The sequence below is a fragment of the Branchiostoma belcheri genome, unplaced genomic scaffold (assembly GCF_001625305.1).
Source record: "Branchiostoma belcheri isolate BF01 breed outbred unplaced genomic scaffold, Haploidv18h27 scaffold223, whole genome shotgun sequence".
Classification (NCBI taxonomy): Eukaryota; Metazoa; Chordata; class Leptocardii; order Amphioxiformes; family Branchiostomatidae; genus Branchiostoma; species Branchiostoma belcheri.
In genome coordinates this window covers 77,765-199,761 of record NW_017803747.1, presented here as the reverse complement: position 1 = coordinate 199,761, position 121,997 = coordinate 77,765, and the positions used below count along the sequence as shown (strand labels likewise).

The following is a 121,997-nucleotide window of genomic DNA, read 5'->3' as shown; positions in this document are numbered from 1 at the left end:
AATGGATCCATCCTACGATGGCTGCCAATAGTCTACACCCCCATGCAGAAATGGAACCTTCCAATGCCGGAAATAGCCAAAAAGCCCTATTTTACATAACTTTAAAGTGGTGTATGTCAAAATCGTGAATGACATTCTTTGGACATGTGTCCAAGGTATTCCCATACCAAATTTCAGGTCATTCGGATTTAATATTAGGGCACAGGAGCCAAAAATGTACATTTTGGGTCCGAAAATAGCCAAAAAGCCTTATTTTCCCAATTTTAAAGTGGTGTATGTCAATAGCTTGAATGATTTTTTGTAGACATATGTCCAAGGTATCCCCATACCAAATTTCAGGTCATTTGGCTTTAGTACCTGGGAACCAGATCTCAAAATGTATATTTTTTGCCTGAAAATGGCCAAAAAACCCAAATAAAACAATTTTTCAAAAAAATGAAAAAAACGCGTCGGGGTATTTGCCCACTCTACCTTCATGCCAAATTTCGTGTTATTTGGCCAGAAAATGGCAGAGATGAATCCATTTAAAGAAATGGCAGGAGAAGAAGAAGAAACATGAGGGAACACAATAAAAATGGGGTTTCACACAGGCGCAGTATGTTCTACTGACGTGCTCTGTGTACCTAAACTCATGCTTAGGTTCAGGTCCAGAGGTTTAGGTCCACCTCCGGACTGGACCTAAACCCACGGCATATTCATGTACAAGATTGCATGTTGGCAAAAATTTTGGAGTTTGCACTGTATTTCCAGGGTTTAGAAGCATTATATCAACTTGTTTGCAAAACATGTCTAGATGAAACTACAGCCACATAATTACAGAGGCTGACACATGACAATGCCCAGTGGCAATGTTTTTTTTCACACTGCAGTACAAATTTGTTGATCTATGGAAAGTTTTAGGTGGTTAAACAGAAAAAAGGAATGCTCATGATTTTTTTTGTAAATTCCATACATTTAGTTTTCTTTTGAATTCAACCTAAACATTTTTACAAGTCTGGGATCAGTCAAGCAAACCGGTAAACAGCACTAGACTGAAATACTGAATGCTTGGAGACCTTTTCAGCACATCACATTGCAGTTTTGCATTTTATTTTGACTGTTTTAAGAAGAGAAAAGATTCTATAGATAAAACATTGCATAGTGTTCCAATTATACTCTAGGTATCTAACTTACTGCATTCAGTCCTGGTTTGGAACGAATATGCAAAAAGCTTCCTTGTCCTACAAAATTTTTGGGAGAATACATGTATGTAGTAAAGACATGTATACCCAAGACTACAAGCATGTTATATAAAACATGTACAATGCTGATAGGCTGATAGAAAACTTATAAGAACACTGTCTTGAAGTTAAACTGGTTTACCTCTGCCTCTGGCACCCCCTCTGCCTCTACCCCGGTCCCCTCCAGAGTCCCTCCTGGGACCCCTGGAAGATGGACTCTCCCGAGGTTCTCTAGCATAGCCAGGGATTCTACCATCCGGAGATGTGGGGGAGGTAGGGGAGGTTGGCCCTCTTCTCACCCAGGCGTTTTCCTTGGGAGGCGGAGCGTCTACGTACTTTGGCGGGGTGTCTCCAACTTTAGGCTGGCTGGTTGGCGCTTCATCCCTATTTCAAGATGAATATCGTTGAAGATGTTCATCAGTCACGTAGAATTATCATTTAGTAGTATATTCCTCAATCAGTGACTATTTTGATAGGTAGAAACACGTACCTCCAAATTTTCGATGTCCACTGTACATATTGATCACGGAGTGACCTAGTCTCGCGAGAACACGAGACTAGGTAGAGGCTACCTACCCCTTCTCCGCAAGGAGGCGGGGGAGGTCAGGAAATCCACACAAGTCTCGACTGTAGTCTCGTGTTCTCGCGAGACTAGGTCACTCCGTGATCAAGATGTACAGTGGACATCGAAAATTTGGAGGTACGTGTTTCTACCTATCAAAATAGTCACTGATTGAGGAATATACTACTAACAGAAGATTCAAGATGTCTTTATTGAACTTTCACAGTGGACAACTTTCGCAGTCACTGAATTGCAGTCAATTTACAGTTTTTGACACTGACACATAATATTGCACATAATCTGGATTCTTTCATTTGGCAGAAATTGAAATGATTACAAAAAAATGTAGTATTGCTCATTAAATTACAATAATCATTGTTCAATTACAACATTTAAAAACTGTCAATAAAATATGCAGATTTAGCTGATCATATTTTAAAATGAATAAATTCTGTACATGTATAAGCAAGTTAAGGTTATTTCATTTCATCATGTCAACACGAAAGAAATAACAAGAATCCAGACATTGAATAGAGATGACCAAGGAGGAATATTTCCCATGTTCATTCAACAAGGTACACAGGCCTCGAAATTAACTTTTCATCCTATTGTCCCAGCACTGTCCCAAAAATAATCTTCAATTGTCCCGCTGTAACGATGAACGGTCCCAACCTGTTTTTTGCGAAGTATTGTATGACTTCAACTTGCAGTCAACTTTATTTTGCTTTTGCTCTTGGGGGGACTTTTCTGGAAAAAAGCCGAGACATGTGCCTGATAAACAAAAGAATGGCTGACATGCTGATGTTGCTTATTTTTCTATTGCCCAAAAAATGTCTCAAAGTGTCTTTTTAGTTGTCCCGGCCTAAATTTTAGTGGTCATTAGCCATCGGGACACCTTTAATTTCGAGCCCTGGGTACACATATATTGGATAAGAGAGTGACTGTACCTATTCTGAGGGGGTTCGCTGCGTTTCGACCAGGGGTTATCCTTCGGAGGGGGTGCGGGGATGGCTTTTGCGGGGGCGTCTTCTCTCTTTGGTGAGCGCGGGGACTCGTCGGATTGGAAGACTTCGTTTCCGTCAGCAGATCGCTCGCTGTCGTGTCTTTGATGACTGGACACTACAGAGAAGAAAAAGGTGACATTTGTAAATTACAGTTTCTACTTGAGGGCAAGTTCCATTGCTCATTACCACAAGTACAATGGAACAACCACTAAATATCTGATACCAGCCCAGAAAATTGGGACATCATCACTACGAAGCTTCAAACAACTCCTGCATTTAAATGTGCAAAGATTGGGTTACACTTTGTTCGGTGTAAAATAGCTAGCTGCCACCATGCCACGTGCCTGCGAAGCTGGTTATACCGGTTATACAGATACAGAAGCTGGCGTGTTACGCCAAAGGCAGTTATACCAGCTGTACAGATACAAATTCATGTTCCACATAGAAGACTAAACTCAAGGCCACGACCTAATGACTAGGGATACTGTATCATGTATATTAACTAGAGTACAAAAGAGTCTAAAGATTTTGAAGTAAACTAATTGATTAACGGCCATGTCTCCCTACCTGGTACAGGTCGCGGCCCTTTAGTTTGGCTAGATGAGCTGTTGTGTCGTGACCTGCCTGACGTCGCTGAGTTCTCACTGTCTCGCCGACTTCTGCCGCTTTCAGTCCGCTCACGAGGGGGGGCTCTGATGGGAGGGGGGGATTACAGAATAGTCAAAAAACTCTACACGATGTCCAGATAGTGCTGTGCACCTGAACTCATGATTAGGTTCAGATCCAGATTCAAGTCCAGAGGATTAGGTTCAGATCTGGTGTGGACTTGAATCCCTAACTCATAAGTCCAGACCTGAACCTAAACTTCTGGACTTGAATCCAGATTCATCTAAACTTGAATTCTGGACTTACAGCTGTATTCATGTAAGTCTGGACCTAAACCCATGGCATATACAAAATTGAATTTTGGCTAACATTTTGTAGTAATCACTGCACTACCAGGGTTTAGAAGCAAGATATCAACTTGTTTGCACAACACATCTGGGTGAAACTATGGCCACATAATTACAGAGGCTGACACATGACAATGCCTAGTGGCAATGTTTTCTTCACTTTGCAACACAAATTTTTAAATCTATGGAAGTGCTTCAGGTGGTTTAGAATGAACAAGAGAATGTGACATAATTCAGTTTTTGTGAGTTTTTTTTTTTACTTTTTTACAAGTCCAGAACTGGTCCAGTGAACCAGTACACAGCACTACAAATGTACAATGTACATGTATGTCCAGGGGCTCTTTTAGTCTTATGCATGGCTACTTCTATTTTTCTGGCCCCTTCATACAATGTATTATGAAAGCAGAAATTGTTATCATTCCAAATTATGAAAAAAATACAGGTTAAAATTGTTTATTTGTTCTCAGTTCTGACTAAAACTATTTACTATTGAAAAAGGTCCTGACTAAAGGCAGTAGGACTTTTCGGAAGAACATCATAAGTGTAACTTGCTGGAATTTTCAGGATGTTCATGAAACTTGGGAAGAAATCTCATTCCAGTATCTTGAAATTCATCCCAGTATCTTGAAATTTATCTCAGAAATTAAACCATTTTCCCTTTACTTATGCAATAAGCAGTATAATTTATAAATCAATTCTAGACTTAACTATGAAAATCTGAGCAATTCTGACTTCCACTTTCCATTTTCCGACTCAGTTACTACTTCATAGAGTACTACATGTACATGCCACACACTGGTGAGATTTTATGCTGTGCAAAACTGCAAGCACACATCTACAGCTTGGTCTACGGAGCAGAAATGTACAGTGTAGAAGATTAGTTTGCTGAAAAAAAACATGAAAATCATTGACAGAAATGAAGTACTACAAAAGACATAACTTGTTTCATCCAAGGTGGAAGGATATTATTTTCAAATCAAACAGGCGATTCAATCTTGTAACGTTTACCTTCTTAGAAGGAATTGTTTTTGCTCTGTTTCTTCTTCTTTAAACACATAAGGTCAATGACCTGGACCAGAGGTCTGTCACCATAATAACTGGTGCTGTAGCAGACACCCTGTGGTGTTGGATTACATTATGTAGCAAGTTGTAAGACAGAGTTGGAGGGGCTGGTCGGAGCAGTAATTTTGTTAGGCTACACCATTTGAAAGTGAATATTCTGCATTGGTTTTGCAAACGTTACCTTTCTAAGTTAAAACATAAATTGGTATTTAGAGGGAAATTGATGATTTCAAGTGCAAAACCATGCGAGTCAACAGCAACCTTGGAGGAAACAAGAGAACAGAAGAACATGGCGAAAGCAAAGCGTGGTGGTTTGAGTCACGAGACTCGTACCGAGACGCTCGCTCCTGGTGGTACCTCTCTTCCTCTTCCACCTTCTGTCGCGCTAGTTTCTCCTCGATCTCGCGTTCCTTCGCCGCCGTGTCCACGGGTTTGGCGGCGCCGAATATACTACTCTGGGACTTGGCTTGTGCCGGGGGAGGGGTGTTTTCCACAGGCTTGGTACGTTTTGCTAACTGAAGCTTGGGCCTCTCGGCAGGACCTAGAAACAAACAGTACTCAGTGTTAGAAATACCCATCATTCTGCAGTCTGCAGTTTGCAGACACATTTTCAATGTTGCAGAAGACAAATTAAGCAACCTACAACTTTTCAGACTGAGCACTGGTTCAATGGTGTTATCATAATTATTATATATTATATTTGAGAGATTTTGTGTTTACTATTGCCTCCATAAAGTATAATGTACTTCTACTAATTTTGCATATATTTTTCAAATTACATGACAAACGTTTGCCAACATGCAGTTTTGCATATGCCATGGGGTAACTAGGACCATCTGGACTTATAAGTTCTAAGCCTATTTGCAGAAAGTATTTCCGAATTGCAGAACAAAATTTTGACATTCTGCTACATGCATATTACAGAATGCTGAAAACAAATATGTCTACCACTGGTACTGAAGTATGACTAGCATTATACCACAGTATCATGGCCATGTTGCAATGTCATTCAGGTAAGGGGGGGGGGGGGGGAGGCTGATACAGAAAAACAATGGCAGTTTCTGGGCTTTGAAAACTCAGCTCTTTGGTCCAGAATCAGCTCCATAAACTACAGTAACTAGACGGTGCACACTGCTATCACAATCTATATTATTATACACTGTAAATCTACTGGATTGCACTGAGTGTGACCTATTCACAACACACATTATGACACTGTCAATTGCATTCCCAATGTATTACTACTGTACTACAAAATTATTTCAACCTCAAATTTCATAAAATCTCCTTTCCCCTCCTACAAAAGTAAAGGAATTTCCAGTACGAGATTGTTCATACATGTACCTCTCTCAGGTTCTCTGTCATCGCGGCCGCCCCTGAAGCCATCACGGTCTGGGAAGCGGTCATCTCTCCGTGATCCATACCTGTCCCCGAAGTCGCGCCCGAACCCGCCGCGGTCATCCCTGCGCCCGTACCCGCCCCTCCCGTAGTCGTCATACCCGCCGCCTCTTCTGTCATCGTCACGGTAACCCGAACCAAAGCCGCGCCGACCGCCTCCTGGGAGAATTCAAAAGAGATTGCTTAATGTTGTCTATATGATTTTCTTGTCATACGCATGAGAGCTCGAGAACAGTGCTCGAAATACTGGGTGCATGTGCACCTTACTGCACCCAAAATTGGAGCTGTGCACAAAAATATTATTGTAGGTATTTTTGTACACATCAAATTATAATAGTATGCAGGATATTACTAGCATCTAAGTGTCAGAAAAATAATAAAATTTTTGATTTTGAACTTAGCTCCCATTTCAGATTCAAGCTCAGAAGAGGAGCAGTAAGATCTATGATTAGGTTTTGTTTTATATGGTGCACCCGAAAAAATTTTGTGCACCCGATTTTTTAGGTTGGGTGCACCAGTGCACCTATTCCAAAAAATGAATTTCGAGCCCTGGAAAAAGAATAGGTCTAAAACACAAACAGCAACCCATTTTGTATAATTATAGAATACATAATATTCCCATCCACCTCTAGGACACATGCAAATGACAGGACACCACTACTGTAACCCAATGTAATCTTGTAAGACTAGATATAAGGTCAGCAAAAGCAGTGTTAGAAATACACATCTGAAGTCTGCATTTTGCAGAGACATTTTCAATAATGCAGAAGAAAAATTATTAAGTACCCTGCAATTTTGTACACTGAAAAATATCAGGCTAGGGGTTCAATGGTGTTGAAGAGCTTTAGTATTTACTACTGACTCCATAATATACAACAAATTTTACATGTAATTTCTAAGTTGCATGTAAAATGTTTGCAACATCCGGTTATTTATATGCCATGGGTTTAGCTTCGGACTTTTGAGTGTGCATTTGCAGAAAGTATTTTCAAATTGTAGAACATAATTTTGACATTCTGCAATATTGCAGAACAATGAAAATAAGTATTTCTACCACTGAAAAGATTCCAATTATGGTAGCTAGCTTCAGCTTATAGCAAGTACATGCAAGTCTACAGGAGACAATGCACCTTCCCAATACCGTTACCTTGGAAGTAAAGGAACTTTTATGCTTTACAACTTACAAGCATGCAGCCGAAAGGAAAGCTTCTACGTTTATGGAACATAGTGTTCCTACCTCCCCTATCATAACCCCTGTCTCCTCTATCATAGCCTCTGTCGCCATAGCGATCCCTGTCTCCATAGCGATCCCGGTCGCCGTAGCGATTTCTGTCCCCATACTGCGACCTCTCACCATCATCGTATCTGCCGCGGTCGCTGAAGCCTCGGTCGTTGTAGCCCCGGTCTCTCGACCCGTACCCCCGGTCTCTGTCGTCGTACCCGCGGTCTCGCCCGTAACCCCCGCGGTCATCGGATCTGCCGTAGCCGCGATCGTAACCGCCTCTGTCGTCGCTAGGACCTGCAAGAACAAAACAAAACTAGAAGGTCAAAAATTTGCAAAGCAAATGCATAGCGTTTATCTTCATAATATGGTCTAGCCTAACAAACTACTGCCCTGTTTATTCTTACTCTAACATATTCATACAATGTATGTATGGTGACCAGCCCCACCAAGGCTATCCTGCAACTTGCTACATGTACATAATGTAATCTATGACAGCTGTCTGGTCCAGGTCATTGACCTTATTGGTTCGAGAAGAAACAAACCAAAATGTTTTCCGTCTGCGAAGGTAAACGTAAGAAAAACAGCAACAGGATATAAGTAACAGTGTAAACAATTGTGTAGTGCTCTTCTGTTGTAACTAATTTTCTTACATTAACTTTTCCACAACTAGTTTCTTAGCTCTCTTTGTCACCTAACTGTTTACTTAACTGTTACCAATGACAATTGCATCTGATATTCTTAGTACAGTTCTGTATTCTCCTATTTTGCATTGTCATGTTTTGTATCAACAGGATTTTATTTTGTAGCTAGAAAGGTCACATTTTGCAAAGCAAATGCATAATGTTTACCTTCGCATATGGTCTGATCTTAGACTGTTAATTCTAACTCATTCATAATATATTGTCAGACAGGAGTTTAAATCCCTCTTGCTATAAAATTGCAACATGATGTAACCCAACACCAGTTACCATGGTGACAGACAGTCTGGTTCAGGTCATTGACTTCTAAAAACAGAGCAAAAACAATGTGTTTTCCTTCGGTAAACATAAATATAGGAATAGTACCTCTATCTCCATACTGATCCTGACTGTAGCGAATGTCCCGTTGGCCCGTGTCTCTGTCGCCAAAGCGACTGAATGCCGGTCCGTTCTCAGCGGAGGCTTTCCTCCAGTCGCCCGGCGTTCTGTCTTCATCCTCCGCACCGCCGCGGCCTCCCCGGTCCATGTCCCGATCACGGTCCCTCCGATCTAACATCGTACAATAATATCATATTTAAGATGAACTTAATATAACATTTGCAAAGCAAAATTGTATAATGTTTACCTTCGCATATGATATGGTCTGCTCTGTTAATTCTTTAATTCAAACGTATTCATGTATATGGTGACAAGAGTCTAAATCCCTCCTGCTATAACATTGCAACATGATGTAACCCAACACTCGTTACGATGGTGACAGACGTCTGGTTCAGGTCATTGACCTTATTTGCTTAGAGAAGCAAAGGAAGAAGGAACAGAGCAAAAACAACAATGTTTTCCTTCTGCAAATGTTAACACATTAATATCTTGGTACCTGAAAACCCCCCTCGAGCTGGGGGCAGGATCCCTGCTTCAGACGAGGCTTTTCTCCAGTCCCCTGCTGTTAACTCATCATACATGGCTCTGTCCCGGCCGTCTGAACGATCCTTACCATCCCGGTCTCCCCACCGAGAATCCCTGTCTGTGGAAACAAACAGTGCCTTTCATATTACAGCTGGGTATGGAAGTATTGTTTTGGGTGGCTGGGTTTATGGGTTTGTCTGTCTGTGTGTCCTTACTATCCCGGTCTCCCCACTGAGACTCTCTGTCTGTGGAAACAAACAGTGCCTTTCATATTACAGCAGGGTATGGAAGTATTGTTTTGGGTGGCCGAGTTATTGGTTTGTCGGTCTGTGTGTCCTTTTGGTTTCATGGTGACCCATGCCTTCATTGCTGCTGGTATGGAAGTATTGTTTTGGGTGGCTGGGTTTATTAGCTTGTCTTTCTGTGTCCTTTTAGTTTTATAGTGAGTGAGTGAGTGAGAGTAAGAGAGTGTGAGTGAGTGAGTGTGTGTGTGTGAGTGAGTGTGTGAGTGAGTGTGAGTGTGTGTTTGTGTGAGTGCGTGAGTGAGTGAGTGTGTGAAAGTGAGTGAGTGAGTGAGTGAGTGAGTGAGTGAGTGAGTGAGTGAGTGAGTGAGTGAGTGAGTGAGTGAGTGAGTGAGTGAGTGAATGCTTTTAAGTAGCATGGATATCTCGGGTATGAATTTGTACACAATATAGAAAGAAGAAACTTGTGCTGACCTTGTCCTCCTTGTTGTGTCTGGTCAGCCACATCTATCCTGATCTGACGATTCAGCAGTTTCTGTGGGGAAGAAAGTTCTAAATTGTAAAGAAATAATACAAAAAGTGTTTTACCATTTTTTGACACTTCAATGTCAGGAACATGCTGTATCCTAGTGTACAATAGTATCTTTACATACACAAACATATTGGGGTACCAGTGCAACCATATTCCTACTTGTATATTGCAGTCATACTGTCCAAAATTTTAAGAAGTGCATATGCACCCAGGATTTTGAGCCCTGTATATGGTAAAACATTGTCTAGCCTAGCTACATAGTTTTTTCCTTAGTCAGTTCTAAACACACTTCATATTGTTGTGGTATTGCTTGTCATCCAGACCAGTTGACATCAGGTTAATAAATGTCAATTCAGACCAAGCGCGGTTGGTACTGAGATGTAATCATTCAAGCAAAAAATGACCAGAAGTAAAGTGAAGTAAAAAAAAATTTGTAAGCTGACCTCATTGTTCATGTTAATGGCTTTGAGAAGTGAATCCTTGTCCTCGAATTCCGCGTACCCGAAACCCTTCAGCCGACCGCTGTCACCACCGTCACGTGGTAACCTTACCGTCACCAGCTGTAGTATGGAGAAAAAAAACACACACAGTTTAGAGTAGTGCTGTGTACCTAAACCCACATTTAGGTTCAGGTCTCCTGGATTCAAGTCCAGAGGTTTAGGTTCAGTTCCGGACTCGTAAGTCCAGACCTAAACCCATGGCATATACAAAATTGCATGTTGGCAACCTTGCAACGTTGTTTGGGCAAAACTTGGGCACATAACTATGGAGACCGACACTTGACGATGCCCGATAACAATGTTTTCTTCATTTTCGTATTTTGCAATAATCTATGGGAGGTTTTAGGTGCTTTGGAAAGAAAAGGGGTATGCGACATGTTTGTTTTTGGTAATAAGTCCGGAATCGCTTCTTGAGACTTTTAGTTTTTTTTTTTTACTTGAACCTAAACATTTTTACAAGTCTGGAACCGGTCCAGTGAACCGGTACATCGCACTAGTTTAGAGACAGTAAAATCTCTGACTTCAAATGACTCGATGAGATCAGCAATACCGTTGTTCACAATTTTTTTGTGGTACTTTTAAGCTCGCAGTTTTCGCAGTCACTTCTGTACCCTAAACTTATCATTACTGTGAACAAATAAATTCACCGACTTTCTTTTTTCTGCACCTGCTGTGAACATATAGTTCAATTGTCCATTTTTCTCAGATCGTTAAGTTTTGCCACCATGAACATAAAGTGAATCACATAAAATGTAGACCTGGGTGCCATTACGTCAAAAAGACAACGGTCAACAGTCAAAATCAGATATATCTGGATCTTGTGCAGTTATCTAGAAAATTTACCTGTATAAACTAGTTACAGTGTATCATGAAGTTATCAACTGACCTAATATTGATTCCAATTCTAAACCACAATCTAAAGTACACACATAAACAAGCTGATCACAGACTCAAGGACTGAAAAATAAAGACCATGTTATGGTAAAGCAGGACTTTTTTCAGGATGTACTTGTTTTCTGTCCTTGAAACACTGCCTTGAAAACATTTCGCAAATAACTGAAGTAATATAAGAGTGACGGCTTGAAATTCATTTTTGGGAATAGGTGCACCGGTGCACCCATTGGGTGCACAAAATTGTTGGGGTGCACCATATATAAGATATTAAGTTGTATGTCAGCAAAAACTAATTATGTTAAATTCCTAAAAAAAAAGTACTACAACCATGATTTTATAATTTTTCTGACACATAGATGTTGAGAATGTGTTGTATACTAATGAACATCTTTACATACATAAACCTACGAAGATACTTGTGTGCAAAAAAAAAAGTTGGGTGCACAGCTCAAAATTTGGGTGAACTAAGGTGCACATGCACCCAGTATTTCCAGCCCTGATACTACATACTCTACATTATATTGGTATATTTACATATACTTGAAGGTAATAATACACTTGTATGGGACAGTTTTGCCTTTTCCAAGTTCACAGTTTCTGGTACAATGAAGAATACAATAATTTGCCGATTTTGTAAAGTGCTCTATGTCTTAAATGTGATTTGTATACTGTTTCTGTTGCTTGTCATCCAGACCAGTTGACATCATGTTAATAAATGTCAAGTCAGACCAAGCACGGTTGGTACTGAGATGTAATCATGCAAGCAAAAGAATGCTCAGTAGAGTGCATTGACAATTTTGAATACAGATCACAGATCTCAATTAACTTCCCGATTGTTTTACATGCAGTTTCATTTATTCGGCAAAATTTAGTACTTTTCTTACTGTTATTGCTATAGAAACAGTTCTACTAAGCTGAAAAGATCGTGTATTTGCAGAAAGTCTTTCCAAATTGCAAAACAAAATTTTGACTGCAGAACAAAAAAAAGTATTTCTACCACTGTGTGATATGATACGTGTGGCGTAACCGCAGAGTGCTCGACTCGGAACCAAAACGTCCCGGGTTCGAGTCCTGACATGATATCGATCTTTTGCCCTTGGGAAAGGCACTTTACACGACTTTCCTCACTTAAGTCAAAATAAGACAGTTATTGTCTGTATTAAAATATAAATATTGTTTGCCCTGTATTTGTTCTATGTGCCCGGTGTGGGACACTACACCAGCAACAACTGCCTTTGTTCCACGTGTATTGTATTGTTACAATCTCAACAAATGAAAAATCAAATCAAACCTTCATATCGCGGAAAAATCTCTCGATGGCTTCTTCATCCACGTCGTACGAGAGGTTCCCGAGGAAGGCGGTGTAGGGCGGCTTGTCGGGGATGCGCGAGGCGTCGAAGTCTGCCATCCTGGCGGAGCGCGGGGCCGTGGGGAGCTGAGCACGGTCAATCGCAGAGGAGTAGCCTGAGTCGGACCAGGTGGGAGTGGCTGGGGGGGAGAATTGTTGAATGTGTTTTAAAAACATCAGAGACTACTGCTCACTTCAAACTTCTGCCAACTGTTCATATAATGTTCTGTGACTGACTAGTATGTAGAATATGTTTCTTTCATTTGTACATAATGTTAACTTCTTTTTGTGCTTAATGTGTGTTTTTTTTTACCATGTTATCTGTTGCATATGCGTTTTAATTTCTGAATGATCCCTGGAGGATAAGCCTTTTGGGCTTAAGGGCAATGGCAGTGTTTTGTTCATTTTGCAGCACAATTTTTTGGCTATTAAAGCTTTCAGGTGGTTTAAAACAAAAAGGGGAATGTAACATGTTTTTTTTTTTTTCTGGAACTGGTTCCAGATGTTTATTTTTTGGGGACGTGAAGTTGAACCTAAACATTTTTACGAAGTCCGGAACTTAAGTTCCAGCAAACCAGTACAGAACACTTCTGGAAATACAACATTAGTTTTCGTTTGTCTAATACTACATCCAAAATCCTGAAGACAACATACTGTCATAGTCCAGTCCCTCCGTCTCATCTGCCCAGTCGTTAGACTTGGGTGCCATGACATAGCTGGTCGGAGCCGCATCGCCAAGAAAGTCATTCAGACTCACGGTCTGTCCCTTTGCCTTCTTCTTCTTCTTGCCTACTTAAAAATAAGGCAGAAAAACAGTCAACACATTGAAGCATTACAGACAACTATGTTGAGTTAAAACATCACACACAATAATGCCATACTTCTTAAAGGCAGTGTATTTTGAGGTCTTGGATACCTGATTTTTCAAAGTCAATATTCTAGTCATTTATCTACATACTGAGTTAAAACCACACTATCCCAATGTATATTGACCCTCATGGAGCAAAAATACCCAAAATTCTGACAGAAAAAAGGCACTGGAAGGACCTGGGATGATTTTTAGGGTACAACACTTAGAATAAAGGACTCATCTTGGGGCTTATTTTCTGCAGTTTTAAATACCCAGAGTATGAAATACTTATTGAAATGTGCTATATAATGTGAAGCAGTATGTGTCAAAATCACCAAGATTGCCTTATTCAGAATATTCTAGTTTTGCTGCCCTGAAATCGCATTGGATGCATTTAATGAAATAAAAACAGGTGATTGTTTTTAAACGATGACAATTACAATTTACCTCTGTAGACAGTAGAATCTTACGTCGCATTCTAACTAGGTTTCCTGTTTTTGTATTGAGCCTAAGCTATTATATACTCTGTATACAGCCTTGCATGTAAATTACAGATTGAAAAGCTATATGGAAGCCATTGGGCTTCCTTGGCCATGGCCAGGTATCCATTTAAATTAGAATGTCACATTTGTATAGATTATACTATTTATACTATATTATATAGGTTTAAACTGCAGGAGAAGGATAATCAGTCCATGTTATCCAAGACCTACATAAATATGTACAATGTTACTGTATATGTTACATACATCACTGAAAAACATTTTCCATGACATAAAAATCCTTGGGTGCTCTTCATGGTTTAACACCCATAGGGGCTAAAGCATTGCAGTGCATACTTCGAATAAATCAAGCTCTGGCTTGAAAATGTTCCTGGAACATAGCCAATTCTTTTTATTGAAAGGCAGGATAACAAAGATTCAGCACAAGTGCATCTCATGTCTTTTGTGGACCAAAAGATGTGCATATAAATTATAACATCAGGGCTCAAAATTCATTTTTCGGAATTGGTGCACTGGTGCGCCCAACTTACAAAATTAGGTGCACAGAAATTTTTTTGAGTGCACCATATAAAACAAAACTTAATTACAGATCTTACTGCTCCTCTTCTGAGCTTGAATCTAAAATGGTAGCTAACTTCAAAATCTTACACAAGTACATTTTGTACTACAACAAAGGTTTTATGATTTTTGTGACACTTAGATGCCAAGAATATCCTGTATTCTATTATACATAATTTTGATACGTACAAAAATACCTACATACATTGTAAATATTTGGGTGCACCGGTGCACCCACAGAAAAAAAAATGGGTGCACAGCTCCATATTTGGGTGCACTAAGGTGCACATGCACCCAGTATTTCGAGCCCTGATATAACATGTATGTTGCAATCATCAGCAGTCACTAGAAAATTAAAGAATTTTTATAATGTGCATCATGCATATGATAATGTGGCTGCAATCCTGTGTAAGCAAGTCAGTGGTCAGAACACCAGATAGGAATCAGCTGCCCTTGCAGTAAAAGTCAATTCTGACATTGTTATCTCCAACAACTAACCCAATATAATAGTGATCAAATGGCAAACCAACCTCATTTCACAAGGTCAAGTCTATGCATTCTGCTGGCTCATTTGGTACAAACAAACTACGGAATAAAATAATAGAAAAAGAATATCTAAATCTGGTTTCACTAACTAACTTCCAGTAAGATAAAAATTCCAAAATGCACATAAAAATTGTACAGAATATATCTCAATCTGTATGGAGACAGTGGGTATCACCGCTGGCATTTCAAAGTCAGGAAAAAACATTTGCCTTTATCTTCTAAGACCAGACACAACCTCTCAATGACAGATTATAACTGGCCAAGACAACAGCATAAAGCACTACTTTATCAGAATGTGTGCACTTGAATAAATGGGAACAAAGTACCACAGATTTTCTAAAATATATCCTTTACAGTACATCTATTACCGTATCATAATGTCTTTTTTTTATGCAAGTTTTCCAATGAAATGAATTACAGGGCCTGCATAAAAAAGGTATTTCTGCAGAGAATAATAAATCATACAGTGTATGTGAGGAATACAAATTCATTTATACAGTAAATTTACTGTGCATCAAATTTAGGTGATGCTAAAGAAAAAATCAGTTTTTACAATGTAGTAGATTATGCACAGTCAAAACTGTACCCTGAATTTTAGTAAAGATAACACTTAACTAAGTTAAGTCATTTATGAAAATTTAAAATCATTTCCATAGGTGAAATAGTGTCAAAATACAAACATGTACATTGTAAATACTGTTTAATATTTTAAACATATGACTATAATGTCCATGAATTTTGCTGATCAAGATTTTCATTGGTATTTTCTTGACATTGCCCCATTCCAACCTGTTTGAATTTAAAACAACAATAACCTGGAATCTGTGAATCAACTGTCTCATAATAAAGGTTCAATCCCACAGCAAGAGATTCAATATTTAAAGTCAGGCAAAACGGTAGACAACTAGCTATAGGTACAAATAAATCAAGACACTTTGGGACTGAAAAATGTGTCAAATGCTGACAATATGACTCATTATACCATTATTTTCCCGTGCCTCAGTCACCAAACAATTGCTGAGTTGTCTAACTTGTAAGACAACACTAACTCTTGTCCCAAGAAAGTTTTATCTTTGAGATGGGACAATAAAGTTTAACCTTGCCATCCATCAATACTTGTTAATAAAAACTTATTTTAATCAACATTAGGTTTATTACATAAATATTGCTTAATAACTCGCAACATTTGTTGAGGTCAAACATTCCCTAACCCATACTTAAGAGCCACGCCCAATACTTGCCTTGTGATGTGCTTCACATTGTACTAGTTATAAAAACTATTTATATGGCACTAGTGACATTTAGGCCACACCAATTTAATTTCTTGGTTAACGGATTTTTCTAGAAAAATAATGGAGCGGGCGGGCGAAAAAATAAAAAATAAAAACAGGCCTAGGCATCGTATTATGGCCCAAAATGGTACGATAGGAGCCATGAAGTCAACACACCAGGCTGGTTCAAAATTTAAACAATGAATTTTGAACTTTTAATGATACCACTGTATTGAAAGATGGAATAACTGTAACAACTAGGATGAAAAAGACTGTTTTCAACTGTTCAGGGCAAAATATGAGTATTTTGCAGTTGATTCTGGATTTTTATTTTTATTTGCAAATCAGAAAAAAATGAAGCGGCGAATCTGTTAACCAAGAAATTAAATTGGTGTGGCCTTAGTGACATATATTTATGTGACTAAGCTACTAGTACAGAATCAAATCATGAATTTAATTTTCTTGGATTCTCCTAAACAACATGTAACTTGAAACAGACACAGTTTCTCTTTTCTTTAGTTTGAGAAAACAAAAAAAATAAGGGTGTACAGTGTAACTTGTAATTATACATGATCACTAGACTCACTGTTTATATTATTTTAAAACCACATTATAAGTATTCCATAGAAATATATTTTGGCTTCAGGTTACATTTTCAATGTCCTTTCCTGATTTGCATATTATTATCAGTAACTTTATTACTATTTTATTACTAGCAGATTCCCTTGGATGAAAACTGATTTGCTGATATTTCATGTTCATCATTTTATGTTTATTATCTCATGTAAAGAACAACATACTAACCTTGGTTCCCCACATAAAAAAATGAACATTGGACTACCATGCAATTTTTTTAATGTGAAAAACATACATATGGTGGGAGGAAATTAAAAACTGAGCAACAAACTTTGCAAAGGCGTTTGAGCTAATCGACACCATAAGATAACATTGATGTCATAGATGAAATCTCATGGTTTTCATATGATTTATAATAATTTCCAAATTACCCTTTTTTGTTTCAACATGGACATTATCATGCCCTTGGTTTCAACTTCAGAAATGATATGATTATGAATTGTAATGGTATGATTATCAAATATATGATCAATTTGCTTCTTATGATCACAGATTAATTTTCCTCTACTAATAGAAATTAACATCGACCTTTTCCATAAGGCCATGTTGATTTGATTATATGGATGACATCCGCGGGCGCATTAATTTTCGTCCGTTTCCAAGAAAAAGTTTTCAACCATACTGTAAATCGTACAAAACAGTTGCAAAATGAGCAAATATATACCGTAAGTTGAAAAAAAAACATTGGAAAACGATACCAATGTTGTAGAATGCCAAAATCGAACGAAAAAGACGAAAATGTAAAAAAAATGAATTTGAAGACTTGATTATTCGCCAAACCATACTCTACATGTCATTTGTTCAACCTTCAAAATCACGTAGGTTTAATGAAAATTTTTTTTCTTTTTTTTTTTATTCGCACGCTCGAATCAGTTTTGGGGTTCCCAGAGGATGTCATCCATATAATCAAATCAACATGGCCTAAGCTATATATCATTATGGGAAACGTAAGTTGATAACAGAATTTGCGCATGGACATATGATGTCTTCCCATGCGGCATGCTAACGTGTCAGTGTACACAAATCTTTCAACGCCATCGCTAAAAAACGTTCTTCCACTAAAACAAATCGACAGCTAGCAATATAACCTAGCTCTAGCCATACAAACTACAGAAACATGCCCAGACCGATTGAAAATTCTGAGCATTGCGCAATAAAAAAAGTCCTCGCTTCATGCGATCGGCCGACAGCGACAAAATCTGCATGCGGCAATATGGTAGCGCCATTTCAATCTGCCCAATTTCTCTCAAGTCATCGCGTTAGATCCCGGGATAACACCAAAAAAACTGGTCAGATTTTCCCCATGTAATCTCTTTTATCCATCTGACTAACTCGTGTATTCGGACTGAGAGATTTTGAGGAAAACTTGAGGAAAATTCTGGGGAATGAACGAAAATTTCTCACCTGCTGCCGCCATGTTGATCTAGGTTATGGGAAGTGCCCGGATGTTGGCGATGACTACATTTTTGGTATTTTGTGGGGGTGGAACTTCGAGATTTCAGACCAAATTTAACATACGAAAACAACATTCAAAATCCAAAATAATTTCTCTTTATAATTAATTTCATATAATACAGCGTTTGCAATGTTCTCTTAGTTTCCAACTTTTCACAATTTCGGTTCATCTCTCGTACTTGTGACATGCTTTTTTTCGCGCCAAATTTTGGAATCACCCAAAGGGGCTTGGCCTCTCCCACACGTGGGCAAAGGAAAAGAACGAATACTGACTACTTTGTTGTAAAATTACATTTTCTCAGTAGTTTTGACCATGTTGATTTATAATAATCCTAATTTTCTCAAATCTAATCAAGCAATGATGAAGAAAAGTTATCAAAATCTCATGACGTTACCTTTGACCCTTCATCCGGGGATCGTGAGTGGCGCGCATGCGTGGTACATCCCGTCGAATTTTCTCACATTTCGATATTCCGTTCTGCACTTTTGCATCGTCTGGGTGTCTTAGCGAGACTTCCGGCAATATGGTGAGCATTTTCTGACAAACATTGCATTTTTAGTAGATTATGAAGAACTTGTTTAACCTAGCCAGCCGCGTTTTTGACTGGTAGCTCCCCATTTCGCTTCCCAACTTCCCGAACTTCTAAAGATCTCACCTTACCTGGTATATATACATATACGTTACACGTTATCTGTGATACCCCCCCCCCCTCCTTCTAAAAAAAAACACCTACAGTACATACTTGCAATGGTTTATTTTCCCTAACGATAGCCATAGACATAAAGGCTAGTCACAAGCTCATGAGTATTTTTACCAACCACCTGTTGATGTTACCATGGTAACATGTGTTGCCATAGTAACCACTACACCATCAGAGACATGGTAGTTTGTGGTAGTTTTGTCACAAAATTTGACATGTGTCAATTTCTGTTCTTTGCATTTGGATGTTGGAAGAGGTTGATTTTCTCACCTTTTTGGAAATTCCATCTACCATATATAGCCACTCCCACCAACATCCTTTCAAACTCCTTTCTTCAAACTGTAGCTTTGCTTGAAATATATGTCATACACAGAAAAGTAATTCTTACAGTGTTTTGTAAATTTAAGGATAATAAATCGTACATACTATCTAGCAATAGAATTTATGAATTTGCAGTATTTTGAACATGGCAGTGATTAAATTTTAAATTGAGAATGTTGAATTTCGCCAGTCATAATTGAACTAAAATCATGTTGATATTTCAAACTTATGTAAACGTAAGTGAATGAAAATGTATGTGTAAAAGTATACATGTGCAGCGAGTGGTAGGCAAAAAACAGGTGACGGTTGGCTGATTTGCCTGCCAATAATTTGCATGTCTTCAAGTAATTTGCATGTACATGTATGTGATGTAAACAAAAACAGTGATCACTGGTATTGTGGACAGTTCTCTCAGACTCAGTCAGAGAATGCCTCTTCATGTTTCTTTCTGATTACACAAAACACAACATAACAAAGACACTGGTTTTGAAAATACTGTTCTCTTGTTCACATTGATATGTGACAAAACAAGGGCTGTGTTTGGGTAGATGTGTTTTTTGTGTGTCCCTCATCGATATCTATTGTGTACGAAAAATTAAAATGTTAACTTCGTGCATGTTTTTTTTCCCACTGAGCCCATTCAGTCTGAAGCCCTAAGATAACATAAGTGCCTCATTCAGTCACACTTGAAGTCTTAAGAAAAAGTTATCTGCACTCTTAGTGTTGTTCATTACTTTAAGGCCACACCAATTTAATTTGTTGGTTCTCGGATTCGCCTCTTCATTTTTTTCTGATTTGCAAAAAAAAAAAAAAAAGATTCTGGTTCTGAATCAACTCAAATATGCTCCTCTTTTGCCCCCAACAGTTGAGGAAAGTCCTTTTCTTACTAGTTGTTGAGTTTTTCCATCTATCAATGCAGTGGTTTGATTAAAAGTTCAAAATTCATTGTTTAAATATTACCGGTAACCCAGCCTTTTGTGTTGACTTAATGGTGCCTGCATTTGGGGCTATAATAGGATGCCTGGACCTGTTTTTATTTTTATTCTTTTTCGCCCTGTCACTTCATATTTTTTCTGAAAAAATCCGAGAACCAACAAATTAAATTGGTGTGGCCTTATCTTGCACTTGATCTCTACTTTACCACTTCCCTCTTCACATGTACTGAATGTCTGACTTCTCCTACAGGACAGAAGACAGTTTTCAGGGAGTCTTGTGAGTCTACAACAGATTCTTCCCTCACTTAGCTAAGAAAGAGGAGCCAAGGGGCATGCTTGGTGTCTCAATAAGTTGTTAAATAAAAAAAAGCCCTAGGAAAAAAATGTTGTGTTTCCTGTTTCCCGACCGACCCTACAAAAACTGCCAACCCTAGAAAAAAACTGCTGACCCTCATTTTTTGTGTGTAGACTGCTAAAACGTAAAAGGGATATAAATTTTTAAAGCTCTTCAACTTTTTCTAGCTCCATGATCTGACACCTGAGTGATGAAACAATTTGTACAGTCAGTTTTCCAATGACATTGAAAATAGAAATGTTCTCATGCAAGTTTTACTCAGTTAAACTGTATTGTATATGTTGGATCACTATTTAAATATCACCAAAGTCTAAAAAAAAACAGAAGAAAGAAATATAATCCCTACCTACAGACCATAATTTTTTCAGGACTGAAACAGGAAACACAACATTTATTTTCCTAGGTGTAACAGGGCTATTCCAGAAGAAAATAAAATAGACTCCTTGCTTCTCATTTCCTAAAACATCCTCATATTTTTGTTTAAAATATTTCAAGAAAAATGGACTACTATATCTGCTATGAAGGCCCACTTCTAAACTGTTTCAAAAAAAGTTGAACAGTTTGCAGAGTGATATTTTTCCCTCTCTTTCCATATATACACACAATTTATAAAAGGCAAGGAGTGTGTTCTTATGGCATTGCATGTTTACTGTTTATCATAGCCATACTAAACAATGATGTTTTTTGAATACAAAGGATAATCTTATAACTTTCGTGAGCGTAGCATCGATAATATAAAACCCTAACAACGTTATACAGCAAGATTTACTGAACCTGCATAGCTCTGCATAGCTGTTAATTTGATACATGTGGTATATATTTTTTTTAACTTCTTTTTCATCTGGACCAGCCCTGTGCATGAACATAGCATTTTGCAGACATTTCTTGACTAACATTGTTACATTGCAGGACTAACAGCATGTCATTGGTACATGTTCATCTTGGAAAGATATCATCCATTCCTGCAACTAAAACTTAGAATAAGGTCATGAATGTAAAAATTCATTCATATCAGTTGAACTTGTTCTGTTGTTCAAGATACTCATATCACAGCTTTTTAAAAAAATCATGTTTTTCTAAAGTCGTAAAATGTTTTGTTTTTTTATTCTTTAGGCGGAGCTGGGACTGAATGACCACCACCAGGGCAATGTGGTTAACTACATGCGATTTGCACGCTACAAGCGAGGGCAATGTCTGAAGTCTGTGGACTTGTGCTTCGAGGACCTGAAAGACAGCCGGTAAGGTCACAAGAATCTGATAGAACACTGGGCTTGAAATTGGTGCAAACAACCTAAAAAAAATTGGGTGCACAAAACTATTTTAGGCGCACCATTTAAGATAAAATAAGTTGAATGTTGGCAAAAACTAATTAAAGAAAGTAAAGAAAAGTACTATAACAATGATTGTTATTTTTCACTTGGATGTAATAAGAATATGCTGTATACAAATGTACTACATTTAACAAGGTACACATGCAACCAGTATTTTGAGCCCTGGAGAATAACATTATTATATATTGAAGCATATACTCAGGGCTCAAAATTCATTTTTAGCAATAGGTGCACTGGTGCACCCAACCTAAAAAAATTAGGTGCACAAAAATTTTTGGGGGTGCACAGTATGAAACAAAACCTAATACTGCTCCTCTTCTGAGCTTGAGTCTAAAATGAGAGCTAACTTCAAAATCTACAAGTACTACAAATACAACAAAGATTTTATTATTTTTAGAGACACTTAGAGATCAAGAATATCCTGTATACTATTATACATTTCTAATGTTAAAAATTCCTACAAAAATATTTGGGTGCACCTGTGCACTGACCCACAGAAAAAAAATTGGGTGCACAGCTCCAATTTTGGGTGCACTAAGGTGCACATGCACCCAGTATTTTCAGCCCTGTACTAGATATTTAGTGCTGCATTCTGGTACTGGGTACCAGTACAGTACCACAAACCTTGTACATGTAAACACAGGTTGAAAATGCTCTTAACCTTTGTACTGATACTTATACCTCTATAATACTACAATGTACATTTACAATGTAGGTATTTTATTACTTCAGGCTTGGAGAGAATAGTCAGTCATACATAATAAATAGCCTGTTATACATTCAACACATGGTCCTACTGACTTGGTCAATAATATTGCACATGACTGTTTCCTTATCATTAAATATTCAAAGATACAGGCTCAGAGACAACAATACCTGGCAAGGTTCCCACCCTGTTCTGCAATAGCTGTTTGTCAAAGCCAATGTTCTTCAGTTTTAATTTTATGACTTTGCATTCTATTCTACATGTATGGCCTTGCTATTGCATTTGCAGTGAATACATATACATTCCATTTGCAACCTGCACAGTAAATGTAGGAGTCTAATTACTGTATTGTTCTAGTCGATATAAATGGAAGGTCAAGACCCTGGAAAAAATTGTTGTGTTTATTTTTTCTCTACTGACCCCTAGACTATTTTTGTGTGTGTGAGGACCCCTGCAAGTGACATTAATTTTTCGAACTGATCAACCTTTTCTAGCTCCTGGATGATCTGACACCTGAAGGATAAAACGTTGTATACAATTGGTTGGATCATTAGAAATTGCTAAAAAAGAGAGAGAAAAAAAAAAGATAATCCCTACCTACCAACCACCCTATTTTTTTCAGAACTGAAACAGGAAACACATCATTTTTTTACTCAGCCTAAAGTTGATAACCCATTTTCTTGTAATATAGTAGAATGTACAGCCTAAAATTCCTGGTAATACATGTTCGTTACTTCCAGGTATGGATGTATAGTTTTGGGTGGCAAGCCATTATGGGTTTGGTTACATCTGTCTGTTGCTCTCAGTTTCGTGTTGGGTGGGAGGTGATTTTGACAGCTGATTGGTAGAAAGGTCACCCGAAGGGGACCCAGCGCACTCCTAAAATCATACAGTCTCCTCCTTAACACTTCTTGTAGGTCTGTGAGCCCGAAGATCCAAAATACTCACCAAAAGTTTGATGTACAATCTTTGTTGTTTTTCCTAATTAAAGTTTCCTCTACTGCTCCAAACCAATAAGGTCAATGACCTGAACCAGATGTCTGTCACCATGGTAACTAGTGTTGGGTTACATAATGTTGCAATTTTATAGCAGGAGGGATTTAGACTCCTGTATGACCAACGTGTTTGAGTAATAATTTACAGAGTAGACCATGTGCGAAGGTAAACACTATGCATCTGATTTGCAAATGTTAGTCTTTCAAGTTGTTGATTTAAGTCTCATTTCTTTCCTCTCTCCAGATTGACAGACGACACCTTTACGCTGGATGAAGTTATCCAGATGATGGACGGGTTAGAGACCGTGGTTCGCAGTGAGGTGGAGTCAGAACTGATCAACACGGCGCACACCAACGTCCTGTTGCTACGGCAACTCTTCAGCCAGGCAGAGAAATGGCACCTCAAGCTGCAGGCTGACATATCTGACCTGGAGAACAGGTGAGTTAGGGTTTTTTGGCAACACCTCAGGGGGGAGCCATCTTTTGTTTTGCTTGTATCTCTTTAGCCGGGAGAAGAAATGGCACCTCAAGCTGCAGGCTGACATATCTGACCTGGAGAACAGGTGAGTTAGGGGTTTTTTTGGCGACACCTCAGGTGCGGAGCCATCTTTTGTTTGCTTGTATTATTCAATAACCAGTATCCTGCTTCTAGCTAATATCATCTAGGACCTCAGTACTTATATGCTGAAATTCTAAGCTGTGTATGTGAGAAGCTTCACGTTTATATAGAATACAACACGGTGTATTCCGTATTGCCCGAGGTACCAGCCCGACCCTCGCCGGATCCGATCCGCGGGAGGGCTGGGACCGAGGGTGATGCGGAATACACCATGTTGTATTTTATTTATGTCATACCCACCCAAGAAAACACGCCTTTTAATGCGAAATGGGCGAACATTTGGTGTCCCTAAACCCAAAACAAAGCACCAACATCAATTCCAACGTCCGAATTTTGTGTTCGAATTTTCGGAAGTGTTGCACGCGGTTAGGGCGAAACACGTTCGAATCGTTCTATGGAACATTTGAAAGCCCCGGGCCGTACGCATTAAGAACCCCCGGGCTGTACCGCTAGTTATCACATGGGCCAGAACACCCGTATCGAACGCAATCGCGGCCCAGGTAGGACATAAATCAGGGTATACCGTTACTGTCTTTTATTCCTATCAATTTGAATAGTGGATTCTGATATATGGACTGATCATGAGATATGTCAGCTTGATGTCAGTTCTACAATCCGTACCAGTAGCCTGTAAATCAAGGTGGACAACCAATAGCTGCATCAGGATTCAAACTAATTAATTTGGTCTAGAGGGAGGATTACTGATCTCTATATATTATACATCGATGTATAATTCACTGCCACAACAGATTAATTATAACAATTTTATTATAAGAAAAATAGTAAAAGGAAGGATTAAACTGGTATGCACGACAAAGTTCTGTAAAGCGTAGAATCTTTCAGACGGCATCCACCATCTTTCTTCAGCTACCGACAAGGGCAGTCACGTGACCCAGAGGTTACAAGGTCAGCACAGGTCATGTGACTGGACAAATGTACATGTGTGTTGTATATGGGGGGGTAGTCGGTGGCGGCCTTCGTCACGGTTTCAAGAAACATGTTTTAGATGATATGCTGACTTAATGCTGCTCTGTGTATTTCTTTCAGAGAATTATTAGAGCAGATCATGGAGCTGGAAGAAAAGGAATTTGCTGGCAAGGCAGCGGTACGTCTCTTGGATGTTTTTTTTATAGACTAGTGAAAACATTTTTGCTGTGGAAAAAATTAAAAAAACAAAAAATGTTTTATCCTTAGTCTGCAGTCATCTAGAAATTAAAGGAGGAAAAAGAAACAGGAATTTAAAGAAAACAGCTTTTGAATTGCTGATTATAGGTTAACTTTATTGTGGCTTTGTAAATTTGAAAAGTGATTAGTACATATTAAAATATTAATAATGTATGTTTATGTTTATAGAACACAAAGCCATCGTTTGACTCCAAAGCCTCCAAACTGGAACCCCTGAATGAAGGAGGAGGGGCAGCACTGCTACATATGGTAGGGTCAAAGTTCAGAGGTCCTTCCTGATGGTAAATGTTTTACTTCCTGATGGTAAAGGTCATAGGTTAATCTGTTACCCATTGACTGGAATATTTCCAAGTACATTATGTTTTGTTCAAACTTTTAACCCTAGTCCTGTGGTGCCAAACAATTGTTGGGTTGCATTTACTGGTACAGTACCATCCATAGAGCACCTTGTAAAATGTACGATTTGGGGGTATTTCGCATGGAACGCATCATACTGCAATGAAATGCAACAAATGTGGAAATAGCTATGCCACTGCAGGCCCTAGGGCAAAAAAAAAGTCAGGGGTCTATGACCTGATTAAGACATCAAATTCCTGAAAAATATTGTGTAAAAACACCAGCAGGACAAGGGTTAAGAAAAACATGTTGGTTTTGATGTTACTGTTGCAAAAATTCTGTGTTAGGCCACAGCAAGTAATTTTTATGGATGACATCAGGGCGCGCATTAATTTTTGAAAAAAAAAGAAGAAATTTGTTGCCTTCTGACAGTGGTCAACATGCCGAAAATGGGCTAAGGTGTCTGTTGCCATGCCGGAAGGTGGATGACAGATAACTATGAAGAGAGGAGACAGACAAGGCTCTGATATAATGTTTTGTTTCTTATAATTACTGTGATGCAGTGATATGTGATGTTGGCTGTGTATATGTGATGTTCCCACTGAATCAAAACCATTTGTACAATGATTGAGTCAAAATGTCAAATTGTAGGAACCTTGTTTTTTTCGGCCCGTCTTGTTCTTTTTTCGCCCTCTCGCATTAGATTTGGAGTCTGCGGAGGATGTCATCCATAAAATTTGCTTGCTGTGGCTTTATGTTGATTTTATTGTGCATTAAATATCCCTTGATAGGACATTTTCTTTTCTTTTCTTTTTCCAGGAAATCGAGCGTTTGAAAGAAGAGAATGAAAAGCTGAGGGAACGGATGAAGTCAGTGGAACAAAGAGCCACAGGTGTGCTGAAGGATAAGACAAGACTAGAAGATGAGCTGAGTCAGACACAGGTGAACATTATCAATGACATCTACGGGGAATATTCATGGCTTTTGAAAAGTTATTAGTATTAGGCAACACCAATTTAATTTGTTGGTTCTTTGATTTTTCCAGAAAAAATATGAAGCAACAGGGCAAAAAGAAAAACAGGTCTAATGCTACGAAAGGAGCCATAAAGTCAACATAAAGGCTTGATCTATATCTAAATAATGAATTTTGAACTCTTATTAGTCTTAATCAAACAACTGCATTGATAGATGGAAAAACTGTAACAAGTAGGAAGAAAAGGACTTTCCAGAACTGTTGGCGGCAAAATATGAGCATTTTTGAGTTGATTCCGAACCAGAATCTTTGTTTTTTTGCAAATCAGAAGAGGCGAATCCGAGACCAACAAATTAAATTGGTGTGGCCTTAATACATGTTTGTATTGAATCTGCATCCAAAAGAGAAAGCTGTGGACGTACTGACCACTAAGTATCTGATACCAGCCCAGAAAAGAACAAGAAACAGTCATGCTTTTAAATATCAGAGATATCAACCAAGAATTGAGGTGTTCAAAAACTTTTCCAGAACTATCGTAGAGTTAAACTCCTTGCCACCAATTTGCAAGCACGGTTAGGGCATCATCACTAGGAAGCTTTAAACTTTAACTCTTACAATTAAATGTGCAAAGATTGGGTGTAACAGGTCATTTGGCATAATTTAGTGCCTGCCAAGCTGGTGTGTTATTAATTAATATTTTTACGCTGAAGGGCAATTATACCGGCTATAATATAATATTATACAGATCTGATACAAAATGATACAGAAGCAACTGGATAGATTTTGAAAGCTGTCAGACATTTTAAGTATCATCCAATACTTTTTATCAGTTACTGATACAGGCTATTTTAAATGTCCAGGCCTCGAAATTAACTTTTTTTACTACTGTCCCAGAATTGTCCCGAATGTTTATTTTAATTGTCCCGAACTGAAGATAGACTGTCCCAGCCTGCTCTTCAGGAAATAAGTTTATGACTAGAAATAAGAAAACATCAACAACTGACTTTGTACAACTTGAAGTCCACTTAATTATTAGTAAATGTAGGGAAATACATGATAATATCATGGCAGGCCCCCCTCCCCGATATTTGGAATCCCTCATTGGTCAAATTTAAATGTTTGTCAGAGTATTATGGGCTGCCGGCAGTCTGCAGCATGATTTGTAGATCGCGTTCCTAAATGACGTGGACGGTCTCAGAATTTTCCAATTGCCCCGAAATTGTCCCGAAACGTAATTTGAATTGTCCCGAGCTGAAAATTTAGTGTCATTTGACACTGGGACAATGTTAATTTCGAGCCCTGATGTCTAACAGTTTTCAAAATCTATCCAGTTGCTTCAGTAACAATTTCCTTGTGTATCTCATTACATGTACCTTGATATCTAACCTCCATTGACCAATGTTTAGGTTGTGAAGTTTAAATGAAAGACAGTGTCCATTGTTATATCTTTTTTTGTCTTTTAGGATGCTCTTGGCCAGGCAAGGACACAAAAATCTGATAACTCTGGAGACTTCTCTGACCTGGAAGCACAGATGGCAAAGGTGAAGATGGAGATGTCACAGGTGAGGAAGTTACTGGAAGTTTGAACTCCTGCAAAGTTGAATGAAACAAGGGCGGTGTTAAAAAGCGCACTGGCGACGTTAGGTCTTTGTAATTTTTAATATTTTCAACTCAGCAGTACTATTCTAATGGCTCTGCCACTGAGGGCATTGACAATATTATAGCACAATGAACAATCTGTTTGTCTGCAGTTTTCCCAGCATCTTTATTTTTACAATAAGGCCATGTTGATTTGATTATATGGACGACATCCGCGTGCGCATTAATTTTCGGCCGTTTCCAAAAAAAAAAAAGTTTTCAACCATACTGTAAATCGTACAAAACAGTTGCAAAATGAGCAAAAATATACCATAAGTTTAAACAAAAAAATTAATAAAAACTACCAATGTCGTAGAATGCCAAAATCAAACGAAAAAAGACGAAATTGTAAAGAAATAAACTTGAAGACTAGATTATTCGGCAAACCATATTCTGTGCCATTTGCTCAACCCTCATGACCACGTAGATTTCATAATGAAATGAACTTTTTTTTTTGCAAAACTTTTTTTTTATTCGCACGCGCGCATCAGTTTTGGGGCTCACGGAGGATGTCATCCATATAATCAAATCAACATGGCCTAAGCTTAACATGAAACTGAAAAACAACATCTCTAGAAAGCTTTGATTTGAGTTGTTTAAAAATGTGCAAATAGTAGCAAGTCATTTGGTATAATGTACATGTATCAAGGTGCCGCCGTGCCGCATGCCTGCAAAGCTGGTGTGTTACGGCTATGCAGATACAGATACAGAACATTGCTTTTGATGTGTGTAAATGTGTATGTGCCTGCTCTCATGACAACATTTTGTGTTCCCTGTCTGCAGGGCCTGGATGCTAAAACGTTGGAGGCTAAGAGTTTAGAGGGAGATTTAATCAGCACAAAGCACAAACTGTTAGAGGTACAGGAGCATCTGGAAATGGCAGAGAAGGTGAGATCTTTGTACATTAACCCTATTGGTTAATGTTCAGTCTATGATGCTTAAAGCTGTAACTAATAGTATGTAATTTTAGATTTTACATTCATCATTGGTTGCTAAGAGTTTTAGACATAGCATTATGCATTCAAATGCTTCCAGGACAAGTTCTATTAAGTTATAGATGTATATTATGTTATATAGATATATAGATATGGATAGATAGAGATAGATAGAGATAGATACAATAGATATATAGATACTAGATTAGATAGATACAATAGATACATGTAAATGGCTGAACATTTTGTTTTCCTTCTCTTGTGTATTTAAGGAGTTGGACAAGAAGTTCCAGGAGACAGGTGCTTATAAGAACATGAAGAAGATGCTGACTCAAAAGAACGACCAGATTAAGGACTTAAGAAGACGTCTCAGGCAGTAAGCAAACCAAACTTTTTCTTTTCTGTTTCAAGTGATCCCCGCAAATAATTATTTCTCTTAATGGACCTTTTGTCAGACCAGAGTAAATAATTCTCCATCCATCTCTTTCTACCTATTTTTCCATTCCCCCCCTCTTCTGCCCCCTCCATCAGAGATTCAAACACTTGGGATGTTCCAAAAATGACTACAAAAAACATAGCCTCCTGTGCAGGCTCCGGGGCAGGTGGGAATTTTGATACAGCATTTTTAAGGGTTTTTAACGCATTCTTTTATTAGCCAGCCATCCATAGAAGGTTCCATTCCGCCCACTAGTGGAATGGAACCTTCTCTCGGCAGCTGGTTGTAGGATAGCCGGCTATTAAAATAACGTGTTAAAAACACTTCAAAATGCTGTATCAAAATCACCCACCCCGGAGCCTGCACAGGAGGCTATTAGTATTACAAAACGGCCCTCTCTTGTTTGCAGGTATGAATCTGATGATTGAAGAGGCTGTGCCTTTAGATGACGTGATGGTAACAAATCATCGGGACATCGGAAAAACCTGCTTCACTCGACTGCACGGTGGAACTTATTTTTGACAATTGAATTAGGCTAAGGGTAGTAAGGCCACATGGACTTAATTTTATGGATGACATCTGCGCGCGCATTGATTTTCGCCTGTTTAAAAAAAAAAGAAAAGAAAGAAAGATCACGTCCACCGAGGCTCTGGCTTGGCTCTAGGCCTGGGTTGTCCATGGTACATGTAGTTAGCAACAATAAGGAGCCGGGCACCCAGGCTACCGAAGCTCCACGACTCAAGAACTCCGTACATACGTACAGTGCCGATTCATAAATTCCGCAAAAAGCCAGCATGTGCTGGCTTATCAGATATGTCGCTAAGTACTGCCGCAAATTCACAATACCAGCAATTCCTGTGGTTTAGTAGCATTTTTATTTTTGGCCGGAATTTTTTTGTATTCGCCCGCGCGCACTAGTTTAGGGGTCTTCAGAGGATGTCATCCATAAAATTAAGTCGGTCTGGCCTAATAGTAGATTTTATCTTGAATCTGTTGTACATTTGACAAGGAAAGTGAACTTAGTAGATATTTACAAGTGCACAGAACTTAGTGGCATTGTGGTCCAGTAAGAAATGTTATGTACATGTACATGTGCCCTGTCTAAAGGAAGCCTTAATAAGAAATGAATATTAAGAAAATATAAAAAATGATTATCATATTGTCTGGCTTAGATGTATAGACTGAGATAATCAGTAATTAGAATGCATGTGGAACAGTTTTTTTTTCAAGAAATTTTGTAAAAGATTATGTAGCTTTGTTAATAATGTATAATTAAGTAATTGTAGATGCCAGATATGCACATTGTGATACACTTATTGTGAGACTGTGAGTGTTGTTAGATGATTTCCGTTAGTATTTTCTTCAAAATGTAGTTTCTTCAAAAAGTCATGCAGTAAATGACCTACCCTGCCAATACCTTGTCCATTTGAAAGAGGCAATATTATAACAGCGTTCAGATGATGAAGCCTGAACTTCCGGGTATAGAAGTATTGTTTTGGGTGGCAGAGCTGTGGGTTTGTGTATCTGTTTGTCTGAGACAGAGTAGGTTGAAAGCACGTGGGTGAGAGAAATATTGACAGGCAAATTGAAAGTTCTCAGAATCTGGCCGTGAGCCAGCAGGAATTAGGGGTGGACATGGGGGGAATTCAGGAAGCAAAAGTCCCTGTCACACATTCACGAACTTCCCTCGGATTCATTCCCAAACATCAGATGAACAGGTTGGCTGGTGTATCTTTCTAAACAAATCGAAACGAATCTGAGTTAAATTGGAGTTAAATTTGATCCATGAACACGCCCCAAACCATGCTGACTTACTCCCAAATGGTTGTCTGGTGTTTTGCTGAATTACAGTCAGAAATCAGCCAACTATGATCATACTAGTACCTCCTGAACACCTTACAAATGTTTGAAACATTTTGAAATATTCGGCGCCGACCCTCTATACCGTGGTCAGTGGGTGTTTGGGTAGCGTTTGGGAGGCTGAATTCGTGAATGTGTACATGTGTCAGGGGCTTACAATGTAAGTCCACACCAATTTAATTTGTTGGTTCTCAGATTCGCCTCTTCATTTTTTTCTGATTTGCACAAAAAAAATAATAATAATCTGGTTCTGAATCAACTCAAAAATGCTCATATGTTGCCCCCAACAGTTGAGGAAAGTCCTTTTCTTCCTTAGTTATTACAGTTTTTCCATCTATCAATGCAATGGTTCGATTAAAGTTCAAAATTCATTGTCTAAATGTTAACCCAGACTTTTGTGTTGACTTCATGGCTCCTATCATTATCATAGCACTTAGGGCTATAATAGGATGCCCAGACCTGTTTTTATCTTTTTTGCAATTGCCCTGTCGCTTCATATTTTTTCCAAATAATCCGAGAACCAACAAATTAAATTTGTTTGGTCTAAGTTTTGCATACATCCTGGAAGTCTTGAAATCTCCACTTTCTTGTTTGGTGTTCATGCTCCCTTGCAAGAAGTGCTGTCATGTAACTGCTTAAAAAAATATGATTTATGATTCAAATCATATCAAGAGGTAAAATATTAATATGATTTTTTGCATAATCCTTGTAACTAAACAGTCGGTGTTTAAACTCGGAACATTCCATTGCTAATGCTGATTGTCATTTTGAAAGATGTGAATGGTCAAAATGGTCACCTGTCCCAGTGTATTGTAGATTTATTCTCATATGTGAAGTATATTATTAACTACTACTTCTGAATCAGTATTTAATGTCTACTAGATAAACTGTTTACAATGAGACTGTTTTCTTGTACATTTCACTATGAGATTTGTTTTGAGGGGGGTAAAGATTATGTGTACTTCTCCAAAATGTTCAAAATCTTCTCAAATTTTATTGTTTAAAAGATGAAATACTAATATGCAAATTTGGGTCTATCTACCAACTACATGTAGTTAGTACTGTTAGTAACAGTAACAGTACTGTTGTGACATAAGACTTTCAGGTAAGACTGTGTATCTGTAACACTGTGTGTCTACTCCAAGCTTACATGCATTCATTAGACTAAGTGTAATTAAGTGTAAACCTCACCCTTCAGTTTAATATGCTGCAACTACCATGAAGAAAACAAAAAGTTGTATACTGTTAAAACTCCACACAAAAAAAACACATCTAGGCCACACCAATTTAATTTCTTGGTTAACGGATTCGACGCTTCATTTTTTTCTGATTTGCAAATAAAAATAAAAATCCAATACCAACTGCAAAATGCTCATTTTTTTGCCCTGAACAGTTGAAAACAGACCTTTTCACCCTAGTTGTTACAGTTATTACATCTTTCAATGCAATGGTATCATTAAAAGTTCAAAACGCTGTTTAAATTTTGAACCAGCCTGGTGTGTTGACTTCATGGCTCCTATCGTACCATTTTGGGCCATAATTCGATGACTAGGCCTGTTTTTATTTTTATTTTTTTTCGCCCGCCCGCTCCATTATTTTTCTAGAAAAATCCTTTAACCAAGAAATTAAATTGGTGTGGCCTTAGTATCTGTTAATGTTAGAGGCCATCAGTTGAAAAGATGTGTAAAAAAAAAACTAAAAAGTTGATTTTTGCTGCTTTTTTAAGTCACAGACATAGACACAAAGCCTGAAACTTAGAGTTGATTTTTCTGTACATTCCTAACGACTAATATAATAGGACGCTTCACTTGCTGCTCAAGTCGACCATGACACGTAACTTCAAGGGATAGTCATAGAACTGTTGGAAGCACGTTACCAAATAAAGTTGACCAGTTCATCTGTGTTTTTGTCGCTTTTCTTCAGCATTTTAACAGTGGGGTTCAAGCACCACTAACTGATCCTTTCCAATGGGTCCGGACCTTTGGAATAGTCGTTAGCGCACTAGCTGGTGTCGTAAGCTAGCAGCCCGGGGTTCGGTGCAGGTTCGATTCCCAGCATCCCGGTTTCTTCTCGATCCTATTTGTTTCAGCATGGCTAAATGAACTGACAGAATTATCACGTCTGACAGAATTATCACATCAAAGAACTAGGAGAACCAGCTGAACATAACAAGGACTCCTATAAAGGAGTGTCATATACATAAGGCCACACCAATTTGATTTGTTGGTTCACGGATTCGCCCTCCTTAATTTTTTTTATTTGCAAGAAAAAAAGATTCAGGTTCTGAATCAACTTCAAAATGATCATATTTTGGCTGAAAGCTTTGAAGAAAGCTCCATCTTCTTAGTAGTATGTAGTTTTTCCATCTTTCAAAGGAATGGTTTGACAAAAAGTTGTGTCCACTGTTTGAATTGTAAACCAACCGGGTATGTTAACTTCATTGCTCCTATTGTAGCATTTATAGGACTTTTATCTTTTACTTTGATGCAGTGATATACATGTATTTCATTCCTTATATCTGAATCAAAACGATTCAAATCTTTAATTTTTCAGGTTGTTTGGTGAGAATTGGATGTTGTGATAGTTGGCAGGAAACTATGTCAAGAATGTCCCAGTTTTCACAATTTAACAAATTACGTAACAAAATGATAACAAGCGACTCTTTAAGTTGCATGGCAAAGATTTTATTATGCAGTTGAAACACACGCCAGTTAAACTTTTTGTTTCTAACCAAATTCAGTACAGAACTAAAATAACATCAAGATTACTCTTTATGATGGTCTTCAACACATGTCATGGTTACTAGATTTTTAAAATGTGCTCTGGGGATAAACAATTGTGTTAACTGAAAGCTGAATCGAAGTGGAGTTAATACAGCAGCTTAAATTGAAAATTGGTAGTAAGTCCGATAGAATCTGATGTAGTTACAGGTAAATCTGCACTATCGACTTATTAAAGCTACGTTATGTAACATTAGGACGATACAAAAAGGAATTTTCCTTGTCATTTCTTTACAAAATAAGTTGAATCAACTAGTAGATATTCTATTGCAAGTAACTGCCATTCAGTGTAAGTGCCAATTTGAAAATATGACGCCTTAGGAGTGCGTTTACATTTTGGTATTTTGTGGTGGTGCCACAAAATGAGTGCACTTTAAGCTTCTGTGCGGTGTTTTATTGCCAACCATAAATGTCAGACATGTGAGATAATTACACAAACATGTTGAAAAGTAGAAGTAAATTACAGTCAAGTGAAGATTTTGGACGAAAAGCCTGATTTCAATTTTTGGTGCAAAAAATGTTACATAAGGCCACACTGACTTAATTTTATGGATGACATTCGCGCGCGCATTGATTTTCGCCTGTTCTCAAAAAAAAAAAAAGAAGTCCTCAGTGGCTCTGTCCTGGCTCTAGGCCTCAGGTAGTTAGCGACAATGCAGAGTCGGTGGTAACTCTGGAGGACGATACCCAGGCTGCCGAAGCTCCACGACTCAAGAACGCAGTAAATACGTACAGTGCCGATCAATAAAATCCGCAAAGTTGAAACGGCCAGCATATACATGTGTCGGCATACATACGTAGCTGTTTACTGCCGCAAATTCACAATACCAGCTTTGTATTCCTGTGGTTTAATAGCATTTTTATTTTTGGCCGGAATTTTTTTTATTCGCCCGCGCGCACTCTTTTGGGGGTCTTCATAGGATGTCATCCATAAAATAAAGGCAGTGTCGCCTAATAACCTGCAATAGAGAGCGTTACTTATCATCAGCATTACAGACCGCAGATGATTGTGGATAACTGGGTGTGGTCAGATTTTAGTAGAGCCAATGCACTTTTAATGGCCTGATTTTCATGGCCACAGACTTCAGCGAGTAACGCCACTTGCGCTGAAAGTGGAACCACAGCAGACCTTTTGTGCCTTGGCAGGAGTTGTCACAGTTGCCCAGGTAGCGGCCGTTGAGGGAGGAGAAGCCGCAACCCTTGAACCACCAGCCTCCGCCTGAGCGCAGTTGAGAACAGTGGCGGCCAGGGCGGTGGTCAGGGTCGTTGTCCCTGTCCAGAGTGGAGAACTTCTCCCCGTTGTTGGAAGCCCTGCCACTAGTCATGGAGTCTCCCGCGTTGCCTGAGTACCCAGAAATTTGCAGCCGGTACCCGTCTGACTCACCGGACACCCTGGATGGGAACACCAAACCACACAATATTAGTTACGAACAACAATCTGCCGTACTCATACATCCCCCCTTTTGTAAACAAAGGAGTTAATAGACCACATACCTCCAAGAAGTATTTTGTTCTGTTTTTTGCCGTGTTACCTCCATGAAAAAGTGGAGGTATCGTTTTGGGTCTGTCTGTGTGTACGTGACTGTGTTTCCACACATTTGTGGCCTTTGTGGATTGCAATACTATGGATGATACATTCCATTCCAAAAAGGCGACGAATAGAAATTTCAAATGTAAAATACATGTAATTTAAGTTAAGAAATGAATAAAAGTAGATCATGCTAATGATCAATACTAACCTAAATGTGTCGTATTCCGCGTAGCACCATCGTCCATCCCATCCCTGCATGTCAATCCTGAGCTTGTAGTTCGTCTGAGTAGTCAGGAGGTGGATGTTCTCGTTCCCAAGCCAGTATTCCCCGTTCTTGTTCCCAAACCCGTGCTTGTACTCCTCCCAGGTCCGGTTGAAGGGAACCGACCCGTCGAACCTCCGTTGGATCACGGTCCAGCCTCCTCCTGTGGGAAAATAATTATAAGCATCGATCATTACTTGAAGAGTTTAGCGCAATGGCACCACATGCAGACGGTACATGTATTTGCACAAGAGGCGGACCCGATGTGGTTGTCCCATCAAAATAGCGGTTTGCCCATACTAAGTGTTCAGACTTTTGCCTTCCTACGTTTCAGTGTAATGTGTTTGCAAGTTTGGGCCGAATTAGGCAGCAAACCGGTCTATTGGTTGGTCTTTGAGGAAGACAAATGTGCACAACATGCCTTGTGTGATGCCATGCTGAGGTCACATTTCCTAAACGGGGTCCGGCCGTGAACGAAAAGTATGAATAAAAAATATAAAAGACAACAAAGCACAAAAAGTTGAAAATAATCAATAATAGGAGCTATTTATGTATATTATTGATACAAGTTGTTGATTTTTCGTTAATCGAAACAGCCCGGCCGGGCCCCGGTTTGGAAAGGTGATCTCAAACCTTAATCGTACTGCTGCCTAACCCCGTAACCAACAGAGAATAACAACGTCAGTGCCCTGTGTATATGACGGACTGAATTTCTACCTGCTGTATCCATGTCACAGTAGACCGTTACACCGGACAGGGGTGAGCCAAGTGTGTAGACTCCACTAGTCGTGCGTCCGGCGGCTTTATATGCAGCACAGTCTGTGGATGCATATGGAGGGTCTGGACAGCTACACTGTAACAAGGCGGCACGTATAAATGTGCACGTGGTGTCAGGAAAAAGTCGTAATGGGACCTACCCTGGAATCCAAACTCGCTGTCCGGGCCGCAAAAGCCCTTCGCCCGCTGGTGTAAATTACCGCTACGGGGGAGTCTAGCCCGGGGGGAGTTTGGCTGATCGGGCTAAACTCCTCCGTAGCGGTAATTTAGGCAGGCGGGCGAAGGGTTCTCGGCTGCCGAAGGAAAAAGGCTAACGGCCCGATACTAGTTTGGCATCCAGGGTAAAGGGGACCGGGCAGGAAAGAACCAGGGCAGGAGCAAATACAAAATAAAATAAGTAAAAGCTGTTCACAGCATCCAATGTCTTAACAATAACGTGACCTGAACACAAGGCCTTTCGTGCATCAGTTGGAATATGTGGAATAAGGGATGACTGCAGTGTTTGGCCAAATTGGCTGGAGTATTAGTCCTCACTACTCTATATATATACTTAGCAGATATGCAATGACTCTGTTGGTATAAAGTGGTGCATTACACGGAGCATTTGTTTGTTACTTTGAAAATTTTAATTGTATATTTACCTGTCCAGGAGGTCCGGGTGGACCGACCGGACCCTTTGGACCGGGCGGGCCTTGTTGTCCGTCCGCCCCGTCTGTCCCTGGGTCTCCGGGCGGGCCTTGTAGTCCGTCCGCTCCGTCTGCCCCTGGGTCTCCAGGCGGGCCTTTCGGACCGGGCAGGCCTTGTTGTCCGTCTGTCCCGTTCCTCCCTGGGTCTCCGGGTGGGCCGACCGGGCCCTGCAGACCAGCCGGGCCTCGTGGTCCGGGTGACCCGTTCCTCCCGGGGTTCCCGTTGTGTCCTTTTGGACCGGGCGGTCCGGGCGGTCCGGGAAATAAGAACCGCTTTTCGTGTTCTAGTTCTAATTTACAAATAACAAACGGCCGCCAGTTAGTATGTAGCCATATTGTCTGGGAGCATTTGAATAAATCCTGATGGGTATCAATGGGTAGTACTGCATGCACACAGAAACTAATACATAGTCATCGCTCGCGCGCGCGCGCACACACACACACACACACACACACACACACACACATACATACATACATACATACACACATAATATTATACAAACACACACTCGCATACAAATATCCAGGCAGACACACACAGGCAGGCATAACATTGCAAACTTTATTTACAGAACACACTGTACCTTCAAGCTCATTGTCCAACGTGTCCCTCTTGGATCTGCGGTGCACCTCCGTACTTTTCCCCAATGTGGCGCTGTGATCTTCAGTTGAGCGCACGTCGTCAGGTGGGGCCTCGGGGCTGATCGGCGCGGTCTGTTAACAAGGCAACTGTCTTTCCGTTACCGAGAACAACTAATAATGCTCCACAACCTCGATCGGACGTCATGCTCACTGTGACGTCATTGCCAGAAAATCTAATTGAATTAAGGCGACAGAAAAAATTGAATTAACTGGCCCCAACATCAGAACAGTGTACGTAGTTTCTGGTTCAAACGTCTTTGCTTTTTTTTTGTCGTTGTAATTTTGAAGAATACATGTACCTATCACGTTTGACTATTTTCGTGAACTGTTGTAGTTTAGTGTTCTCGGTGCCATGTGGTCTTTAAGGCTTGATGTAAAATAAAATCATCCTCACCTTGTCCTCAGCCTCCTTGTCTTGCTTGAACAGCGTCAGGAGCACCTGGTCCCTCACGTAGGTTTGCAGTTCTTCGCGCAGATCTGTCTGGAACGCCATTTGTTGATCCCGGATGGAGGCTATCTCCCGCATCATGAACACCAGGGTGACGAAACTCACCACAACCGCGACCCCGGACAGCGCCATGGAGATCCCGTAGATCCGCCGGTTTCCTCCGTGGCGGCCTACAGAAACGTCCGGAGCTGCCTCTCCGTTTGGGAACAGCTTCTGGGACGACATCTTCGAGAAACCTGAGCAGAAAATGAAGCAAATGGAGTTATTATTTTTGGTCTCCCCCGGCCTATGTATGTTTGAGTTTTGAGCACGAAACAATACCGTAAAATAACGAGCTTCCTGGAACGACCAGACCTATATATACCCGCTTTTCTCTCTGATACACCTGTGGACGAAGTTCACCCAAGGTTTTGTCTACATCTACAACAAGTTTCGCAAAATCAAAGTAGAGAGGCCGCCGGACCTGAACATATCTCCTCATTAACTAGTTTGCGCGAATTGTCGGAACTACATGAGAGTGACGCAAAAAAGGGGGGCAACCCAAACCGTTCAACCTACTGCGACAACTACGAAGTTTGACCTCTTTTGCATTACTACTGGCGTGCTACAGACCAGCATATGAAGTAGTCGCCCCGGCGCACAGGGCAAGGATTCGGACTACCCCGAGAAAGAGCGTGTCGGATAATACTTGGCCCTGATAAGAACACAGACGCAAACTGGGCCTGTTCACACTAGACGTCCGACGTCGATCTGTGTTACAACTTTGTAAAACGACTTTTTGAGACAAAGACATCTTCAACTTTCCGCGTCGACTTCAAGAAACACTTGAAAACAGTGATAATCAATGCAGAAGGGGCCAACCATGCTGTATTAAGTCAGATCCAGTCCCGCAAATTAAAGTGATTGTATGTATGAGATATGCTGTTAGACGCACAGTTGCATTCAGTAAGCCATTTGTACACTTCTCTTTGGTAGAAGACAGAAGGCCTGCCGTCTAAAATATATTTGGGCAGAAGAAGGGCAGTAATTAAGTAAAATTGATAGGATGTATCAAATACAGTAAAAGTAACCGAAAGAATAATGAAAAATAATCAAAGTTTCCACTTACCGCTGTAGTAGTGCCCAGACGCGGCGTCAGGTCACTCGTGCTTGTCGGTGGCTGGAAGACAAATCGCCGCGAGGCTGACGGTCGAAATGAGTAGACCAGGCGAGAGCCGTCTTATATAGCAGAGACACAGGATGTTAGTCAAAGGTGGTAGACGCGTAGAGCCCACGCTTTCCCAGAAAAATATCATGCAGCGTGATGTCCTGACGATCATGTTCACATTAAGTTGTCAACAATTGGACATGGTCTCTGCACAAGCGATCACGCAAAGATAATTTCTTCATAACTTCAGGTAGTGCCAACATTTTTATCTGGTCTGTAACGGTCATGACCTTCCTGTCACTGTTTGAACTTGTCAACACTGTTGTTAGTTGGATATGCTCTCTGCACAAGCGATCACGCAGACACAACCTGTTTATACCCCCAGGAACTACCGTCATTGTTACCTGCTCTGTCACTGTTTGAACTTGTCAACGATTTTACATGCTCCCTGCACAAGCGATCACGCAGACATAACCTGTTTATACCCTCAGGAAGTACCGTCATTGTTACCTGCTCTGTCACTGTTTGAACTTGTCAACGATTTTACATGCTCCCTGCACAAGCGATCACGCAGCCATAATTTGTTCATAACCTGAGGTAGTGCCGACATTTTTACCTGCTCTGTTTGAACTTGTCAACACTTTTATTAGTTTCTAAGTGATTTCTGCATAAGTGATCACGAAGATGTAATTTGTTAATAACTTCAGGTAGTGCCGACATTTTTACCTGATCTGCCATTGTTTGAACTTGTCAATACTGGCCATGGCCATGGTGTTGACAAGTTCAAACAGATAATATAGTTTGTTCATACCTTTTGTTTGTTCATTTCCACAGTAAATTCTCAGTGGAACTTCACTCGCTAGTGCCTCCACTTCGAACTTTCTCAGCAAGGACACGTTTTGCCACTTCCACTGAAGCAAATCAACCTCTCTTCCTCCACACAGCTTCTTTCCCAGAACAACATCACTATGGAACAAGCTACCACGTGATTGCTTCCCAAATGGGTATAACTCAAACTTTTCGAGTCAAAGGCCAACAAACATCTGTCCTCACTGTCCAGTACAGTAACCCAAAACATTTGAGTGGCTCTCATGAACCTTGTTTTGAACTTGAACTTTATTCATCAAAATAACATTGCAGGCCGAAACAGCCTGAATTGTGTTGTAAATTTCATGTACATTCATATTAACAATAACAATTGTAACATTTTAGCGTTAAAAGATTAAGTGTTAAAAGAAGTATATCCGATAATGACGTATTGTAAAAAATATCGATAACACATTAAAATACAGACAATAATTTAGTGGAACAAGTACAAGGAGGCAATAAATTTTTTTTATAAAAGTCTATAGTGTCCTTCAGATTTTTTAAAAAGTCTATAGTGTCCCTCACTGCTGCAAGATGTTGAGTGATCTGGGGATAAATGATTGTCTATGTCTCTCTGTACGGCTAAGTGGGATCTTGTAGCTGGAAGTCTGACGGCGTAGTTGGTAGGTTGTCCGTCTACCCGGCTTAAGGAACTGCTGGCAAGGGTGAGTGTCATCCGCCATCACCCTCCTGAGTTCACGTACGGATACCTCACGTCTCCGCTCCTCCAGGGTCGGCAGTTTGTGGTGAACATGAAGTAAATTTAAAAAAAAGCATTTTACGTGCTCTGCCACTGTTTGAACTTCTCAACGCTGTTGTTATTTGGAAATGGTCCCTGCACAAGCGATTACGCAAAAATGATTTGTTCATAAATTCAGGTAGTGCCAACAATTTTACGTGTTCTATCATTGTTTGAACTTTTCAACACTGTTCACTGTTGTTAGTTGTAATTGTTCTCTGTACAAGTAATCACGCAGTTCTCATGGGAAATTCAAACCCTACTACTGGACATTTTTATATGTATTCCAACATGTACTCACAAGACGTGGTGACGGCACACTCAAGTTTTTACCTTCGCCAAGACGGTTATGTTTTCAGTAGCGTTTGTCTGTGTGTGTCTGTGTGTGTTTGTGTGTGTTTGTGTGTGTGTGTGTGTGTGTGTGTGTGGTTTAGCAAGATAACTCGAGAAGCAGTGGATGGATTGAAATGAAACTTGGTAGGTGGGTAGGTCTTAATGAGACCTAGAAATGATTAGATTTTGGGCCCCCCGGCGGCTTTCCTAGGTCGTGATTTTGGTATGTAGGTAGTTGAAGTGATGCTTGACATAATCAGATGGCAATTATGCAAATCAGGAGCTAATTTGCATAATTAATGAGGAAATTCTATAAATCTGCTTTGTTCGATAATAGAACTATGAAACACTTGTGACATCTACTTGAGAACGAGAAAAACATGAGGATATAGATTATGTAAATGAGGACCTAATTTGCATAATTAATGGAAAATTCTTATAATTCCATAGTTGTAACTGCTGCACCCCGAATTTCATACTTGCCACATTTGGAAGTTAAGTGAAGGTGAACATCAATAAACATAATATATTCAAATCATGACCTCATTTGCATAATTTATGAGGAAGCGCTATAATAGCCTTTTTGTTATGATAAGGCTGTCATTGGATGGAGAATATGATCAACTGATATAATCCATGTAAATGAGGCTCTTATTTACAAAATCAATGATTAAACTTGTATAATTCGTCACCCGCAAGGGTTAACATCATTTGGCGAAGGTATGAGATCGTGGAACTCTTGTCGGTATATGTAAAGGAGATAAGGTAGTTGTGGTACGGGCGCGGTGTTAAGGAGGCCATCTACGGACGGATCTACACCCCTAGCCTGAACCGGAAGGGAGGATATGCATGTAGAACTCTCGAGTACATGAGCCCCCGCCCTGCCACAACCTAAGGGACAGTAGCAGTTCCTTTGTTGTTGTCTTACCATAGGAACTACCTTTAGTCTCCTTTACGTATAATATCAATGACTATATGGGTTTTTGTCATGGTCAACTGTTTTTTCAGTTGCTCCATTATATTGTCAACGCGCTCTGTTAGTTCATTAGTGAAGCTGAAGATCTAGAGTAATGGATGTCACCCGAAACGTCCGGAATTTATTCGCCGTAATTTATCCAGTAGTAGAGTTTGAATTTCCTATGAGTATTGTTTACCTGCATGTCTAACCTTGATCAGCAGATCACGCAGTTTGTTCATAAATTCAGGTAGTGCCAACATTTTTACGTGCTCTGCCATTGTTTGAACTTGTCAACACTGTTGTTAGTTGGACATGGTCTCTGCACAAGCGATCACGCAGTTATACTAGTCGGTTTGTTCATACCTTTTGTTTGTTCATTTCCACAGTAAATTCTCCGCGGAACTTCACTCGCTAGTGCCTCCACTCCGAACTTTCTCAGCAAGGACACGTTTTGCCACTTCCACTGTAGCAAATCACCCTCTCTTCCTCCACACAGCTTCTTTCCTAGAACAACATCACCATGGAACAAGCTACTACGTTATTGTTTCCCCAAATGGGTATAACCTCAAACTTTTCGAGTCAAAGGCCAACAAACATCTGTCCTCACTGTCCAGTACAGTAACCCAAAACATTTGAGTGGCTCTCATGAGCCCTGTTTTGTGGTGAACATGAAGTAAATAAAATAAAAAAATCTTCAGATATAGTGCCGACATTTTACCTGCTCTGCCATGCCACTGTTTGAACTTCTCAACGCTGTTGTTAGTTGCAAATAGTCCCTGCATGCACAAGCGATCACACAAAGATAATTTGCTCATAAATTCAGGTAATGCCAACATTTTTACGTGCTCTGCCATTGTTTGAACTTGTCAACACTGTTATTAGTTGTAATTGTTCTCTGTACAAGTAATCACGCAGTTTTCATGGGAAATTCAAACCCTACTACTGGATATTTTTATATGTATTCCAACATGTACTCATAAGACGTGGTGACGGCACACTCAAGTTTTTTCAACTTATATTAATGCCACCACCAACACGGGACTATACAATACTCATTTTCACCTGAGCGAAGTGAGGAAAGTCGTTTTAAGTGCCTTTCCCAGGGGCACAAGATCGGTGGCATGTCAGGACTCGAACCCGGGACCCCTGGTTCCGAGTCGAGCGCTCTGCCGCTACGCCATACGATCCCACTGATACTGGATAAATTACGGAAAATATAAAATTCAGGACGCGAGTGACATCCACCAGTTTTCTTCAGCGTTACTAATGAACTAACAGTAACAGAGCGCGTTGACAATATATAGGAGCAACTTGAAAAACCAGTTGAACATGACAAAGACTCATATAGTCATTGGTATATGTAAAGGAGATAAGGTAGTTCCGGGCGCGGTGTTAAGGAGGCCATCTACGAACGGATCTACAACCCCTAGCCTGAACCGGAAGGGAGGATATGCATGTAGAACTCTCGAGTACATGAGCCCCCGCCCTGCCACAACCTAAGGGACAGTAGCAGTTCCTTTGTTGTTGTCTTACCATAGGAACTACCTTTAGTCTCCTTTACGTATAATATCAATGACTATATGGGTTTTTGTCATGGTCAACTGTTTTTCAGTTGCTCCATTATATTGTCAACGCGCTCTGTTAGTTCATTAGTGAAGCTGAAGATCTAGAGTAATGGATGTCACCCGAAACGTCCGGAATTTATTCTCCGTAATTTATCCAGTAGTAGAGTTTGAATTTCCTATGAGTATTGTTTACCTGCATGTCTAACCTTGATCAGCAGATCACGCAGTTTGTTCATAAATTCAGGTAGTGCCAACATTTTTACGTGCTCTGCCATTGTTTGAACTTGTCAACACTGTTGTTAGTTGGACATGGTCTCTGCACAAGCGATCACGCAGTTATACTAGTCGGTTTGTTCATACCTTTTGTTTGTTCATTTCCACAGTATCTATAGATTCTCCGTGGAACTTCACTCGCTAGTGCCTCCACTCCGAACTTTCTCAGCAAGGACACGTTTTACCACTTCCACTGAAGCAAATCACCCTCTCTTCCTCCACACAGCTTCTTTCCTAGAACAACATCACTATGGAACAAGCTACCACGTGATTGTTTCCCCAAATGGGTATAACCTCAAACTTTTCAAGTCAAAGGCCAACAAACATCTGTCCTCACTGTCCAGTACAGTAACCCAAAACATTTGAGTGGCTCTCATGAGCCCTGTTTTGTGGTGGAAAAGAAGTGAATGAATAAAAAACCCTTCAGGTATAGTGCCGACGCTTTTACCTGCCACTGTTTGAACTCAGTCTCAACGCTGTTGTTAGTTGCAAATGGTCCATGCACAAGCGATCACACAAAGATAATTTGCTCATAAATTCAGGTAGTACCAACATTTTTACGTGCTCTGCCATTGTTTGAACTTGTCAACATTGTTATTAGTTGGACATGGTCTCTGCACAAGCGAACACGCAGACATAATTTGTTTATAAATTCGAGTATTGCCAACACTTTTATCTGCTCTGTAACGGCCGGGACCTTTCTGTCACTGTTTGAACTTCTCAACGCTGTTGTTATTTGGAAATGGTCCCTGCACAAGCGATCACACAAAGATAATTTGTTCATAACTTCAAGTTCAGGTAGTGCCAACAATTTTACGTGCTCTGCCATTATTTGAACATGTCAACACTGTTGCTAGTTGGATATGGTCTTTACACAAAGTGATCACGCAGACATAATTTGTTCATACAGTCAGGTAGTGCCAATATTTTTATCTTTGACCTTTCTGCCACTGTTTGAACTTGTCAAACACTTGTTGCTAATCGGAAATGGTCGCTGCACAAACGATCGCGCACTTTGTTCAAAACCTCATCTAGTGCCGACAATTTTACCTGCTCTGCCACTGTTTGAACTTGTCAACACTGTTGTAAGTTGAAAATGTCATAAATGATCTCTGCACAAGCAAACACGCAGACATAATTTGTTCATACCAAGGTCGTTAAATAATTACCTCCTTGTTCCTACCTTCCGACATTTTTACTTGCTGTGCCGCTATTTGAACTTGTCACTGTTTGAACTTGTTGTTAGTCGGAGTCTCTGCACAAATGATCACGCAGACATTCTCATGATCACCTGCTCTGCCACTGCATGTAGCTGTTTGTATTCATGACATTCCAAGTTCGAATGGAAGCTCATCTGTGTTGGTAGAATCCATATCTGTAAACAGGTTGTGTATATAAACCTGCTTTCCCCTCTGGTCTCTCAGTCACTGACGAAAGCTAGTGGATACTAGCTGAAACGTCTGACGTTTTCAAAATCATATCCAGGTGCTTGAGTAACTGTTTTTTGGCACATATCTGTAAAGTTCAAGCTTTGTTCCAACACAAGAAAGGAACTCCCGATAAATTCCGTCCTCCCGACACATTTGATCACTCCTGACGTCATCACGCTTCCGATTTCCGGAGATTCAGCAGTGCATCACACATCTGACGAATTCACCAATTTCACACTTCCCATAATGCGTAGTAAAGATCACGGATATGACGTAAGAAGGGGATATACGTAATGCGACCGTGCGAGTAGGAGAGTCTTCGGTATAGAGGCAGAACGATAGAAGGTACGTCATTTTCTCTAAAGAAGGTACGCCATTTTCTCTAATTCCAACAAAAATGCAATTATGGCATGCGCTTTGTACTTGATAATAATTCAAAACAATATATTGACCAGTTTGCCGATAGAACTGTTGGAAATATTACCTCCGGAGGAAGGGGGAGGGGTGGTCTTACGTCATTTCCGTGATCTTTACTAGGCATTATGGGAAGTGTGAAATTGATGAATGGTGACGAAATCAACCGAAAATGTATGGTGAGTTCCTTTCTTGTGTTGGAAGAAAGCTTGAACCTTACAACTATAGACATTCCAAATTCTTGTGTGATTCCTCTGGCAATATTTTATCCATAACACATAAAACAAATAAGCAGGCAACTTATTTCCATGCAACTACTTCAAGAGAAAAACAGAACAACAGTACTAAAAGAAAGACAAAAACACAAATAAATTTTCCTCCATTCATATTTTACTTGGCACTCCAAACCAAGAAGAGATATGAATATTAAAACCTCACGTTTCTGTAATAACTACATGTAAACAGCATTTGTTAACCCATTATTGCCGTCCACTGGGGTTCTCTTTACTTTGTATTCTTGGCAAACGGCATGTTTTCACTATCATATTCGCACAAAACATCATTGTACATAATATATATCAGATTCTGTACACAAGTGAGATCTTTTGTCATGTTCATTTACTCCTCTACAACAATTCATTATCTGTAACCACTGTAATAGCAAAGCTACAAGTTTTGTTAAATTCCTTTTTTTTCAGCACCACCAAAAAAAAAAAACAAGTTACACATATTGGTGGTGTTATTATACCAGAAGACTAGTGTATATTGTACAGTTACTCATTCGTCATATCAGTATGTCAACAATAACAGATTGTATAACTTCAGGTAATGTTAGCTAGTGATATTGCATTATCAACTGGACAATATACTTGATATACTAGTATATTAGCAATTAAATCTTCGATGTTCATCAGTTTCCTCTTTACAGGGCATAAACAATATAGCTTGATATTGCATTTATTGCAAAAATTGCATTTATTTGAGCTACACATACATGTGTATATGGCAAGGCATTTTGGTCCCTATACAGTAGCTGTTGACGATTCTACAAGTTAGCATGGAAACTAGCACCAAACTACTTAAAAGTAAAATCTATGAGTTTATCTATTTCATATTGAATATTGTATTAAAGATCTGATTCAATACATTTAAGAGCAAGAAGACCAATTTGGGGCCACGGTATAAGTCAGTTATTTCATGACAATTTAAGGGGGCAAGATAGCATTTTGCAAAAGATTGACTGTATTACATTTTTGTATAATGCCATAATTTTATAAAGTGTAATATCATTTTTAAAATCAGCCCTTGCTGGTGTTGCTTTTTTCTTTTTTTGACACTATCTTTGGGGAAACAACTACACCTAAATTACAAAATACTTTATTGCATATTCCCTCACAACATTGAATTTTTGCCTTACATTACCAAATTCCCAAAGTCAAATCCTGAAAATACATTCTTTTTCTCTTAGATTACAATTCGAACATTCTTCTGATCACCATAGCCTACTTTCTGTGCAACATGTCTGACAATGTTTAAAAAAACACTAACTAGTCTTCCACTTCACTCTTACAATTTAACACACATCACAAGCCTGACATTCAGTATAGTACTTAGTCTTTAGAACAAGATGCATTACGCTGTGCATATTTTAATGTTGGCAGACATTTCATACAAATTAGAGTAAAATCATTCATTTATTGGTATTCCTTTGCCTAAAATATCAGATTCTGGACAAAGTTAATCTCTTATCTGATGCATACAATAGAGTAAGAGCAGTGTCTTACCAGCCCTGCTGCCTTAAGTATATAGAGAAGTACAATGTATAATAAAGAATGGGTACTGCTAGCAAACGACTACTTCAGTGTGTACTTCTACAATGCAAGAGTGACTGAAATTCATTATACCTGTGCAAATTCTTATATCCTTCACAGAATGATTTAAATTCAAGCAACCAATGAATGTCATACGAGCAATCCTAGTTTTTGTTCACGTCATATACATGCAAATTATTTGAAGACATATGCAAATTATTGGTAGGCAAATCAACTGTCACTCGATTTTGGCCTACCTCTTGCTGGCCGTGATTTTTGTCACGGCAATTGCTCGTATCTATGCATAGCTTTAGCTTTAACTGTGTCCCAAATGATGATTTAAAAAAAAAAATTAAGGTTTGCCAGAACAATGGACAATAGAAGATGCATGACTTGTAACAGGCTACTGTCAGTTGCTAGGCAACAGCCTGATAAGACCGCGCCATTGGTCTCCTCCTGTAGGTTGCTGATTGGCCGTTGCTAAGCAACAGCCTGCTGGCATGTCTGATTGGTAGCTTGTGAGGGTCACTGATTGGCTGTTGCTATGCAACACTTATTAGCTACTGGCCTCTGTCACTGGTCTCTTCACTTGCAGCTTGTATGTCAGTTTCTTGGATGTGAACCTGGAAACATTGGGCAGGGAAACAATCAGTGTCATTGCTATAATTGAAAAAAACTTGTAATCTGTTGATAAAAATGATATAACTGTGGTTTATGACACTACTGCATTATTGAGAGTTCCCTTGTGTTGGTAAATAACATGCAGGAATAAAAAAAAACTTGATATTACAACCACCATGATCATATCTTTTACTGACATGTATTCAAGAAGTGCAGAAAGTGACATTAGTGTGGGGAACAACATTTTTCCTGAATCCAGGCGAAAATCAATGCACGAAACGTACTTGCTGCAGCATGTAGGCAGAGTGTACTGCCCTTGGCTGAAACCCTGATTTTTGAGGTTGAATCTTTGGTCAACGTTGCATCAGAATTTTTCCTGTTGCAGACAATACCTTTTCTGACACAATATTTGGAAACTACTGTCGAGATGTCAACCTTATATACTCAAATACATTTATATGAGACGTTCTGCTGAAGTGGTATGTACAATACATTACGGGCTTTGTATTGGTGCAACTTACATTCTGCCGAAGTGCTATACACAATACATTATGGGTTTTGTATTAGGTGCAGTACGTTTTGCCGAAGTGCTATGCACAATACATTACAAGTTTTGTATAGGTGCAACTTACGTTCTGCTGAAGTGCCATGTACAATACATTACGGGCCCGGCTTTGTATAGGTGCAACTTACGTTCTGCCGAAGTGCTATGCACAATACATTACGGGTTTTGCATAGGTGCAACTTTATGTTCTGCTGAAGTGCTATGCACAATACATTACGGGTTTTGCATAGGTGCAGTACGTTCTGCCGACATGCTACTTGCTGCATCCTTATCCAACACACCTGGAGTAGGAGTTGTCAAACAGAAGTGTGTAGACGCCGGCTCTCTTGGCGATGAGCTCCCCCTGTACAGCCTGTCTGTGAGAGTTACACTTACACATGGGGATCAGGACCTGGCACTCCTCGTGGACATCACTCTCCTTGTACTGCACACTGAACCCAATGTTCTGGGGACAACGGTGAAAAGTGACATGAAGGATTTATTAAAACTGAATTATATGATTTAAAAATGTCAAAGCAAAGATCAGAAGTTTTCAGATAACATCCACCATCTTTCTTCAGCTACTGACGAGAGCAGTCACATGACCAAGAGGTTAAAAGGTCAACACAGGTCACATGACTGAGTGAGGGTGTTGTATATGGGGGGGTAGTCGATGGCGGCCTTGGTAAAATACAATGGAAAGTGTTTTATGCAGTTTAATATAATTAGTAAACTTGGAGAATTATTGGTGAATGCCCTTGCTTTCTCCATAGATGACAAGGATCGTAACATCCTCTCAATCTCATTTGTAACTTGTTTTGTTGGGCTTGGAAATCAGTGATTCCAAACTGAAGGTATTACCCAACTGTTTCAAGATTAATGAATAAATAACTAACTAGACAACAGTCAAACACCAGTCTTAAGCTTCCCCAAACACCAGCTTAAAAAAGGATGGCTGAAGTTCAGCAGCAGCCTGACCAGATATACATGTAGGCCATGACTATCTTTCAATATGAATGAAATCGAATTTGAATCAAATTTGAAAGCCAGCACATACTCCCGCACACCAGCCAACCATTAGCTAACAATGGCTGGTATTAGATACTTAGGCCACACCAATTTAACTTGTTGGTTCTCGGATTTTTTCATAAAAAATATGAAGAGACAGGGCGAAAAAAAATAAAAATAAAAACAGGCCTAGGCATCCAATTATAGCCCCAAATGCTACAATATGAGCCATGAAGCCAACACAAAAGGCTGGGTTAATATTTCAACAATGAATTTTGAACTTTTAATCAAACCACTGCATTGATAGATGGAAAAACTGTATGAGCTAGGAAGAAAAGGAGTTTCCTCAACTGTTGGGGGAAAAATCTGAGCACTTTTGAGTTGATTCAGAACAAGAATCTTTTTTTTTTTTGCAAATCAGAAAAAAATGAAGAGGCGAATCCGAGAACCAACAAATTAAATTGGTTTGGCCTTAGTAGTTTTATCACAGTACATACCTTTGGCTCTGTCTGGAACTCCCAGCACAGAACGATGCCTGGTGCCTCCACCAGGATAGGCAGGGCAAAACTCCTCCCAGCTTTGACGGTCATTTCACAGCTTCCATCTGTCCTTCCCTGGATCTCCTCTACTGACATGGTCAGACTGGTGGTCAGGCTGGATAAAATACAGCAGATATATAACGATTGTTAAAATATTTCTTCAAGTGAAATCCACAAAGTGATTCTGCCCTAGATCTCATCGAATGTTTGTCTCAAATCCTTCTATGATTCTGTGTCAGAGTCTATAATATATTATGTATCTGTGTAAGCTTACATGTAGTTTTAAGTATCTGTCATACAAACATGAGCACGTCGGCAGAACGTACTGCACCTGCGCGAAACCCGTAATGTACTATTGTACATAGCACTTTGGCAGAATGTCTCATATAACCGTTGTATTTGCTCATATAAGGTTAGCATTTCGACAGTAGTTTCCAAATGTTGTGTCTGAAAGAATATTCTCTGCAACAGGCAAAATTCTGATGCAACGTTGACCAAAAATCCAACGAAAAATACGGGGTTCTGCGCAGGCGCAGTACGTTCTGCTGACGTGCTACAAACATGTAACATTCATCATCATCATCTATCGGCTAACAGCCGGGACTAAGCTAGTACAGATTTCTTTCCATACAGCCCTATCAAGCATTACATTTTCTAAGTCATCAAAGTCGATTCCAGTGTCTCTAACTAAGGTATCGGTGAATGTCAAACTTCTGGAGTGCACTCGTCCACGTGGTTTCTACATGAGTACAGATGAAACAATTTCTTGCTTGGCTCGGAAACAATGTCCAGCGAACATAACTCGACGGTGGGTGAGTTTTTGAGACAGTCTTGGGAGTCCTCCATAAATTTTTTCGAGAGTGGCATGTTGCCTCCAAGATATATTCTGTGCCCTCCGCAAGAGTTTTGTATAAGTCCCGTCCAATCGTTTTTGAAGCTGACAGGTAAGTGTCCAACTTTCTGCACCATAAAGCAGTATCGGTTCTACAAGGGTAAGAAAAACTTGGACTTTCAATTTGTTAGGGATATTAGACTTCCAGATCTTATCTAATTTGTTGCATGCTTCCCATGCTAGGGCTTTTCTAGTTTCAAAATCTTTCCTTGGGCACATAATGAAGGAACCAAGGTATTTAAAGTTTTCTACTTTTGTAATGAGTGCCCCAGACAATGATCTCAGTTCTAATGGTCCAGAAATGTTACTGATGTATTCAGTTTTTGATTCATTACAAAAAAGCCCCACAAGGGATGCAGCTTCTTCTAGGGATTGAAGCAATGTTTCTGCATTTTTAATCAGTTCAGCAACCAGCGCAAGGTCGTCTGCAAAGTCCAAATCAGTGAGATATTGGGCAGGGTGCCTTCGACTCCTGCGCGGTTGGATTTCTATGCCCTTGTCTTCATTTACGTCTAGCGATGTAACGTTACATGGGCTCCCGACCTTCTCCAGACCATGGTTAGGAGCTAGTTAATGTCAAACAAGGACATTTGTGTTGGGGAGTTGGTCAGGTCATGACTTTTGTTAATTACAGTTGGGTAAGTCATACTCTGCTGGGATGCCATCAGAGGAGTGAATTGGGCTACTCCCAATCCAGTGTTGACTTTGTTTGGAGAGTGGCTGGATTAAGGGGAATATAGTATTACATGTATGACAGGGAAGTTACAGTGCACACCTGTGTTCTTCTGTGACCGGGGTAATGCATGGTAAAGCCGATTTGCAACCCCTCACACCGTGCACGATTACACAAATTTTGGTACTAGAATTTTCTTCAGACAATGTTTGTGTCTTTCTGCCAGCATCATTCATTTCTGCCGGGAAAAAAATCTTTTGTATGGGGTTATCCTACACGAAAATTCCAAATTTTTTTCATTAATTTTGGAGTGAAAATGATCATGTTTTCTCTGTTAATTCTATGTTGGTCTTGCAGCTGAATAGATAATTATATTTTCATCCCATATACAGTTATTTTCCTTCCGAATTATTTCCTGGTAGAGATGGTCACTAGACTTGAGGGTGTGCAGCTTTGAATGGAAACGCCAAATAAACTGGGATGTGCCCCCTGAATGAATGAAGACTCCTGTTACAGTTACAGTATTACATGTACCTGGACTCACTGCTGCCCAGGTAGGACTGACCCCCATCAGACCCTGCAGAGGCTGCTATCTCCTCTTCACTCACAAAGTCAAAGTTAGCATCTCGTTCGTCAACTGCATCCTCATCTGTTGGGGAAGTGAACAGATATGAACAGTTACTTTAACAGTGTTTTGAAATTTAAACCTACATTTGGCAATAATACTGCATCAAAAACCCTTAGTTTTGCATCATTGTAGCATTGTCCTTGTAATTAAGATTATGCAAGACTTTAGTTGACTGTGAGAAATCCTGGCTAGTCTTCCAATGCAGCATTTCAGAACATAACAAAGTAAAAAAGAAAAATACAAGTTAGGACGAAAAGACTGTTTTTTTTCCATTGGACTCAAAGAAGTAACAAATTGACGCAAGGGAGGTGAAATTTACATTGTACTGACAGAATTTGAGATTCAAAAGCTGTTACAGTATTTGTGTAAACAGTGCTGCTTAATACAGATCAGATTGATTTCTAGGCATTGATTGAGCTACATGTAGGTGAAACAACAGACGTATGACTATGCAAATGATGGCAGTGTGTTTTGAAACCTTTAGAATTGTATTTGGAAGGAAAGCATGTTTTGGGAGGGAGTTCCATAGTTTTGCAGACCGGGGAAAGAAACCTTGAAATGAGAATTTGGTGTGTTTGAACAATTTTTTTTGCTGTCCCTTTAAACACAGCTCACGTACCATCACTCAGGATCCTGTTGTTGTCCTCCCCGATGTTGCTGTCCCCTGCTGTGTCCCCGCCAGCCATGTCAGCTGTCCTGCTGTCCAACTGTTGGTGCAGCTGGAAACACTCTTCACAGCAGCGAGACTTCTTACTGCAGGGCACAACATAAAAACACTTCAGACTTATGTTTGGAAAACTTTATCAGCTAAAGTTTTGTTATAGTATAATTATATTACACACTGTTAAATTTTGCATGCTTATCCTACAACTGTCACAAACATTTACTACAAAGTTGCAGATTTTCCAAAGATAGCCTTCCAAACTCTTAAGCCACCAGCATCAAAGGCAAAACAGGAGAAAGGACTAGAGTGGGGACCTTTTTTTTTTAAATGAGGCCGCACCATTTTGATTTGTTGGTTCTTGGATTTTAAAAGAAAAAATATGAAGCAACAGGGCAAAAAAATAAATAAAAAGAGATTTAGGCATTGTATGATAGCCCCAAATGCTATGATAGGAGCAATGCTGAGGTCAAAATATACCAGGCTGGATAACTTTGTAATTCAAATAATAAATTTCAAAATTTTAAGCAAACGACTGCATTGATAGATGGAAAAACTGTAACACCTCTGAAGAGAAGGGACTTCCTTCAACTGTTGGGCCAAAATATGAGCATTTTGGAGTTGATTCAGAGGCTGAATATTATTTTTTTTTTTGCAAATCAGAAAAATATAAAGGGGGCAAAACCGTGAACCGGCAAATTAAATTGGTGTGGCCTCCCACATGCCTTTTTCTGTGTTGGGGTTGACTGATTTAAATACAAAGTTAAGTGCAAATAAAAAAAGAAGACCCTCAAATCTCTGATGGAAAAACATGCAAGCAATGTTCAATAACCACTGTCACCACGGTGACCATTAAGTTAAACAGGGACAAAAACTTACGTAGATGGCAAAAATACAGAGCTGGAAAGAAAGGAAAGAGGTACATGTATAAAGCAGTTTATAATCAGGAAAGTTTTGAAACTTTCAACACTGCCATACACACACACATACATGTACACACACATATACACATGCACACAAACACACACACATATCAATTCAATAACGCAAGCATATATTAAGGAATTATTACTTTGACATACTCCATATTTACAAGAGAAGAGATCAGGCCTAGCAAAAAAAGGTTGTTTTTCCAGTTTCCTGACCGACCCTAACAAAACCCACAGGCCCTATATATAGGCTGTGTTGATGGCAAGGCCATAAAAATGTTTTCCTGGGTGTTACAGAGTAGAATAGCCTATTTTGGTGCAAGTCTGGAAAAGTAAACTTGACACTCTCCTAACTTCCCATGGCAGTAAACAAAGTAACATGGTCTATATACATGTGACATAGTAATCATAGGCAAAACCATTTACTTGTACATGCTTGTCATATTCAGATCTGGAGAACAAATAAGAAAAAAAAAAAGACCTTAGTCAAAAAATAGTTTCAAAAAATGAGCCTAGAAAAAAATACTGTGTTTTATTTCCTTTGTGCTAGGGTTAATCTGTTGCCGATAATCGCTTGAGAGAAGAAAGAAGAAGCAGCAGAAACAGAAGAAAAGTTTCAGAGAAAACAAAACAGAACAGACTACACAGTCACTTCTACTCTAAAGGAGTACAAAAATACAGATTGAACATAGTCATTGAAGTTGGTGTGTGCATGGCTTCTGTAACAGAGAGAAGCTATCCTATATCACCTGCTGTGTGAAGTCATGATCCAGTTGTTGGAGCAGGGATGACAGAAGATACGGCCACACAGGCGGCAGTGGTGCTGTGGACAGAGTTTTCATGTTTAGTCTGACAGGGAATTTACAATGAATGACATTGTTTAGTTGACCAATATGTAGAATGACCTAAATGCAACCATTCTCTGACATAGTGATACTTGTTGCTAACTTGGGTGTTGCAAAATTGCCTTTTGTAAGGTTATGTTCTAAATTAAATGTTATGCTTCCATTAAATGATTGTTACCAATATCACAGATTCAAAGTAGCAGTGTCTGTACCTCTGCAATTTGATTTGTATGTCACTTGACTAAATGAACACTAAGCAAAAGGATATTTGACAAAAGCATCACAGCAAAAACAACTTTGAACAGTACGCATATTTTCAGTATATCCTGATATCATAACAGTCTTAAAAGTTTATTGACGTAACAGTTGCTGTACATGAAGTGGATACAAATTAATTAAAATAGTTAGTTAAGTTAATGAATTAACCTACAAGTAGTAATGTAACTTTGTTATATAGAAATTCGAAAATTATGAACTTGACTAGTTACATACCCCCCGGAATAAACGTACCCCCCGGAAAATTACCAAAATTGACGGGTAACCTGTGTCACTTGTACTAAAATGCACCCTTACTGATATATGCACAAATCTTTAACTGTTATTTGCAATTAGGAATTTAAATAGACAAAAAAAAAGAGCATTTAATATTTTGTATTTTGATAAGCACCACCCATGACTGTAATAGAACATTCAGACGAATTTATGCACGCGGTGATTGCAAAAACCGGCCCGAAAATGACAAGTTTCTCGCTACAATATGCGTTTATAAACGTCTTCACGTCGATGATTTGTCAATTTTTTTCACACGAAGTTGAAAAAAATTACTGGTTTTCAAAAAATTAATAAACGTACTGTGCAAAATAAGAACGTACTGGGTGAATGTTTGGGCCAAAAAAAATAAACGTGCCTGTATGTTTATTTGGCAGATGAGAGTACAGAATTTCAATGAGGAAAGAAGTTTCTTTGTGTAACACATAAATTAGACCAAACTTTAAGGTAGTAAATAGAACCTCACCTTCCTGACAATAATGGAGAAATCTGTCTCACATTTCATACATTTCTTCACTTCCTTATCCTCCATCCATCTCTCTCCAGTACGCAGCTTCTGTAGGTACTCCAGCTGGTCGGTTTTCTGCCAGAGTTGGTCCTTCTCTCTGCAAAATAAAAACAGTAACTGAATTTTTTATTTTATTTGTGAAGACTTACCACATTAGTGGAAGGATTGACATAACAGGTGACCATCACCTCTTCAAAGATGTCAAACCTGAGACCAGACTGTAAAGTTTGAACCACTCACACCGGGAAGGTCCCCTACTCTTTTTGGTAAGTGCGGTGGGTTCTTTAACGTGCAAGGGGTGTGGCTCTCCCAAACACGGGACCTGCATTTTACGTCCTATCTGAGGAACATCCCTAACCAAAGCTCTAGGTAAATAGTATTACTCATTTACAAGTGAGGAAAGTTGCGTTAAGTGCCTTTCCCAAGGGCACAAGATAAGTGGCATCGGGCAGGATTAGAACCCTTGACCTCTCAGGTGTGAGCCGAACACGCTACCGCTTTGCCACGTAATTTCATGCCGGAGTTTACTTTCACACAACCAAACTTGCTGACATTTCGGTGTGTACATGAATCAAGACACCTTCTTCAGATCTTCTGACTGCAGTTCTGCTTCTTGCCGCTATCTGACATGTAACCGATGTAGGTGGCACTTTTGTAAGAAGCAGAACTCCAGTCAGAAGCTCTGAGGAAGGTGTCTGATAGACATCAAAACGTAAGCAAGGTGAGGCAAGTTTAGTTGTGTTACAAGTAATAGAAAACTCTGTCCTATATCCTATACTTTTCCAAGAACCTGTTTGCTTGCTTGCCAGTATAGTGTCTGTAGTTATTTGTAATGAATAGGGTAGAGTCATAGTAAGTGAAGGGAAAATTGTGTAACTGGAGACTGACAGGAAGGTCAATTTGGAGGAAAATATGGTCTCCTGCAAACTGTGAGGCAGTGAAGTCAAGTTGAAGGTCAATATAGAATCCTCACACACTACCAAAAATGCTTTTTTCTTGTTTTTCTTGAGCAAAGAACTTTTTCTGTCAGCAAGAATATTATTCTTTGAACAAGAATCCCGGTTTCAAGAAACCCACACTTATTTTTTTTTTCTTACAGGTAATAAAGAGGGGCAAATTTTGCTGGTTGACTAAGCTTAATTGAATGACAATTCTTTTTATACCTTTACATGCTGATTTTTCTCTGTCAAAAATGATGAGATGGGAAAATTTTTTTAATGTCATGAAAAGCAACATTCTGTCAAATAACAGAGAGACGGACACTGACCTGATGAGTTTGATGAGTTCAGTTTTGAGCTCCATGGTGTCTGTTCTCATCTCCTGTAACTCACGTTCCTTCTCCTCACACTCTCTCCTCACCTCACTTAGGTCAGCCTGGGAAAACAACAGCAAGGTTTGGTCAGCAACTTGGAAAAACAGTTCTAGCAGAATTGTTAAAGACATCCAATGCAGTTTCAGGGTGGCAAAACTGGATTTTAAAAGTCAATTTTCTCATAATTTTTTACAATAATTGTAGAATTAAAGTTGAATAAAAAATGTGATGTCACTAATGGAAAACAGTTGCTTGTTACATATTGTAGGCAGGTTCTGCATATTTATTGGTGGTACCAAAAAATAAAGAGACTCCTCACGTAGCTTGCTTTTGGCCTATTTGAAATGCTTACTATAGTATGAAATAATGATGAAAATGTGCTTAGAATTAGCAGAACATGTTATAAATATCATACTGAAGTTGCATTGGATGCCTTTAACTAATTCCAAATGTAAGAAGCCTAACTGTAATTTTGTTGTAATAAAACAATGGTTCAGCACCAAGGACAGAGGCCAATTTGTAACACTGAAAATTCAAATGGGGGGTATTCTAGTGGTAAAAGTAGAAATTGAAGAAGTCTTAGTGGTGTTTGCAGTACATTGAAACAATTCAGCAGCACAGTTAGCATGATGACAGTACTGTAATACATTGAAAATGCAGATTCGTGTGCCATGAATTTATGATGGAGAAGTCACTCGAGAAACTAAAAAAAAAAACACACTGCAAACATTTCAAGATTTATGTACATGTATACAGCAATCAGTTTTAATGTAGCTGAAATTTCTCACCTTGATCTTAAGACTTTGGTTCCTTTCTTCATCTAGCATCTTCTTGGTCCTCTGTAAGTCAGTACTGAGGACGCTGCACTCCTTATCCCGACTCTGAAGACTGGACTTCAGCTGATCCACCTACAACAGTCAGGAACAACACAACAGTCAACAGTAATGTACTATATAATATTTATGTTTCAGGGTTTGGTTCCTGTCTTACTCATGCATGGAAATAACTTATAACAAACATTTTATAGTTATCATTTTACAAACCTACATGTAGTCTAGTCTTATGCAGCTTGTACTGCTTCAATAATTCTGTATTTTTGCAAAATCATGCCCAAAGGCTAATTGCTTTTACAGTCAAAGATACAAAATGTACTATTATATCGTACAATACAATAATTATATAGGAGACAGACAACTACTGTCTGAGAAAAACTTATACTTCTACTACTACGCTTGTTATTATGAGGTTAGACTTCTTCTTTGAAGGCAGTGGATAATGAAAAGTCCCACATTCTGCATAATTAGTGGGTTTTGTGATCTTAGTAGAAACATCTAGTCTTTTGGTGATCTTCTAAATGATGAAAGGATGGAGAAATTACTGTCTTTTGAAATAGACTGTTTCTCACTTACAAAATCGTTACACCTAAAATTTACCTATTACGCAAAACAAACAAAACGTGCAGTGGCAATACCATCCTCACCTCTTCAGTAACCCTCTGTAAGGCTATCCCATGATCCTCCTTGTTTCCCCATTCCTTATCTCTCCAGTAACCTTCTGTAAGGCTATCCCATGATCCTCCTTACATCTCCAGTAACCTTCTGTAAGGCTATCCCATGATCCTCCTTACCTCTCCAATAACCTTCTGTAAGGCTATCCCATGATCCTCCTTACCTCTCCAGTAACCTTCTGTAAGGCTATCCCATGATCCTCCTTACCTCTCCAGTAACCTTCTGTAAGGCTATCCCATGATCCTCCTTGTCCCCCAGGATCTGTTGTTCCAGATCACTGATGACATGTTCCTGTAGAGCTGACTTCTCCTGGAGAGACTTACACTCCTCCTGCTTCTCTTCAAACTCCTAAAAAATATGTTAACCTTTGTCTTTAAATCACTACCACAACACATGCAGCACAAGCAACATGATAGTAGCACGTGGATATCAATCCTTAGCAGAACGTAGAAGATTGGCAAGACTGGGAATGCTGTCCAAAATCAGCCAAGGACTAGTACAGTGTCTCATCATACATTTGCAGTTGAGAGACAGTACAGGAAAGCCCCAATATCCTATAATTTTATAGATGTTTTACCAAACTGTTGAAATTGCTTTTGGAAGAACTGAAATGAACACCATTTAATTTTGTTGTGGGAAATGAGTTTACTTAATACTATTTTTCATATATTGTTTATTTACCCTTGTTATTGTTATTGTTGTTGTTATTATAATTATAATATTATCACTATGATTTTATTTGTTATGGAGGAGGACAAGAATAAGCCCTGAGGCTTTTTTCCTCCTCCAGCACATTCATTCTGTTTAGGTTAATTATTTTCATTCGTTTTTTATATATTTACTTCAGATCTGTATAGTTTTTGTTTTATATGTATGTGCAGATAAAAATAAACAAAAAATAAACAAAAACAATAAACAAAACCGACCTTGAGCACCCCCTGGTGCTGCATGGTGTCGTAGCTGATCTGGAACTTGAGTGAGGAAACCTCCTGTTCCAGGGTGGACTGGGATGTCCTCAGCTCGTCTTTAGTCCTCTCCAACTCAGCTTCCAACTTCTGCTTCTGACTGGTCACCTCCTCAAGGCTCACTACAGGAAAACACAACCATTATTATCTCAAATTGTACTCTCCAAAGCAATGAACAAAATAAACTCTTAAACACAACCTCCGAATTCTACCCTAAGTTTCACACAATAAAAATACAAATGAAAACTATTCTCGTCTTAACATCCGAAAACCTAAAAATTACATAAAAAGTGGGATCTTTTGTCTTCCTCTGTCTTCGAAAAAGAAGTCAAACCCAGTAGTTTTTTTTTTTTAGAAGTTATCAGTAAGTTCTCTGCACCTATAACCTGCACTGGCCCATGTTCTGGTAAAATTTGTCTGGTGTAAGTAATTTTCAATGTTGCCTGCACCAGTGTTATGCAGATAAAAGTATTTTGAGGCCTGAATGGGAACATTTTCTAGCAATTTCAGAATAATTCCTTCCCAATCTTTATCACAAATTTTGTCCAGCCTATTCAGCTAAAAAAAATCCAATATTTTGTATGTCATTGGTCTTTATTGTCATAATAAATTTCTAATTTTGCTCAGAGCCTGCATACTTTTCTGTAGGAAAATGTTTTAAAGTATTTATGATGTAATATAATGTAAGGTTGGTTTCCCTTACCGACATTCATCGGATGCCAATCATTGTTAGCTTGCAAAAACCAAAACCATAAGAAGGATATCAGATAAAACAAGGGGGGGGGGAGTTTTTTAAAATCCATGTCTTGCATTGAAGTTTAAACATATTAAAGATATTGCTACATGCTTTTAAGATTGTGAAAAGTTCAACATCAATACATCAATGCTTGAGCTTTTGATTAAATGAGGAACAGCCATAGCATCACTGTTGTCTATGCCTGAACTAAAACACTGAAACCATGCATATATTATGCTTCGTGCACTGCGCTACTATATATAACAACTTACCTTCAACTAGTAGTCATGCTACTGGTCTGACTTACTTTCCTTGCAGAATTGTCTGCAACATTGTGCTACCTTTAAGTTATAACATTCGTTTTATTACTTCTGTACTTCTCGCTTTTGAACATGCATCAAAGGGGGCCTCACGCAGCATGCCCTTTTTCGTAAGGCGTAATCAGGCCTTTTTAGTCTTCGTAATCTGTAGGCAACCTCCCCCAAAATCAACGTAATTCGTAATAGAACATTACCTACAAAGTGTAAAGTCGCAATAAGCTCTGAGACTTTTACGTAATTAGTAATTGGCAGCAAAAATTTTGTGTAATTCATAATCACTTCCCCCCATGCAGGCCCTCATCAAACTCTACTAAACTTCAGGGAGAAGAACATGTTTTGGTTGCCTAAAAGTACAAAATTAATACTATGTTTTTTTTAGTTTTGAGAGATAAAACAAATTGTGTGTTGTCCTCACCTTGCAAGCTGGTTGCTTTCTTTTCAAGACTCTCTTTCTCCTCTGTGACTGAAGCTAAATGATTGTCCAGGTCTTTCTTCTCTGTAGCTGCAGCCTCTAACTTCTCCAGGCATTCTGAACTGGTCTGTAATATTTTATTTAAAATGAAGAAATAGAAAGATGTTGACTTTAAGCTGCATATTATAGTGGACACCATGTGTAATGCCTACTTACAAAATATGTAATAATTATTATAACAACAATCATTTATGGAATTTCCAGTGAAATTTAAAATTTCCTTGCCAAATTTGATTTAATACCAGTCATTGTTCGTTGCCAAAAACAAGATCCCAAACCAAGCTGAACAGCATTTCTCCCATACAAAATGATAGAAACATCATGGAGGTAGAAAAAAGAGACCTTCTACCTCCATGGAAACATTTTATGACAGTGGAAAAGGTACATGAGAGCCCCCTACCTGAAAAAGCCTTCCCTGCAGCTCATTTCTCTCTGTGACTGCTTCATCCACCATAACCTTGACTTCAGCCAGCTCACTCTCAGCCCTTTCCACCCTTCTCTTCAGGTCTGTTTTCTCCTGATCCACCTTCATCAGTTCTTCTTTAGTTGTCTCCAGCTCGGCAGAAACCTGTTCGTAGTCCTTGTTCAAGTCAGACTTCTCTTCCTTTGTTGATTCGAACTGAGACTGCAGGTGGGTCATCTCTTCTCGCAGAGAAAACATCTTTTCCTCGTGTTCCTGGACCATCTTTTGTTTCCTCTCCTCGTACACTTGTGTTTGTGTCACGTTTTCCTCCTGTAGCCGCCTCATGTCTTCCACCGTGGTCTCCAGTTGTCGTCTGTGCTGCTCCTCCTTTTCCAAATCTTGTCTTACTTGAAGAAGTTCCCCTTCGATGGATCCTTTTTCTTTCCCAACATTTGCTGCTTCCTCTTCCGCCCTTCTTAACTTGTCTTCCAGGTTTCCTACATCCTTCTCCAGTTTAGCCTGGAGAGCATTCGTCTCCTCTTTCAGAGTTAAATGGTGACTTTTAAGTTCTTTTATCTCATCATCCTTTGCTTTTGAATTGCTAGTAAGCTCTGCTATTTCCTTCTCGAGTGATCCCTTTTTACCTTCAATTTCTGCTATCTTTTCTGTCAGCTCTCTGATTTTGGACTCCTTCTTTTCCAGCAGTTTCTCCTTTTCCCCCAACGTGGATCTCAGTCCTAACTCACTGCTTCCGAGCTTTCCTACTGTGGTCTCTAGGTTCTTCAGTTTTTCCTGCAGTTGTTCTACGTTGTTGGTTTTTCCTGTCAGTTGTTGTTTTAAGCCACCCATCTCTCCGACTAGTTTTCCCTTCTCAGTTTCCAGTGTTGTGATTCTTTCCTGTAGTCTTGTTTTCTCCTCCTTTGCTGAACTCTGCCCATCTTCAATCTTCTTCTTCAGCCTTGTGTTGTCTGAATCTTTATCTCTCAGATCCCTCTTAGCCTCTTCCAGGTGTCTTTGCAGCTCGTCTTCCTTGTTCTCCAGCCTGCTAACAGACGTTTTGAGTCCTGCCAGCTCCAGCATGACTGCCCTGGCACCTTCCTGCTCTTCCTTCCATCTCATTTCTAAAGATTTAACCTGGTTCTTCAGCTCAGAACCCTGGGCCTCCTCAGTCCCCAGTTTCATCTCCACGAGCATTCTCTCCTTCTTCTCTTCCTCCACCTTTCTCTTCAACTCCTCCACAGAGTTGGTCAACTCCAGTTTCTTTATCTCTGCAGTCTCCAGTTTTATTCTCCATTCATCCATCTCTTTCTCCAAGTCCTGTACCCTTGCGATATTTTTGGATAATTCCTCCCCGACTCCCCCTTTTTCTTCTATCAAGGATTTGCAGTGTCCTTCTAAGCTGGCAACTTTGTCTCCTAGCTCTTTGCACTTATTCTCCTTTCCATCTAAGTTGTCTTCTGTTGATTTCAGCCTTCGTTCCAGGTCCAGTTTCACACTAGAGTGTTCACCTTCTGCCTTTGAGATCTGGTCACTCAGATCTTTGATCCTCTGTGACAGCTTCTGTTCGTTTCCGCTCATACTTGACCGCATTTCGTCATTTTGCATGTTTAACTCGTCCAACATCCTCTCCATAAGAGACACTTTTTCCTTTCCCTCCTGTACCGTAGACTCTAAATCTCCTACTTTTGTTTTCAGTTCCACTGTCTCTTTCTCTTTCTGATCTACTCTTCTGTGGAGGTCATTTTTCTCTTCCTGCAGTGTGTCTTTTTCTACCTCTAATTCAGATATCTGAATCTGCAGTTGATCAACTGTTTTGTCCAGTTCCTGCTTTTCCTTTTGCAGGATTTGCGATTTACCTGTCATTTCTGTAAGAGACGTTTCCGCTTGCGTTGCTCTGTCTTCTAACTCCTTCCTTGCTGAATCTAAACATTGTATCCTTTCTTGATACTCGGTTCTTTCTCTCTCCAGACTGTCCACTTTCTCTTTACTTTCTCCACTGCTCATTTCTGATGTCTGTGCCTTCAGACGGAGCTCTGCATTTGCCACCTCCATGGCTGCTAGTCTCTTAGAGAACAGGCCTTCCACTGATTCTGCCTTGTGGCTGTACGTTGTGAAGGACCTTTGCACGGACTCAAATTTCTGCTCATAATTCCTAGCAGCCATCTCAAGTTTCCTGGCACTTTCCTCCTCCTTCAGACTCACCATGCTCTTGTACAAGTCTGCTTTTCGCGAGATCTCTTCCGTTTTCTTCTCCTGGTTTTCTGTGACAGCTTGTAGTAGGGCCAGTCTGTCTTGTAGGTGCTTTTCGTTGTTGGACTTTTCTTCGATGATTTTCTGGAGGTTTTCACACTTCTTTTCCAGACTCCCAACCTGCTGTTCCAGGCTACGTCTCATTTCCTTCACGTGTGTGACCACTTTCTCTGTTTTTGCCTTCCTCTCTTCAAGTTGACTCTCAAGACCTGCACACTTCTTTTCCAGCTCTTCCTTCTGTGCCTTCAGTGTGACATTAGCTTCCTCAGTCTCTGTCAGTTTGTTCAGCATTTCATGCACCTTGTTGGCTGATTCGAAATGGCTGGCAGCCTTTTGGTCTTTGTCCTTTGCCATTCCTTCCATTGTTGCTATCAATTCCACATTTTTTGCCTCTAGACTTGCTATTTTCTGCTGCAAACCTTGTAAGCTGCCATCCTTCTGCATGTCAAAAGTCTTCTGGGTCTCCAGTTCTTTCTGTGCTGATTTCAGTTCAATTCTCAGCTCAGAGTTTTCCGTATCTTTGCTCTTTAGTCTCTCCTGTAGCTCTTGTTCTTTCTCTGAGAAGACCTTTTCTCTGCTGTCCTGCTGAGTTCTCAATACTTCAACTCTCTGCTGCAAGTCACTGACAGTGGACTCTGCATCTCTTTTGGCCTACAAACATGGAAAACATCAGTGAATATAGTTTCATCGGGTTGTTAAGTCACCAAATGAAGAGACTCTTTTTATGCAACCAAGTGTTGCTGACATGTGTAAAAAGAGTCTCTTTATTCACAAACATGGAAAAATGAAGAGACTCTTTTAATGCATCTAAGTGTTGGCTGACATGTGCACACTTGGGTGCATGTTAAAAAGAATCTCTTTTATCATGAACATGGAAAACATAATTCAATGAAACCTTTCAGATTTAACATTTATGCTTTATAGTCATGCCTTCAAGAACCAGATTCAAGTTTTCTTTTCTTTCCTTGAACTAGTTATTGTCGAGTGGAATTATTGCCGTCAAGTACAGTATCCTAACTACATGGAGAGAGCTTTAAACTATGCTTACAGCTTAATGTGCTTGCAGAGCTGTTGTGTTACGTTGAAGGGCAGTTATACACGTGGCTATACAAATACAGATGTTTTGTAAGATCTAAAGAGCTTTCAAATTACTTGGTAATACTTATGTCAACATATCAAATTGAATGTTTTTAACTTTTGTTATTGATTCATTGATATTGGACTGTAATCTAGTCACCTTTTCTAGTTGATTTTCCTGTTCTTTCCACATCTTTGTCCTTTCTTGCAGATCCTCCTCTGTTTTCTTCAGAGAAGACTCCAGATCTGAGATCTTTTTCTGCAGTTCTGTCCGGACATTTGACAGCCTGTCCTCAGTGTCGAGGGCCAGCTTGTTAATTTCTTCATTTTCTGCTTCCAAATCTTTGATCTTTTTCCACAGTTCTCTCTCCTTAAGCTCTGATTGGTCGAGCTGCATCTGTGACAAGAACCAATTAAAAAGAAATAAGCCTGTTGGGCAACAGCGGAAGTCAACTAATTTACCACAACCAATAGTTCAGCACCACAGTTAGGGACAACCAATCAGTGCCATGATGAGGACCATGACCCAATCAACTGCTAAGCTACCCAATTAGATGTTGAGCTACCCAATTAGATGTTGAGCTACTCAATCAGCTGCTGAGCTACCTAATCAGCTGCTTAGCTACCCAATCAGCAGCTAAGCTACCCAATCAGCTGCTTAGCTACCCAATCAGCAGCTAAGCTACCCAATCAGCTGCTTAGCTACCCAATCAGCAGCTAAGCTACCCAATCAGCTGCTTAGCTACCCAATCAGCAGCTAAGCTACCCAATCAGCTGCTTAGCTACCCAATCAGCAGCTAAGCTACCCAATCAGCTGCTTAGCTACCCAATCAGCAGCTAAGCTACCCAATCAGCTGCTGAGCTACCCAATCTGCTGCTGAGGTACCAAATCATCTGCTGAGCTACCAAACCATGTGCTGAGCTACCAAACCATCTGCTAATCTACCTAATCATCTGCTGAGCTACCAAATCAGCTGTTGAACTACCCAATCTGCTGCTGAGCTACCTAATCAGCAGCTGAACTACCCAACCAGCAGCTGAACTACCCAATCAGTTTATGAGCTACCCAATCAGCAGCTTAGTACTGTACAGTATCACCCATGAACACAGTAATGTCAATTTATATACTCTTATCTAGAATCTAGCTCTGACCTGCAGCTCTTGATACTTCTCCTCTTCAGACGGTGTGGCAGGCAGAGGCTCCATCATGGGACTGGACACCTCACTCAGGGTGGCAGGCTGGAACAGGACAGGTACACGCTTTTAATAAAAACTCACCAACAAATCTAACAACATGTGCATTTTTTTCATCAGGATACACCGATCTATTTTCTTGGTTCTCTGACATTTTATATTGGTGTTGCCTGTTGGCAAGTGGACATCATAAAATCAGAGGGTTAGGAGGAAAACTTGAATATGACATGAAAAACGAAATTCAATGTATTCCGCACCAATTTATAATAGTGACACTTGTTCACCTTGTTGTTGTATTTACCGGGATGTTGTATAAATTGTGTCATATCGCAATGGGCCCTCGGGCATAAATTTGCAAAATAAATTACTTCTGTTAATAAGAAGACCAGAGTGACTGGTTGAAAGCTCTGCGTGAGAACAATCTACGTCAACTTGGAACAAAACGTTTAACTCTGAACAGGCTTCTCACAAGTTGAAACTTTTGTACTAAGTACAGTATGATAGTAAGACATAACCTCTGACAGGTAGAACGTATTTACTGCGCCTGCGCAAAACCCAGATTTTTCACAGTTTCCGTGGAATTTTTGGTCAATGTTCCATCAGTATTTTGTCTGTTGCAGAAGATATCTTCACCGACACAACAATTGGAAACTACGGAATCCGACGGGATATTAACCTTACAGGCGCAAATACGACCTTATATGAAACATTCTGCCGAAGTGCTATGCACAATACATTACGGGTTTCATGCAGGTGCGGTACGTTCTGCCGACATGTGTGCTACCTCTAACCTGTGAAGAGAAGCTGCCCAGACTGCTCATACTGGGCGTCCTGCTGGGGGGTCTCCAGTACTGACCAGGGGAACCAAACATCTTCCTGATGATGGAAGTAACCAATATCATCACAGGGAAATCTGGTAATTTAAAACCATTTCCAAACACGAACACAGACATTTTCAATCCACTCATTGACAAGTCATACCCCGACTACGCACTTAGGCCAATATATACATTGTACATGTATGTAGTGCCTTACAAAGAAGAGAAATTGTCTTGTAACAGACATAAACGTTTAACTTTTAGTACATCATGTCAATGCTTCATTTACATTCCATATTCTTGTTACAGTTATAGGTTTTTTTAGAATAGAATACACTATCAAAATAATTTATTATGTTGTATTGGTTGCCTTGTCACTGTTGCCATACATGTACATGTACATGGTAGTACCCTTTCTATCTAATGTATCTATATCTATTGCTGGCCTGTTCAGCTGGGACCAAGCAAGTACAGATTTCTCTCCATAGATCCTTACATGTATGTAACATAGCATTTTCTAAACAATCAAAGTCAATGCCTGGCCCAGTGTCTTTGACCAAAGAGTCAGTGAATGTTGAGCAATTAAGTTCACTCATTCATGGTTCAGGATAATGTCTTGTTAAGTCACTATCAAACAAATTCGATGTCATTTTGCAGCTGACAATCTCTGCACATGAATATCTGGTGTAAGGCAGTGGCATACATGTACATGTAGTTTAATCAACAACACAGTAAAAAGATGGCAGTTAGTAGAATATTTCAACCTAAAATTTGGAGGTGTGTCTTTGCTACCTTTCAAAAAGGCGCTGATTGATGAATATTCTACTAACTGTTCATCATTCTATACATGACTGATGAACCTCTTCAACAGGAATAAGATGACTTTCTGACCTGGCAAAAGTTGGCCATGCTGCGTCAAGGTCATGTCCATGAGGTGTAAGGTCAAACTGGATGTCATTCAGGTCATAGAAGTGATTGACAAGGGTAGAGGACGTCCCATGATGCAACAGTACTGACCTAGGGTGGTACCAATCACTATAGTGGAAGAAAAATATTTAGTATATACTATTAGACATTGTCTCTCAGTAAGACATCTGGAGCCACTGAAATTTTATTCAGGACTGTTTTTATCCTAAGGCTAAATAGTTCACATATTAAGAAGGCTAAATAGTTCACATATTAAGAAATGTAAAGTTACATTTACTAGTAACATATCAACATAGAAAGCCTGTCATTCACAGCAAAATCAATAGAGGGCACTTATTTTTTAACCCCACTGAAAACTGACAGGGAACAGTTTGAACACTATAAGTAATTATTATAATTATCAGCTTTAGTATGCTCCCTTTTTTGTTTTTTGTTTTGTTTTGCTCCCCTTGTTACCTACTTGCCCAAATGACACACATATTTCATACATCTGGAACTGGTGATTATGTCACATAATAAGCTAATTCAACATTGTGGGCTTTGGCCAATCAGTGTGCCTGTTCAAATTTTGAATAAAATTCAAATGACAAACAGAAAGAAAGTACAATGTATGACAAAGAGAAACAAATTATGTCATCACCCCGTCAGGGGTGGTATACCCCAGACGGAGGGGCATTTCTGCTTGTCAACCTACATTGTGCTACGATACTGCCATGTACTAATACTAACGGATAGATTATCTGCAGGCTCAGTCTTATTTGCAAGGAAACAACGAAGAGAGCATACTACAGCAAAAAAAGGCATTAAATAGGCTACAATACATTCCATCCATCAATCCATTGAGTTGACATACCCAACAAACGCAGTACCCTTGGGAATGACCTTACCTGGTGACCTTCCCATTGAGCACACACTGCTGCATGGTGTCGGCCAATCGCTGATGGACAAGAGAGTAGCGCAGAAACGCACGGCCTCGACCAAGGTTTGTTTTCACCTAGGGAATCGAAGTAAAATGTCTTACAAATTTATAACTTAAAAGAGGCACAGTATATCTATAGAGATGGTTTACAACAATAATATCTCCCTGACCATTTGCTAAGCTTTAGTCTAACATTTACCTACTGGTTATGTGAAAGAATAATTGAAATAAAAATGATAAAATCCTACTAATTAAAAGATCTTTTGAATATTCTGGACTTGAGACAAAGAGCTTTTTACACAATGGAAAGAGTAAGTACTAAATACAAATTATTACTCTAAAATAAACTGTATTAATTTTATAGTTAGAAGACGCTACGCTCACTCGGTGGTTTATTCGGTGGTTATCGCACCTGACCAGGAATTATCTTACCATACACCTTGGGGTGGGAGATTAACATTTTATTAATTTTTCAGACCAAATGAGTCATTTGTGAAAATAATTTCATGGAAACAATAAAAAGCATTATGGAAGGAGAAAGGAATTAGAATTATGGTGAAGTTAGAGTTTTACCTCATTCTGACTCTTGACATATCTGATGCCGTCGTTCAGCCCTTTGTTTCCTGCCAGACAGTCACAGAAGTAGTTCCAGTAGTCCTTCCTCCCGCCCAGAAAACTCGACTTCTCTGGACAGAACAACGGAATAAAGGGAAATGTTTATCAACTCTGAGACCCAGTAAAAAAACTATACATCTTTTTGATGTGTTTATTTCACAGCATGTGTTTCACTGTTTGCTCATATGGCCATAGATATTTGACCTTGATTTGAACTTGTTACACATGCACCAGGTACATTGTATTTGCAATAAAGTGGCAGGAAGGGGGAGGGGGGATTTGTGACTGTAGATTGACAGGAATGTCAAATTGGGAGTCAAAATGGTGTCCCTGTATGCTGGAAAAGAACGGCATAAACTTAAGGTTTAATATCTCATTTCCTGTCATCACTTTTCAACTATATCATGTCTGTTGAAATATGGAAGCCAGCGTGAAAATAGATAATTTTAATATTAACATAATCAGTAAAATCAGCAAGAAATTTACAATGATACCATATAACGGTAAATAAAAACAAGAAATTCACAACTCTATATACTTCATGTTGGTGTGAAATCTTGTTTATCCTGTGTAACACATAGGGGTCTGTCAATTTGTTCTGTAAAGTTTTGAAATTTTGAACTCAAGACATTTTCTCCCCCTTGACAATGTCTTCATTTTTCTCAAGTTTCTTGTCCTTATGGGGATAACAACAGTTGTAGTGGAATAAACTTCAACTCAAGTCACATGATTCCATGTTTAAAGCACAGCTCTGATTTGCTATAGTGCTCTAACCAATCAAAGCAGCTATATGATAAGGTGCAGACTTTGTTGACTCCTCTGAAAAGAGCTGAGTTATGCACAATGGTAAGTCTGATTTATAGCTATTTATAGCACCTAAATCAATGAAAATTACATGACACAAGAACAAGTTAAACATTTCTTCACGGTAATAAATTAAATCTTTGATAACATGGTAAAATCTAAACAGTCGACAGATTTTCAGTTGATAAGCTAGACATTATAATGGCACTATAACTGTAAACACTGATAAACAAGTCTTTGTACTTCAAGTGATTCTTAACTTTACGACTTTTTTACAATCTACAATCACAGATCAAGATACCACTTTGCATACACCAATATTTCTTAATATGAGATAATCATACAAGGGTAGTTTTGCAAAGTGTAGTGAACATTATGTTGTGTTTTCTTACAGATAAACCCAAACCCAAGCTATCACGTTGCAAATTCAACCCTACACAAACTACAAGAAAAAGTTGCAGGCTGACACTAGTAAGAGTACACTCTTTTATAAACAAATTTTCTCATTTGTGTTAATTGTCCCACCCCTGGCTAGAAAATGGTAGAATCCAGATCACCTGATGTGGTATATAATAAAGTCTGGTGCTCTGCAAATCAGCTGCACTCTGCAACAGGCTCAGACTTAGGAGCACCGACTGTGACTTTTTCTCCTTGTGTTACATTTTTGTACTACAGAGAAGGGCTCACACCTCTAAGGCATCATGCAGAAGTTTCTCTACATCCTCCTGTCACTGGCCATCAGCAGGGCCACTGTTCTGAGGTGAGGAAACTGCAGTTGGATACCCTCCATCATGATTTTGATGGGGGCCTGCATGCTCTTTTCCGTAGAGCGTAATCGGCCGTTTTAATTCCGTGTAGACGGATCGCTCTAATTCTACACACAGCGTAATTGGCGCATTTTGCGTAGAGCATAATTTCCCATTTTCTTTTATGTAAATGCGTTTTAGCTACCCAGAATTTATCGTAAAGCGTAATGGGGAGGCTTCTTGAATTCAGCGTAATATGTAGCCGACTCTCAAAAATTAGCGTAGAGCGTTGTCTGGACCCCCACATGCAGACCATCTTTGATCTTTGTTGCTGTTACAACTTGCTGTTAAGCTACAGTAACTGTACCTTTTGTTAACGTTCCTGTTGCTAAGTCATAAAAAATGATCAAAATTTATCCTTACTATTTACAATTACAGTCAATCCAAGTCTGTGATGCAAAATCAGGGCAAAGAAAAACAAAGACCATGTTTTAATCAAAATTGGTGGGAACAAAATTAGATCTCAATTTTAATTTCCTCACTTAATGAACAGAAGCATGTCCATAACAGAGTTTTCCCAGCTGTTGTATTTTGCTGCCATAGCTGTTAAAGTACAATCAACCACTAAATCTATAAGCTGGGCTATCGGGGCAAAGCGACCGCTTATTCTCGGCCCCCACTTTTTTTCCTTATTGCCATGATTTTTGTATAAGAAGTCTCCTGTAAGCATTACTTGTCTAATGTGACTACTTTTTGTCAGACCCCATTTTTTACGAAGACCACTTGTCTAAGGCGACCACTTTTTGTTGGTCCCTGTTTTTTCTGAAGGTGTATATCATTATAAGCAAGTGCTTTTTGCCCAATACTCAATAAATATATATTGTGAATAAAAATAAAATTCATTTTTTTCCACTAGGGACAGTGACCTTAGCGAAGACTCCTCAGAGGAGCTGCCTGACCCTCCCATGTGGGTGGGGAATGACCTGCACAACCTGCCCCAGCCCATGGTCAGCTCAGAGATGACCTCACGTCTCTACAACATCGAGCAGCAGCTGCAGAACTTCCAAGGTCAGTAGAGGGCAAGAATCCATTCTTTCCTAGAACTATCGCAGAGTGGAACTCACTGTCACCAAGTACAGTACTGTAGAGGCATTGTCATTAGATAGCTTTAAACAATATTTAGAGTAAGATGTTCAAGGGCTGGGTGTAACAAGTCCTTTAGTGTAATGTAGCCAGCTTGCCGTGACGCATGCCTGCGAAGCTGGTGTGTTACGTCAAAGGGTGGTTATACTGGCTATACTGATACAGATAAAGGGCAGGGCTCTATTTTTCTGTCAATTAGATATTAATTAAAGGAACTTTGTGGCATGTAACAGAGGAATTTTAAAACCAATTTGTCAATCTTGATGGACATAATCACGATGGTCAGATTTGGGCCCAAAAGTCCCACTCCGCTACTATGGAGATCGAATCCCCCGAACCCGCGAATCTTGTTCGATATGACGTCATTCGAATAGAGCAGACGTTCGATCTGGGGTTACCCGCGGTCATTTACAGTAAAGCCGCTACAACCGGCTACTTCAAGCCCTTTTTTACTTGGGAACCACGGAACAGGAAAAATCCACCTTTCCACAAATATGAACCGTTTTCAAAACATTACATCTATGCCGTGATTTTATTGTGGATATGTAACATGTAACGAAGCTACTGCCGTCATCGTGGGTGACCTTGAAGGTCAGAATTCTTGTTTACGCTAATTATAAAATCCAGGTCCCCATATCCAAGTGGCACAGCATGCGTGCAAACATGGTATTTTAAACATTCCCAAAAATCGCTCAAATTACCTTATTGAGGGCTTGTTTGGAAGAGGAACGATTTCCGCAGATTTCTGTCTTAGGGATTTTTTAAATATGGCCGCGATTATGAATTATCGGTATTTAAAGTTAAAACACTGCGTTTTTAGCTCTTGTTTTGACTGTAAGTCGAGTTTTAGTTAAAAAATAAAAAATCCTTAGACAGAAAGTTTAAATTTACTGTAATATTTCTAAAAATCCAAAAATCTAACCTTATTTTTAATTTTCAGGGCCTCTTAAAATCAGTTGTTTAGTTCTCGTGAACCCTTTTTGAAATCCGAAATTGATCTCATTTGGAAGCAAATGTACACAAAGTGGAGCAAAGGCAGTGCAAGAATAACATTTGAAGTAAACAAAATCACTTATTACATTTTATTTTGACGAGTATTTACTCTCCAATTACTTTTGTTTATTTTCAAATTTTACCCGTTGCCCCCGGGCCGGCCCGGGACTCCCGCGCGGCCACGTTCGAACACGTTCTGTAACCCGATACCTCCCTAGTAATGCGACTTTAGCCTAGCAACCGACCGCCGTGAATTGACAAAAAATATAAAAACGTCCAAAGAACGACCCCATTTGAATTCTCAACCCCATGATTCACCACTCAAAATGGTATTTTTACAGTTTTGAAAATCCACAATTTGCCACTAGCCCCCCCGTAGGCTGCAAGTGAAAAAAAATAAAAACCATGAAGCCATGAAGTCAACCCAAAATGCTGGGTTAATATTTAAACAATGAATAATATGAACTTCTAATCAAAAACCAATGCATTGATAGATGGAAAAACTGTAACAACTTAAGGAAGAAAAGGACTTTCCTCAACTGTTGGGGGCAAAATATGTGGATTTTTGAGTTGATTCAGAACCAGAATCTTTTTTTTTTTTACAAATCAGAAAAAAATGAAGAGGTGAATCTGCAAACCAATAAATTAAATTGGTGTGGCCTAAGAGTTGTAAAAGTTATTTTACTTTTTTACCACCACCGTTCCCAGGTGCCATGAGTACCCTGCAGAGTGAGCTGACAGCCCTGAGAGACCGTGTGACTGTGGAGAGGGAACAGACAGGTGCCTCCTTCAACAACCTCAAACACCTGCTCAACAACGAGTACATCCAACGCAGGTCTGGTCTGGAGGATGTCAACCTCAGTCTTACCTTCCTCCAGGTGGGGCATAACATTTTTCTTTTTTTTTTTACTAATTATGTTTACCGAAGGAAAACATATTGTTTTGAGTGTTTCCTCTTCTTCTCCAAACCAATAAGGTCAATGACCTGAACCAGATATCTGTCCCCATGGTAATTACTGGCATAATTGGGTTACATCATGTTGCAATTTTATAGCAGGAGGGATTTAGACTACTGTCACCAAAATCATATATGAGTGTGTTTGAGTAAGAATTAACAGAGCAGGCCATTGTATTTACTAAGTATGCGAAGGTATGCATTATGCATTTGTTTTGCAAAATAAAGTTTCCTTAAAGTTTCTAGTTTACTTCAATTTTCACCTCAAAATAAGGCTCATTCAAACCACTCAGACATATGTTTTGGGTTACATGTTTACCTAAGATTTGACAAGTTTAAGGTTGTACCCTAATTTGGGAAGCATTCACAAGGAAGCTTCTTCCATAGTGATGCATTTCTAGGAAAGAAGCTTTCAGCATGGAACTTTCTCCTGAGATGGAGTATGGGGAAAGAGGGGTGATTTCCTTTCGTAGTAAGTGGTAAAATGTGTCCTGACAGTTTAAGTGGGACCACAAGCGAGTGAAGTTCCGTAGAGCATTTTTGCCATGGAAATAACATTAGAGTAACACCAGTTACGTTAAACTTTGTGTTTTTCAGTCTCAGCTTCACCAGACTGAGAACCAGACTGCTCTGATGGACCAGATCAGGCAGGAGCTGTGTCGGGTCACTCCAACTCTGGGTACATTATTTTACATACATTTATAATATATATGATATAATACATAATATAATATATAAATGCATTTATCTTTTTGGTGAAGTTCACAGTGTTTGAAGTTCAAGGTCAAAACTATAATAAAATTATTCTGTTGTACAGTGACTGTAAAAAAACTATTATAATATTACAGTCAAGGTATTTATTTGTTTATTTATTTATTTATTTATTTAAATTGCAAACAATACAGTGCAATACAGTGGAAGCCCTGGCAGCTGAGCTGATGTCGGGCCCCACATTGTGAAATACATACATACATAACACAATAAAGTAACGAATCACATACCCTTCAATCCATAACCTAGGCTAATGCATTGTATACAAAAAAGTAATAATAAATCAGTATGGTAGGAGGCCAGAGGTCATTCAAAATATATAATATATAGACCAAAATAGAACTGTTACAGTATAAAAAGATGTATTTGTGGTGTTATGATTTCACAGTATAAGCAGTCACCATGAAAGCAAAACCACCGTTACCAATGTACCTAGATGTACCATGAAACTTTCACAGTTGGCAACATTTGATTCCTATCAATGAATTTACAGTTTAGAAGTCACTAGAAGTAATTAAGAATCCTTTTTTCTTCTGATTTCTAAATTTTTCTCCAAGAGCAAGAAACAAGTGTTACAATGCTAGCCTCCGTAGCAGGCTTATAGAACATGGGGGTTTGGTGGTCTTTGGCTGTTTTCTGATTAGCCCAGTTCTAACGGGGGTAATTCAACCAGGCCGACTACATGTATGTTGTCTAGTACAATGTATATGCAATCAGAAAATAGCACATAAAAGATCCCAAAGACCCTGAAGAGCCTCAAACCCCCAGTTTTTTACATACTATGGAGGCTACAACAATGCGCACCTTTAAGTTACTAAGTACTCAAACTTACAAAATACATGTAGAGAAAACAAATATGTAATAACACATAAAATGGCAGCATAACAACTTTATAGAGCCATAATTAATTTCACAAGACTGATTTGTTCTTGCAGGTCTGATCCAGCACCTGGAGTCACCTGCCGGACATTACCAGTACACCTGGCAGGAGGCCAAACAGGCGTGTGAGGCTGACGGGGGGCGTCTGGCCGAGTATCGCGAGCTGTACGCAGAGTATAGGTAAAACCTGACAGTCACAACTTTTACTTTTAGAGGCAATGCAATTTTAGGGCGGCAACCAAAAAATATATTCTGGATCATGAAAACCTGTCTGATATTGACATCTACTGACATTTCGTCACATGAGGTGCCTCACATGTATATTGGTCATAACTCATTAATTCATAATATGATATTTTATAATTTAGTAAACTTAACTTTCCATGCCACATGCACATGGCTTGAATCTGTGTCTGACCTCTAAGACTTATGAAGCTTGTTATCTAACCTTGAACATAGTTTTTGCTCAATTTCTTCTTCTTCCATAAAGTTTTTTTTTCTCCAAACAAATGAGGCCAATGACCTGGACCAGACATCTGTCACCATGGTAACTAGTACTGTAGCAGTGCTGAGTTACATTTTATAGCAGAACAGAGTTGGAGAGGCCCTCACCATATGAATGTTTTTCAGTAAGAAAAAACAGAGCTGCAGTAGTTTGAGGTAGACCATATGATCATGAAGGTATATGACAATTGCATTTGCTTTGCAACTGTTAAAGCATTATTGTTGTTCCTATAGGCGTGGACTGGAGAGGTGTGACTGTGGCTGGCTGGCAGATGGGACAGCCTGGTACCCCATGCACAGTGTGTGGCCTCAGTGTAAGAACGCCCGCGGCATGCACGTGTGTGAGGAGCAGAACACCTACAACGCCTGGTGCTGGAAGAAACTCTCCATCTGCCCCTAGTCATGTGTTTCTTTCAGTCACATGACCTAGCCTCCTGATTCAGTCACATGACCTATTGATTCAGTCACATGACCTATTTCAGTCACATGACCTATTGATTCAGTCACGACTTGATTCAGTCACATGACTTGTTTCAGTCACATGACCTATTGATTCAGTCACATGACTTGATTCAGTCACATGACCTGTTTCAGTCACATGACCTATTGATTCAGTCACATGACTTGATTCAGTCACATGACCTTCTGATTCAGTCACATGACCTAGTGATTCAGTCACATGACTTGATTCAGTCACATGACCTGTTTCAGTCACATGACCTCTAGATGCTGTCACATGACCTGAGTGAATGTTTTGGTCACATGACTAATAACAGCTATATGATCCTGGGATAATTATATTTCACTCTGACTAATACCTAGTATGAAAGGAGTGAAATATATTGTTTTTTTTTCTTATTTTTGGTTTCTTATTCTGCCTTTTTGGTCAAATTCTGCAAAAGTTTATTTGATTGTTATATGGAACAGTAAATTTTTGCACGGGGAGGGAGATGGACTGAAATATGACGTGGTTGCTTGCAAATGTGGCCTTTCCAGTTGTTATTACAATATCTAGTAGCCATACTGATATATATTATAGTCAAATGACCTTGTCACATGATTCCTTAATATAATAATTCAAAGAGAAGTTGCCTGTCAGAAGATTGATTTGATAACTTTTTAAGTAACCCATCAAATATAAGTCATCAGCAGACTTACAATGTATGACTTTTTAAATAACAAATTAGACCTTGGATCATTTTGAAATTCTTAGTATGTGTCCTAAGAATAGTAAGATGACAGTGCTTAATGCTGAAAGAATGGTTGTAATGACTGCAGCATACTTGATTAATAAACTTAAGGAACTACATTTATGTAGCAATGTCAAGCCTTGCTTGTATATATATGTGGTCATTCTTTGTAGACTGAGTATAGAATACTAGTATAATTTTACAAAGATCTATATGATAGCTACAGTATCTAGTTCACACGTGATGATATGTTATCTGTCATCATCAAATACATTTAAGACCCTGTTCATACCAGACTTATATAAACCGGTTGAAACCGCTAAATAATTAACCTGGCAAAAACCCGTCGCGTTCACACCAGACTTACAAAACCGGTTTTTCAAAAACCCTGTCCAGCGAATATCCGGTTAATCGGCCATTACCAGGCTTCTCCAACATTTTTCGGTAGAGACCTCAATAGAGCCCTCCCCCCAGCTTTTTCGAATTCGGCGATCAACTCCTGCTCTCCAAAAATACGTATCGGGAGCGTCTCGTCCACCGACCAGGTTGCGTTGGCTGATTCCATCGTAAAAATGAAGAGAAACCGTGGAAAAACAGTGGAAACGGTCTAAACAGCGCGATCAAAAAAGCTTGGAGGTCGCACACGGCCAGGATGCTGACCCCATGACCCCAGAATTATGACGCAAAAACCGGTTCAATAAACCCTTAGCGTTCAGACCAGGTTTTTCGGTGGAAAAACCCCTCAAAAACCACCTCCCGAGGTGGTTTTTGAAAATCGGATTTAAACCCCTAAAAACCGGTTAATTTGCATTCACACCAGGTTAAATAAAAACCGGTTTTTGAAAAACCGGTTGAAACCGCTAAATATAAGTCTGGTATGAACAGGGTCTAAGAGAGAACTGCTATATACTGCAGGTTTAGTACTGTACTCTCCAAGCAGAGGTTAGGGTTTTGAGTTATTTTTTGCGTGTTTTTAAACTTTTTATCAGGGTTTATTTCTTGCACTGGAATTTTGAAAGAAAAATTCCAGTGCAAAAAAAGAAACCCTGACAAAGTAAGTCTAAAACTTTAAAAACACGCCCCAAATAACCCAAAACCCTAACCCTGGCTTGGAGAGTACAGCTTTAGAACTACACAATTCCCATCACCAGTAAAAATTTGTTTCCCTTCTTACACAAGTTACAGTGACTTCAATATAGGCCTCAATAAAACCTTCTCTGAGACTGAAGTGTCCAGGCACATTATGCCTACTTGACTTTGGAGTAAACATTATATAGCAGGCATTATTACCCTATCAGCATTAATACGATGGCAGAGCATTGTAAAGTATATTCTTTATGAGGGTAAAGAACTTCAGTTGTTTGCAATCCTCTTCTAAGTGTACCATAATTATAACACTGTACCAATAATCGCAGAAGTCAATGTCCTTTCACAATTCAGCACCGAACAAAAAAAGAAGCAGGCATGTTACTCATCCAGAAACTTCCCATTGTACAGACTTTTGTGCTCTTCATTATGACCTTTCGAATTGTTGCCAGTTTTAATACGACTACAGATGAGCCTGGTGAGGAATCAGCAGTCACAAATGCTGAGCTAGCTTCACAGCTGGGGAGAATGGAGCAGCAGACATACCTACTACAAGGTAAAGGGAGACATGTTCAGCCTGTATATAAAATATATATATGATGGTACTGGTTTAGTTATGTAAGTTTATACAAAATTAATGTACAAAAGTCATGTACTTTGCAAAGCCACCTTCTTGTTGAAACATTTTGTGACCATTTGAATTTTACTGGCACCTCATTATTAAGTTATGATGCTGTGATATATAACTTTACTTCTTGAGGCCACACATTGGCTCGAGATCAAAGGAGTACTAGTATATTGCACTGGTCATAAAAGAAATGATCAGTAAACCTGAAACAATAGTGCCACAAATCAATGTAAACTTGTAAAAGGTCTGAAACTGATAAACACACGGGTGGATGGTGAATTAACCAAAGGAGAAGGAACAAATAAAGGGAGGAAGGAAGGAAGGAGGGAAGGAAGGAAGGATGGAAGGAAGGGAAGGAAGGAAGGATACAAGGAAGGAAGGTGGGAAGGAAGGATGGATGGAAGGGAGGGAAGGAAGGACGAAAGGATGGAAGGAAGGAAGGAGGAAGGAAGCTTAAGGAAGGATGGATGGAAGGGAAGGAAGGAAGGATGGAAGGAATTAAGGGAGGGATGAGGAAAGGAAGGAGGAAAGGAGGAAGGGAGGGAGAGAAGACAGAATGAATGAATGAAGGAAGGAAGGAAGGAAGGGTGATATAGAAGGAAGGAGGGAAGCAAGAAAGGAAGGAAGGAATGAGAAGGATGGAAGGAAGGAATAAGAAGGATGGAAGGAAAAATGGAAAGAAAAAGAATGTTTCTTAAAATAGATCTCTAACTTATTACTTGAAGTGTCATAACTGATTCTTAACTTCATGTTTCAGATCAGGTCAACACATTGCAACTGGAGGTAGAGAGCATCTGGAAACAGTTCTTCTTGGCTCAGGCACAGAAACACAAGAAACTGGCCGACCTGTATACCGAATTAGCAACACAACAGGCACAGATGGTCGATGCAATGGACAACATGGTAGAGACTGTGAGGTCCTTCAAGGCAACTTCAGCCAAAGCAAAAGATTTCCAGAAAAAGATGGAAGAAGCCTTGTGTCATGCAACACCACCTCTCGGTAAGAAAAAACAACTTGTAACACTCATCAATTTACATGTATTACTTCATGGTGTAGAGTTCCTTAGTAAATGTTATCAACTTAGACATTGCAAGTATTTAATTTCCGTAACTGCTTTAAGTTCATGTAATAAAAAAGAGTACGTAATGTCTTGGCTGAAAACATAGTCATGTCAGAACAACAATAAATTTGTAGTGCAGTCCTGCCCCCTATCAACTCTTAATGGAATAGCAGCTATATCTATTATCTATTTCTCCTTTGAAACTGCAGGGCATTTGTTCCAGCTTGCTTCCCCACAAGGCCAGTATGAGTACAGTTTGGAAGAGGCAGACAGGGCATGTAGGGAACATGGCAGCTGGCTGGCTCAGTATCCACAACTCCTCAAACTAGACAGGTTAGATGGCAACCTTCTGAGATTCGAGGGCAATCCACTAACATCTTTCGAGCTTTGCTTTGAAACTTTGTTTGTACAAACATATACCTGTAATGCTTTCCAGTAGTCAATGTTGATTCAAATATATCGATGACATCTGCGCAGGTATGAATTTTTGTCCGATTCCAAATTTTTTTTTCCATACTGTAAATCGTACAAAGTAGCTGCAAAATAAGCAAACATATGCCGTAAACTGAAAATAAAGGAAAACGATACCTATGTCGCAGAATGCCAAAATCCATTCCAAAGGACAAGAAGGAAATGTAAAGGAATGAAACTGAAGAGTCTATTATTCACCATGCCAATTAAAAAAAAAATTGTTCAACCTTCATGACAACCTAGTTTCATAAATGAACTTTTTTTTGCCTTGGACTTTTTTTTATTCACACGCTCGCATCAGTTTGGGGTTCCCATAGGATGTCATCCATATAATCAAATCAACATGGCCTTATCTGAACAATGGCTATAAGCCTATAACTAATATATTTCAATGACAGGATGGAGTCTGGACTATACCAATGTGGGTGGGTAGAGGGAGGGACAGCATACCACCCAGTCTGGGAGGAGACTGCCAGTTGTCATGGCAATGAGTGCATCCGCATCAAGACTTGTGACAAGAGAGACAAACACAATGCCTGGTGTTTCCAACCCTTCAGTATCTGTCCACAGTTGACCGAGAAACTGCAGTAGTTCACAATGCTTTAGAAGGCCAGAATATACACCTGGTTAAAATACCCTGGTTGAGTCGACAGAAACTTTGTTGCTTGATTTTCTTTCTTTCTTTCTTCAGGTACGTGTACACAAGAGCAAATGACAACCAGTGATTTTGTATGTTTTAGTGTGAATGGTTTCATTGTCCCAATGTATCAACTGAGTATGTTCGTGTACATGTATAATGTCCTTGGTTGAGTGTATCTTTGATGTCAATGCATCATTAATGTTTCCTTGCAATATTTCTGTATTTCTTTTTTTTTTCAAGCCCACATCTAAAGCAAAAGAGCTACTACAAAAGTGCAACAATTGAACTATAACATGTGCATCTTAAAAGGGCTTTAATTAGCTGTGCAATGAATGCTTTTATACATGTATGTTTGAGAATAAAGACATCTCTGTTGGTACTGAAAGCATGTGTCACTTTTTTTTTTTGGGGGGGGGGGTCAACTAACCCGGGCTATCTCTCTATAGTCAGGTCACTTGTCTATAGTGGTCAAATTTAGCCAGTCCCTTGAGTGACCACTATAGACAGGTTCGACTGTATACTGAAATACTTAGGGCTCTTAATACTTTTTATTGCATATTTGTTACTGTCCAATGCAGGTAACAATGAAAATTACCTGCACCAAACAAATTTTACCTGTGCCTCAGAGAATTTAAGAAGAGTGCGTGGATCATAATGTTCTGAAACCATTGCCATTTTTAAATTATACGTCATACTGTTATAAGTGGTAACAGCCAATGAAACAAACAAAAATCTACATACACCTACAGACAAAGTACATGGCTCAGTGTAGGTAGACGTCAGAAATACATTTTGTACCTACACAGCTCAAGTTCTATCTGTGCTAACTTGCATATGAAATAAGTATTTCAAGCCCTAAGGGGTACATTTTGGCCATGGGTACGTCCTGCCCTGCTACACATGTTGAATATTCATGAGCATGTATATGTGATATTACCTTTCTGGTCTGTCTGTAACAGGATTTCCAATTTGGCACAGAAGCGGTGCAGAGTTGTGTTGTCATCTGTGATTGGCTCCTGGATGTCTGTGAAGTACTGTTGTTTCAACTCAGTGATGCATTCTGGAATAAACAGAAAGAATCTTAATTTAATTTTATTAAAAAAACGAGGCTTGAGGTTAATTTTTGGGAGTATACAAACATGTAGTACAGCAAATGGAACAGCAGCACAACAGCTACTTAAAATATAGCTCCAATCCTGCGTAGACAAAAGTACATATAATGCACCCAGTATTTCCAGTCCTGACTCGCCCTGACTTATGTTGTAATCACAGTACATGTATGTAAAACAAAAGGATATACAAAAGAATAAGGAAAATGTTTGTTAAATTCACATTACAGTCACATACATGTACTTTTATTGTAGTATAATGCGTACAATCTGTTCTACAATTAAGATATTTTGGGGATTGATATATAAAGAATAAATTTTTCTGTCTTGGTATTGATATTACAGTATTAAGTATGGAATTGAACAGAGATGGGGTTTTGTGCGCGTGAAAAATTTGCGCGTGAAAAACTTGCGCGTGAAAAATCTGCGCGTGAAGATATGCAAATTAGCTGATTCCCGAGGGATTCGAAAACTTTTTGCTTGCATTCTAGACTGCATAGCCTTGTTTTGTCCATTTTTCTGTGATTTCAGGTGATTTTGAAAGGTTAAGTTTTCACGCGCAAAAAAGGTTAAAATTTGCGCGTGAAAGAATTTGTTTAAGAAAGCATTAAATCAAACTTCTAGAATGGAGAAAAGCTTCAGATTGTTACATTTGACCATCCTAAACCTCATACTAGTAACTTTTCCATGTATTTCCTACAAATTCAAGTGATTTTCAAAAGTTCAGTTTTATGGAAAGTATGCAAATTAGCTTATTCCCAAGGGACCAACATTTTGAAACAAAAATTTTGGCTAACAGCGAAAATTATACCAGAGGACAACATTTTCCTGCTTAAGAATTTGGTACTGCATATTTATATTTCAGTCCATACCATGGTATGGATGAAATATATTGTGTTCCCTCATGTTTCTTCTTCTCCTTCTCCTCCTTCTCCTCCTTCTCCTCCTGCCACACAGTCAAAGGGATTCAACTCTGTCATTTTTTAGTCAAATGACCTGAAATTTGGCAAGGAGGTAGAGTGGGCCAATACCCCTAGGCGTTTTTTTCATTTTTTTGATACATGCCTTTGAAAAATTTTTATGAAGGTTTTTTGGGGCATTTTTCGACAAAAAATGGATTTTTGGATCCTGAGCGCTGGTTTTACAACCAAATGATCTGAAATTCGGTATAAGGGTACCTTGAACATGTGTCTACAGAATAGCAGTCACATGTTTGGCATACACCATTTCCAAATGACTCATTTAGGGGACTTTAATGGCTATTTTCAGTCAAAAAGGGGCCAAAAGTGCTGTACCCGTTCCACGTTCGATCTAAAGAATGCCCGTTCTATCTGCCGTTGGCCATCGAACACATCGAACATTGCGGGTTACCTGAGGTCACGTTGTACGTAAGTCGTGCACAATGACCCACACATTCAATTTTATGTAACGTTACCTAGTATTTTTACGTCATCAGTCATCTACAATCACGACGAGGGAATATGCAGACCATCCTAATCCTGGGTGCCGCAAAGTTTTTCGGAAGGTATGTGTAACTTGTAAGAAAATGTTCGTCACTCCCGGCGCGGCACAAGAACTGATGCCGACTAAATGGTTCGCTACCTGAGGACTTTTCCACAACCCATGATGATATTATACTTATATTAGAAAGGAATATGTTATAGATCAATCATGTTGAAATGATAATTGTAATACATGGTTCTATTTAATATCGGTAGTTTTGTTTCTTATTTTGATGGGGGAGGACTGTCAAAAATACGAGGGGGACGGCAAACCGATATCGGCGCACTTCCGGGTGCATAACGCCAAAATTTCTCGACGATTGTGTAAAAATGACCACTCATTTGCCGCCTCCGGTAGCGTGTACATGGTAGTGCGATCATATTGTGCCGAAGTCAGCGTCAAACGTCAAAAAAGCCGCGTAAAAATATACATGTAGTTGCAAAACACATTTCCAGCCGCGCTCAGCAGAGCTTCGCTGTCACAAACAGCACGGACCCGGACGGACCCTGCATGCTTCATTAACATATGCAAGTAGCAACGCACTGCTACGCTCTGATTGGTTCACCTTTGATGACCTGCGCTCTGATTGGCTAGAACGAAGCCGGCTGCATGCCGGGGCGCGCGAAGTGAAGAGAACTCGAGCCACATGTTTACGCTGCTTTATACCTTATTTCTACGACTAATTAGCAACATCCTAGTGACAAAATGCGTACTCAAAAGAATTTTTTTCGGGAATAAATATATATGTACATGTGGGATTGTGGTGCCTTTGGCGTAATTTTGTTGGTCACGTACAACGTAATGTAACACGGAAGTGCACGGAGTCGGACGATTATGGAGTCGCGGCACGGCTTTCCGTCCGGTCCCACTCTAAACAAAAAGGACATAACAAAACTCCCCAAAACTGGCCTAGAATTAGCCATAAAATGTTTGCAGGCACGTGTAAATATGCTGCCTTTTTTGGAGTGTTATAGGCATTTTCCGCGATGTTTTTGCACATCCCTAACGTTACCTCACGCCCGCCGCCTATTACAATGTACGGCGGACCGGGGCATTTATAACTTCAGATCAGGCCACACCAATTTAATTTCTTGGTTAACGGATTTTTCTAGAAAAAAAATGGAGCGGGCGGGCGAAAAAAAATAAAAATAAAAATTTGAGACTACAACCATGTAGTAAGCAATCCATTAAGTTAAGTTACAAAATGATATAAGACATTATATTGGACACTTATTGAACTGAAAGGACCATTACTACATGAGCAACTTCTCTTACATCTCTTAAAAATTATTTGTATAATTTTGCAAGATACACATCTTTACTGTACGAACAACAAAATGTCAGTTGACAAGACTCCGATCCAACTGATTTCACTTTTATTCATCTTTCAAAGTTCCAAAGAGTGGTTTAAATCAGGGTGCTCTGTTCAGATCCCATTGTTTTCTTACAGTTCAGGGCACACAGCTTACCACTGTGCTGGGCATTCTGTTGTGTCTGGCTGATATGGAAGTTATTTAGAGCTTGAAATTTACAATATCCTAAATATTTGCTTTTAACTAATTTTAACTAATTAGACAAATTTCCAGGAATGTTTAAAGGTTATTGGCAAAAGAATTAACTATTTTAACAGATATTTTATTTCTTTTTTTATCTTTCCCAAATACTACCGGTAGTATCCATTTTATATTTCCCATTCTACACTTTAGGTACATGTATGCTACAGCTACATTATAAATAGCCATAATTCAAACAAATAGCCACATTTAGCCACTAAACTAAACATTGACACACTCTTCAAGTTGCCACAAATTCAATGGTCTAGGGTTTCACTATTAAGTCTCTGATGTATGGGGATTTTTTATTTGTAGGGGGAACCATTTTATTAAAAAAATTAAGATGTAATGATGTATTATTTTCAATTGTACTCTTGTTTATAGTTATCTAAATAAGATGTAACTTTGTTAGAATGCCACATGCACATGTAGTATTTTTCACAGAGTAACGTTAATTTCTATAATTAAAAGGGACTGTTTCCCCCTACACGAGGTGGACTCTTCCGACCGTGAGAAAGCTCTAGAGTTGCTTTAGTGCATGGAGGACTTTTTACTTTGCCAAATTCCCATGTTTGTGGTAGGATTTTGACTTTTTGAGAGTAGTACAGTTAGTGATGCCAGAATACATTGTTATGTCGTGTTATTTTTTTACATATTCCCTGGAAAAAGATCGTTTTGAAGGTGGGTGTGCATGTGCCGCCCAGGCCGACTTACGTTCGGCCGATTACTTTTAACGCCCGTTACTAGCACATGTTTCCGACACAATACGTGTTCCTAAATATAATATAAATCCAAAAGGGAGATGGTATGTTGTTACAGGTACGATGACTTTGTAAATCTGCCGTACGTTTGTCGTCAGTGAAGTTTTGTCCCATGAATGGTGACATGTGCAAAGGGGGTGGGGGCGAGTTCTATATCAAAAGAATTTGACGAACTTTTGAAGAGGCAACCTAGCTTTCCGAACAAATTGCACTCAGAAAAATAGTTTCTGCCTTAAAGCAATGTATTTTTAACGCTCTTAACTATGCCCAAATTTTGAAAAATTACAACGTACCGGGTGGATTTTGAGGCCCCCAATTCGGGACCCGAGAGTATGGATTTTTGTTCTGTTTTATTTTATTTCATTTTGGCAAAAAACGAAGCGGCGAATCCGTTAACCAAGGAAATAAATTGGTGTGGCCTCATCTAGGATTGCATATTCGGTGGTAAAGTAAGTAAACAAACAGAGAAAAACAGTAAAATAAAGTTGACAAACTATAGAAACGCTTGCCTGGGCAACAGTGACAAAAGAAAATATCGATCTAATTGATGCACCGGTGATCGTTAAAACGTTTTAAACGTTACAATATAGTAAAATGCAGGCTAGATCAACGTTCCTTCCGCTGTTCCAGCAGTGCGCCGGTAGTAAATCATGCAGTACTAGCGCGTTTGTAAACGGGACAGTAACGAAAAAGTAACCAGTTAGTAACGGAAAACTAACGAGTTAGAAATGCGATCATAGTAACGGTGGTGATTGTAACTATAACGGGAACGGTACTGTAGTAGTTTCATAGTATACACAAATCATGTATAGCATATTCAACATCTGATATTTGTAGTTGCGTGGTATATGTATGATATATATAATCATGTCAATCATATGTAGATTATTCAATATATGAATGTAGTGTTTTATAGTATATGTAAGTCATGTACATCTTATTCAATATTTATGTATAGTTCAATATGTATGTATGTATAGTTTTATAGTTCATCTATATATATTTACAAAGTTATGTATAGTTTCCTTTTCTTTGCAATTAGACCTTCAAAATGTATCAAATCTCATCATTGTTAGTATTTACATACCTGCTATAAGATTGTGCGATATATAAGAGTGATGTGAAATTTTGTAAGTAAAGCTGTCGAGATTCAAAGTGCTGATCTTGCATCTTTGTTCTCAATTACATAGCTCTAATATAATTCATTTATTTGAGAATCTTCCAGTTTTGCACTGGGGTGAGTTTGGAATAGTCCACTTTTGCGTGGGAGGGAGATGGACTGAAATATGCTGTATTTGCTCCCAAGCAAATGTCGGCCTTTCTAGTTTCTAACATATTTCTGGGACTTTTATTTTTCATGCGCAAGTTTTTCACGCGCAAATTTTTCACGCGCAGAAAACCCGTTCCAATTGAACATAGTAACTTTAACTGTGGTTGTCCAACCTCCTAAGTTTACATTGGTGTCATCACTAGCATATTGACAGACACATGTAGAATGTACTGTGCCTGCCACAAACCCTGACTTTTCACGGTTTTCGTTGGATTTTTGGTCAATGTCTCATCTGAATTTCAGACGACATCTTTTCCGACATAACATTCGGAAAGTACAGACGGGATGTTAACCTTATATACACAAGTACAACCTTATATGAGATGTTCTGCTAATAATACATTACGGGTTTTGCACAGGTGCAGTACATGTACATTCTGCTGATGTGTTGTCATCACTAAGGTCTCTGGCAAGTCCTTCCATGACCACTCTACTGCTGTTGCCTCTTAATGATTTTCTATTAAAATTTAGATATCGTTACCTTCGACGTCTTTGATGAGTTTCTGCACCTGTGGGTTGGCAGGGGGTGCAGTTGCCATGGTGATGTTTTGTCGGAGTAGCTACTGCCACATGTCCAACCCTGGAATACAGTATATCAAGTCAACACAGAACATTAGGCAGCATGTTTTGTACAATCATTCTCTTCAACTTTAACACAGCAAATTAAGCCTGTTACTTACTACAACATGTGCACGTGCATCTAAGGCCTAGGAAAAAACATGTTGTGTTTCCTGTTTCCCGACCGACCCTAGAAAAAACTGCCCACCCTACTAGTAGCCTTTTTTGTATGTGGATCCCTGCAAGGGACAGAATTTTTTCTGAGCTGACCGACCTTTTCCATGATCTGACACCTGAGTGATGAAACATTGTACAACTGGTTTTCTAACATAGACATTGAACATATAAGTGTTCTCATGCAAGTTTTACTTTGTTAAACTGTATATGTATAAGCAAGGAGCTCCTAATGGTATAATGGTATCAACACCCAACATAGAGCTTTCTCTATATATGTATACCAATTAATAACATCACTTGATCATCCATATGAACATCACCAGTAGCCAGTATCAGGCAGCTAAACAGATACAGATACCTGAAATGTCTGACCATTATTGTATCCAGTTGCTTGAGTACTAGTAACTGTTTTTTGACGTAGAGTATAATGCACATTTTTAAGCTCACTGGGTCCCTCATCATTTCATTATGCAGTTTTATCAATGGATGTTGACTTTTTATGGCCATGTGATTAGGTGAAATGATTAACTACTATAATCTGTAATGTTATACATGTATATCAATATTTATATTTGGGGGCGTGACGCGTGTACAATCTTGGGTCAAAATCAACACTTTTGCAATGGCATTTCAAGCACTCTACGGGCATAGTGCATGCAAATACATTTACAGTTATGCTAATATACTGATAAAATAAAATCAGGTACTTCTCTATGAACACGGAGTAACAATTATGGTAAAATAAATTTCGTCTGCTTTAGCTTTATAAAAGCTTTAGAATATGAAATTTTGCACATGTTTACGTGATATCGGAGAATTTCAATGTTTGGAATTTTTCTCAAGTTTCTTACCAGTACCACTTTAAAGCTTCTGAGTTTATCTACTGATTCAACATGTACTACGTGTTGACTGCCATGTTTTTGTTTCGCAGGAGGAATTTTTTTCTTGGTCATGCGACTTCCCGTGATCATAAGGGGGAGGGGAGGTTGCAGATATGGATGGAAGACATCATGTCTTTGTTTACGTACGATTCCAGCGTCGTTTAATAAACAATTTAAAGAAGCTATAAATAAGAAAAGGTATGTTATCTTCTTCTAGACGTCCAACTTTTAGAAAATGTAAGAAATACTTGCAGAAAGTTGCTAAAAACCTTGAAAAATCAGCCCACAGTCAGTCGTCTGCGAAGTTAACTTGTCGGTCATGTGACTTTGTGGATATGGGTCAGACCACTCTGGAAACAGGGGAGTAAAGTTTTGTAAACTTAAAGTCTGGAAAGGTTAAATTCATTAGTTTTTAATAATTATAAAGACATTAATTTAAGACAGGTATATAAGTAAGATTTAACATATTAAAATTAAAATGTCTATAAATTCTTTTTCTTTTAAAACATATCTAATTTTTTCATTAGAAAAAGAAAAATTCTTCCCAAAAGAACATTAGAATCTTCTGCTCTCGCGACATTTTCTCATCTCGCGAGAGGTCATGCCTTGAGGTCACGCCATTTTGGAGGAACAATTTTCTAGGGAAATAATTTTCCCGAGGTAAGATTTCCTTTGTTTATTTTAATTTACCGGTCATTTACTAACACAAAACAGTGTGCATTTGTTTGTCAAGACTTTTAAGAACAAAGTTAATGCAGAATATTTGATGCAAATAGAAGAGTTAGAGAAGAATAGTCGGTAATAAGACAAGGCATGGGGCATCATAATATCAAGTCGCGTGATTGTCTTTATTCCTTTCTTGACAAAATTTATGAGAGCCAGCTGGTCACAAGAACAGATTCCACGTGTTTGTATCTTTGGATAATAATTTTGTTGTTGTTGTTTTGATTCCCTGTACGTCACAACAAACATAGCTTACTAAATAGCTTATCAAGACAAGAAATTATTATGCTGGATTCTGGAAATATAATTTATAGCGTCAGTCTTTCTTTTTATCAACCCGAGCAAAAATTATTATTTCAAACGTTATTCTCATTTTATTGATGTATGATTTTTGAAGTGATTTTTGTCTGTTGTTGTCCTTACTTGCGCCCTCTTGTACCACTTATGGAAGGTCAAAGGTTATGTTTGGAATGATTGGCAGCTACAGATGATATAATGTTTTGGGTAAATCGAAATATTACTAGTTACATGTATTTGCAATAAGCTTTTTACAAATGTGCATATGTGGAAACAAATTTTTTACAATTTTTTTCCTATTTATTTCTCTTACATACTTAACAAATCTCCTACCTTATTAAATAAGTTATTTAGTTATTATTGAGGTAACAAAAAGGGCCAGCATTATACACTATACAGAGAATCGCATAAACACAATACATAGACATATAAATTTAAATGGGCTGTCAGAAATCGAACCCCTGGCCGCAAGCTTGTGACCCCAACGCCTTAACCGCTAGGCCAAAAGGTCCAAGGCCGAATGGACTGGGTCAATTACTGGCACTTAAACCTCAGTTACATTCACACAAGTGAACATACATATACTAGTAGGAATGTCCTATGCAGAATCTGGAATGATTCTGACATATTTGTGACATTTGCTTGTCAATCTCACATATTGTTTTAGGTATTATCATATGCGTACAATGGTATGTTTGTTTTAGTAACAAAAATGTTTACAGTGTCTCTGCTAACAGATAGGAATTTGCCTCTGTATGTTTGTCTCCTCTTCTGATAAGAATAGCTTTGCAAACAAAGCATTCCAAATCAAAGTTGTTTGTAGAGTCAGAATCCTTTCATCCATAATAAAATATGTCTTCAGACCAAGATTGAAAAGGATTTCCCCTACTGCCAAGTTTTGGAGTGAATTATTAATTTAAAAATGTTTACATGTACATGTATCATGATTTCCACACTTGCACACACTAACACCACGTTCACAGTGAAACTTGTCGATGCGGATCGGCCGCCGATCGGGATCAACAAATTTCACTGTGAACGGGGCTTATATCATTATCTCTCCTTTCCACCAGTGGACTGATGTTAAGAAGTAAACTAGTAGTAACAGTTCTAGTGTTATCGTTTTATACATCTGTAAAGAAAAGAGCTTGAACATAATTCTGAAAGAACAGATAAAAAACCTGAGGCACTAAATATTGGTATTGTGATGATATTACAAGAAGTAGACAGTGACAGATAGTTAACAGCTGAAAATTTCTTCTAAAGTTGTTCAGTTTCGAGGGTTGGAATTAGGAAAGCTCAGTGGGCAAAATCTGAAGGCCACCATCTCTTCTTGTTTATTAGAATCTATAGCTAGTACCTTCTGTCAAATGCTAGGAATGGTCTTGATCCTTATTTTGAGGCTTGACAGTTGACTGTTTATGAAGGCTATGTGCAAACACACATGATGGCAGTGTCCATGAATATCGTAGATCACGATATTTTTGGAGTTTTATTTTACAATTTTCACTGTGTTCCAAATTTGCCCATGGAACACTTCTGTAGCACAGTACTTAGTCATACAACTTCAAGGGAGACAAGGTTGCGGTGTCATAAATTTGCAATGGAGAGACTGTGCAAAAAACTGAAAATAAAATCACCGCAAAAGTTTCCCGATGTACGGTAACTGTGGCCAGCAGTAATCCTGTGTCCTGATGCGGATAACAAGCTTAGAGAGGTCAGTTGGTTCTGTTGAGCTGACCAAAATAGCCTTAACCATTGACAGAGCCACCCTTGTGAGGTTGGACAGGGCTCGAAATTAACGGTGTCCCAATGGCCAGTGACCACTAAACCTTAAGCTGGGACAACCTGAACTAAAAAGACAATTTGGGACAATAGAAAAATATTTAACATCAGAATGTCAGCCCTTCTTTTGTTTGGCTCCGGAAAAATCCCCTCAAATTTCCCATTTACTCTACAATTATAGTGTGCCTGGAAGTCAGATCATAAGCAAAATAAAGCTGACTCTAATGTCCAAGTTCACTTCCTGAAAAACAGGTTGGGACTGTTCATCCTCACTTCGGGACAATTGAATTTTATTTTCGGGACAGTGCTGGGACAATAGGAAAAAAAAAAGTTAATTTCGAGGCCTGGTTGGAGGCCATGGCAGTCAGGGAGGGTTATGGTTGGTATGTACAGCTTGTCAGGGACTGTGTGGACAGCCTTGTCACTCTGGGTGTAGCTGTCATATTTTATTGAAGAGGTACTGGCTACGTATGGTACTCTGATAAAAGCATACCTGTTGAAATGCCAACCACTTTCTTGTAGTTTGATATTGACATTTGTATTTTGAATGTCCACATGTGTACTGCAGTGTACCACTTACATGACTGCTGAATTGATATTCATGTCATGGGCCTGTTTTTAGGAACAATATATAATATACCCTGGAAGCCAGAACTCATTTTCTGGGCCGCAAGAGCCCTTCGCCCGCTGGTGTAAACTACCGCTACGGGGGAGTCTAGCCCGGGGGGAGTTTGGCTGGCCCTACATCCCTCGGGCTCAACTCCCCCGTAGCGGTAATTTAGGTAGGCGTTCGAAGGGCTCTTGGCTGCCGAAGGAAAACGGCTAACGGCCGGATACTAGTTTTGGTATCCAGGGCATATATAGACCGTCAGCAAGGTAAGAGAGGCTTAATTTTCAAGAATTTGGCTCAATGATTGTTTTGATGAAGAGGAGCTGTCTTTGCTGGACTGTGTATTCAGACAAAACATGAAGTAAAGGTCGCCAAACAACTCAGTGTTTCTCTAGCTTTTCCCATTTACAATGCACACAACATAATTGATTCGGAATTTTCTGCTTTGAACTGTTTGAATGTGAAGGCTTAAGTTTGAATCTGAAGGCTCATGCAGCAGATTATCTGCAGGTATCTCAAGATGGCGGGACCAAAGCATCGCCCCAGGTGTTTCTTCGACATTGAAGTCAACGGAACACCAGGTATGGACTGGCCATGTCAAGACTTTTTAACTTACTGTACAGTACCAGATGTATGATGATGCTAAATATAATAATATACATCACAATTTCAGAAAAATGGAGTCAATCAATTGAATACAAATTACATGTGCTTAAAGTAAAAAATTGATGAGTGGAGCCGTGTGGTCTGATCTATTATTATAATTTCTTACTCATTTTAATCTTTATTAACATGCCTTTACTACATACACTGTATATTTCTACTTGTAAAATTCTTGATGTAAAGTGCTTTTTCCTATTCAAACTTGATCTGGTGCTAGGACCTAGGAAAAAAATTATGTGTTTCCTGTTTCCCGACTGACCCTAGCTAGATAGAAAAAACTGATGACCTTAGACTTTTTTTTGACTCCTGCAAGGGACATAAATTTTTTGAGCTGATCAACTTTTTCTAGCTCCCTGATTTGACACCTCAGAGTGATGAAACATTGTACAATTGTTTTTCCAACATTGACATTGAACATATAAGTGTCATCTTGCAAGTTTTACTTTGTTGAACTGTTAACTTGGATCACTACAGAATGCCAATGTCTAAAAAAAAAAAAGAAAACAAAATAAGGTAATCCTTTCCTACCGACCCAATTTTTTTAGGGGACAGAAACAGGAAACACAACATTTTTTTTTCCTAGGCCTAGTCATTGTTTTGGCTTTCAAGAACAAGCAAATTGATTAAACCATCCCTCCAGGACAATACTAACATATAGGTGTGAGTGTATAATTGATCCCATCTGTTCCCTATTTCTAGCGGGGAGGGTGGTGATGGAACTATACAGCGACGTCTGCTTCAAGACTTGCGAGAACTTCCGCTGCCTTTGTACAGGTAACATCCTTAAGACTTTTCCAAGAAACTTGCTATCCAGGGTTCTAGCTAGGATTTAATTTTAGCGTAGTGGCACTGGCCGCATGATGAGGGAGCGAAGCAGAGCTTTTAAAGACTTGAGCTTAAAAAGAGGTCATTTGAGGGATACCCAAAGGGAAAAAATGCTATTTCTAATTTTACACATTTGATCTGGCATTCTTGAACAAAGAAATACAGTCACAATGCCCCTATGCTGTATTGAAAATTAGCATGGGGGGGGGGGAAGTTAGCGTAGGGAGTCAAAATTATAGCATAGGGGGGAAATTTAGCGTAGGGGGTCAAAATTATAGCGTAGGGGGCCCCTATGCTACTTTGCACTAGCTAGAACCCTGCAGTATCTATATTTTTCCTTTTTTGACATCTGTATGTCTGTTATGAGCACTGAAATCAGGGCAAGCAGGGACAAGCCCACTTGCCCAGGGCAAGTAAAAGCACTGTTCAGGCAAGTGCATATCCTGGACCTAATCGGGCAACTAAATTTCCTGGATGAAGCACTATGCCGCAGAATAGCTGTGTTTGGAGCAAAATTCTCTTCATTTTTCCATAAATATACTGTATTATACATGATTGTATAAACTAAGATAATTTTATCATAAACTGTCAGTCAAAAGTTTGCTTTTTTGTGAGAAAGTCCATTGGAAGTCTGTAAGTATTAAGAACGAAGGCATGCAACATTGTAAACTTCCTTATTTAAAGTGCTTTTGTACAGAAAAATAGAATAATTTCCTTGCTGCAAGGAAAAATTCATAGGAATATTGTCATACATGTAATTTGGGTCTATGAAAAGTTGGTTCAAGCAAGTGGAAATTACCATGTACTGGCCCAATAGCTAGGACGTGGATTTTTTTCGAACATTGGAATGTTGTAGGGTTGGTACATGTATTTCCATTACTGTACAGGGGAGAAGGGTCTAGGGAAGACAACAGGCAAGCTTCTCCACTACAAAGGCACACCCTTCCACCGGGTTGTCAAGGACTTCATGATTCAAGGAGGAGACTTCACTGAAGGTAAGACATAGACATAATTATTAATGAAAGTTCTTTATGGTAGAAGTCACTATGAAGCAAGTTCAAACTGTACTTTCCAATGCAAGAAATTGGACTTGGTCAAATTTTCCTCAGTTAAGAGGGGGGCGCCACAGACTTTCTGAAATGTATGATCCACTGCTCACTAGTGCTGCATACCTAAACCCAATTTTAGGTTCAGGTCCGGATTCAAGTCCAGAGGTTTAGGTTCAGTTCCGGACTTGTAAGTCCGGACCTAAACCCATGGCAATGCAAAATTGCATGTTGGCAACATTGCAATGTTGTCTGGGTGAAACTTTGGCCACATAACATGGAGGCCGATACTTGACGATGCCTGATGGCAATGTTTTCTTCGTTTTGCAGCAAAGATTTTACAATCTACGGAAGGTTTTAGGTGGTTTGGAAAGAAAAGGAGTATGTCAAATGGTCTTTTATGGTAATAAGTCCGGACTCGGTTCTTGACTTTCAGGTTTTTTTGGACTTGAACCTAAACATTCTTACAAGTCCGGATCTAAGTCCAGTAAACCGGTATGCATCACTACTGCTCACCGAGTCATGTGCGTCATCTGCATAATGTTGCATTCTTTGACAAAGACTGGAGTTGTTCAGTCGAAAGTCTAATTTGTTGTGTTGGAACACATTTTAAACATGCTTTATGAAGGTAAGACATCATGACTTCAAGTCTAGGGCTAGACTGCAACTTTGGTTGAAGTATATCCGATCGGAAGTATGTTTTTATGTTAGCGAAGGAAAACATATTGTTTTTGCTCTGTTTCTTCTTCCGTTCCAAATACTGACCTGGTCAATGACCTGAACCAGACGGTCGGTCACCATGGTAACTGGTGTTGGGTTACATAATGTTGCAATTTTATAGTAGGAGGAATTTAAACTCCTGTCACTCATAACAGAACAGACCAATTTTTTGTGTTATCTAATTCTAGTTGATTGTTAGAATTTGATATGGACTGTTAATAGTAATATATAGTTTAGTTCACCCCAAATGTTAATGTTTTGGTTTGTTTTATTTTTGTGCTTCTACAGGCAATGGACGGGGAGGGGAGTCCATCTATGGAGCCACGTTCAAAGGTAGTCCACAGGGGAAACCAGCAAACAGTATAAAATAGGATAAAATGTATTTAAGAATTCAAAGTATACATAGTCTTTTAAATTTTTTTTGCTTTTTTTACATGCAGGTATTTTACATTGAGGTATGGAAGTATTGTTTTGGGTTTTGAATTCTTGAGTTTAAATTTGTCCAAATAGCTGCAATTGCAAGGAGGTTGGGGGTAATTATAATTTATAGGGGGTTAAATCACAGCATAGGGGGTCCAAATTAGAGCATAGGGGGCCCCCTACACTCAAACAGCCTAGTGAGAACATTGGACTACATAAATATTACTTCATTCCAAGGAAGAAAAGTTATGTTTTTGGTTCCTCTGTATAATATTAATAACTAGTATGTCTTAGTTTTGCCAAATGGTGAAATTGTTTTGCTTAAACTTTGAAAGATGCATTTAAATGATAATTGTAAAAGATTTCAAGTTGTCAAGAACTACATGTTACTTTACATGGTTTTATATTCATCATAATGCTGTACTTTCCTTCTTTCAGATGAGAATTTCATTTTGAAACATGACCGTGAATTTCTCCTCTCAATGGCCAATCGTGGCAAAGATACCAATGGGTCACAATTCTTCATGTAAGTACAGCCGTGATTGGACGATGGTTTCAAAATCCCTCTTGTTAGTCCTCTTACTAAAGCTAGCCATAAGTTCTCTTTGTTTGTTATACATTTTGCTCATTTTCCCGGCATTTCTGTTCTAATATTTGCGTGAACAGGAATGTCTGATCTAATGTTCAGTCTGTCTTCGCTATAATGCATTGACCACTATGCTTAATATATTCAGTAGTCTGAAATATGGGGTTTCTAAGGGTGAAGGTATAAAAATGGTCTTTAGCTCTTCAAGGTCCTCAAATTTGGTTAAATTGTTGTACTGACAGAACTACTGTAAAACTGACTATTTTGCTGCCAATCTAAAAAGAAAAAATTAAATTTGAGATATTACAGTATGTATCTTGTTTTCTAACAAGTTAGATTTTTTAGTTCATTTGGAAAGATGTGCAAAAATAGTTTGTTTTACGGTGCATACATGTTTTCCCAGCCACATTAAAAAGTTGCAGCACGTGTGAGTCACATATGCATGTCTGTAGTCTGTCGCCCTCAGTACAGAGCCATATCAGTATATCTCACCTGGTCGCCCTTGTCAGGCAGGTCAAAGGTCATAGGTCACCATCAAAGGTCATAGGTCACTGTCAAAGGGTCACTCTCTAAGCATAGAATGAAAATTATGGATTGGCAGGTCAAAGGTCCTGGGTCATTGCCAAAGGTCATAGGTCACTACCAAAGGTTTCTTTCTAAGCATACCATGAAAAGGATTGATTGGCAGGTCAAAGGTCATGGGTCACTGCCAAAGGTCACATTCTAAGAATACCATGAAAAGGATTGAATTCTTTTGTCACATTGCAGTATTTTATGTATTTCTAAATCTGCTTTGCAAAAATAATAGTCAGTGAAATACATGTTTCTTAATATAGTATGGTGAATGGACCTTTAAACTGCTGAAAACAAGGGCGACTAGGAAGATTGTGCAGTAAAAGAAACAGAACAAAAGCACTGACAACTAGAACTCTAACCATACTGTAGATTCACCTTGCCTGGAATGTTTTTTTACATCTCTTTCTTGCCGTTTTGTTGTAAAATTTTTACAGAAAACAAATGTTATCATCCAGCGATGGAAAGGTAAATAGGTTTACCATGTAGTAAAGAGAAGCTTGTCTTTCATATCTACGTATTCCAATGTATGGGATACGTGCTTAATAAATAGTTCACTATGTCAATTTTACCTCAACCTTGTCATCGTTTTCCACTTTTAGAGTGAATGCAGTGCTCTTGGAGTATGGTAATTGCCATCCCACCTTTGCTAGTTTATTGGCTGCAGATCACGTGACTGTGTTGTCCAATCACTGATCGATTCCAGATCCATTGTCTAATGTTGAATTGATTTATTTCTTGATTATGCAAAATACGGAAAATCACTAGACAAAAAGAGGTTTTGTATATTTCTCCTGCTGAAATGTAATGATTTGTGTTGTTTGTGTGATCTTTGTTACTATCAAACTTGCTCCAGAATTTCACATAAGGTGGGATGGTAGAAATTTTATGTAAATTATGTAAATCTATAATGATATTTTCCTTGGGTGTTATCTTGTGACTATGTGTGCATGTAGTAGAGAAAGTAGACCACAAGAAGGCCCCTGCTCTTTCCTGCAAAATCCTCAAATTTGTAAACTATGATTGTCTTTTTTGTCTTCTTTTTCTGTCAAAAGTGGTATTGCTTCAGTTTTATTTATATATTCAAATTGATTATTTGTACCAGCACATGTATATTTAAAGCTAAAAATGCTTTTTTGAAGGGTCTTTCAAAATCTTTTTAAGTACATGACTATACTACAATGTATGTACAAAATGTACAGTGATAAGATAACTTGAAACAATGAAACCTAACTATTTTTAGATTGCAAGATTCACATACATAAAAGATGGCTTGACCAATTCATGAGGTTGTCATAATGAAGGGAAGTGCTAGGGGCATTCTTGTCCTGTTGTTTGTTGTGTTTCAATGTAAGTATATGTCTCTAACAAGAGGTAAGTTTTCCAGGTTTTTACGTCTTCTCCATGTGCAGTCAAGTCTTTGCCATTTCTGCCATATCTTAACCCTGCTGCAGTGATAAAGAGTGGTGCTAATTGTCTGCTGTTGTTCTCTGTTCCTTTCCACATGTTCTGGTCCTGGTGGGATGATGACACAGAACCACCAAACCTGCACCTCATCTGGACAAGTGAGTTCTGTGTGCTGTCTTTTCACAGACGTATTGTTTTGAGTGGCTGAGTCGGTGGTTTGTGTGTGTGTCAAAACAGAGCTAGAGCACGTTGGTGGTTGACATGTGTCTGGGGGGAAAATCTACAGTCAGGATAACATGTTTTGGGCTTTGTCTTTACCCAGAAGTATTGTTTTGGGTGGCTGAGCCGTGCGTTTGTGTGTGTGTGTGTCAAGACAGAGCTAGAGCATGTTGGCGGTTGATCACATGGGTGGGGCAAAATTCTACAGCCAGAATTACATGTTCTGTGCTTTGTCTTTACCCAGAAGTATTGTTTTGGGTGGCTGAGCTGTGGGTTTGTGTGTGTGTGTCAAGACAGAGCACTTTTGGCATCACGTGGGTGGGAAAAATTTACAGTCAGAATAACATGTTCTGTGCTTTGTCTTTAGCCAGAAGTATTGTTTTGGGTGGCTGAGCTGTGGGTTTGTGTGTGTCAGGACAGAGCATGTTGGTATTACGTAGGTGGGAAAAATTTACAGTCAGAATAACATGTTCTGTGCTTTGTCTTTACCCAGAAGTATTGTTTTGGGTGGCAGAGCTGTTGGTTTGTGTGTGTGTGTCAAGGCAGAGTATGTTGGCATCACATGGTTGGGGGAAAATTTACAGTCAGAATAACGTGAAAAGATCAGACACAGGAAATGGGGTGCAATAAGGTTAACAGCACGAGTGGGGGAAGATAGACAGGCAGAATGACGAGGTAAAACAGACACTGGAAATGGGGTGAGCTTGAGAGTAGGTTGACAGCACATGCCATTGAGGGGAAAAGGTCAGGCACAGAAAATGGGGTGAACTTTGACATCATGATGAAATTCAAACACTTCAGAATCTGTACTTCAGTAGAAATACATGAGAAACACATATGTATGAATTTGCAGTGGAGAGGTCACCACAGAAACTGTGAAAATAAAACATAAGTTTCACTTTCATGAAAATATACAATATGCAGGCTGAGTTGAATATATGTCATGTATATGTTACCCAACAGCTGTAGCATCTCTGACTCTTGTCTTTCTCCCACTATTTCAGTATCCATGTGGTGTTTGGTCATGTACTAGAAGGACAGCAGATTGTACGTTCTATAGAGAACCAAAAGACTGATGCCACCAGTAAGCCATATGCTGACGTTCGCATTGCCAACTGTGGGGAGCTGGTGCCCAAAGCCAAGACCAAGGGTAAGGAACTTGGAAAGCTCATTTAGACTTGAAAGACATTGAAACATGTTGTCTATGTTGTAGAAATTGCATGGTCATCTTAAATATACAATTTGTGTTTTTATTTATTCCTTGATAGTAAATACCAATGCCATTCACTCAGGCTTTACATACATTGTACATGTACGTAACATGTCGGCAGAACGTACTGCACCTGCACGAAACCTGTAATGGCGTATTGTGTATAGTACTTTGTGAGAACCTCTCACGTAAGGTTGTATTTGCGCATATAAGGTTAACATCCCGTCTATAGTTTCCAAATGTTATATTGGAAAAGATATCGCTTGTAATGGGCAGAATTCTGATGCAACGTTGACCAAACATCCAAAGAAATGGAAACCGTGAAAAAATCAGGGTTTGGCCCATGCGCAGTACATTCTGCCGACGTGTTTATGTGCATGTACATGTGCATGTCTGCTGTATTGGTGTACATTTGTACGAATAAAAAATTGAAACTAGAGTTCCCCGATTTCATACCTTCGCCGAATGATGTTAATCTTTATGACTGACAATTTGTAGATTATTCCCCCTGATTGTGCATATAGGATCCTCATTTTCATGAATTATAACCAGACAGTCTTATATTAAACCCTTATTCTGCGGAGTACAACAATTGTTGTTCTGCACATACATGTACAGTGCCATCTAATATATAACACCCTGTATAGGTACGATTTGGGGGTATTTCTCGTGCAATGCATCACACCGCAGCGAAACGCAACGAATGCGGAAGTAACTATGCCACTGCGGGGCAATAAAGTTTGGAGGTCTATGATCTAATTAAGACATGAAATTATTGAAAAATATTGTGCCAGGAATGCCAGCAGGACAAGGGTTAACAAAGAAGGGCATTCTAGCATTTCCTGGCGAAGGTACATGTAATAACATCTGAGTGTATGAATCCAGCAGCAAAGAAGAGAAAGAAGGAAGAGGAGTCCTCCTCAGTGTCGGAGTCGTCCAGTGGGTCCGAGTCGTCCTCCTCCAGTGAGAGTGAGGAAGAGGGGTCCATCAGCGGGTCCTCGGACAGCTCCGAGACGCGCAGGCGCTGGAGCAAACGCAAGAAGAAACTGAAGAAAAAGGAGGCCAAGAGGCGACGCAAGGAGAAGAAGAAGAAAAAGAAATCCAAGAAGTCCAGAAAGGATGGGTACGGAAAGCACTTTTTATATTGTTTTGCACAGTTTCTTCTTCTTCCTCTTCCATTCCAAGCAAATAATAATAAGGTCAATGACCTGGACCAGATGTCTGTCACCATGGTAACTGGTGCTGTAGCAGACACCCTGTGGTGTTGGATTACATTATGTAGCAGGACAGAGTGGGACGGGTGTGGCGGCAGCTGGCTATATTAGTATTACACCAAACGACTTGTTACACCTATAACTTTCGAACATCTAACTCCTTAAACATTGCTCAAAGCTATAAGTAATTGTTACCACAGTTTGCGTGATTCTCTTTATCAAAGGTTTCATTTTTTACACTTGAAAGTAGTCCTCAGGCAAGAGTGTCAATAAACAACCAAAAGTACTGGTTTGCAGTTCATTGTTGATTTTTTTCTGACTTGTGTCCTCAGGTCTGACAGTGATGAGGAGAGTGGAGAAGACAAAGAGGGTGATGTCACTGCTGTGCCGTCATCTGTACGGGCTGAAGACATCCCTGATATCCCTCCTAACAACTTCCTCATGCGCAGGACACCACCAACTGCAAAATCACCACAGGAGACAGCCAGCTCCGGTCCTGCCCCTGAACCAGTGTCCTACCAGAGCAGCCGACCCAAGGTGTCTAAGTCTGGCCGCAAGATCAAGGGCAGGGGAACCATGGTAAGGAAGGATGTTTACTTCTCACTTTCTGCAGGAAGAAACTGTACTTGGATCTGACAGGGGTCTTCCCAGAAATTTTTAGGGGAGAGGTGCTCCCTAATCGATTTATGGCACAAAAAAAAAGTCAGTGAATTTTCATGAAAATACTGAGAGGAAACCCTAAATTTGAACATTTTGGGAAGGGTATCTGTATCTGTATAGCCGGTATAACCGCCTTTCGGCGTAACACACCAACTTGTTACACCTAACCCTTGAACTTCTAATTCTAGACATTGTTTAAAGCTATCTAATGATAATGCCCCTACTGTACTTGGTGACAGCGAATTCCACTCTGCGATAGTTCTAGGAAAGAATGAATTCTTGAACACCTCAATCCTTGGTTGATAACTCTGGTACTTGAAGGCATGGCTATAATTGGGTGCCAGGATTCTGGGGAGAGGGGGAGCACCCTTGCTTCATTGCTTGGGGAGAGCCTGGATCACCAAATTACACTTTTTGTGGGATATTGTGGTTCTTTTTTTACACAGCCAATGCTGTCTCTCACCTGCTTACATTTCAATGCTTGATGATCTTCCTCAGAGCTTCTGACTGGAGTGCTGCTTTTCACTGCTATATAGTTATGTACCTTAACCCATGTTCAGGTCCAGGACTCTGGATTCAAGTCCAGAGGTTTAGGTTCAGCTCCGGACTTATAAGTTTGGACGTAAACCCAGAGCATATATTTAAAGCTACGGTCACCGTGATGGACTGATTATTTGTGTCGTTCCCTTTGCAGCGTTACCGGACGCCCTCCCGCAGTCCCTCTCCAAGCCGCTGGGGGCGCCGCAGTGAGACCCCGCCTCACTGGCGCCAGGAGCAGCTCCGCAGTCGTAACTACGGCACGGAGCGCTGGACGAAGGGCGACAAACTGGCGGAGCAGGAGCAGGAGGAGGAGCTGCAGGAGAGGATCCGCCGCCGCCAGCGCAGACACCGCGATCGAGACATCCGGGATCGCTTCCAGAGAGGAAAGTCTAGATCAGACTACGACAGGTAGGTGCTGTTGGGTTGTTCTGTTGTTTTTCCTTTGTCTTAGGTTTTAAAGCTGTATTATATAACATTGGGACGATACTTTTCATTTCTTTACAAAAAACAATTGAAAAACTATGACACAACACTGGCAATGAAAACATACATTGCCATGGTGACGGTGGTTGCTGTTAGGGTTATTGTTTGCATGGCACTGCCATCATTTCATGATTTTGAGGAAGCCTGAGGAAGTCTAGACAAATACAGTGCACTCCTCCCCTGAGTGTATAGTGAACGAGCCCCGGGATCACAGAAAAGTAGGGCATCCGGGGCAGACAGGTCTTCCCAAAGACTGGAAGACATTCCTGTGGATATTCCATGCCTGTGGAAAAAATTCCCGTACAATTCCTAGAATTCTTGTGAACTGCACACAATACTGTACCATTAGGCTCCTCCCTGAGACGTCGCCAAAAAAGTTGAATCAACCCTAATTCATTACAAATATGTGTTATTAAGGAAGAGGAGGTGCCAAAATATGATGCCTTACGAGTGTGTTTAAAAGTTAGAAACAAGGCTGTCAGCCAACTTTGTTTACTTTCTGACCGCCACAAAATGATTGTATTTCGTGTCAGCTGTTTTAGCACCAACCACAAGTAAAATCTGAGATTTTATACCTCCGGGCTTTTTATTGTATATTTTTGTATAGGGTTTTAAACAAAGAATTTGTCGAGACCGGACACCCCTCTGTGTGTGGGGTCATATATGTGGACCAGACCGAGAATAGCTTAAACAGGCCAAAGGTCAACGGTTGCGACCACTTTCACACTCAAAGGGGTGTTCTGGGGCCACCAAAAGGCACCATTTTCACGCCCGAAAACACATATACAATAAAAACGAAAGAACGTGCATCATCTGCAGCCCAATAGCAAAACATTACCCAATCTCAAAAGAATCCGTCCACCCAAATGCGAGAAACAGCTACGAACCTGACAATCTAAATCTCTCACAAAACCCTTCCGCGGAAGGATGTCTCCTCCCCCGAGGTAATAAATGTCAGACTTGTGAGATGACTCCACAAATATGTCCCAAAAATATTTTTCATTTAAAGCATAATCTCTAAAAATATTACACAATGCCCCTTGAACGACAATTAGATTTAGTGAAGTGGTATTATACTGTCTTGTTTTTAGACTCTTACACTTCACTTCCAAAATCCTACATGCAGTTCTTTTATAATCTGCCTGGTGGCACTTCTGTACTGATATTTACTTTCTTTGGTTCCAGCGAGGAATATGAAAGCCGTGACCGCCACCATTCTCACCGAGATAAAAAGAAGCACAAGAAAGACAAGAAGAAGTAAGAAATTCTATATCCAATCTCTTTTTTCAACTGGTAACTGCTTTTTTTGTAGAAATTGTTATGGTGTGCTAAAGGTATGAAACTAAGGAGCTGTACAACTGCAAAACAAAATTCCATGTTGTGTTTTGTCAGGATATGTTCTGTGTCAGATTCTGTATCTGATTCTGTATAGCCGGTATAATCACCCTTCAGCGTAACACACCAGCTTCGCAAGCACACGGCACGGCAGCAGCTGGCTACATAGCAATAAACTTCTCTTACTATTATTATTTTACCGAACGACTTGTTACACCTAAGCCTTGAACATCTTACTATACTAACTCCAAACATTGTTTAAAATTAAAGCTATCTAATGATAATGCTCCTACTGTACTTGGTGACAGCTACATGTACAATGTAGTACCACTCTAGGAAAGAATAAGTTTTTGAATACCTCTGAATCCCTGGTTGATTTCTTGTTTTTCTTGCTCTTTTCTGAGCTGGTATTAGGTACTTAGTACATGTAGTTGGTACATGTATATCTGAAAAGAATATTGGAATACAGTCATCAATTCACCTTTTCCTGTTTGTAAGGTCCAAGCATAAGAAGAAGAAGCACAAGAAGCGTGTGAAGAAGCGATCTCGGCGGGACAGCAGTGCCGACTCGCAGTCTTCACGGTCTGCGTCACGCTCCAGGTCTCCTGTCAGGAGGGACAGAGAACCAGAGAAAGAAAAGTAAGTCTTTAAACTAGAAATTTAAATAAGGTAACATTTGCAAAGCAAATGCATAATGTTTACCTTCACATACAATGTACATTGTATGGTCTTATCTGTTTATTCTTACTCAAACACATTCACATATTTATTACATGGTGACAGGAGTCTAAATCCCTCCTACTATAAAATTGCAACATGATATAACCCAACACCAGTTACCATGGTGACAGACGTCTGGTTCAGGTCATTGACCAGGGCAGAGGTCAGTGTTCGGAGAAAAAGAGAAAGAAGAAACAGAGCAAAAACATTGGTAAACATAATTATGTCTTTTCACAAGAACCCTGGATTATCCAAAGTTAGATTTGAGTGAATTTTGTACATGTACAGGTAATTAGAGTAGGTACAATTTAAAACAAAACGAGCAAATATATAAAATCCATTCTTTACATATGGAAGTCCTTGAGCGATCTATCAAATTTTAGATTTGAGTGGAAGGAATTTTATACATGGACAGATAATTGTACAATTTAAAAGACAACAAAACAAACAAACATGAAAAATCCATTCTTTATGTATGGAATTTATTGAGTGATTATCTATCAAATCTATCTGTCACTCAGCCTCTAGTGGAATAGGAATGTCATGAAATGATATGTGTATAGCATGGTCCCTGTTACTTGACCTAAAAAGTTCTATCCTGGTATGAAGTATCTTAATTTAACAACCTATCGGCCTACTGTCTGGCAAATACATTGTAGTATGTGGTAAAGTTCTAGCCGTGTATCAACAGGGCTCAAAATCAAAAGTGGTCCAGTTGCCACTGACCACTAAACACTAAAATTTAGGCTGGGACAACTAAAATGACACTTCAGGACATTTTGGGGACAATAGAAAATAATCAACTTCAGATTGTCATCCCTTCTTTTGTTTATCAGGCACATGTCCCAGCTTTTGGATCTGGGAAAGTCCCCCCGAATTTCCTGTCTACACTGAAATTATACAAAAGTCATGTAGTGCGCCTGGGAGTGAACGTAAGCAAAATAAAGTTGACTTCAAATTGAAGTCATACTGTACAACAATACTTCCCAAACAACAGATTGGGACAGTTCATCCTCACTTCAGGACAATTGAAATGTATTTTTGGGACAGTGCTGGGACAATAGCAAGAAAAGTTAATTTTGAGGCCTGAAAACACAGCTAAATGTTCCATTTGTCTGCTGTAGGTCAGAGAGTCCCCCTCCCACCCACTGGAGACCAGGCCAGGCTCCCCTCAAACCACACAAAACAGAACTGCACCGACAGAGGGCGCCGCTCACTAACGGAGAGGACAGGGAGGAGGAGGCGTCCAGTGTCAACGGACGGTCAGTGGAGATGGGAATGAATGAGTGAGTGAGTGAGTGAGTGAGTGAGTGAATAAGTGAATGAATGAGTGTCAATGAATGAATGAACAATGTAGTATGTAAAGATTACCCTTTTTGACATAAAAGACTGCTTTTTTGTTTGTTTCTTTGTTTATCATGGAATCTCCATTGGTGTTGACAATTTAACATCCACTAATCTTCTTGGAGTCCACTTTCATAAAATACATAGTATTACCAGTATTACCATAGTTTTACATTGTACATTATAACTACTATTTGCTTTCACCTTGAAAAATAATGTTGTCTTACTAACGTTTGTCATAATTTTATAACATTTGTAATAATAATGACAAATACAATTATTATAACACCTTGAACATCCATCAATAACCTCATTTAGCAATATTACATTTAGTTATTATAAAATTGTTAGCCTTTTACTAAGTTTCTGAGAGATCTGAGGTCATAAATTTCTCCAGAAGTATATTTGAAACTCTTTGTTCTTTCCATGTATGCTCTACATACACGTACTGTATTCATAAGATTATATTTCTTCCTCTTGCAGTCGGTCCCCTAGCCGGAGCCCCTCCCCCTCGCCTCCCCCCAGACGACGCAGCCCCTCCCCCTCCCCACCCCCCAGACGACGCAGCCCCTCTCCCCCACCCCGGCAGCGTAACCCCTCCCCCCCTGCAGTACAGACCTATCACACTAGGGACCTGGGGAGGCAGGCACAAACCGGAGGTTGGTCTTCTGAAGATAGAGGATCAGACAGGTACGAGAATGGTGTACTGTTGACAGCATGTCGGCAGAATGTACAACTGCACCTGCGCAAAACATGGCACTTCAGCAGAATGTCTCTTATTAGGCCGTATTCGCGCATATAAGGTTAACACTTCGTCTCTGCTTCCCAAATTTTGTGTGGAAAAAAAATATTGTCTGCTACAGGCAAACTTCTGATGCAACGTTTACCAAAAATGTATTAGGAAAACGGTGAAAATTGGGGGTTTTGCACAGACAGGTTTTGCGCAGTGTGTTCTGCCGATGTGCTACTGTAAATAGCTTATATTTGTGTTAGCAAAAGTTTGCGGTCTGAGAAAAATAGACATGTTCAGAGAACTGTGAATTTTGTTTTGAGTAAAAACTTTAGATCCAACACAATTACGTTGTAAGTTCTCTCACCTAGAGCTTTGGACCAGTCACTCTGGTCTTTCTCAGTAGACAGTGAGACTATATAAACTATAATTTATGTTTGCAGTGGTGGCAGGTTGACAAGAAGGAAAGTCAGTGAATTATTTTCTTTGTGGTAATGATAAATTCTGAAGTGACCACAAAAACCATGTACAGCGAATATAAAATGATTTACAGTACACTGTACAAAATGTATTTGTTTTCTTTTAGAAGTTGGTATGAAAGGTCAGTGACCCTGCATATGGCCATGGCCATGGATAGTGATGCATACCGGTTCACTGGACTTGGATCCGGACTTGTAAGAATGTTTAGGTTCAAGTCCAAAAAAACCTTAAAATTCAAGAACCGAGTCCAGACTTATTACCATAAAAGACCATTTCACATACCCCTTTTCTTTCCAAACCACCTACAACCTTCCGTAGATTGCAAAATCTTTGCTGCAAAATAAAGAAAACATTGCCATCGGGCACCGTCAAGTACCGGCCTCCATGTTATGTGGCCAAAGTTTCACCCAGACAACATTGCAAGGTTGCCAACATGCAATTTTGTATATGCCATGGGTTAAGTCCGGACCTGAACCTAAACCTCTTGACTTGAATCCGGACCTGAACCTAAAATTGGGTTTAGGTATGCATCACTAGCCATGGATATTCTCGAGACACTGTGCCTTCCAATTCTTATGGATATCCAACATCACCAAACAACTAATGTTATGTGTATTTGCCCTTTTTGTGTGTCTGTATAGGTATGGAAACCAAAGAAGAATGTCTGACCAAAGATCATCAGGATCCAGATCACAACAAAGATCACGGTCCAGGTCCAACAGCAGGTCAAAATGGAGGGGGCGGTCGTCCTCTCGTTCCAGGTCCTACTCCCGGTCCAAATCCCGGTCCAAGTCCAGATCTAAGTCACCAGTCCGTTCCCGGAGAAGCTCGCGGTCGAGCGTGTCGAAGAGTAAATCTTCCGAGGACTACTCTCAGTCCAGCGACCGCGACACGAGCAGGAAGAAGTCTGAGCGGAAGGGATCCAACTCCTCGCAGAAGAAGATCCGAGAGAGGTTCCAGTGGCAGCCGCCTCTGGAGCCAGAAGACGAGGTGGAGGAACCGGCGGAGTACGGGAAGCGATCCGAGGGGCAGATCTCGGCAGGCGAGCCAAAACCGCGCATCAGGACCCCCCCTCTGGCTCAGATCTGGGGCCACGTGGCCGAGGAGGTGAAGAAAAAGGCCGTGTCCACCTCAGAGTCAGACAGGAGCATCGGCGAGGAATCTCCCGCGGAGAAAAGCAGCCCGCCGAGGAGAGGCAGCAGCGGAAGCGACATGGAAGTCTCTGACCAGGAGAACGGAGGCATCGAGGTGTCCTCTCATTCTAAACAACCGGAGAATAGAAACAAGACCACCGTGAGGCTGTCACCCAGAGAGAGCCCTCCAGCGAGAATCCTCACAGGTCGCAAGGTGGAAATAGTGGTGAGAGAACGGGCTGCAAACCCTCAGCCGACAGGCAAGTGGAAGGCACTGGGAAACGCCGAGGATCTGAAAGATACGGAGATTAAAGGAGGGCTGGCAGTCCTGGAGAAGGAGAGGATGTCTGATAGGTCTCGCAGTGAGGAGGAATCGAAGGTTTACAGGGTCAAACCGGGATCCCTCATCGATGAGGTACAGAAGACGTCCGAGCGCCACTCCAACCGACATCTGAGGAAGAGGATGGAGAGCGAGGAGTCGGACAGCCAGGGCAGCCGCAGTCGCAGCCGCAGTCCCAAACGCTCTGGCCAGCGCCGATCGACTTCTCACCGGCAGTCTGCGGACCGCAGACGACGCAGAACGTCCTCCCGGTCCCGCTCCCGTAGTTACAGTAGGCGCAGTCGGAGCTACAGCCGATCGCGCAGTAGAGAGAGGGCAAGCCGGCGAGAGTCTGACCGCGGGAGAGGAGGTACAGACAGGAGGAGCTGGAGCAGGCGGGATAGGAGCAGGAGTACCGACCGGCGTCGCAGGAGCCGCGAGCGACGCAGAAGTGCCTCCCCTAAACCCAGGCGGCGCAGCCGGTCACGCAGTCAGGGGTACAAGAGGTGAGTGTTGCAGTGGAAGCTTTTTCTAAAAGAATAGTTACTGCCACTCCTAAAACCAGGCATTCCAGTTGGTCACACAGTCAGGGTTACAAGAGGTGAGGGCTGACACTCACAAAATTAAACCTAAAAGTTGTAGTGGTATTTGCGTATGCAGTGGAAGCTAATTGTTAAACAAGACTGGCAATGAAAACATACATTGGGGTGGCGACGGTGGTTGCTGTTAGGGTTATTGTTTGCATGGCACTGCCATGATGTCATGATTTTGAGTAAGACTTGGTTCCTGTTAAGTCTAGACGGATACAGTTCACTCCTCCCCTGAGTGTATAGTGAACGAGCCCCGGGGTCACAGAAAGTAGGGCATCCGGGACAGACAGGTTTTCCCAAGGGTTTCCAGGAATGTGGGCATAGATGTGTCTCAGCAAACAGAACTGGAAGACATTCCTGTGGACATTCCATGCCCAGGGGTTTTTCTGAACAGGGGAACAAGGGCGCTGCGCCCTCATGTAACAAACCAGCGCCCTCATATCAATTTTCAGATTGAAGCCTAAGTCTTTTTCAAAATCATCTTGTTCCAGTAAAAATACAAAACCAACACCACATAACAATACATTCTAGCATTACAAACTATGTTACTCTCATAAAAATTCCAAAATCTTACCACAAACTTGAAAATTTAGCTCTAGTAGTAAAAGTTTGAATGGAATAAACAATGTTCATTGAGAACTTGCTCTGAACATGTAGCTAGACCTCCTTCATTTGCATACTATAGAACAGGCTCTGAAGTGAAACATGAGACCTGAGTTTGTAGCAGCTTGGATGAATGTGTTGCAATTGTGCCATGGGAAAGGTTTCAGCTTGTTGCAAACCCAATGTTGTCATCTGGAGCTACTAGTAACATTGATCACTAATTGTGTAAGTGTATAAAGGGTGATTTGCAGATTGTGTGTACTGTTGATTGTACTTATATTTTATAAGTGAAATATGCAATGCATGGATAGAAATTTGGTAAAGGTGCATTGAGGTTAAGAGTTCAAATTTCCCCCCTCAAGTAGCCTCAAAATGTCCCATTTTAACTTCAAATTTTCGAAGGCTTCACATGGCGGAAGGGGGGAAACCCCCCTTCCGCACCAACCCCCCCTCGGTCGCTTCGCTCCCTCGCCATGATACTGCTCCCTCATGCCAAATTTTTCTAGAAAAACCCCTGCAATGCCTGTGGACAAAATGCCTGTATAATTAATAGAATTCTTCTAAACTGCACACGATACTGTACCATTAGGCTCCTCCCTGAGGTGTCGCCAAAAAATAGTGTCCATAATATAAAATGTTGCTGAATCCCTGCAGGGACAGGAGGCGAAGCTACAGCCGGAGTCGGAGCCCTTCCCACGAGAAGCGCCGCTCTCGGAGTGACAGTAGCGACCGTCGGAACAGGTCACGGGACAGGTCATACGACAGGTAAGGGTCGTTTGATCAATTAAAGTTGTCAGGTAACTCGAGCAAAGTTTTGATGTGTACTTTGCAGGTGTATGTTGAGACATTCCATCCTTTCCTTTCTGCCATTTATTTAACCTTCTCCCTGCTAAAGTAGCTGTTTGGTTACTAGTTTAAACAGCAGGGAGAAGGTTAACTCTCTTCCAACCCTCATACCTCAGGGCTCGAAATACTGGGTGCATGTGCACCTTAGTGCACCCAAATTTGGAGCTGTGCACCCAATTTTTTTCTGTGGATGCACCAGTGCACCCAAATATTTTCTTAGGTTTACGTAATGTAAAGACATTAAATTTATAGTAACTGTTGTATACAGCATATTCTTAAATTCTAAGTGTCAGAAAGATGATAAAATCATTGTATTAGTACGTTTCTTGAATAAAAATTAAACATCAGTTTTTGTAACATTTAGCTGGTGTGTTACAGGCTAGTCTGATACAGATTCTACTTATTTCATACTTTATACGGTGCACCCAAAAATGTTTTGTGCACCCAAATTTTTAGGTTGGGTGCACCAGTGCACCTATTTCCAAAAATGAATTTCGAGCCCTGCACCTTGACTACTTTGCCTCCTTTCTTGCTGTGTTGTGTGTGAAGCACTACCTCCAGTTCCAGCCTTAGTCCCGGCTACAGGTACGTTTACGAGCGCCGCCGCAGGAGAACCAAACACCGGCGTTCCCCCTCTCCCTACCACCACCACCACCCCCGCTCCCGACACAGATACAGACATAGGTACGGCCGTTCTACCGACGCCACGTACGCATGGACCGTGGGAAACTGACACTACTAACAGTGTTTTTACTTGTGAAAAAGCATCCTTTTTTAATGCTGAAGGCTACTGCTTCATTTTGTGGATGAAAGCTGACCAGACATGACTTCATCAGGACCCTAATGCTTACTTATATATTATGAAAAAATTAGTAGATGGCTATGGATAATGAACAGGAAGGTCAAGTTCGAAAATGGGCCTTGTGGCAGGTTCTTACATCTCTGCAGTGGACAGTGTTACAGAGTTTTAACATGGATCTACAGTAGGTTTGAATAGCATGGACTACTACAGGATCTATTGAGTACAAGGCAGGATCTGCACATAACTCAACATTCTGCTTATATTTGTATAGCTTTACACTGAGTATCATCCAACCAGCTATTTCCATTTTTAATAGCGTGTCGATCTTGTTTCGTGGTAGGTCCAGGGATCGTCGCAGGTCAGAAAGCAGGTCAAGACGCAGTCGACACTCTCGCTCCTACTCCAGGTACGTGTTTCATTTATTCATTCATTCATTGTTGTACATGTAATTGACTTGTTCTTTGGGTCCAAAAGCAGGTAGTAAGTCACCAGGCCATTCCTTCCACTTGTGTGATGGTTGGTATTACAGTGTACGTATTTGTATCTTCTGGCCTTCTGTCATTATTATTCTACATCAATTTGTGTAATGCATGTAATCCATTGAAAGTAATAGTGTCTCATGTCTCCTCCACCTATGCACGCTATGTCCTGTAACAGTAGTGTGCATAGTTCAGTAGGTAGTGACCCTGCCTCTGGACCAATAGGTTGGAGTTCAAATCCTAGACGAGTTGTTGTCACTCACCTGACATGCACACTACTGGAAAGGGTCGCAGTCCTTAGGACAGTCCTACGCTACAAGTCCTTAGGCAGTCCTACGCTACGAGTAACCTGTAAATACTGTACATAGTGTCTGTCTTCTCTGTCACGACCAGTGGGAGATTTAAGCACTTTAGCGAGCTAAAACTGGATAATTTTTTTTACTTTTCACCTCAGGTCCCGCTCCCGCAGCTACAGTAGTGACAGTTCAAGGTCACGCTCAAGGTCACGGTCAAAGTCGCGCTCCTACTCCCGGTCCCGGTCTCGTAGTCGCGGGCGTAGTGACCGCAGGCGAGATTCGCGCCGCCGGCCGTACAGCCGCAGTGCCAGCAGGTCCAGTAGTGGGTCAGACAGCGGCAGTCAATCATCCAGCAGTCAGGACTAAATCTCCACCCACCCACCTTCTCCAATAAAAAAACTGATTTCTTCCACGCAAAACCAACCTCCCTTGTGTGATAATGGAAGCTACCAGATTCTGTTACACTTTGGTTACACATTGTTTTATTGTGGAACAGTCCACTTCTTAAGTAGGGGTGTTGTGGACAAGATAATGACATTATATTAACGATTATTTAGTACTACTATACACCTTGGTAATGCAAATTTTTCTGTAGGTAAGTTATACATGTAGTTCGAGCTTATATATAGGATAACAAAAAGCCCTTACCTCAATAGTAGGTGCTCAGATAGATACATGGTAGTTTACTGGAGACAATACATGTAGGTTATACTTCTGTAGACTTTAAAATCTGAATGCTTTTACACTTCATCATAGGAGATAAGATTGAAGAACAATTTAGGAAAGCTGCACAATTTGCAGAAGACTTGTTGGTTTAATTATGAATCAATGTTTTGCTATAATGTTTACCTAATTCAGGATGATGTAAGTAGCTAAATTACACACAAGTCATGTACATGTATAGTCACCCATCCAAAGCCCTGTAACAGAACTCTTATTACTTCAGTTGGTAACAACAAATAAGACATTTTTTTGCATCTGGGAAGTGTTTTGTGTTTTTAGTAAATGTATTGGAACTGTGGAAGGGATTGTACGGTGTAATTCAATCGGGTATTACACCACTCCTTGAATACCACCATCAGGTGTCAATCAACTGTCAAAATCATCTCCCACCCATATATCATTGTAGCTGTACATAAGATCATGTCTTCTCAAACATTTGTTGCTAGAGACTTTTACAGTGTTGGCAGATTTTCACGTTCATGAAATCCCAGTATGGCAACATACAGAGTTATGTGATTGAAATACCTTATTAATAAGTTTGATTCATAGTTTTCATACAGTCTATTCTATTTACTGCACAAAATGTAATTCATAATGTGAATACAGCACTTGTAAGGAGACAATAGATATGGATAGGTTAGACATGGATTTTGTATATCCTTCCTCCAAGATAATTTTGTAGTCTGAAAGAATAGAATTTAGGCATAAAATTAAGGAACATGATGATTATCATAATGATTATCAAATTTCATTTTGTTTTGTATTTGTGTTATGCAGCGATATTCAAGACCTTGTAGACATAGGTAAAGCTAGCTTGGACATTTTAGTATCATTCTAAGAACTGTACAAAGAACCTAGAATTTCATTGCCTTGAACTTGCATTTCTTTCCACACCAATTGATTCTTTCATGATACTGTGGCTTCCATGTTACTGTTTTTCGTGTACGATTAGTGGATAAATAAGCAATTGCATCATAGAACAAGTAAAATCTGAGATTTTATACCTCCGGGCTTTTTATTGTATATTTTTCCATGTTGTTTGTTCTGTATAGTTGATGGTGTTGAATTTTATGTGTTAGATTTAGCGTTCCTGGTTGTGTTAATACAGGACTGGTCAACATTTTCATCTGCAGCCCATACCATGTACCCACGGTAAAAATGCATGTCGAGAACGTCTGAGACAGTATACCACGGTATTTGTAAGTTAAGAAGTCGTACTATACGCCGAAAACATCCAAGATTGCGCAAGAGGGCGTTGACCCCTGACCCATTGGCCCACCCGGAAGTTGCGCTGGCAGCCAGCCCAGCGCCGCGCGCGACCATTTTCAGATTTTTACGCCCCAAAACACATATACAATAAAAACAAAAAAAACCTGCACCATCTACAGCCCATTAGAAGAACATACACCGAGTCCAGTCTACCCCAACGCGAGATACAACTGCGATAATATTTCAAAATACATATCGGAAGCAGACACCCCTCTGTTTGACCCCTTTTAAATGGTAAGACCCAAAACTGAAACCTCCCCATTCCTTAACAACATGGTAAATTCCATTTTCAGCATGGCGGGGGTGTCCGGAGCACTTAAAAACCTTTTATTTCCACGCCCATAAACACATATACAATTAAACAAAAACGTTCTGCATCATCTGCAGCCCAACAGCAATACGTATACCGAACCACAGACAAATCCGTCCAGCCGATCGCGAGAAACAGCTGCTGACAGAAATGTTTCGAACAATAGTAAAACCTCCTCGCGGAAGGATATCTCCTTCCCCGGAGGTAATAAACGAATTACATGATGAATCATCGACTGAAGCTTTCTTTTTCGTCATTTGGCACCAATGTTGTATTGGATTCGGTCTGATAACTACCACTCAATTTCGGTGTACATACATGTACCATGCCCTTACTCTGACAGGTAACCATAAGGTTGCAGTGCTGACAAGGAACAACAGAGGTCGCTTTTTATCCATGCAAAAAGCTGCTGCAGGCATCACTGTCTGCCATGATGTTATATTGGTCACCCCTTGACCCTGATTTAACATGATTGCAATTTTTTGAATGTATCAAATACGGAATATGCTCCATGTACATACAGTATATAAGGGAGAAGTTTTTTTTTTAACAGTGTCGCTCAATGCAAGGCCAATTATTTTTGGCCACTTCTAGGCATAGAGGTACTTATGAGTGAATATAATGTAGTTATGTCAGGAGATGGCGGTGGACCTTTGTTTTGAAGCTTTGTGGATTGTAGTAGGACGGAAAGCAACTGTTTGGAAGAGAGTTACATAATTTTGCAGTCCGGAGAAAGAAGCTGTTGTTGTAAAATGACTTGGAGACAGGTATGTTAACGGTGTATTGATGAGAACTGGAAGAGAACCTAGTGGCACGCTGAAAGTATCATAAATATGCTTGTTTCACTAAAATAAAAACTTTCCAAAATGAAATGAAACACTGTGACACTAACACTGAATGTGTTCAGTATGTTTTACTAAGGCCACACCAATTTAATTTCTTGGTTAACGGATTCGCCCGCTTCATTTTTTTGTGATTTGCAAATAAAAATAAAAATTCAGAATCAACTGTAAAATGCTTATATTTTGCCCTGAACAGTTGAAAACAGTCCTTTTCTTCCTATTTGTTACAGTTATTCCATCTTTCAATGCAATGGTATCATTAAAAGTTCAAAATTCATTGTTTAAATTTTGAACCAGCCTGGTGTGTTGACTTAATGGCTCCTGTTATACCATTTTGGGCCATAATAGGATGCCTAGGCCTGTTTTTATTTTTAATTTTTTTTCGCCCGCTCGCTCCATTATTTTTCTAGAAAAATCCGTTAACCAAGAAATTAAATTGGTGTGGCCTAAGAGGCTGATTTTGCGATCAAGGTAGACCTACAAAGTATCCTACATTTCGTATGTTACTGTTTTCAAAGTTATCAATTATCTGTACATGTACATTCAAGTGTTCTGAGAACTGAATAAATTATATACTATTAGGAAAACATGAAGCCAACCTATTACTATTTGAAACAGGTGACTTTTATGGTACAGCAAATTTTAATAGTTTTTAATTACTCAGCTTTAACAACTGTGTGATCACAATATTAAACAATGCGCCATATTGCATTCTAGTCCTTCCACGACTGCATAGTACATTGAAGTTTGAAAACCTTCAGTTTGTTGAAAATTCACATCAGCTAAACTGCTGTTTGCTGTTGAGGTGAAGCTATTTTTGAGTCTACAGGATTGACTGTACTGTACATACAAGAAACTGACAAGAAAAATATACCCACAGTAACTTTTCGAGAAAATAATAAATACATGAATACAGTGTTAATCCTTGACAAACACAATGACATACCACACACGGGTAGTGTATGTAGTGTCATTTAGCCAGAACTGAAAGACTTATCAATTATAATACAACTGTAATATGACATTATCAATATTGTCTGAACTGTGGTGAAACATTCCCCACGTACGTACATACATGTACATAGTGCCAGATGACCGATGCACTAGTACACTAGAATCCACTCCAACCCTAATTATTTCAGAATAGGTTGTCAGAAAAGCGCCTTTATTTATTTTAAAAGGGACACTTTTTCTCAAAAGAGATGTCAGTTCTAGCCTCTACCAGCCTCCCTAGGTTGATGGAAAATATTAGAAATTGGCCAAATAGACAATATTATATTATTAACAGATCATACATGTAGGAGTTAAATAGCCAGCCAGAGGAATACAATTTTGCAACCTGAGTAGCCTGGTAGAGGCTATGTCAGTGCTAAAATATATACAATGTCATGTATACCAACCAAGGCAGTTGTTACTAATACAGCCCAGTACCAGAAAGTAGTTGGGTTACACTATTATGATACAGTACCAATAAATACATTGCACGGTGCCTCCTCCCAGCACATGAAAATGGCTACAAGGATTTAGCTATAATATTCATCATACTGTAAAATACAGAAGCTACAGTGTTGTACATGTAGCTTGGCAAAGATGTCCAAACTTGGCCCAACACAACAATGTAAAATGTAGATGTAGCCACGATAATTTAATTTATTGGTTCTTGAATATTTTTTTTAAAGACAAAGGCCACACCAATTTAATTTCTTGGTTAACGGATTTTTCTAGAAAAATAATGGAGCGGGCGGGCGAAAAAAAAAATAAAAATAAAAACAGGCCTAGGCATCCTATTATTGCCCAAACTGGTATGATAGGAGCCATGAAGTCAACACACCAGGCTGGTTCAAACTTTAAACAATGAATTTTGAACTTTTAATGATACCAAATTTGCATTGAAAGATGGAATAACTGTAACAACTAGGAAGAAAAGGACTGTTTTCAACTGTTCAGGGCAAAATATGAGCATTTTGCAGTTCACTCTGAATTTTTATTTTTATTTGCAAATCAGAAAAAATGAAGCAGGCGAATCTGTTAACCAAGAAATTAAATTGGTGTGGCCTCAAAGTACATGTAACAGGGTGAATAAAAACAGGCCTAGGCATTCTATGATAGCCCCAAATGCTACCATAGGCCTTATGATAGGGGCCACAAAATCAATGTGCAAGTGTGCCATGTAATTAAAGGAATGAATTCTAAACTTTTATCAAAGTTTCCCACTTCAGTGATAGATGAACTGTAACAACAAAGAAGACAATTACTTCTGAATCAGCACGTTGATGAAATATGAGAATTCTGAAGTTGATCCAAAACTGTTTATTTTTTGCAAATCTGAAGTGGGCTAACCCCAAAACCAATTGATTGAATTGGTGTGGCCTAAAAGGGATAGACACTATAACTTATAAGAGGCAATGAAAAGGAAAAACTTAACCGTAGCTCAGTCTACTGCATTCTATATTTCATGTACATACACACCAAGTGTAGGTACATAACCAAATTTTACCTCTGAGTCACTATTATTTAATTTTAACTGTAAACTGTTGTAGTTGTATACAATGACTGTCATGTATTCTACAAGTTCAAAAAAATCTACAAAATTTACATTTCATACAGTTGAAAATACCTTGTAGTAGTGTGTCTTTTTACTGCTGACTAAAAACCCCATTTACTAGAAGACTACCACACATGCATTCATACTGCATAAGAATACATTTACACTGACAAGAGTGTACCTTTAATTTACACTTCTAATTTTGTATGAGTACATACATGTATCTCTAATATTAGTGACTGCACAATAAGCACCATCACAATTGATACCTTCACACTAAAACTATCAAGCTGAGCTTGATATGGATCTGCACTTTGAAAGAGCACCTTTACTCAATCACTATCTTCACACACTACAAGTGTATTATTTTCTATTCTACACATGTACATGTACCACTACCAATTTTGCAACAGTTTTTGCTAATGCTCACTGTGCCTTTGCACTACCATTGCCATTTTTGCACGTGCACACACACATTCGCACTTCCATATTGCTTTGGAACTCCTAGAATATGGAATTTGTCACAATTTACAGAAAAATGTCAGCTTTAAAAAAAATTTATGATTGAATGCCACACTATTTCTTGGATTCTTTAAAAAAATGTAGTTAACTGGCCAAACATGAAAACAATGTCAGAGGACCAGGTTGATGCCATGGTGTGCTCATTTCTTTAGAGTACTGGTAAGGCCACACCAATTTAATTTGTTGGTTCTCGGATTCGCCTCTTCATTTTTTTCTGCTTTGCAACAACAACAAAAAAAGATTCTGGACCTGAATCAACTCAAAAATGCTCATATTTTGCCCCCAACAGTTGAGGAAAGTCCTTTTCTTCCTAGTTGTTACAGTTTTTCAATCTATTAATACAGTGCTTTGATTAAAAGTTCAAGATTCAGTGTTTAATATTAACCCAGTCTTTTGTGTTGACTTCATGGCTCCTATGGTAGCATTTGGGGCTATGCCTAGTCCTGTTTTTATTATTATTTTTCTCGCCCTGTCACTTCATATTTCTTCTGAAAAAACCTGAGAACCAACAGATTAAATTGGTGTGGGCTAAATACAGTCATAGTCAAATTTCCCTCCTAGCTCTCTGATTTTATGATGTCTGCTTGCCATAGTGTGAAAATGTCTTAAAATGTTTGAGAAATAAAATTGGTGTGACCAAAGCAAGGTGGACAATACTTACATGTACATTGTACATGTAGCTGACATCCATACATGTACATGTGTAGGTAACAATGTCATTGTCCTCAAGCCCAAGACGAACGCCGAAATCAACAAAACCGTGACAAGGACAGTTAGACCATTTCCTGACTCAAAAACCAGGTCATTTGGTCAGTGGATCACCACATATGACTGGGAGGAAGTGCTAAATGCCCCCGATATCCAATCCAAGACAGATGCCTTCTACGACAAGGTACATAGCAAACTTGAAGAACATTTTCCAACCAAAACCATCAAGATGCACTGCAACGACAAACCGTGGCTCACCCCTGAAATAAAGAACCTTGTACAACAGAGACAAAAAGCCTTCGCCAACAAACAAGACAACACATGGCGTGGTCTACGAAACAAGATCCAAAGGAAGATTAACAAAGCCAAGAAAAGGTTCTACAAGACGAAAATACAAGCCCTCCGTAAAGACAACCCTGCTCAGTGGTACCGAGGAATAAAAACCATGCTCAACACACGTGCCAAAGAACTCATACTTCAAGTCGACGGAGTTCACCCTGAAAACCCCAAGGCCATTGCTGATGCAATTAACGACGTGCTGTCCCAGGTGACACGATCACTCCCACCGTTGGACCTCGAACGACTACCAGCCTTCCTTCCAGCAATGCCCCCACCAGTTATCACACCACGGGACATGTACGAGAAACTGAGAAGAATAAAAGTAAGGAAAGCGCCCGGTCCTGATGGTCTGCCCAGTAGGATTATCAAGGAATTCGCATACGAATTAAGTTTGCCAATGTCTGACATCATCAATTCCTCATTGTTGGAAGCACATGTACCCGTGCAATGGCGCGAAGCCAACATAGTCCCACTTCCGAAGACATGCCCTCCAGACATTGATGAACTGCGGCCAGTGTCTCTTACACCAATCCTCGCCAAAGTAGCAGAGAGCATCATTTGCTCATGGGTACTTAAAGACATCGCTCCCAACATAGACCAGTACCAGTTTGGGTGTTTAAAAGGGAAGTCAACTACTCACTGTCTGGTAGATATCGTCCACCAACTAGCCAAGACATCTGATCAACCGGGCTCAATAAGCACACTTGTACTCACCGACTTTGCTAAAGCATACGACAGAGTGGACCATACGATTGCTGTGTCGAGTATCCTAACTCTAGGCCTGCGACCTTCATTGACCAACTGGCTCATCAGTTTCCTGACGAACAGAAGACATAGAGTCCGTTACAGCAACACCTTCTCAGATTGGAGAAATACAACATGTGGTCTTCCACAAGGGACTGTGCTTGGTCCCATTATCTTTCTGGCGCTGATAAACAGCGCTGCCGAGAACGCAGTCTCCATGAGATGGAAATTCGTTGACGATTTAAACTTACTTGAGTGCCGCAAGGTGAGGGAACCTCCCGCTATTCAGCAAGATCTCGACGAGCTCAGCAAATGGTCAACAGAACAGA

General features: G+C 39.6%; 5 protein-coding genes and 1 long non-coding RNA gene across 7 annotated transcripts; 3 read left to right on the top strand and 3 right to left on the bottom strand.

Moving 5' to 3' along the window:
• Positions 1-2,174: 2,174 nt before the first annotated feature.
• Positions 2,175-18,391, bottom strand: LOC109470405 (eukaryotic translation initiation factor 4B-like). The gene is made up of 13 exons (XM_019769344.1): positions 18,310-18,391; positions 13,196-13,330; positions 12,485-12,681; positions 10,243-10,359; positions 9,742-9,802; positions 8,997-9,143; positions 8,489-8,671; positions 7,554-7,718; positions 6,146-6,358; positions 5,159-5,342; positions 3,354-3,478; positions 2,730-2,901; positions 2,175-2,181 (listed from the first exon to the last, which is right to left on the bottom strand). The coding sequence occupies exons 1-13, from the start codon at positions 18,320-18,322 to the stop codon at positions 2,175-2,177; spliced, it is 1,719 nt and encodes a 572-aa protein (XP_019624903.1). The 5' UTR covers positions 18,323-18,391.
• A 383-nt stretch (positions 18,392-18,774) lies between these two features.
• On the top strand, positions 18,775-30,426 carry LOC109470416 (leucine zipper transcription factor-like protein 1). Of its 2 annotated transcripts, XM_019769357.1 has the most exons (11): positions 18,775-18,887; positions 20,568-20,594; positions 21,786-21,910; positions 23,949-24,143; positions 25,371-25,428; positions 25,677-25,757; positions 26,664-26,786; positions 28,281-28,379; positions 29,239-29,343; positions 29,663-29,766; positions 30,236-30,426. In XM_019769357.1, the coding sequence occupies exons 1-11, from the start codon at positions 18,792-18,794 to the stop codon at positions 30,252-30,254; spliced, it is 1,032 nt and encodes a 343-aa protein (XP_019624916.1). In that variant the 5' UTR covers positions 18,775-18,791; the 3' UTR covers positions 30,255-30,426. The 2 variants fall into 2 exon arrangements, with proteins under 2 accessions (XP_019624916.1, XP_019624917.1); XM_019769358.1 differs by lacking the exon at positions 20,568-20,594.
• Positions 30,427-35,370: 4,944 nt separating this feature from the next.
• Positions 35,371-40,140, bottom strand: LOC109470413 (ficolin-2-like). The gene is made up of 7 exons (XM_019769354.1): positions 39,924-40,140; positions 38,762-39,051; positions 38,310-38,439; positions 37,678-38,012; positions 36,977-37,112; positions 36,206-36,422; positions 35,371-35,858 (listed from the first exon to the last, which is right to left on the bottom strand). The coding sequence occupies exons 2-7, from the start codon at positions 39,038-39,040 to the stop codon at positions 35,501-35,503; spliced, it is 1,455 nt and encodes a 484-aa protein (XP_019624913.1). The 5' UTR covers positions 39,041-39,051; positions 39,924-40,140; the 3' UTR covers positions 35,371-35,500.
• A 6,782-nt stretch (positions 40,141-46,922) lies between these two features.
• On the bottom strand, positions 46,923-90,347 carry LOC109470404 (FYVE and coiled-coil domain-containing protein 1-like). The gene is made up of 23 exons (XM_019769342.1): positions 90,261-90,347; positions 88,874-88,972; positions 83,074-83,196; positions 70,224-70,336; positions 69,619-69,725; positions 68,696-68,839; positions 67,778-67,862; positions 66,945-67,031; positions 65,953-66,189; positions 62,463-65,366; positions 62,006-62,129; positions 60,496-60,656; positions 59,777-59,917; positions 58,850-58,969; positions 58,017-58,123; positions 56,708-56,846; positions 55,597-55,670; positions 54,798-54,818; positions 53,877-54,010; positions 53,164-53,278; positions 51,023-51,179; positions 49,820-49,983; positions 46,923-48,975 (listed from the first exon to the last, which is right to left on the bottom strand). Exons 2-23 carry the CDS (start codon positions 88,929-88,931, stop codon positions 48,909-48,911), a joined length of 5,382 nt encoding a protein of 1,793 aa, XP_019624901.1. The 5' UTR covers positions 88,932-88,972; positions 90,261-90,347; the 3' UTR covers positions 46,923-48,908.
• Positions 90,348-90,570: 223 nt separating this feature from the next.
• On the top strand, positions 90,571-114,200 carry LOC109470403 (peptidyl-prolyl cis-trans isomerase G-like). The gene is made up of 19 exons (XM_019769341.1): positions 90,571-90,668; positions 93,934-94,004; positions 94,786-94,860; positions 95,799-95,906; positions 96,966-97,010; positions 97,536-97,623; positions 99,792-99,821; positions 100,887-101,032; positions 101,981-102,215; positions 102,639-102,885; positions 103,661-103,914; positions 105,175-105,246; positions 105,823-105,963; positions 107,169-107,306; positions 107,872-108,078; positions 109,240-110,556; positions 111,898-112,008; positions 113,232-113,297; positions 113,825-114,200. The coding sequence occupies exons 2-19, from the start codon at positions 93,944-93,946 to the stop codon at positions 114,030-114,032; spliced, it is 3,549 nt and encodes a 1,182-aa protein (XP_019624900.1). The 5' UTR covers positions 90,571-90,668; positions 93,934-93,943; the 3' UTR covers positions 114,033-114,200.
• Positions 105,170-107,934, top strand: LOC109470421. Its single transcript, XR_002140251.1, has 4 exons — positions 105,170-105,246; positions 105,823-105,963; positions 107,169-107,306; positions 107,872-107,934. It is a non-coding gene; the product is annotated as an uncharacterized LOC109470421 (long non-coding RNA).
• Positions 114,201-121,997: the final 7,797 nt, after the last annotated feature.

Coding starts and splice junctions, on each gene's coding strand:
- LOC109470413 (XM_019769354.1), bottom strand. CDS start 39,040: ATGTCGTCCCAGAAGCTGTTCCCAAACGGAGAGGCAGCTCCGGACGTT. Junction 38,013..38,309: donor GTTGGACAATGAGCTTGAAG/GTACAGTGTGTT, acceptor TTTGTAAATTAG/AACTAGAACACGAAAAGCGG. Junction 35,859..36,205: donor GCGGAATACGACACATTTAG/GTTAGTATTGAT, acceptor GTTCCCATCCAG/GGTGTCCGGTGAGTCAGACG.
- LOC109470403 (XM_019769341.1), top strand. CDS start 93,944: ATGGCGGGACCAAAGCATCGCCCCAGGTGTTTCTTCGACATTGAAGTC. Junction 102,886..103,660: donor TCAAGGGCAGGGGAACCATG/GTAAGGAAGGAT, acceptor TTCCCTTTGCAG/CGTTACCGGACGCCCTCCCG. Junction 110,557..111,897: donor CGCAGTCAGGGGTACAAGAG/GTGAGTGTTGCA, acceptor GAATCCCTGCAG/GGACAGGAGGCGAAGCTACA.
- LOC109470405 (XM_019769344.1), bottom strand. Junction 12,682..13,195: donor GGAGGGACTGGACTATGACA/GTATGTTGTCTT, acceptor TCTCCCCCCCAG/CCACTCCCACCTGGTCCGAC. Junction 6,359..7,553: donor CCGCGGCAGATACGATGATG/GTGAGAGGTCGC, acceptor GAATTCTCCCAG/GAGGCGGTCGGCGCGGCTTT.
- LOC109470404 (XM_019769342.1), bottom strand. CDS start 88,931: ATGGCAACTGCACCCCCTGCCAACCCACAGGTGCAGAAACTCATCAAA. Junction 69,726..70,223: donor ATGTCAAGAGTCAGAATGAG/GTAAAACTCTAA, acceptor TCGATTCCCTAG/GTGAAAACAAACCTTGGTCG. Junction 49,984..51,022: donor AGTTCCAGACAGAGCCAAAG/GTATGTACTGTG, acceptor CGTTGTCCCCAG/AACATTGGGTTCAGTGTGCA.
- LOC109470416 (XM_019769357.1), top strand. CDS start 18,792: ATGCGTGGTACATCCCGTCGAATTTTCTCACATTTCGATATTCCGTTC. Junction 20,595..21,785: donor GACAGTTTTCAGGGAGTCTT/GTGAGTCTACAA, acceptor TTTATTCTTTAG/GCGGAGCTGGGACTGAATGA. Junction 26,787..28,280: donor ATGAGCTGAGTCAGACACAG/GTGAACATTATC, acceptor TTTGTCTTTTAG/GATGCTCTTGGCCAGGCAAG.